We start from the raw sequence: 144,179 nt of genomic DNA on the forward strand, positions 1-144,179 counted from the left end.
CCTGGAGTGAAGAGCTCGGGGCCCCACTCCTTGGTGCACCCTCAGAGAAAAGCAGTCACTCACTCCTGTCTTCCTGGTCTCTGGCCACACTCTGTGCTCACCCGGCCTGTGACTGAGCATTTTTATTTCAGGCACACGAACCCATTTTGAGTCTCCAAACCCAGCAGATTCCTGTGGTGCACTCCCGTGCTGCTCTTCCTGGGGTTGGAAGGGGGGTCTCGCTTGTTCTACCACTTGTTGGGCCCCCGCTGGAAGAGCAGTGGCCCGACTGTGCCACAGTTCCCAGTTTACAGCCACCCTGAGCTGAGAGCCCACTCCTGGACTCGCTGTTTGCAGCCGGCTTCCCCGATCCAGTGCCTGGGAGCTCTGCCACACTCAGGGACTCCCTGTATTCCTGTCACCCCAGGGGTCCTGGGACCACACTGTCCCACCTAAGTTCCCACCCCTGCTTAGCTACCTGAGCACCTTGCAGGCCGGCATGCCCCTCACCTGAGCAGACCTGATTTTGCGCCCCACCCTTAGATCACTTTCCGGTAGCCGGCTTATGAGAGCTCCTGTCCTCCTCAGTCCGTCTTCCCATATATCACCTTGGAGTCACTTCTCCGCACCTCCTACCTTGCAGAAAGTGGTCACTTTTCTATTTGTACTGTTACAGCTATTCTTTTCTTAGATGTCCGGGTGAGTTTGCAGGTGTTCAGAATGATCTGATAGCTATCTACCTGAATTCCTGGGACTGGACGAAACTAAGGTCTCTTACTCCTCCGTCATCTTGGACTCCTTTCCTGTACTTTTATTTTCTTGGTGTCCAGAATTTTCAAAGTACAATATATCTATTTTTAATTCTGTTGCTTATGTTTTTTTGCCATATCTAAAAATGTATTGCCAAATCCAAGATCACAAAGATTTATCTCTATTTTCTTCTAAGAATTTTACACTTTGGGCTCTTCCATTTAGGTTTTTCATCCATTTTGAATTAATGTTGTCTATGGTGTGAGGGAAGGGTCCGACTTCATTCTTTTGCATGTGGCTATCCATTTGTCCTATCACTATTAGCGGAAGAGACTATTCTTCAATGGTCTTGACACTTTTGTTGAAATCAATTAGCTGTAATTGTATAGGATTACTTCTGTACTCTCAATTCTATTCATATCTATGTCTATCCTTGTGCCACTTCTACACTGTCTTGGTTATTGTAACTTTGTAATAATTTCTGAAATCAGGAGGTATGAGTCCTCAACCTTTTTCTTTTTTGATTGTTTTGGCTACTCTGGGCCCCTTTCATTTCCACATGAATTTTAGGATCTGCTGCTCAATTTCTACAAAGAAACCAATAGGGATTCTAATAGGGATTATGCTGAATCTGCACAGCAGTTTAGAGAGTTTTAGACATTATGCAGATGCCCTCCTATGGTGTTGGATCAAACTGAATGTTCCAAACTTTGAGAAATGTACTGTTATTTCTCATGATTGTCTATCTGGGTCACAGACTAGCCAAGAACTTGGATGGGGAGACAAAAAACTTCTGTCTCTGGTATTGGGGGCAGAAGCCTAGATCCCAGGTCAGAGGGAATTGGTCATGAGCATGCCTTTTGACTAGAGGTAAGTTACTCCCTGCAACCTGATTAATCTGATTTTATGTATAATGGCTTAGCCTCTAAACTTTTTTTTAAGTGTCTTTTCTATTTTACCAAGGATTCTTTATAATAGTGAGACCAAGAAACTAGTCTAGAAAAAAAAGTCATTGGCCCCTCTTTCCTCACACCTTTTTAGTCTCTATCCATTCTCTTGAGTCTGAAATACAAAAATCCATAATCAAGGCTGGCAAAGACAGAACCTCCTGAGAGGTGGGGTGGAGGTGAAGCAGAATAGGCAAGGACCAAAATTCTCTCTGGGTTGAGACACAGAGGAGGCTGAGGCTTCCTCACCTCAATGAATCGTGTCTCTATGATACTAGCACGGCATACAGGACATTTCCTACCATAGCTATTGATAAATACAAACCTTTTCTTGCCTCTTCTGCCTCTGCTGTAGGTTCCTTGAGGCCAAGGATTTGTTCAGAGCTGTTTCTCCAGTACTTAGTAGAGTTCATGGCAGACAAACAGGCACTCAAACATTTGTTGCCTAAATATTGTCATGTTTCAGATGAGAGTACCTAGTGTGGTTGTAATGGCCATCAAATCAGATGATGCATGGGGAAATGATATTAATTTTAGGGACCCACAAACCTAACACATTCATTTTCAAAAGGAAATTTTTTAGAGAAGCAAAATGTGAGTAGGATATCACCTGAATATGGTGTTGGAAAGAGAAATGAGAGCACTGCTTCAAAAGAAATATGATGATTATAAACACATCATCAGATTCAAAATTTTTGTGATTCCTGAGATGTCTCGTGCAGATTCCCAATTTCAACATATGGTGGTTAAATAAATGAAGAAAGGTCCGATCTTTGATGACTTAATGTTTATAACAACGTGTATTTTAAATCTTATCTTCTCTTGACTCTCTTCTCATACAAGTTTGTTTTTATTGGACCACCAGCAGCAAATTCCTACAATTTTATAGCCATGTGACATTGTTGTCATTGCTTTTAGCACAGGCATCTGTTAGTAAAGAGACTAAAAGTATTCTCTTATGAGTCACTAAAATACACTTGCCAAGACCAATTAAACTAGTGCCAAATATGACAAGTCACCAGAAGACTTTTAACAATTTACAATGTTTTTGCTGGGGAAGGGAAATAAAGAAGAGAAAGAGGTAAATTTGCCTAACGCTTTTTTTTTTTTCTGGTGAGCTTCAAAAGTTATAATCACTGAAATTCAGTAATGCTAACGGCATTACTATTTCTTCTGGTATTTTTTACACCACAGACCAGAGATGATAAGTAAGATTTTTGGTGGTTGATCCTTTCCATCCCCACAGTACAAAATATGCTTTGTTCTTCCTGAGTGGGAAGCACTAACCAACATGAAAGAACAAAGATATAGAAGAAACCATGCTAGATTTCAGGTGTCTGAATAATTAAAGTTTGGTCATATACTTAACAGGCAATAAGGTAAACTAGCAGTTAAATTCTGCATTTGAAACAGCCTGAAGGTAGGAAACTTAGCTGAAATAAAGGTTTGGGATATAGTTAAGGGGACTTACAGGGGAGATATGCTGCCTCATCGAATTCAAAAGCAGTAACTAGTTGGCAGGACTGTCAGGAAATGGGACATCTCATTAAATGTAAATCTTAAGAGGAAACCATATAAATTTATCACAGTGTAGAATGTAAAGAACAAGAAGAATACTTGATTTATCTTTTACCTCCCCATTGCAATCTTGCTTTCAACAAGTGGAGAATTGAGGCAGTTATGTCAATAAAATTGGGGCTCTGATATTATTCTATCAAAAATATTCCAAAAATAGAGGAAAACATATACCCTTGGAATCCTGTGACCTGGAGGCACCCTTGGCTGCTCTGGCAATGCCTGATCATCCTTAGAATCCTGTGGCCTGAGACCCTCCCCATCAAACTGGCACCCCCAGGAAACATTACCCTAGAAGAACCATCTGGTAAATTCTTCGGGTCAGTCAAGTGTTATGAAACAGTCCCCCAAAGTATAGCTTGGCTGACATTGAATTTAGAGACATGAAACTTGCTGCAAAAAATACTTTAAGTTAACTTTTTTTATTTTAACAAACTTTCATTTTGGAATAATTTTAAACATGTAGAAAATTTGCAAAGATAGTACAGATAACCCCTAAATATCATTTACTTAGCTTTCCCTAATATTAACATCTTACATCACCATGGTACATTTGTCAAAACCGAAAGTTAATGATGGTTAACTAGCCCACAGCCCTCGATAGGATGGGTTAGCTTCGGATAATTATCGAACCTTTTAGAGGGCGTGAAGAAAAATGTGTCACAGGGACAAAATAAGCACTATTTTCTCATGGAATGAGCCCAGGAAAAAGCAAAAATTCAGCACCTTTCAAAGCCCAAGTTTCAAGTCTTAGCAGGGTGTAACCAGGTGAACTGGAGCAATGCTTCTCAAATTTCAATGTGCACATGAACCTTCTGAGCATCCTCTTAAAATACAGATTTTGATTCACTAGGTCTCGGCTGGAACTGCTCATCAAGCTTTCTGTTGAAGCTGATACTGCTGGCCCCAGACCACTCTTGAAATAAGAAGAATCTAGACAAGTGCTTCCAATAGAACTTTCTGTGATGATGGAAATGTTTTATAATCTACACTGTCCAATGTGAGCCACTAGGCACATGTGGCTATTGAGCACTTGAAATGTGGCTAGTACCACTGAGGAACTGGATATTCCATTTTAATTAAAGCAAATTTAAATAACCACAGGTGGCTCATGACTATCAGATTAGACAACACAGAATCAGAGTGTCATAATCAAAATTACTCCATTCTGAAAGGTCTAGGTTTTTAAATACTTCCAAGGAGAGAAAAGAAAAAAGAGAGAAAGGGACAGAGAGGGAGAGATGGAGATCTATTTGCATGTATTGCAAATGACAATAATCAATAAACTTCAAAACAAAGCTGCCCATTAAGATTAGTCTGGGTGGGCAGTGACAGGGGCTTCACATCACCCCCTGTGCCAATGGATCAAAGATGCTTCATTATACGAGCAGGTGCATTGAGCAGAAAGCCAAAGACAACATTATCTTTCTTTTCGAATGAGGATGTTACAAAGTGCTCAGCTGAACTGGGCCTCTCCCTTTTGTCCCAAGGTCCCCCATGGTGACCTTGCAGAGGGATCTTTTGTTCATCTGCATAGGCAAAATGGGCATGCTAGCCACCTAGCTCTTCATGAAAGTCTTCTGTGTCCCTTTTTGACTCCAGCTAAATCATGGCAGCAGTTGGAGCTTGGCAGAAGTCTACCCACTGAATGAAATCCAGCCCCAGAATCCAGCCTCAGATGTACCCTTCTGCCTTCATTTCACACACACTGAAAACTGAAAGCTGCCCTCAGTCAGTCCATTCCTGCTTTTGGACCCCTCTGGTTCTCTACTGAATCAATTCTCCAAGATACTACATGCAACATGTTGTTCCTGAGCACTTTGTGGTCTGAAAATGTAGACCCTTGCAGAGGACTCCCTGGTATCACTAACACCCTGAGGGTCTTAAACCTGCCTTTCATGAATATCTGTAGAGTAGGTCATAGCAAGCTAACCTGTCCTAGGGCTTCAGCCATTCTTTGCCAAGAGAAAAGGGAGGTGTCAGCATATAAAGATCTCAAGTGCTCAATGGAGGCTGAAGGATTTGGGGAAGTTCTGTTTGAGAACACCCAGGACATTCTGCAGGCAACGACGCCCTCGGGAAGGGTCATCCGGGACTTACGGTTGTACTTCAGGTATTCCCTACAATTCCAAGAGCAGTTGAGCCAGCTATCATTCCTAGGTGTTGGGGATATAACAATGAACTAAGCAAACAAAACTTCCTGTTTGTACAGGCCTCTGATTACATACCTTTCAAAACTTAGAAGAATCATAAAATATAATTCATGTACATTCACTAATAAATTATCATTTCAAAATGGGACAATTTGGTTAGAGTTAGGAACATCAGCTTTCTCAAAACAGTTTCAGAATGTTAACGTTTATTTTTACCAAAGGAAAGATTTTGACATTTCTTATAAGAACTGCAAGGAATCAAAATGGGACAATTTGGTTAGAGTTAGGAACATCAGCTTTTTCAAAACAGTTTCAGAATGTTAATGTTTATTTTTAGCAAAGGAAAGATTTTGACATTTCTTATAAGAACTGCAAGAAAAAAAAAGCTAACATTGAATATTTCTGTGTGCCAGGAGCTATACTAGGTAACGTTGCATAAATTATCTCATTTTATCCTCATAATAATCCCATGAATTAGGCAGGATATTATCCTGTTTACAGATGAAGTGTATTGGGGGAATAATAAATCAATGAATTTATGACTCCAAGTCTAGGAGGTGGGGCCGCTTCGCCGTAAAGAGCAGAGGGAAGGGAAGAAAGTATTGCCTCCTGTGCACCACGTACCTTCAGCCTGCCTTTGGATTGGTCATGTCATTTCCTCTGTGCGTCGGGCAGGACCAATGGAAGTTCTGTATTGTGACCTGAAGCTCCAAAATCCTCATTGATATGGGGGCATCGCCTCAGAGACTGCAAACCATGCCTCATAGCCAGGGGCCCCATGGGAGACAGGGAGAGCTCAGAAGTGTCTGGGGCATCAGGGAGAGTGGAGAAGAAGCCCAATCAAGGTGGACTACGGGGTCTTCACCAAGCTAACAGAACAAACCACCGGTTACTTCTCAGAACTCTAAGGGCTCCAGGGGCAGAACACAACCTGCCGTGGATAGCACGAAACCAGAATCCCAGGGCAGCTCCCACCAGAGGCTCCTCCCCTCGGCCACAAGGTCACATCCATACCTCCCCCCATCCTTACCTATCCAGGTACCCTCTGTGGAAGATTAAGGTGAGGAAGAAGAGACATGAAAGGCCAAATTACCCACTCACTCCCAAAAAGACTATCTCAATGAGAAAAAACTGAAATACGAATTTGGCAAATTATCATTATTATTACTATTATCATTAAAGATTTTATTTTTTTAAGTAATCTCTACACCCAATGGGGGCTCCAACTCACAACCCCAAGATCAAGAGTCACATGCTCTACTGACTGAGCCAGCTAGGTGCCCCCAAAATTGGCAAATTAAACTAGCTCCCTCCGCCTCCCTTCTCTTCCTGCCTCCCATCTTTTCCAGCCACCCAGCAAGGTGAGTACTTGCGAGGAATACCAGATCCCTTTAGGAAATAAAGAGGCTTTATCTTTTTTTGTTCATCTGAGATAGTGTGTGTAAATCTGAGCCCCACAGCGTATGAACTACAGAAGTCACAAACGTGCAGCAGGATTTGAAAATAAGCGAGGTGACTCAAGCCTTGCTACTTTCCGCTGTTCTCATCCGCACGGGATGCAAATATCTGGCCGGTATGCTCCCTCTTCCCCCTGTGGGGACCCATGGCAGGCATCGCTGATTGATCCTTCGTCCTTTGAGCCCAGACCTGGCCTCAGAAGCCTTCTCAACACAGTGTCCCATGAAACTACTACCAGAGCTGAAAAGTAAGTGGAAACCTATTTGCAAACAGCCCTTTGGTAAACATCAAGAATCAATATTCTTACTCTCATTTCTAATTAGAAGGCAGTACTTCTGGGAAAGAGAGTCCAAAACTCATTCTGAAGGACATCCCTGCTCTCCAATGCACGGAGAAAAGTCTGTAGAACTCACAGCTTTGCTTAAAGAGCCTGGATTTTCATACTGACTCCTTTTATCCAAGCAATGAGCAGGCCTTTTATTCCTCCTTCCTCCCGCGTGTCCCTAGGCACCATGAAACACACAGGGTAAACTCTTCTTCAAGGCTTTTCAACTGGTTCCAGAACCATACGTAACACCGCTGTTTTTAAGACACCTCACTGCAGCCAAAAGTTGAACCTTCTGGTGTGGGCTTTCCTTGACTTTTCAGTGTGGTTGAACATCTGACAACCATTTGGTGGAATAAGTGAAGGGATTAGAACAAGAAACACAACCTTTTGTTGACTTTTCTGCTGAACCATTGGAAATTCATTTAGGCCCACACAAGCTTGCCGAGCTTTCTTTAACGTTAAAAATGCAACTCCTCCGAAGCCAGTTCCCGTCCTGGAGGTCGCCGATGGCTGTCAACACAGGATTCCTAAAGAGGAGTCCTCTCTCACCCTTGCCTTTCCCTGCCACCTTTTAAAATTATCCCAGCATTCTTGAGAAGGTGCCAGGTGGATGGCCTCAGCCGGTGATGTCACTCGTCCAGCGCCAGGCTGAAGGACCTCGCCAGGCTGCTGTGTCACAGCCCAGAGCGCCGCCTCACCCAAGGAGGCCGCCACAGCACTGCCTCCAGGCAGCCTCAGTCCCAAGGGAGGCTGAGGGCACCAGGCCCACGGCCCGAAACTGTCTACGTGCTGGGCTTTCCGCAGTTGGTTTCTTCCCCTCCCTGGCCTCCCCTTACCCTCGCTAATGAAATGTGCAGTACTTCTGTGACCCCCATTGTCAAGTTGCTGAGCACGTTAAATCTGAAAAATCTGACCGTTCTCTAGGCCCTTCTGTAACTCAGAAAGCTCCCCACGAACCTGGAACCAGCTCTGGGGGGATTTTCCTAGCCCAAGCGCTCTGTCTTCAGAGAGAAGTGGTTCAAAATGGAGTCAAGAGCATGGCTGTGTGTCCTTAGCCAGATTGCTTAATCTCCCTGAGCCTCAGTTTCCACATTTCTAAGAAGCAGTGTAGTAAAACCTGCTGCTTGGGCTTTTAGGATAACTGAGAAAAATTAGGGGAACAAATCTCTTTTCATGGTTCTTTGCTTCCCTCCTCTCTCACCCTCCGCACGGATGCATAGGGCAGGAAATCTCCCAGAAAGAAAACCCCCTCGTATCATTTCACTGTTGTTACTTTCTGGGTGGGAAGAAGGGGTTGCTGCCGGGGTGAAGAGGATCTGTTTGCAGCAAAGCAGGAAAACAGAGCCTCAACGTCTTGCGCCTGCTTGGGGCATAGCGTCCTAAGTCCTGGAGCCTCTGCGGAGCCTGAGTGTGGAGCTTTTCAGGGAACTGCCCAGAGGGGGTCCTCCGTCCCTCTGCTCTGCCCCCGAGCCCAGCTCGCCAGGGCAGCAGCCAGGGAAACCTGAAACCCCGTGTGCTATCGAGTTCTGCTGTGGGATTTTCACACAGGCCTGGTAACTGGCAACCTGGGAGCCCACTGACCCGGCGACCTGCCAGCGTGGCTGGCCTGGGTCACATCACCACCTGCTGGCCCGCCAGGCCCCTCCATTCCTCGCTGCTGGCTGGGCGGTCCCTGTAAGTCGGCCCTGCCCAGGGCCATCGGCGGCCCCACCCCGCTCCCAAAGAAGGCCAGTGGGAAGACCAGGAAAACCAACCTTCAAAAAGTAAAGTAAAATAACGAATGGCTCCCTGGGTAGAGTTTCAGCACTGCTTTCATCTTGTTTAAGCAGCACATACATTTGAAACCTTGGAAATATGGAGATCCGATGAAGTGGCGGGAGGCAAATGGCAATGGCTGTGGCGCCAGGGCCCTGGGCCCGTCGATGCCAGGTGCGGGGAGCTGGCAGAGGGGAGCGTGGCGTAGGCCAGCCCCTCACTTTCCAGATGCTAAACCTAGGGCACAAAGAGCTGAGTTAGTAGGGGAGTGGGGGGGCAGGGCTGGCGCCCAACGGTCCGCTTGTCTCTCCTGGTGCCCTCCCGCCAGCATCTCCCAAGGTGTGTTCCATCTGGTATGCGCCCTCAGTGAGGATGGCTCTCGCTGTTCCGAACAATGGACCCTGTGGTCAGACAGCTGCACGGTAACGCTGCCTCTTGAAATAAACAGGGCCCCTTCACGGAAATGGAAGCATGGCTTTCCAGAAACTCCTGATGGCCTGCCACCAACTGGGAAACGCTGGAGGAAAGAAAAGGAAAGGGTGGCTTCTTTAGGCTGCATCCCGTTCCCAGCCACCAGAGGCTCAAACCGTAAGGACGTCTGTTGACACCAGCAAGAAGCACCACAGTGGGCAGCTCCACGGTCCCAGGCTCCGGATTGGCATCCCGAGTCTCAATTCTCACGGCCCTCCCCTCCTGGTCACAAGATGGCGGCCACAGCTCCAGGCGTCCCGGACCCTCACACAACCTCACACAAAAGCAGAAAGCAAGGAGGTGTCAAAAAGGAAGCACAACTACCCCTGTGTTTTTCTTTTTATTCCCAGAAGCCCCCATCCCCTTGGTAAGTCTCATTGACAGAAGAACTGAGTCATATGCTTTGCTTTGTGGCAAAGAAGACCCAAGTCCTCGGACCTGCCGTACAACTATTGCAATCTTTCCCTGAGACCAGGCCCATTATCTCTCAGCTCCCACGGCAAAAGAGGAGAAATGGCTATTTGGGGGCTACTAGTGGGGTCTACCATGATAGATTTCTTTACTCCAGGACTTCTGAAAGCTTTTATGTGAGAATGTGTACTGTTCGTCTCAAGGGGCGGCACTAATGTACAGTCTCCCAAACTCACGTGACCACAGAACCATTCTGTCACTAAGCATCTCATGAGACTTGGTTCTACGGAGTATACTTTGAGAAACAGTGCCCAGTGTATCCCCTCAGCATCTCCCTTCATAATCTGCGTGACATCACTTTTAGGCTAGACAGAAACCTCTTCAACCTTGAATAAATACAATTTTCATAAATTTCTGTGTTCTTGATGTTTTCTTAAGTCTTTCCCTGTCCAAGTCAAACTTAGAACCAGAAGGACAATTTTTTTGTCTCTGCCAAAAGCCTTGCATTTAGACATTTATCCTGAAATGTTTTCAGTCCCCACAAAACTCTTCAAAGTTTTAAAAATAAAAAAGGCAAGATGAAGTCCTGAAACCTGAATGCCAGCAGCTATTCTAAAATGTTCTAACAATTCCATCCACCCACGGATGCCATGTTCACCCTGTGTGCCACGTGTCTCTGTCTTTTCTCTCTAACTAGCAGTTTAAGGTTCCTTTCTTCCAGGAGCCAGACCGTGGTGTCCACTTGGAAATAGCTGCTCAAAGCTCCACAGCTCAGGCTGAGAGGCAAACTTCAGCGTGTATTGACTGAGGTTTCAGAAATGCTCTCCCTTCTGCACACTGATCACGAAATATCACAGCTCTCACCAAGCAGCACTCAGGGACCGTGCTAAGCATTTCATCTGCATGATTTCCATTCTTCTGCCAAGCTGCAAGCCAGCTAGTCCTATCATCCCCGATTTTACAGATGAGAGCACGAAGCCCAGGTCTGCCTGACTCCAGAGCCTGTGTGCACGGTAATGCCCGCCGGCTTGCTGGAAAGATGTTCTATCCGCCCATTGTTGGAGACACCTTTCTGTTTGGAAGTGAACCTAGGCTCACCAGCTCCCTTCATGAAGGGGTAACCACATGACTAATAAAATTTGCTCATCGCTTTATAAAACATTTTTTTTTTCTTTAAGGCTGGACTCGGTAGAAATTGCAACAAGTGTAACCAAGCCCTCCTTGGGGAAGATTTGGTGTCTACGCATGCATATGTATTAGGAAAGTGGGGTATAATCACATTTTCCTCCTATTAGGTAAAGCTAGCTCAAAACTTATATTAAGGACAATCTTTAAAGAAAACATTTCTAGAAGGGGAGCTTGTCTGTTGCAGCAGAGTAGCAATCAGACTTATTAACAATATAAAAATATGTAAATCCAACATTTTTCGAACATCTATACGAGACACCAGTGATTATATATATATATATATATATATATATATATATATATCCCTTAATTTTTTTCTTCGAGTTCTTACAACCATCTTGAGAAGTGCATGTTATTGCCCTCACTCCAGTTTAACAAATCAGGAAACCAGGGTTTCAAGAGGTTAATTAGCAAGGTGACGTTACAAAGCTAGATTTGACAGCAAATTCAGAATTCAGAATTGAGAAATACAGGATGATTATGGGCAAAGGAGTCCAGGCTCTAGTAGCTACGGCCACCACCTTCTTCTGCCAGGCCAGGGGCGGGGCGGGGGAGCCTCCGGATCCACTAGCCTGCAGCCGAAGAGATGCCAAGACACAAGGTTTGGTCAGTAATGGCTGTGGCCCCCTCAGCTTGGCAGCAGGACTCAACAGCGTCAGGCTGGCCTGTACCATTTCTGTACATTCAAGCGGAGATGCCAGGAGCTTGAGGGCATCGAGTGGGTGTCCTCGCTTCCCCATCTGCCCTGAAGGATAAGTCATTACCGCTTGCTTAACCAGCTGACAAGCTACTTGCCTTGTGAATTAACAGTGCTTGTAAGTTACCGTGAGCTCCTTGGAGGAAGGCACCAAAGCATTACTTATTACTCTTCTTGCTTTCACCATGCAGCCTGTATTATAAAAATATAGTCTGAAATGTCTGCTTGAATTGGACGATCCTTTTCAAAGGATCGCTGAAAATGTCCATTGTCTTGATTTCTGGAAGGGCTTCATCTGTGCCATAAAATCTCTTGAACAAAAAGGAGAAACCAGAAAGTAAATTCACCTCGACATGGTGAAATAAAAGAGAATGTCTGTTTCATATGATCATGCTTAGGCTTGGCTGCTTTTAAGATGTTTCAAGGGATTTTCTTTCTTTCCTTTTTTTTCCTCCTTCCAAACTACCTTCTTTGTTTCGGGATCCCTATTTGCCCTCCTGCCTTTTCGACAGTGTCACTTACTGCTTTGCCAGAGACTAAATGAATGTGAGTACACAAAGGGACAATGAGATTCGTTACCTGAGGCAAGAAGCCACCTGCACGCATTTAGAGAGGCTCCTTCTCATATATCTTGCCAGTTTGTACCAAAGGCATTTACAGGAGGGCCACCACCCAGCTTTCTTACTCAGGGCGGAGAGGGGACGGGTTATTCCCACGGCGATCCAAAACTGAGGAGTTCTGACGAAGCCACAGGAAAATGCACCTGAAGTGTTGTTGTTATTATTAGTATTATTATTACTATTATTGGGCTTATTCATTGCAGTCCCTTTCTGCTGCAAAGATATTACAAAGACAACGGTAACTGAGCCATTCTGATTGACATTAAATGCATCTGATTATAAGCTATTTTTAGGCATAAAGAGGCCAGGGCCAAGCGGGCCAGATTGAAAGGGCAGAGATGTTAAGTGACCTGCCCAGTGTTTCCTCACCACCTTTATCCACTATAACCTAGAAAGTCAAAACAATAAGAAAATGCAAGATGTCTTGCTCCCGGTAATCATGCTGGCAGACCCTTTTGCTTCTCAGCAGAACTGGCTTTGTTTCCCCCTTGCATTCCTTATTCTGCCTTCCCTCCACTCCTTGCCGGATTCTACAGAAATGAAATTAGGAAATATTAGGCAGAAAGCACCCCACAAAGGCCACACACTAAATATATTCATAGCCGCTGCTTTCACAGGCAACATATAAAGGAAAAGCTAGGAGGGGGAGTCTCTGCGTAATGAAAGACCCATCTGGGCAGCGACAAGTTACCCGAAACGTCTAAGGGAGAGTAGGAAGAAGTCAACGACGGTTGTGGACACGGAATAAACCAAGGCACTATTCACCCAAGAAGCCCCGTTGTACCCAGCAGAGACCGAAGACACAGAGAGAGAAAGTCCGTGCGGTTTGCTCACTTCCGATTTTGCCAAGCATGAAGCACACCTGCGAGGTCAGCTCGCAAGGTGTCTGTGCGGTGGGTGGGCAGGTGGCGGAGGAAGGTCCGCATGGGGGCTGCGGGCTGCTCTCGCATCAATCAGTTTGGGGGGCGGGGGGAGCGCTTCGGCACAGGCCCTTCCGGCTCCCCGTCCAAGGGCCCTAGTTACTGAATTACCAAAAGGACTCGAGATCAGGCAAGCTCTTCGGAAAGGCCAGCGGGGGTGCGGCCCCAACGATGGCGTCTCAGCAAAGCCCTATTACAACTTTGATCTGGAAGTGAAGTTGCTTCCCAAAAGACTGGTGTTTAGGAAGAACCCATGCCCACAGCCATTATGGCGCCTGGCTCACAGTAGGCATTTGCTATTTGCTGAAGGTATGAATGACCGCAGTCTCAACTGTGACCTGTGTAAGATTTGGTCTCATGTTCCCAGTTATGCTGATGGGTCTAGAAAGTAGATATCTGAGACATTGCACGGTTTTCTTTCACATTCTATAAGCTATAATATAGCTGATGTATGCTAGGTGGCACAAATTAAAGGAAGGACGAGTGGGAGGCTTTTGGAGGGAAAAAATATCCTCCCAAGTTATTGAACAAAATACTGTGTTCAACTCCCCAGTCTAATGAGCTGGTCCATGAGGGCCGGGACTATCTTCTACTCATCAGATCAGGGCAGAGCCTCTGGGGAGAGGCCAAGCAGGCAACTCAAGCCTGAAACACCAGAAGCCATGCAAGACCCAAGCATAAACTGAACAAATATTTTTCCAAAGAAGACACACAGATGGCAACAGACACACGAAAGGATGCTCAACCGTATTTACCATCAGGGAAATTCAAGCCACAGCCACCATGGGATATCACCTCATGCCAGTCAGCATGGCTGGTGTCGAAACTACAAGAAGAAATAAGAAATGTTGGCAAAGAGGTGGAGAACAGGTGCACTGTAGGCAGGAATATAAATTGGTGCAGCCGCTGTGGAACACAGCACAGAGGGTCCTCAAAAAATTAAAAGTAGAAATACCATACAATCTAGCAATTCCACTTCTGGGTATTTGCCTGAGGAAAAAAAAAAACTAATTTGAAAAGATGTATGCACCCCTATGTTTAATGCAACATATTTACAATAGCCAAGATACAGAAGCAACCCAAGTGCCATCAATAGATGGATGAATAAAGAAGATGTGGTGTACACTCATGATATACCATTAAAACAATGAAATCTTGCCTTTCATGATTCCATGGATGGACCTAGAGGGTATTTTGCTAAGAGAAGCAAGCCAGACAAAGACTGATTCCATCTGATTTCACTTATATGTGGAATCTAAAAAACAAAACAAATGAATAAACAAACAAACCAAAAAACCCGCCAGAATCGGAGTCATCGTTACAGAGAACCAACAGGTGGCTCCTAAACGGAAGGGTGGGGGAGGTGAAGTAAGTGAAGCGGATGAGCAGGTGCAAGCTTCCACTTATAAATAAGTCCCAGGGACAGAAAGCACAGTGTAGGTAATGTAGTCAGTAACATCCTAATAACTTCATAGGGTGACAGACGGTAACTACACTTACGAGGAGCATTTTGTAATGTATATAATGGTCAGGTCACTGTGTTATATACCTGCAACAATATAATATTGTATGTCAACTCGACTTCAATTAAAAATGAAATGAAATTTTAAATTATAAAACTCAAATAGACCTAGACAGAGCCGGAAAGTAAGTAAGTGGGGAAATGACAGAGGGAGGAGGAGGGGTTGAGAGGACAGAGAAGTCAGTCAGAATATGAAGAATTAGAGGAATTCTGTATAAAAGCTGAGGACTTGAGGGGAAGAATGAAAAAAACCAAGCTCTCAGGTTAAACATGTTGTGAATTTTAAAAGTAGTTTAAAAAATAATTGATTTTATTTTGTATTCCCTAACCCTATGTTCTCTCAACATTTTACTGTAAAACTGTTCAAATATATAGAGATGTTGAAAATTATACACTGAGCACACCCACCACCTAGATTTTAAACTGATCATTCCATGATATTTGCTTGATCACACATCGATTCATCCATCCACGTTCTTCCTATTATCAACTCATTCTATTTTTGATATTTTGTTTCCAGCATTTCCCTATGAAAACATAGGTCTGTTGTGAAATGCTCATTATTTTTGTTATTATATCAAGGTGAGTGTAGAATGGTCCCGCTAATTGTCCTACAATATATATTCTCCTCTATTTCCATAGTAACAGAATTTTAAAATATGTGTATGGAAATTCAGTACAAAACTGCATTCCCCAGCCTCCTCTGCAGCTAGATATAGCCATGTGTCTAAGTTCTGACCCATAAAATGTAAGAGGAAATGTCATGTGACAGCTTCCAGGACCTTTCCAAGAGGCAGCATGCCAGTGCCTATGCCTGGTTTGCCATTAGCCACTCTGCTGCCTGGAACATGGATGTCACCATCTTGGGGCCATGTGGACAAGGACCACAGCCTAGGGACGGCAGTTTGGAGCTGTGAGCTGAATGAAGTGTGCAGCCTTGAAGACAGCAAGGAGCAGAGCTGCCATAGCTGTCCTGGACAGCGAACTCTGGGCGAAATTTACATGAGAGGGAAATAAACATTGTTCTTCTTCGCCTTACTCATTTCCAGTACTCTGTTACTTGCAACTAAACCTAATTCTAACAAATGCAACAAGACAAAAATCAAACAGTAGAGAAGGGCTTAAAATGAAAAGAAAGTGACATACCCCAGTACTTCCCCGACCCAGCTGAGCTCCCTAAAGCAGCACTTTTAACTCTTTTAATTAGTTACTTCCACATCTTTAAATAATGTTTCTATTCTTATTTCTCCATTTCTCCATTGTAGACACTATTTCTTGACTTCAACTCACTGAGCCCCTCCTCCATTTCTTTATTCTTCCTGTCAGTAAAGGTTCATCACTATTTGCATTTCTCTAGTATTTGTGTTTGTAAATGTAGTATTATTTGTACCACTAAAGATGAAATCTCTTGTCTCCCTGCTTTGTAGATGAGCCCATCCAGCTCCAAGTCTTTCCACTTCTTTCCTGTCATTTCCGCCTCCGTTGTTTTCATGTTTCCATGGTCCGTGTTGGTACCCTTTGCGTGCTTTAACTGACAGCTTCACTTCAGAGTGAGGAGTGCCTGCCTTGATTCTTTTGGATTCTGAAATGCCAGAACGTAGAGGGCTCTGCCCTGGGTGCCAAATCCTACCTTCGGTGCCCTAATTTGGCTGTAGTCCTTCAGCCTTCAATCTAGAACTCACGTAGTACATTGTAATTATGTGTCTGCATGTCCATCACATCCAGGCCCTTTGTCCTTGGGAACACACATGAGTCTGGCACATGGAGCTATAATGAATGACCAAAGTTGTTTGAGTGATAAAACTGAACCAGAACGCTAGTAATTTACTTCCTATCCATTGGTCCTGAAGATTTCTGGAGAAGTCAGTGTTTGAGGTCCAATATGTAAGCCCACATTCTCCTGTAATGCAATCAGCTTTGTTACTTCTTGGCAGATAAAAGTGAAGTTTGCATAGACACATTTAGCATGTTTCTCTTTCTCCAAGTCTCAGGGGCTCTAGCAACCCAGCGGGCACCTTGCAAGCACCACGTTTGAGCTGAAGAACACCTCTGTAAAGTTAGGTTCAAGCTGAGAGTACAAATGCCCACCACGACTGCCTGTTTGGTGGCCACAGACAGAGGCTTCTGAGATCATGAGATGTTGCTCCAAACAGGCTGTTTGCATATTTTCTCCACAGAGAGACAGATAAGAATGCAGGGACTCATATTCAGAGGCATTTAGCTGGGAAGAATGGCAGCCCTGTCATGTATATTTTGGGTACAAAAATTCAAACTATAATAAACATAAGAAGCACACATTTGTAAAGATCACTTTTGGCTTGGTGCTGTCATGTAGTCAAAAGGGTGGAGGGTGGAGATAGGAAATCTAAAAATAAAAACATGTAAAAAATTAATTAATTTAATTTAAAACATGTATACTGATATGTCTTTCCTACTTTGTTTCATGCAAGTTCAAGCCTGTCTGACTCCTTAGATTGAGCCGTCAACAGCTCTGCAGAGATCTTCAGACCGTAAATTTGGAGAAGACCATGAAAGGTGACTGCATCCATCCTTCTCACCCCAAGTGAGACAGCCTCTAAACCACTTGGAAGTCTTTAGCCCAATCCTACATCCTTCCTTGCTGATATTATTACATTCAGACCATAGGCAGGCGTGATCAGTGGCCAGAGCTCAGATAAAAAAGTCGAAACCTGAGTGGAGAGTCAGTGAAGTGACTAAAATGAATGAGGCAAATGATTCAAGGAGCAGAGATCCCATACAGAAGCAGGCTGTCCCAGAAAAGGCACTGTGGGGATGACGTGCCAGTCCTCAAATCACTTTCTCCTACAATGCCGTGTAGTCGGTGTGCCCACCAAATGCACAGCCACATGCAGAAACGCTACACCTCCTACGACACTGTCCTCTTTACAACCTCCCAGTCCGCACGGGCCTCCTTGGTCAGTGGCTCAGCTCCCCCAGGCAATCAGCCATTGTTACTGCCCTCTTCTTACCCACCCTCCCTTACTTAGCAAGACTGTTCATCTGCTGTGTGGTACTGTATTGCTATCCCTCTTAACCTGCCCTCTAGACTGCTAGTGCTCCCCCAAGAACCTCTCCTTCTTCCTGCAGTAAAACAGTCCCCAAATTTTAGCTAGCCAGATGGTAACCTAGCACTAAGACTACACTTCCCAGTCTCCCTGGCTAGCTGTGGTCACATGACTAAATTATTGTAGGAATATGTGTAATTTCCAGGTCATGTCCTTAAAGGGAGTGGTTGTGCCCTCCCTTTTCTCCTTTCTGCTGGCTGGAACGCAAAGCCATCATATGAGTCTGGGAGCTTAATGAACCAGATGAACACCCTAAGAGAAGGCAGAGTAACAAGGTGGAGAGAGCCTGGCTCCCTGACACCATCAGGCCACCACTGCAGCCCTGGATTGCCTACCCCGTCCTTAAGTAAGCAAGAAATAAGCTTCTGTCTTGTTTCAGCCACTAGATTTCTGAGTCTTTTTGCTCTGTAGTCTATTCTGTCTCGGAATGCAGCACTACTCCAGATCATTTTTACTGTGTTTGCAATCCACCCCAAATGCCAAAGCTCCATTCCCACATTCCTAGCACCCTACTGAACCCCTTCATTACCCTCAACCAAGTTCTAACTCTCCCTATGTTCATCTTTCTTTGGTGCACTGCAATTAGAGCTCACAATATTAGAGTAGTGGGTAGTACTTGGTTAGGGTGGTAGCTCTTCGTTAAAGGGAACCAAAAAAATGGGACACCTGGGTGGCTCAGTCAGTTAAATGTAGGCAGCCTGAATTGCTCTGTGTGTATCTGAGACGTGCAGATGGAAAGAGAGACATCCAGTCAGTTGCTCATGTGGATGCTTGCTTTAAGTAGCAATAGGCAGTTCAGGTATTTTCTAATACACAGATATTTGAAATCTTAAATACAAAGATGCAGGAGGCATTATTGATTGAGTCTACCACTTTTTTCATCTGGCCGCGATAATATCTAGCTTGAGCAGATATATATAATATATATAAATATATATAAATAAATAAAGTGAACCAAAAGGTATGTTTGGGCTCATAGAACGTATCAGTAAATGCTTGTCAAATGAATCCATGATGAGTAGAAAGTCTTACCACTAATGCAAAGGAAATGCGAAGAAATTTTCTCCCTCAAATTCTTTAAAATAATTATCATCATCATCCTACATTCATTGAATCAATGTGCTGGATATTGTACTAGTAAGCAATTTGCACGCATTATCTTTTAATCTCACAAGAATTTAATAAGCTATGCATTATTTTTTTAATTTAAATTTTTATTATCATACCCATTTTACAGATGAGGAAACTGGGCTCGGAGAAGCTAGGTAAGTTGCCTTCGTCAAGTTAAGTGGCGGAGCCAGATTCATAGCTGTTAGTCTTATTCCAATGCTACCTGCATCCTTAACCGTTGTGCTCACTGTGGTGGCTTAAGACAAAGAAACAGGTAAGTGAAGAATGAGTTCTGGAGCTCTTACTCTTCATATTTGCTGCGTTGGGAAGTCCCCCCAAAACCCTTGAGAAAGAAACGGTCGCAGATCACGCAGGGATCACTGTTCAGCACCTGAGAGCAAATGGCCCAGGTATCCAGGGTTCTGGAAACCCAGACTTTAAAAACTCATATTTGTTATACTTTCTGGTGAATAAATGCTTTTACAAACTCTGGTTCACTTGATTCATAAAACCATCTTGTATTATAATTAGGCCTATAATATTATTCTTCCATTCTCCAGAGGAGGAAACTGAGACCCAGATTCTTGACTGTGCCAGTGAGGGGCTAAACCCCTAGGGATCTGAGCCCAGGACTTTGGCTCCCTCCATGTCTCATGCTCTTTCTAGTTAGCATGCTAACGTTCATCTGTCCCTTACTCACCCCCTTCCTCGAAATAAGCTATGGAGAAATGTATTAGCCTTTCCAGAAGGAAAACAAATAATGCTAGGTTTTTAAATATTATTTTGAAATGTTTTTTTAGAGGCGTCCAGGCCCGACAGCTAGGAAGGCTGTAGACGGCACAAAGTGCAGTGGTGTGAATTCAGCCAGGACTGCGGGAAATACCACCCATGGTTTTCACTTAGGTGGTCAGGCTACCTACATTTTTCTGGTACCTTCAGGGTCTGGCCAAAGTCCACATCGGACGAACCATCCTGAGCCCTGAGAAGCCTCCTGCTGGCCCCCCTCCGCAGAGAGCAGGACGGGTGCGGTCCAGGTGACGCGAAGCCAGCGGCGCAGGGGCTGCGTTCCGTGACGCCAGTGGGGACGGCGCCGGACACCCAAAGGATGCTGGTTTCCACCGGTGCCAAACACGCACGAAACGCCCTTTTATTTCTCTGTATTCAGACGGTCGGATCCAGAGCCCATTCACCTGGACGCTGAACTTCTTAGTTGAGAGTTTACCAGAAGTGAACAGGGAGTGTTTGTCCTGGGTATTTTCGGGGCCCATGAGTCCTTGGGGGTGAGGGGCGGGTGACACAGCTGCGAGCAAAGGCCGTCCAGCCTCGGCCTTCGCCTTCCAGGGAGTCCCGCAGGGCCGCGGCTCAGGACGACTGAGCGGCCGCCAGCCCGGAGAGGACAGCCACAGAGCTGGGGGGTGTTTCTGGGAGCAGCTTATGGGCTTTGGCTGGCCTGCTGTCCAGGCCGCAGGGCCATGGGGCCGCAGACTTGGGAAACACGGGGACGTGGGGCCTAGCCCAGGCTCGGCGGCCAAACGGCCTCCTCAAACCAGAGGGCTGTGAGCAAGGAAGAGAAGGGGCCAGGCCACAGCACCAGCCCAGGGCGGGACATGGGGGGGAGGTGTGAGAGCAGAGAGAGCTGGGGGAGAAGGAGCTCCTGGGGCATCTGTGTGTCTGTGTGTGTGTGTGTGTGTGTGTGTGTGTGTGTGTGTGTGTGTGTGTGTGTGTGAGAGAGAGAGAGAGAGAGAGACAGAGACAGAGACAGAGAGACAGAGACAGAGAGATCAGACCATTACCTGTGAGGGAGGGTAAGATCAGGTGAGCTGATGGCCCCTGTGGAGTGTGGACATTACTTCCTCTCTCACCTTAGGCCAGTCCCTGACCTCAGCCCCGGCCAAGCACCACCTCCACCCTGACACCCCCCACCCTGTCCCCTCCCTGGTCCCAAATGCCCCAGGGATCACTCAGCCCCTCATCCCTGCTTGCAAGCGCCTCTTCTGTTTTCCCAGAACTGTGGAAGAAGGTCGGGACACTCTAGACGGCCCTTTGGGCGCCTTCCAAAACTACGCGTCTAAAAAGAAACGGGCTGTAAAAGAGGCCTTTTAAAAGGAGGGCCCCTCACCTTCCTGGAGCAGCAACAGACTGCGAAATCTGCAGCTCGCTGCTGTTCCTCTCTGCGGAGAGATGTTCCCCCTGCCCCCCCTCTGGCGGGCTGTCGGCAGGGAGGGAGGCTTGGAAAGCCTTCAGGATAAGCAACAGTGGGAACACTGCGCTTTCACCCCGAGAAGGCCACACACGGAGACTGCAAGAAGAAACACACACACACACACAAATACGGGCAAACAAAACGAAATCTCCATTCAGTCCATCTTTCAACACGGAGCAAACCCACGGCAAACATTGCAAAATCGGGGCTTGGCTGGAGGCGGCCACAGGGTCTTTCCACGGGTATTAAAGCAACGGGCGGGCGTTAACCCTTTGCGCGCTGCCTGTCATTTTATCCTTCACATGAGAAGGAGGGGAGACACTGGGTTTTTAAAAAGCCTCAAACATAATCAAAAGTGATGGTGTCTAGCGTATGCTGTTAAGGAAGAGAAGCAGGACACCGAACTGAATCTTTGAATAATATTACAATAACATTAAAACAACATTTTAAAAGTCCACGATGGCCATATTAATTAGTGCGGATTTATGCCGACTTCAGGAAACAGATAGAAGCTTAGCAGGAAATGAACTCGAGTGTGGTTGTGGGATTATCTAGCTCAGGGCTCCTTACGCTTGAATATGCACACGGCCCACCGGGGGTCTGCGGGAAATGCAGCGGCAGATCCAGGTCAGGAGTGGGGACTTGCCGAGGAGCACCCCCTGGGACAGCAGAGGCTAGCAAGCGTGTGTGTGTGGGGGGGGTGTCTTCTTGACATCCCTTGGTATTTTCAGATCTTCTGGAAGGAACGCATTGCTTACTTTGACCGTCACGGGGTAGCTTCCTGCTGGAATAAGGTAGCTGTAGATGAACCCCGGCGCCTGGGACATGGGACTTCTCCCGCTTGGATTCTCAGCCTAGAGTGGGGGTCGCGGGGAATCCCCGGGAAGCTTTACAAAGCATTCGCCCCCTGGGGACTTGTCGGAATGGGGTGGGGGGAGGCTGTGTAATTGGAGCGCTCCTGGACCACACACCATGCCGGTTCCCCAGGGCGGACAGCCACCAGGGCAGGCACTCCGGCTCAGACTTTCCACTGAGCTCTCGTTCAGATCTAGGCCTGCGTGTGGCTCTGGCTGCAGTGGCCCGAAGTGGCAGAAGAGAAACATAGTGTATTTTATGTTCCCAACCAGTAAAACCCAACTTTTATGTGCTTATCTAGGGCCATTCAGCGCTCATACTGTGTGTTGGTGCTAAAGAGACGATCCCTCTTTTATGTATAATTGAGAAAAAGAACTGGCAGTGACCAAGGGGTGAAGGGCTGTAGGAGGTACAGACTTCCAGTTACAGAATGAATATGTCAGGGGGACGAAAGGTACAGCACAGGGAATAGAGTCAATGGGGAAAAAAACTGGTATGAGCTTGTCACTATCACAGTTGCAGACTGAGGCAAGTAACCCAGCAGGACCCTGGGTTTTAGAGGTTTACAAAGTGGGTCAGAGGCACTAAGAATCTAATAGTTATGAATACTGGATGAATGGGCATCTTGGTGAGTTCTTCTGTCAGTAGGATAAGTCAGAAGCATCATTGCCCAAAATGTCCCTCTTCTGCAGAAGCACAGAGAAATGTTTTTTTGTCAAGATGCTGTCATAGCAGATGGTGGCTACACTTGTGGTGAGCACAGCGTAAGTATAAACTTGCAGAATCACCGAGTGGTGTTCCTGAAACTCATGTAACTGTGTCAACTATACTTCCATTAAAAAAACATTTTTTTTAAACCCAACTCACTCTACAGTGAAATGAAACTTATGTTAAAAACAAGACCACAGGTTCAAAATGGAGTCACTTATGCTAAGCCCCATGTCACCAAACCAAGGCTTAATGACAGTCTCAACTCTCCCAGAAGTGAAATTTTGAACCAGTCGATGAGGAATCACCTGATCGGAGCTAGTTAGGTAATCTGCCTGACAGACTCCTGCCATTCCCCCAAGGAAAGGAAACGGAAAGGAAAAGCTTTGCAATAACTAGCCCATATATTTGCCTACCATAACTTCCTTGTTCCTGCTCCCTTCTGCCTTGAATTTTGTACAACCTGGACCTCCTGTCTGCGATGTTGAATTCTGCCCAGTTTGAATCAATTTTTACTCAAACTCTTCAATTAAAAAAAAAAACTTGCTGTCACAAATACAGCAATATTAGCTTAATCGTCAGTAATATGCACATTTACACCCTTTTGTTGTCTTGCTTCGAGGATATGGAAAATGAGATGCATTCGTTTGTCTACTATATCCTCCATGTTTTATTTGATTAGTCAGCACTCTTTCAATTCAAACCAGTGTAAGTAAGAAAATGGGAATCTGAGCTCTGTAACTTAAAGGTAGTCTTCAGGCATAGCTGGATCCAGAAACTCCAGTGAGGCCATCAGAACTCAGCCTCATTCCTTCCCTCTCAATTCAGCTTCCCTCCATGTTGGCTTTTTTACCAGGCAGGTTCAGGACTGGAGACAGATGCTAGGAGATTCAGGCTTATTCTTCACCCTCTGAAACTGCAGAAAAAGAAGAATGTCTGTCATAACAATTCAAACATCCCCTAACTGAATCTTACTAGGTGGACTTGGGTCACATGCAGGGATTTAGACCAATCACTCCAACATGGGAAACCCGTTCCTCAGGCCTGGGCAGGTGCTCACTGCAGACCCAGACATAAATATAGTCAGGGATTTATGTGTGGAGAAGTAAGAGGTTTCTAGAAAACTATGGATTCTATGATTAAAAGAAAGGAAAATAAACCCTAGGCAATTGCGAAGAAGAGTAAGTGTCCAATTCAGTATGTAATTATCAACATACTAATATTCACAAATGTTCTTTTTTGAACTTTACTGTTCAGGTTAATTAGCTGGAGCAGTGGTCCCCAACTTCTGTATGTCTTGGTTCTTGTGGAAGAATTATGTGTGTAGGCAGCCTGGGGTGGGGAGGGGAGGATTTGGGATCCCCACAGTCCCTGCTGATCCCTGGGCCAGGGTTCCAGACATCCCAAGTTCTGAGAGGAGCACTGGGGCCAACTCTTGGGACTCTCTAAGTTTGGGCATAATACAGCGCTTAAGGCCCAATGTGGCCATTAAGAAAAAAAAAAAAAGAGTTATTGCAGGCATAGTTCGAAGTTTATTGCTAACTACCCTTATACCTTCCCCTTCTCACCTACCTCACCTCCAAACAAACAATCTCTTATTCAGCCATTATTTATTGAGCACATTCTGTGCACCAGGCAGTTTTAGGCCCTTGGAATACGTCCGTGAATAAAGCAAAGAACTTCATCTGGTAGAAATTCTTTTGTGTATATGGAAGTGGGTGGAGACAGACAATAAGCATAAACAGAATAAATGAGTAAAGTATAAAGTATATTAGAAGGTGGTATTAGGGAAAGAAAAAGAAAAGTAGAGCCAAAGAAAAGTCTTTCAAAAAGAATTCAAAAAATGGCTCTGTCTCCAGTAGTTTCAGATCCTTTCCTTACCTACAAATTCCAGGAGACCAGAAAGGTTCACCTCACTTATAAAGGATGTCAGTGCCCACATCTGGGCACCAGAGCATACCTGGAAGCTCCAAGCCCAGGTCTACAGTGTCAAGGAAGGAGAACTACCCGGGGCACCTGGGTGGCACAGCGGTTAAGCGTCTGCCTTCGGCTCAGGGCATGATCCCGGCGTGATGGGATCGAGCCCCACATCAGGCTCCTCCGCTATGAGCCTGCTTCTTCCTCTCCCACTCCCCCTGCTTGTGTTCCCTCTCTCGCTGGCTGTCTCTATCTCTGTCGAATAAATAAATAAAATATAAAAAAAAAAAAAAAAAGAAAGAGAAGTACAGCTAGGATCAAATACAGATATGGGAAAGCCATCATGTTCTCCAACTTCAGACCTGGAAGGGACTCTCTAGGTTAGAATCACTCGCTTGTGGGGCGCCTGGGTGGCACAGCGGTTAAGCGCCTGCCTTCGGCTCAGGGCGTGATCCCGGCGTTGTGGGATCGAGCCCCACATCAGGCTCCTCCGCTATGAGCCTGCTTCTTCCTCTCCCACTCCCCCTGCTTGTGTTCCCTCTCTCCCTGGCTGTCTCTATCTCTGTTAAATAAATAAATAAAATCTTTAAAAAAAAAAAAAAAGAATCACTCGCTTGTGCTGTAGATGTGAGTAGCACCCGGCTTACCTCTGACTCACGGTCTCTTGTGAGGAGACGCAAGTCTCAGCTGGGGACTATATTGACTATCTCTTGTTCCATAATAAATAATCTCACAATCCAGTGGCTTATAAGAATGACTTGTTGGGGTGCCTGGGTGGCTCAGTTGGTTAAGCAACTGGCTTCGGCTCAGGTCATGATCCCAGAGTCCTGGGATCGAGTCTCACATCGGGCTCCCTGCTCAGTGCAGAGCCTGTTCCCCTCTCCTGCTCCCCTGCTTGTACTCTCTCTCTGTCAAATAAATAAATAAAATCTTAAAAAGAAAGAAAGAAAGAAAGAAAGAAAGAAAGAAAGAAAGAAAGAAAGAAAGAAAGAAAGAAAAAAGAAGGAAGGAAAGAAAGAAAAAGAAAAAAAAGAATGACTTGTTAAAATGTCACAGTTTCTGTGGGTCAGGAACCTGGGTGTGGCTTTAGTGGGATCCTGACCTTCAGGGCTCCTCATAGACTCAGATTGAGGTATTGGTTCCAAGGTTGCCCACAGACTTGTAACAGAGGTTCAACTGGGGCAGGATCCACTTCCAAGCTCGCTGGGTGGTTATTTGCAGGACTCAGTTCTTCCAAGGCTGTTGGACTGAGGACCTCAGTTCCTCACCTCATGGCCTCTCCAACGTGGCAGCTTCTTCATCAAAGCCAGCAAGAGAGAGAGGTTGCTAGCCAGATGGAAGGCACGATCTTCTGTAACCTGATCATAGAGCAAGTCAGTAGGTCCAGCTGTGCCCAGGGCAAGGATGGCATCAGGATTTGTCTACCAGGACGTAGGAATTATTGTGGACCATGTTCAAAGCCACCTATTCCAAGGACCCTGGGCTCTGCTTTCAGGATTTCTCTGTCCTGTTTTCTTGGTTCCTTGCACTCTGTTTCAACTAAGTGACGACAGAGCCAATCCCACCACATAGTTTCTTTAGTCTTGAATGCTAACGCACACTTTCATTCTCTCCCTCCATCTGCTTTTCCAGGTTTTTCTTCTCTTAGTGAAGTTCATTCAAGGAGGCCACCTCACGCGGAAGTTGACCACACCTCAACCAGGTCCACACGGCCAGACAACTCTCACTTACTCAGCTGGCTTTAACTCCATTTCAAACCTCATAGCCCCAGCCAGACCCAACACGCACAAACCCACTGAGACACTTGGGAAGAAGGGGTTTTCCCCACCGGGAATTTGGAACAGGAAGAATTTGTCAAACTGAGAAGTGAGGCCCCGACAGGGAAGATCAGTGGAAATGTTTGGTCAGTGTTCATTGCTCTTGGGCATTGCTGAGAGGATGGTTTCTCACAAGCTGGCCGATAAACGAGGGTGATGGATGGTTCTAAATAAAGAAAATTCTAACAGCTCCGCTCCAGCCCTATGTAGGCCAGATTGCATTGCAGAGAAAACACAAATGAGCTTTCCTTCTGAGATCCAAATAAGGCAATTCTACAATCGATAGGGCACGAATTGGGGGGGGGGGGGCTGTCATGGTCTGTTCATAATGTGACATAGAGAAACACTACACAGTGCTGTGTCTGTGGTCCACACACGAACACTGTTCTGAACACATTCAAATGAAAAGTTCAATGAGCTAACGTACCCCTCCTTTGTCCCTCCTCTTTAGTCCATTTTCCACATTTTATTATATATTTTCTTTAAAACTCCCCGTTTCTATTTTGGCGTCTACCCATAGTGGCCATTTTGAAACTCCATCTGCTAAAACATTTGAGTCACTTAACGTCTTTTGTCTTCCTTCTTTCCTCCCTCCCTCCCTCCCTTCCTTCCTTCCTTCCTTCCTTCCTTCCCTGTTTCCCTCCCTCTCTGTCTCTTTCCTTCCCTTCTTTTTTTTTCCTTCATTTTTTTTCTTGCCGTGATGCCACGCCTTTCATACCCTTGAACGCCTTTGTAAACGCAACTCACTTCAAAGCCGTGTTTAAAACCTCACCTGAAGGAGAGAGGTAGTGACGAAACGCATTCCCCACACCCTGTGTGCTTCTTACCAAACTCAATCCTTTGAGGGCTGGGTGCCCTGAGATTGTGCGGCCTTCACCCCAAGATTAGTGTGTCTGTCCTTCTGGGGCGGGACGTCACTGACGCGTCCTCTTACTTCTATTCTTCTTGGGGTGCCCACATTTTTTTAAAATGATTTCTCCTCTTATCCTTACAGTTGGTTCTGAAAGAAAACTTTCATTTCTACTTGGAGTCTCAGACGTGTTGACAATGTCTACTTTGGTTATTCCTCTTAAAGAATTTTACTGCGTGTTTTTTTTTTTCTTTAATCACTCGTTTGTGTACACACTTTTCTCTCACTGGAAAGCAGTCATTGTGCGAGTGTACCAGAGCTGTCATAACAAAGTACCACAGACGGGGTGGCTTAAACAACAGGAATTTATTCCGCACAGTTCTGGAGGCTGGAGGTCTGAAATCAAGGTGTCAGCATGATTGGTTTCCTCTGAGGCCTGTCTTCCTGGCTTGTAAAGGGTTGTCTTCTCCCGGTGCCCACACAAGGCCTTCCCTCTGTGTCTGTGTATGTGTGTGTGTGTGTGTGTGTGTGTGTGTGTGTCCTAATCTCCTCTTCTTATAAGGACACCCGTCAGATTGGATTAGGGCCCACCCTAATGACCTCATTTTAACTTAACCACCTCTTTAAAGGCTGCATCTCCAAATACAATTACGTTCCATGGTACTGGGACTAGGATTTCAACGTGTGAGCTTTGGGGGTTGGGGCAGGGACATGATTTAGCCCATAACCGCCTAAAATACAGATAAGCAAAACTAAGATAAAAAGCCACATCAAATCACAATTGTGGCCTTCCAGTGCTTCTGAATTTCCTTAGCATAAATTCCGGCCCTTATTTCAGCTACAGCTCCCTACCTGATCTGAGCGCCTCCCTCTCACACATCTCCTCGGTCGCTCACTGCCATCACACCGGCTTGCTTGCACGCACCAGCGCCCATCCTCCTCAGGCCTTTGCACTTGCTGTTCCCAAATACGTGCATATCTGAGGCCTCCTCATGCCTTCCGATGGTGGACTCGGCTCAGGTGCAGAAGATCACAGAGCTTTCTGTGAGCCGCGATCTGAGGTGGCCCCCTCCGCAGGCGTTCTAGAACAGAGCTTCTGCACCTCAGCACTGTGGACGTCTTGGGCTGGTTGATCCTTTGCGGTGGGGCCTGTGCTGTGCATCGTAGGACGTTAGCACCATCCCTGTCCTCTACACACTGGGCAAGTGGTGACAATCAAAAGTGTCCCCAGACATTTCCAAATGCTCCCTGGGGGGCAAAATTGGCCCCGGCCGAGGAGCGCCAGCCTAGAGAAACAGTGTAGTGTGGTGGTGACGTGCAGGCATGGGGGCACCAATCCTCACTCTCGTCGTTGCCTCAGTCTTCTCATTTATAAAATGAGAATAATAGTTATTAATAATATATTCACGGGGTGCCAGTCGGTTAAGCGTCCGACACTTGGTTTCAGCTCAGGTCATGATCTCAGGGTCGTGAGATCAAGCCCCGCGTCAGGCTCTGCACTGAGGGTGGAGCCTGCTTGAGATTCTCTCTCTCCTTCTCCCTCTGTCTGTCCCCCTACTAGTGCTCTAAATAAATAAATACATAAATAAATAAATAAAATGTTTATGATAATATATTCACTCATTTAATAAGAATTAGGTTAGTTAGTTTAATATAAGGTAGATTATTGTGAGGATTCACTGAGGTAATGCGCCTCAAGTGTTTGGAGCAGCACGAGACCCAGAGTAGGCATTTGGTAAGCAGTAGCCAGTATTATTCTCGCCTTATCCTGCTTTTTCCTACTTCTGTGTTTGTTTATTAGTCTGTCAATGCCACCAGGTGCCTGGGACACTGCTCTGAGTAAGTACTATAGTAAGTACTCCACGACTACATGCTGAGTGAGCGAGTGGAAGTCTGTCCACCAGAACAGAAAGCCATTGTCCGTTGTGTTCTGGACACACCTCGAGCACAGGCGGCACTCAACACCTGGCACATAGTAGGTGTTCAGTAATTACACGTGCTGATTTATTGAATGCACTGAATGAACGGAGAGAAGGTTTACTGTAAACTGGCCGGTGCAGGCACATAGTTCCTCAAGTTGCTTTTCAGTATTGACTGCCCTTCCCATCATACTTTTCTTTTTCTACACCATGAACTTGGGAGGAAATCAAAGAACAAATCTGGTCCCTTTTACTTCTCTGATGGGACTCCTATGTCGAGGTGGTCTTTAAGGCTCCTGACTAGCTCGAGGGTCTAAGTATCTGTTGACTTCCCCTTCCCCCAGCCCTGACCGTCCCCCCAGAGCTCCTCTCCACCCATCTCCACCCATGCCCCAGGCAGTGATGACCCTCTTAGCTGCTTCCTGAAACAGCCATGCCCTCCCCCTTCCATGGCTCACAGGTGAGCCTGGGGCTACCCTACCAGGAGATGGAGTCACATTCACCCAGGGAAGCCTAGGGGATAGCCAAGCTCCCAATGTCACGGCGGTTACTGCATGGAAGACACCAAACGCCTGTGTTGCAAGCATCTCACACAGTGAAGGAAGGTTCCAGTGGACTCTCCACAACATCCATAGGTGATGTCTGCAGTCTGGTCATCACAGAGCTCTCTGAAGCCCGTCTGTAGTGTAAGCAGGTAGAACAGGCCATTTTTCACGTCAAAGTGACGCCAAACACATTGGGCTTGCTGTATGTCAGGCACAGTTCCAAGGGCTGATTGTCTCCTGGAACCCCCAACCACAGCAGGCCAGTTACTCCACTAGCGCCCCCACTTTACAGGCAGGACACTGAGGCGTGGGAAGCCGGAAGAACTTCCTGCAGGTTTACGACAGCCAGCTTGTCCCAGTTTGCCCAGGACGTTCCTGGTTCCGGTGCTATAAATCCCATAACCCAGGAAACCTCTCCGAGCCTGGCAAAGCAGGACAGCTGGTCACCCAACTCAGGTCATCCAGCCTTGCAGCAGCAGAGCTGGGATTTAAACCCTGTTGTCAGCCAGGGGACTGCACAATCCACACTCAACTGCTGTGGAATGTGGCCTCCAAGGTATCGCGATGTACAGTAACTGAGGAAAACTCCATCTGTCAGTTCATCAAATTCAGGAGACACTCTGAAATAAATCTTATTTTCATGATGACACACGCACACACACACACACACAAGATAAGTCTGCTTACCAAAACCATAGGGATTGCAGAGGAAATAAAATTGCTATTTCCCCTTTGCTAAAATGATCCAGTGTTTGGCTCAATTTCCCCCCTTGTCCTTGGTCATGGAGACCTGGTCACTCATTTTTTGATCTTGATCCAGAAGATGTCCCCATGTCTAAGGGGATGAATCAGTGATCTCACATGTTGATATCAGGCGAACACTAACCACACCTAACTTGCTTCTGTGCTGTGCTGCGTGCCTGGCAGAGACTAAACAAAACCACTGCTGAATGTTTTCCTCCAACCAAAAGGACTGTTTCCTGCAGCTGGTGATACGGCTTACAATCATCAGATAGGGACTTGAAGGTCAGCTGTTGGACAGAGCTGAAATCTGTCTTTAGAAAGGACCAAAAAACCAATCAGCTTATATTGTTTCTCGTTATTTGTCTTTTACTCAGCACATATTAAGCTCATCGCAAATATGCAGCCATATCCCCTGGCTTATGGGCTTTTACTTAAAGTAAGAATGGCATTCTTGGCCTCTCTCTGACCTAAAAAAATCTACTCTAAAATCTACTCAGGGGTCTTGAGCTGCTTGGCACCCTCCCTTTGGCCAACTGCTCTTCATAAATCTGATTCTTGAATAGCTCAGGAAAATGGGGGAGGCATGAGTCCCCTTTAATTCTGAGTGCTCCTGAGCTCAGCTCTTGCCTTCGACTGTCAGGGGTACTCGTGATGTTTGAGACAATAAGAAAACTAGGAGATTAACGAAGAACCACCCTCTTTAGGAGTTAACCAAACTTTTCAGCAAGTTTCTGAGTTCGCTATGCAAAAGACCCAGCTGGCAACTAGATCGCAATTCTCCCTGCCCCACGGGGAGATGCTGGTGCAGGAGCCTGAGTGGGCCCAGACATCTTCATTCTTAGCAAGCTCCCCAGATGATTCTGATGGGTTTTGCAGTCTCACTGTGAGAAACTCTGCCCTGAGATGTCATTTAAGGTTTGTCTTAGAAGGTGCTTTCTTAAAATCTCCCGTTTGGAAAGAGATGGAAATCTAAAATGTAAAGTGTTTCCCGTATTTTCTCTTTCGTGTACGTTTTGTGCAACTCCCTCACCATGGGTGTTTGGGCAGGCAGAGCGTCCCACCACACATTCCACAGGTGCGGGTGTAGCCATTCATTGTCATTGCGGCATAATATTCCAGAATATGGCCACACCACAGCATACATCAGGGTTGGTTCCAGCTTTGAGCAATTAGGAACACTGTTACTATGAATAATTTTCTACATGTAAGCTTTCTTTAAAAAGCCTAACGGTGGGGGCCCATCTCCACAAAGGCCATCTCCAGTAAAGACAAGAGTCAAGGACTGACTGGTTAGAGGTGCTGGTGGGGACAAAGGACCAGCAGGGCAGAGCAGGGAACATGTCTACAGCATCACCTTTTTAAAAACAAAAGTTTAATGAATTCAAATAAAATGAAAAAAATTATAAGAGACTAGCTTTAGGGTCAAGGAATGTCCAAGCTGGAAAGTTCTAGGTATTCAGTGCTCTTATTTCATAGATGCGGCCCTGTGGAGGGATTTGCGCATGCGCGGGATGAGGTGCGCGAGAGAAAAAAAAGAGCCGACTCCGTTATCCAATCAGGAAGCACTTCTAGAGGTCAGTGCAGCTGTGCACAGGTGGTGCAGGTCCAACAGTTGCCATCAGCTGCTATTTCCTTTGTACATTTGATTTTCAATATCCCTGCGTTTGAAATGTGTAGAGAATATTGGTGTTTCAATTATTTTTGCAAATGCTGTGTCTGATTCCCGCCGGCTCAATCATCTCAGCCACAGCACTGATGGAGAGAGATGTCAACAACGCGGCCCGGCCGCGGCAGCTGGGGCTGAACCTAAAGTGGGCCCCACGATGCCCACGCCTGCGCTCCAGATCCCCACTAGGCAGGTGTCCACGCAGTCCCCTTATTTTGGACGAAGTGGGGACAGTCACTCAGCCATACTCTCCTTTTCTTTTCTTTTCTTTTCTTTTCTTTTTTCTTTTTTTCCTTTTCTTTTTATATAATCTCTACACCCAATGTGGGGCTCAAACCCACAACCCCGAGATCAAGAGTTGCACGCTCTACCGACTGAACCAGCCAGGAGCCCCAGCCACACTCTACTTTAATAAGGCATCTCTTTCTTCACACATTTGACACAAATTCAACAAGCATCGGGCACCTAAAATGAGGATGACCTGATCCTGTCCCCAAGTAGCCAGCAGGCCAATAGGGAAGTGGCCTGAAAACCAGGTCGTGTGATAAGGGTGAGGTTCACACAAAGAGATACAACCGTAAAGTATTTGCTGACCTCCTCCTTTGCGGCCATCAGACTCAGATGGCCCCGGAAGGCTCCCCAGCCGCCCGACCTCTACTATCAATGCAAAACCGGCAAGAGGCGGGCCACCACCAGAGGGCAGTGTGGGGATGTTGGCCTGCACATGCTCAGTTTTTTGGTTTCCCCATCATTCTGGGATTGAGCATTGCAATGTAGATTTCAGCAACAATATCAATACTAATTGATAGCTTCCATGTCTAAGAAACAGTGCACGTGACTCCTACAGCAGCCTGCTATAGTTTAAGATATAGGCTGAAAATAAATGAAGCCTCACAACTTTCTCAAGTGGGTTGCAGAATTTGTATTATCCAAACCAATATTTTTCATTGTTTTTCTCTTGCCTTTTTTTTTTTTCCGCGTTCCTGGCCCTCTGAGGCATAAAGCCCTGTGTGTAACAGTCATATTTGGACGTTTTATCATTTTCATTTAAAGATGAAATAAAATGAAAAAGTAATGTCTTTCCGTTTCTTTACATCCTAACCTAATTTGCTTTAGACCTCTGTGGACATACTGATTTTTATGTTGGGCTCATGGAGTATAGGGATCACTAATACAGAAACAGTGGCTTCATCAAACCACCTATGGGCAACCTGACCCAGGATTTCTCTGGTGAAGAGAAATTCCTTGGGTAAAAGAGCAACATTACTGCACAGAAAATACTGATTGCCTGGTAAATTAATGAAGACTGTCACTTTCGTGACTGCCAATTAGTTATGGAGGAAGGAACAAAGATATGTGTCAGTAACAAAGATACGCTGTAACGTACTCTTATATACTATTTTCTCTATCAGCACGAGATCACTATTCCATGATTGAAATTACAGAAGAAGACAGGAAGAGTTGAGGCAAACTGATTATACAATAGAGGATCCCAGCTAAGTGCTCCAGGTGAAAATTAAAAAAAAAAAAAAAAAAAAAAAAAAAGCAAAGTCCCTGCCAAAATGCCCTGGAGAGAAATTCTTTCCAGAACCCAAATTTGGCAAAAACTTCAACGCAGTAAAAATCACCATCGCTAGGTTTCTGATTTCATTTTCCCCTGAAACTATATGGGAGGTAGCCTGGCTCTGGCTTGCCCATAAGAGCAGAAGTGGTAAATACTAATCTTAAATTCTAACTTCTAGTTACTGTGAGACCTTGCATAATCTATGTACTTTCCTTCCCCAAATAGGTAAATGATATTTTAACAAGTACAGGGATGAATCTGGCCCAAGAGCTACTTGGAAGACAGGGATATACATTTACTTTTAGAAAATTACAGAAGTTTTGTCAAAGAGGTCAGTTAACGAAAGTGTCTAAAGAAATACTTTGTAGTGAAGACAGGGCATACATGTATATTGTCTCCTTTTTCTTTCAGAAATGCCCTTTGCTTTGCAAAAAAAAAAAAAGTATAATTTTTAACTTAGCAAATAATTGTAATTAATCTGGTTGCTTTTAAGAAAAAGAGGCCGAGAAGTTTTGTTCTTGTTTATGTTGTACTTTTTGAAGTAGTGAACTAATAGCATTTTGATATTTATTTGTGAGAAATTTGGTAGCAGAAAGATTAATATTTAACATGTACCAAAAAGCTTCTGTGCTCAAGGCACTGTCTTAGTTGTAGATAAAAGCAATAACCTTGCAAGAAGTCCCACATTACGAAGGTGAGAGAGGACATGAGAGAGATGGGAAAGGCAGGGTCTTTTGCACCCACCAGACTGAAGTTTGAATTCTAATTCAACAATATACAAGTGTGTGACCTTGGAAAAATCGCTTAACTTCTCTGAACCCGAGTTTCTGACAATTGGGCATGGCGGCGATCGCCACCCCACCTCTGCAGGTCTGTGGCCCGACAGGAGTGTCTTCAGAAAGCAGCAGCTCATGACTCATGAGCATGTCCACACTGCCCTGAGACATCACCGCTGCCCTCAAAGCAGTCGCAGCCTAGTTAGGGATGTAGAGAAGCAGCCGCGCCCCTTCCAAGTCCACGTCTGTATTCCCACTACCAGCTGGGTAGTTCTGTTTGGGTGCTTTGCCCAAAGTAGGAAATGCTGTCCTTTGGTTCATTCTTCAGGGCGTGGCTGGTTTCTGTCGGAGGTATTTCCCTTTCCTGCCACGCAGTCACTCAGGCTCAGGCCTCACCTCCAGCCCCGCTCTCGCTGATTCACCTCAGTGAGTCCCACGGACACTCTGTCCCCAGGGCCCCCCCAACCCGCTCTCTAGCTGTCTCTGAGCTGCTCACTCCTTCTGCCTGGACTGGCACCTAGCTCTCCCTCAGGCATCCTGCCTTTTCACGGCCTCTGCCCTTTTTGCCTGGCTCATTTTTTCCAGCCCCTTCTGCTCAGGCCCTTACAAGGGAAAGACGGGCGTCTTCTGGGGGGGCTCAAGCCCTTCACCTTCTGACCATGACCTCCTTCCCTGCTGTTAAGTTGCAGGGCTCCTTTCTGCTCCGTAGGGACAGATCATCTGACCGTCCCTTTGAAGGCCACCATGGACATCCTCCGCTGTGCCTCTGGCCAGGCCCCCCCCTTCTGCTGAAATTCCCTCTCTCCATCCCTGCTCGAATCTGAATGGGACCACCTTTGGAGGCCAAATCAAGTCAAATCTTTTTGAAGTCTTCCTGCTCTTGGGCTCCTTATCCCTCCCTTCATACAACTGGCAGCATTATTCTCGGGGGCATTGCTTGCCAATTCTCTCGGGCCTCGAATGGTTGACGGTCTTGTCCATGCTCTGTCTTGCCCTCGGCCCAATGATGGATTCCCTGAGGATGGCTTGTAGTCAAACTTCCATAGCTTCCAGCACTGCCTTGAGCCATAAGGCTTCTCTTGGTAAATAAGGAAGTAGATGTAGAGAAGTTAAGGTATGGGAGGTATGGCCGAGGGGTCTGGAACCCAGCTCTGTGGGTACCTGCCCGGCGCCTTCCTGCACCCTGCCGAGGCCTGAAATTAGCCATCCCCAGGCACTGCATGGGTGGCTCAGAGTCATACCCAGTTCCCAACTTTGGCTTCCCTGGAAGCTAAAGGCAGAAATCAGAAAATGGGCTGGGGCAGCTGGCTCTGCCACGCCCCCAGACCCCTGGTGAAAGGACAGGTGTCACTTTTGTTATTTAGAAGTCCAGAGCCCTTCTCCCCCCTTCCTCACACCATTTTCATTTCTGAAACACCCCCTTTAGCCTTTTAATCCGATAGCTGCTAACCTGGGGTAAGACAGGGGTTCATCTGCACCCCGACTGCGTTTACTGAAATGCTTTGCCCCGGCCCCTGCAAGCACAGGTCTGAGCAAGCCCCTCGGACAGTCAGCTGTCCATCTACGTGCGGCATCCCTGGCCGCACTTTCTTTCAGCTGGGGAAAAAAGAAAAACAACCCAAACTAACAGAGCGTGGAAAAGCTCACTTTTTAGACAAACTGAGATTTGAGACCCCAAAGCCCACGAGATGCTTTAGGGAGTTCTAGCTTTGGAATTTCCTTTTTACCGCCAAACAGTTAAGGACAAAGATCTGATGCCCAGGGAGGCTGAAAGGATCCAGGGCTGCTGTCATTACCCCCAGACACAGCCCCTCCGCCGAGCACCCCTCCCCGCAGACGGCCATTTGGACATCCTGTAACCTGAAACACATACTTTCAAGCAGTTGAGAGGGGGTGCAAATGACAGTCAGCTACACAAATAATTTGCCCCCCAAATGTTTGTCAGCTCCCTGCCATGGCCACTTCCATTTATAGCTTATAAACGGTTATTAGCTGGCTCCTTCACATCTGATAACCCAGCCCCGAGCAGGTGGCGAGAACGGTGGGTGATTACAGGGCCTCCCAGGGAGGTGCTGTGCGCCTGCCCGTGGGTGGTCTTCCTGCCTGAGTGCAGTGCCCACATGAGAAGACGTTGTAGAAAGCCTCCAATTTGGAAGATAACAGTCTGTGTTGTCTGTTTGTGTAAAGTGCTGTCCAAGTACAGCTGGCTTTGCTTTCTGGCCAGCCAACATTGCTAGGAAGGGTTGGAAGTTCAGCATCGGCTCCCCGAACCCAAGCCCTTCCCCCTCCTGGTTTGGTCAAACAGACCTCAGTGCTCATGTTCCATGGATTCCTTAGGAGGTTTGATTCAAACTGAGTGTTACCCCAGCTGAGATGAGGCCCACGGCCCGGCCGAGGACATGGAGGCCAGAGGGCTGTACCCGGTCAGAAGGAGGGGCTGCTTGAAATCTTTTGGCTCTCTGTGATTTTCTTCTTTGGTTTAAAAAAGTTTTGCAAGGCTGCACATCTTGCTTTTCTCAAAAACAGTGCCCAATGCGGGAGACCACAGTCATCAGGCCCCTGTTCCCCTGGCGGTTCTGAAGCAGAGAGGGCAGGAAGGACAGATGTTAGACAGGGGTTTCTACGGATGTCTGGGGCTAGGTCCATCCTTGCTGTGCGGGGCCCTGGCGCGCATTTCAGGATACTTTGCAGTACCTCTGACCTTCAGCCAGACATGCCAGTGGCAACCCGCACTTCAGTTTTGTTTTTTGTTTGTTTGTTTTTTAAGATTTTATGTATTTATTTGACAAAGAGAGGGACAGAGCACAAGCAGGGGAGCAGCAGGCAGAGGGAGGGGGAGAAGCAGGCTCCCCACTGAGCAGGGAGCTGGATGCGGGGCTCCGTCCCAGGACCCTGGGATCATGACCTGAGCTGAAGGAAGATGCTTAACCAACTGAGCCACCCAGGTTCCCCCCACCGCCAGCTTCCGTTTGGACAAACAAAAATGCCTCCAGATATTACCTATGAGCAGGCCAACATCATCTCCAGTGAAGACCCACAGGGTTAGTCCCTGATAAATATAAATTAGCCTGAATTACCCTGATAAGATAGGAGAGATTTCACAATACTAGAGCAGTGCACTAAAACAGTGTAGAACAGACTCTCAGAAAATATTTATTAATTAACCAATAAAATTCTGATGATGTTGTCTCTTGACAAAAAATGGTAATCAGCTAGCAAACCAAACACTAGACAATTCTTGGCAATAAAACTTGAAAACAAAATACAAAAAAGTGAACTTCATGCTCCAAAATTTAAAAAGTGAGTCTGGTGATGATAATGTGATTAGTTAAAATAATAAAGATAATTGCTAACTTCTTTGAGGATTTTCTATGGAACAGACACTGTGCTAAAATATTCAGTATTTTCTTAAACCCCAGCTGCCATAAAGGAGGTAGGTCCTGTTATCATGGCAATTTTATAGATGAGAATCCCAGTCTGGTCCAAGAAGACTGTTCCCAAAGTGCTTTCCAGAATGTTCTCTAACTCCAAATCATTTCCTATTCCCTGAACCCAAAAATGAGCTAAGAGTTTGAATGTATGTGGATAATGGTCACTATAGAATAGGCTTTTAGAAAAATTCTAAACTCAAAAAAAAAGTAATAATGACAGTAACGAGAACAGCTACCTTTAGTGATTGCTTGCTAGGAGGCAGACCACATGCTAAGTGTGTTGCAAGCATTCTATCTTGAACCCTCACAATCATCTTGAAGGAGGCAGGACGCCACTCACAGGAAGGAAGACAAGAGATTAAGGGACTTGCTGGAGGTCCCATACCAGAGTCATGATCAACTCAGCCCTTCAGGCTCCAGAGCGCGAGATCTGGATGCTTCTGCTCCAGTAATATCTGCCACCACCTGGCAAAGTGCTTCCTGAGCCCATCTTAGGTGACAGGTGGTAGGGCTGCCCATCTCAGCCCAAGATGCGCTGTGGTCTCTGCGACCCCTCCTTAGCCTAATTTAGGGCTGAGGGTCTTCATGGTGGGACCCCATGTCGCTGCCCCGCCATTCCCATGGCAGTCTTCTTCTTTGACCCCTATTTCCCTGCTCCCTTTTCTGTGTCAGGACTTGTCTCACTGGTAAGGGCACCAAGGAGTCACCATCTTTTGGTTGGTGTCATCAGGCCTGAGAGTCATTGGGACCCCATAGTACAAGACTAAAATCTCCTCTAGGGGCAGCCGAAGCGGGAGCCCACGTGCACAGTTCTTCCCTGAGAGGGCATGGGAAGAGTGTCCCCTCACTAGCGGCCGGACCAATCTCTGGGCCTGGCTCTTTAGGACTGTGACTCTCCATCCAGAGGCTGGCTGATAGGACTGGTCACCGTCTAAGTTCCCTCTTGGGGGAGAAACTGCCCCTGCAGAATCCCGTGCTTCTGCTTGAATTCTCCCACCTTGAGGATCTTGCGTCCTTTTTCGGCGGTCCATGCCACACTCAGACAGCCACGTTTGTCAGAATGGGATTTTCTTTCTTTCACGTTGGTTATAGCTGAGCCTCCCTGGCATTCACCACTGGTTTAATTTTGGTATTTAAAACACCAATTCTTTCCCTCCTCTCAAGACAGTCTTACACATTGGTATGAGGGAGCAGGCATGGAGGGAAATGCATGGCTTTGGAATCCTACCTAAACTCAATACAACTCCCAGTTACCCACAACGTGAGCTGGGTGGGCTCTTAAACCCATGAGAGTTGGTGTTCTTATCTGTGGGATGGGCACCTACTTAAAGAAACATTGTAAGAATCACAAACAATGTGTGTGTAAGACCCAACATCATCATTCTCAAACAGCAACACATTTGAGAAGACTGTAAATTTTTTTTTGGCACATCCAAAAGGATTAACAGGTTAGCATTTTTAAAAAGGATGCAACTTGGAAGTTGGAAAGATAACTTGTAATCGTAATTAATATATTCTTCCCTTGGCTTCGCACCATATCAGGTTGGCATCATGGTAGGGCTGTTCACCACGCTGACAGCACTGTTTTACATACTCACCCTCTTGGCATGTCCCAGTGAACATACCACGTTTTCTTGGCGAGGCCTCACCCTGCACCCTGCCCAGTAGTAATTCACTCGGCAGGTGCCCTTCACCCTCGCCTTCCTCGCCCAGCCAGCCTGGCTTAACATCCTGGCCTCCAGAAGTCATCAGAACAGTGCACCCTTAGCCTGGATTGTAGGTAGGACACATTTGTATATACCACTCAAAAGTTCACGGGGTTTTCTGCCGCGTGATGGTGGAGAAAGTGCCTGTCCATAGAAGGTACTCAAAAGTGGCAATTATTACTATCACGAAAAATTTTAGAGACTGTTTTCAGGGTTTTTTTCTTTAAAAGCACACAGGTCTTTAACCTGTTTTTTGTTGACATGGTCTTTGAGTTGTTGCATTGTGGCTACTGACGCCATTAGGATTCAGTGTGCGCTGGTCAGCACCAGCCTCTCAAGATTCCATTCATTCATGGAACACACTTATCCAGTGCCCCTGCGTACCCTGGAAACACAAAGATGAATCAGATCTGGCTTCTTCCTGCAAGAAACTGCTGTTTCCTCAGTTACTCTGTGGATTTTGAAAATGTAGCTCAGAGTTCCCTAAAGTAAAGGTGCCTAAGCCTGGGTGTCTTCACAAAAGGCTTTGAGTTCTAAATAATTGTAAAAAGCAAATATAGGCCTTACATGCCCTTGAGGCTTCAAGACTAGACTTTGGAAGTACTGGGTTGTGTGACCTTGAGCACGTCGGATAATTTCCAGGGTCCCATGTCTGTCTTCGAGGAGACACAAGGATAAGTGACCTCATCTTGCCTGAGAAACAAGTAAAACAATGCGAGCGAAAGCATTTGCAGATCTTAAAAATTAAAAAAAAAATTTTCTTCATCAAATGAAGTGTTTTAAATAGACTCTCTTAGATCCTTTCTGCTGTAATTTGCTGGATTTGCAGGATGGCTCGACCATGCAGTTTGAAGGTGAAGCATGTGGGAACACGCTGTGAGTATTGGCAGCTGCTTGCAACTACCAGGGATTAGAGATTTTCTCAAATGGGGAGAAATGATAAGCGGGAGCATATCAAGGGCGTGGCAATGGGAGAGGTCCAGCCAAGCGCACAATGGGATGGATTGTTCGAGGGAAGTTTGAAAACAATCATAAAACCCACCCAGGGTCCTGCTGGTTTTTTGTTTTCACCACGTGCGAGCGTTCTAAACAGCACCAGTGATGAAGTACACCTCAGGAAAAAAAATTCTGTTGGTCTTTCTCAACAATTGCTGTGATTACTGTGGAGTTTTAATCGTGTAGATGGAAGCTTCACATCAGCACATTTTTCGAGCTTATCCTTGAAGAACATTATACTGTAAATGAAGTTACTCTCGAGGGTCTCGCTGATACAGGCGATCTCCAACACACACGGGCCCCGCTCCACGCTTTCGGTGCAAGATGAAGTTCAGAGAGCTTCGGAGTCCTGGGGCAGGAGTCCTTCCCAGAGCACACGAGCAGCCCCCGCGGCACCCCACACCCCTCGAGTAAGCAGCAGCTTTGCTGTACAGGGTGCGAGCACAGCGATGGGGAAGATGAAGAGGAACAGTCTAAGTTATTCAATTCAGCTACTCCAGGTGATCACTGGAGTTTTGATATTTGAAATTGAAAACTCTGGCACAAATTGCAAGGAGCAATATCTTTTCATTAAGCATGGATTTTGTTTCATTCATGAACTATTTTACTGAATGTGAATCATATCTTTAAATTGCAACTTACTGTTCTTTTTAAGTTGTCTGAGAACTAATAAACAAATTAGGATAACCAAGATTATGAATTATTAGTACTTAAAATAATATCACTGCGGAGGGGAGGGTTAAAAAATTGATGCCGCACGTGGAGTCCAATATGCGACCAAGGACGAGAACAGTGTTTATTCTCTCCATCACCGTGACTAATCGAATCTGGAATTGCAGCTTGTAGGAAATGGCCAATCTCCTCCTTCAGGTCTCGAATGGGTCTGCACCCCAGTGAAGAGCTAGCTGGCTGAACAGAACGTTGACATGCTCTTTCTACTGAGACATACAGAAGTGCAGGTACTCATTTCCCGTCAAGAGCAGAATGGGAGCTAGTCATTCATCTATTCACTCACTCACTCACTCACTCACTCACTCATTCATTTAACACATCTTCGTGGAGTGCTGCTTACTTCCTATCAGACACTGTTCTGGAAGTTGGGGGCATAAAATCTCTACCCTCGGGAAATTTCCATCCCAGTTTTCAGGGGAGGGGTGCAGGGAATCAGACAATCACAACCAGGTAAAATTAATACATTAGGTCAGAGGTGGTGAATGCCGTGGGGACCAGCAGAGCTGGGGAAGGGGAACAAGGAATGCCACCCAGAGTGGGAGCCGGTATGCTTGAAGGGCTCACGCTGAAAAGGCAACACTTAGCAGGTGCTCAAAGGAGGGGAGGAAAAAGGACTTCAAAGAGCCTGAAATTTAGGGAAAAGGAATTCAGCCAGTGGGCCTGCGAGTGCCATGGCTCTGAGGTACCCGAGAACAGAGGAGGCCCTCGTGGTGGAGCAAAGGGACAGCAGGGCAGGAGGCAGGGAAGAGTGCCGGAGAGGGAGTAGGGTCAGGTATGCGGGCCACGTGCTACCGAGGTCCTTTTCCTATGAAGCTCCGGGAGGTGAGCGGAGAAAGGACATATCCGGATGTTTTACAGGAACTGGTCTGTCGGTGCACAATCAGATCACGGAGGTGTGCAAACCTGGGAGCCAAATCTGGCCTTCCACCTGTGTTTGTAACGCATCAGAGGTAAGGATGGTTTTTATATTTTTAGGTAGTTAAAAAATGTCCCCCCAAAGTACTATTTTGTGATCTGGGAAAATTATGTGATGTTTGAATTTCAGCATCCATTTATTTGTGTCCATTTATCTGTGGCTGTTTACATGCTCCAAGAGCAAAGCTGAATCATTGTAACAGGACCATAAGACCCGCAAAACCTAAAATATTTACCATTTGGCCCTCGGAGAGAAATTTTGTCGACACCTGGACCAGAGCGCAGAGGGTGCATGCAGGGAGACCAAGAAGGGGCTCTTGCATCAATGCAGGTAGAGATGATGATGGCTTGGGCCAGAGCCCAGCAGAGGTGACGAGGAGAGCTGGCTGGACTGGGGCTGTGTTTTGATGGAAGAGGTGGCAGAATTCAGTGACAGATCCGATAGAGTATGTGAGGGAAAGAAGGAGTCAAGGGTGACAGCTTGTGCAATGCACACTGGGGTTGCTTTGGACTATGATGGGGAAGCTGGAGGAAAAGCACGGATCTTGTTGGGGAGGAGACGAGCGTTCGGTGTGCCTCGGTCCTGTCTTGGTAATGACCTTTGTGTGTTCTTTTTCACATTCACCTAATTCAGCTCTGTTACCTGGAAGGATCTAACATAAAAGACTAGCTGTAATTACAAGGTCCTCCTACTCACTGACACGGAATTCAAAGTCACCTGTGCATTAGATAGACCAGAGACTCAGGTTAACCTGAGAGACATCACATGGGTGGCAATGCACAAAGGCATGTCAATAAAATAAAATAAAAGCAACATGGCATTAGGTTGGGTTTCCCCAGAAACTGCTTTTGAGACACAGACTGATGTGCCAGAGTTCATTTGGAAGATAATGTCAGAAACCCAGGGGAGTAGAGGGGGAGTGAGGCAGAGAGGAGAGGAATGTCTACAGGCAGCAGGTCACCATTCCTGGCAACAGGTGTCTAGCTTGCTGGGGACCTGTAGGAGACCGGACAAAACCTGCCTCGCAGTTGTCATTTTCCAGCCCTCTCCGTGCTTGGCAGAGGGCGACTGCAAGGGCTGTGAGCTCCCTGGCCCTTCCACCCCATCCCACCTGTGGACTCGGCATGATTCTGCCTCGAGAAAGCCCGGGGCAGAGGCGCAGGAGACCCTGCGGCGGCGGAGGACACGGAGTGCGGAGGGGATGCAGGTTACCAGCGAGACAGCGAAAGCACCGGATCGTGCGTGACCGTGACCGTGACCGTGACAGCAATGCAGGCCTCCGGGAGCGTCCCCTGCGATACCTAGAGCCTTCGGGGAAACTTGCTTCATCCGCGCGCCTGTTTCGAGGCGCAGCCAAGGAACGTTCTCAAGACCAGTGGGAGTTTTCGACGACCCAAGGAATTGTTGCCATTGTTGGCCTTCAGTCTAAGAGCCTTTTGTGACCAGAGCTAAAGCGTTTTCATGCGACCTGCTTCCTAAGCTGCCACAAGCATTTTCAGTCATATCGCTTCAGCGTCTATTTAACTGAAAACAACACGTATTTTCTCTTCGGCTCTTGAAAAGAGAAAACATCACTTCATTTACTGCGGACAATGGCAAAATCTTCCAGGATATTGACCAGAGGCTAGAATGACTACATTTGTGCTAATCAGCAAGGAAGCATTCAGTGCAGGCCAGTGGATAGAGCTGAATTGCCATGACGTGATAAGAGGATTTTGCCAGCAAAATACACTTTCCGCGGTAGAAGCACATTTCACGGACTTTTGACTTTAATTTATAAATATCTGAAAGACTGAACAAATTCCATGAACTCATGCTTCCTCGTGTTTCCAGAAAGTGTTCAGATCCACCTGCAGTTAGATATAATGGTGTCCACATAGAGGGGTGAACAAATAAGTGTGAACCCCAGAATCATGTGGGTTAATTATTAGGGCACATACACAGGAACACACACTCACAGGAACTCGCAGGCACACACACACACTCACAGACACACGCACATACTCACAGACATACACTCACAGACACACTCACAGGAACACACTCACAGACACACACAGGCACACACTCAGACATACACACAGACACACTCACAGGCACACACTCACAGGCACACACTCACAGGCACACACACTGACACACATACTCACAGACACATACACTCACAGACACACACAGGCACAGGCACACACTCACAGATACACACAGACACACACTCACAGACACAGGCACACACTCACAGACATACACTCACAGGCACACACACACTCACAGACACACACAGGCACACACTCACAGACACACACACAGGCACACACACAGGCACAGGCACACACTCACAGACACACACAGACACACACAGGCACACACTCATAAACATACACTCACAGGCACTCACAGACACACACAGACACACACACACACAGGCACACACACTCACAGGCACACACAGGCACAGGCACACACTCACAGACACACACAGACACACACAGGCACACACTCACAGACACACACAGGCACACACTCACAGACATACACTCACAGACACACACTCACAGGCACACACAGACACACACTCACAGACATACACTCACAGACACACAGACACACACAGGCACACACTCACAGGCACACACAGGCACACACTCACAGACATACACTCACAGACACACTCACAGACACACACAGGCACACACTCACAGACACACACTCACAGGCACACACAGGCACACACTCACAGACATACACTCACAGACACACTCATAGACACACACAGGCACACACTCACAGACACACACACTCACAGACGCACACTCACAGGCTCACACACAGGCACACACACAGGCACAGAAGTTCACTTGCAGAACTGTGATACTGTGGTTTATAATAAATATATATTTGGTCTTTATCCTGTTTCTGACACAGAGCTCCTGAAACTCTTGGAATTTCCTAGTTAGATGCAATGGGAGCATCTTTTGTTACATTGCTTGGTCTGCTGTCCTCAGTTCCTAAAATAGTTTCGGAATATAAAAGTGGAAGCAGTGTCCTGTTATTCAAAATGAGCCCCTTTCAACCAAACCTGAGTTTACGTTGATGAAGTGACTTTCGGAAAGCCACTCAGTAACTTGAGGATGGGGTCTAGTTGCCAGGAGAACCAGAGTGCTTAGAGGGTTGGAAATTTCAGTTTCCCCACCGACCCCAATTGGAATCTCCAGCAAGGGGAGAGGGGCTGGAGATTGAGTTCAACCAGCAATGGCTGATGATTTCATCCATCATACCTATGGAATGAAGCGTCCACACAAATCCAAAAGGAAGGCAGGGTTTGGAGAGCTTCCAGGTTGTGTGAGCACGTGGCAGTCTGGGGAGAGATGGCGTCCCTGGAAAGGGAAGGGAAGCCCCTAGGCCCTTCCCACAGACCTTGCCCAATGGATCTCTTCCATCTGGCTGTTTCTGAGTTCTATCCTTTTGTGAGAAGCTGGCAATCTAGTAAATAAGCGCTTTCCTGGGTTCTGTGAGCAGCTCTAGCAAAATTAAACAAATCTGAGGAAGGCCTTGTGGAATTTATAGCTGGTCGGTCAGAGGCACAGGTGACAACCTGGACAGGGGATCGGCATCTGAAGTGTGAGTGTGGGGGGAGGGGAACGGTCTTGTGGGACTGAGTCTTAACCCAGTGGGATCTGACACCATGTCCAGTGTCCAGGTAGGTAGTGTCTGAATTACGTTCAATTTAGGACACCAGCTGGTGCTGTGGAATTGGTTGGTGTGTCGGGGCGGGGGACATATATTTAGAGGACAGATGTGCTCAGAGTATTGTGTCTCACTGTAGAGTTCTTCCCTTATAACCCAGTGGCTCTGAATGCCAAATAAGTTGCTGAAAGCCTACCAAGTTCTGGTCTTAGTGAGAACTCTAAGTTGCTTAAACGTTTTCTGTTAAATTATCTGGATCTTTTAAAGATTTCCATTTCTCCTTTCAGTTAGAAGTATAGAAATACGCAGTGATTTAAGGAAAACAAAACTCCTAGGTCCATAAAAGGTTGCTGGTTGTCATGAAAAGGGTGTCCCTAGAGATAGCAATGAATAGGAAACATGGTCGGAGCACTTTTCAATTGCTCAAGCTTAAATGCTTCACTCAGTCCTCAATATGAAGTTAGTGGGTAACGAGAGGAAAAGTAGAGTTCCCCAAACGTAGCATTATTTTTAGTTTAGATATGGGCCCCCATCCTTTGTCAGGGGTGCCAACCAAGCTTTGCCATTTCTGAGCCTTAACTAGATAAGTAGTGTACACACACACACACACACACACACACACACACATTTTGATCAAAAAAAGATTTTCATCTCAAAGAATGTATAATTAATTTTAAAACTTTTTTTCCATAAAAAGATAACCCCTTTTAATCAAGGGGTCCCTGGCTGGCTCAGTCAGTAGACCATGTGACTCTTGATCTCAGGGTGGTGAATTCAAGCCCCATGTTGAGAGTAGAGTTTACTTAAAGAAAAAAAAATCTTTCAGTCAAAACAGCTCATATGTGAGAGGATTTTGACTCCTCATTAATTTAGAAGAGAGAATATTTTGTGGAAGGAGGTCTTTAGAGTGGGGTTCAACTAATGTCAACCACTCACCCTGAAAGTGTAAAAGCTGGAGCATTCCACCTGCTTGTAGCGGCCAGAGACCCAAGACCACCCCCATTCTCAAGATCCTCCCCTGTCAGGAGTCAGAGGCTGCGTGGGAAAGGGAGGTCAGTGCAGGGACGGGTACTGGATGGGCGAAGCTGGCTTAAGAGGCCTGTTGACAGAGCTAACACCAGTCAGAGCCCAGAAGAACATTTGGGCTTTGTTCCCATCAAGAGCAATTCTTTAATTAGGCACAATGAAGGGACGCCAGCCAAACTGGGGGGTGCTGTGGAGGTGGGCAGCTGCTGGCTAAGGGGCAGGCCAGGAATTCGGTATGCCAGTGCCTTCCCTGGGGAGGACACGAGGAAGCGGGACGTGAGGCCACGGTGAACCATTAGGCAGAAGCCATGGGTTACAAAGAGGGAAGGACACATGTGGGCTGGTGACGTGGTTCTCAAAGGCCGAGGCCAGAAGACCTTGGAGGAGCCACTCGGAGTGCTTGAACAGAGGCTTCTGCAGCAGCTGGGATGGGCAAGGGGATCATTTGGCTGCACGGCCAGCCTCCAGGGCCTCCGGGGGGAAAAGCCCGCGCAATACAGCTCTTGCAACCTGCTCTCGCGTCTTCCTGCGTCCAAGCCAGCATCAGGGCGGAGGCAGGAGCAGCAGAGCTCTCACCCACCTGCAGGCCACGGCCACGGCCACGGCTACTGCTACCCTTACCTCCTCAGGCCGCCCCTTCTCCCGGAGCTAGACCAGCTTTCAAAGGGACGTGACCTTCGTGCAGGCGGGACATTTTGTTTTCCATCTACTGGCTTTTCAGACTTCTGTAAATGGTCTGTTAACAACATTGGCCCACTTTCCTGGTGAAACGTGTGTCTTTCTCATTTCGATGTGTAAGAGCTTTTCTATGTTAGCAAAAAGAAATGTCCACCTGTCCTAACTGTTGCAAATATTTCTTTAGCTTTTCATTTCTAAAAATTTCTGTGGCATTTTGTGACATGCAGAATTTTATATTTTTATGAAGTGATAGCCAAGGTCTTCCGTTGTATGATTCTTTTCTTCACTCTTATGTGACTAGGTAAATACCCACCTGTATTTTTCTAGTTCATTGATGTTTTTATTTTACACATTTAACTCTTCAGACCATCTGGAGTGCATTTTGGTGTGAGGTAGGAAATTTAACATTTTTTTCCCGAATAGTTAACTAGTAGCATAAGCCATGAGCTACTGATGTGTTAATAAGGTGGAGAATTTTATTCCTCAAAATGCTCCATGAGTTGTTCATTGAAGTGAGAAAAGAGCTCTGTTTCCAAGGGATTGCCATGTGCTTTTGTCCACGAGGACCAAGGGATGACCAGGAAGTTAGAAACTCCAGGTGCTCTGGCCATCCTAGAGAGGTCTGGAAGGAGCACGGGGGAATGGAAGTCCTCGTGGCCGCTGGGGTAGCCCCCGGTGACACGGGGTGAAGGAGAGAGTGGGGGGCAGTGATCCTGCTGCACAGAGAGAGGAAGGAGGGAGACTGGTTCGGTGAGTATTGAGCTCTGGGAAGAGATCCCTGGCAAGTTTTTAAAAGATGAATTTTGTTAAGAAAAGCTATAGGAAAACGTCTATCATTCTTCAAAGCATATTAAGTTGAAGATGTTTTCTTTCAATGTGACTGCAAACACTGCACCACATGGGACATATATCTGGGTTACATCTGGAAGGGTACCTCATTTGCAAATACATGATTTTGTATTCTTTTACTTAGGCTGTATTACTACATTCTTGAATATACTAGACTCTCTCTCTCTGAGGTTTGTATTCTGTTCCTTCCTTGTACTAGTGCCTGTTTGAAAGAGCACATGAATTTGCACCGTGTTTAACTTTCCATAATCCAGCCCATGAGGGGAACATGTCCACTGTGCCTGAGACATCCAGATTACGGTAGACTCTAACCCCCGGCAAATGCCGTGTGAGAAACCTAGCTGGAAATGGTACCTGACATGCCAGGTGAGAGGCGAGGGGCACTCCTTCCTTTTTCCCATGCTGGTCTGAGTAGAGCAAGGGGTGCAGCTGGTCACCCGCATGCCTGGCTGCCGGGACCAGTTCGGCTCCCAGCGAGCATAACGGATCAGGGTGAGAAGGAGGTTTATGTGAGCGGGGGACACAGGACTGAAGACGGAAGAGCAAAAGGCTGAAAGCAATCTAGATGCAAGATCCCAGGGACATCATCTGGGACCGAAATCTAGGAAATGCAAGGAAAACATTGTGTCTTTCTACGACCATCACCATGAGGCTCCAAGAATGGCCCTAGGTACATCATGGACTTGGAAGAAATTCTGAGTCTTGCTCTGATCTGGAGTTACTTGCTATTCCTTTTATTTTAGACTCTTTTCTTTGCCCAGGACTTTTTACTAGGCTATCTTTAAAAATACACAGAATCAAAATCAGAATTTAGAATGAGTTTGAGAGAAAGTATTACAGTAGTAAGTATAAAAAACATTTCAATAAAATTCCAATGAGCATTCTTTTTTTGCTAACATATATCAAATATGTCATTTTTTCCCTGACCATATGTTATCTTATTGTATAGATGTTCAAAAATGTCCTCTCATTATGGACAGTTTTTTTGCTATTGCAAACAAATCTGGATTGAACAGTTTTGTTTATAAGATGAATCATATCAATTAATTTCTTTAAAACCATTATTGTGGGCGCCTGGGTGGCTCAGTCAGGTAAGTGTCTGCCTTTGGCTCAGGCATGATCCCAGAGGGTCCTGGGATCGGGTCCTGAGTTGGGCTCCCCACTCAGCGGGGAGTCTGCTTCTCCCTCTCCCTCTGCTCCTCCCTTCCCAGCTTGTTCTCTCTCTCTCTTTCTCTCAAATAAATAAATTTTTTAAAAATCTTTTAAAAATAATAAAACCATCATTGGCTATGACCCTGTTGCTGTTGGGATAAGCCATCCTCTTAAACCTGGTTTATGAAGCTCCTTATGATTCAGCCCCAGTTCCCTTGCAAGCCTCCTCTCCAGCCAGGCTCCATGCCCCCCGCACCTCCAGACTCAGCTCCGGTGCCCTTTTCTTTGTAAAACCTCTCTGACCTTGTCCCAGGTCAAGCATTGTTTCCTTGCTCTGAGGCACCACAGCTTTTTATTCCCACATGCATGAAAACAGGTATCATGAGTATTTTTCAGGAGATTCTCTTGCCCTGGAGTCAGGCTTCTGAGGCCAGCAAGTGGGTTTCCTTTCCTGTTCTATAGCCAGCCTCGTGCCCAGCCCCTCGTGTAGGTAGGACCTGACACAGCAAAATAGCTGCTCAGTGCTTGTGGCGAGAATGTATGATTATTCGTTGGAGTTTCATTGAATCACTGATCTTTCTAACTGAAGTTTAAATTCTCTCTTGGGCTTGACCCTTTTTAGAAGTGAGTAAACTATTATCTGAGAGTAAACAGAGCAAACAGGCTGTCACACCAGTAACAGTCCTCTTCTGGCCACCTAGAGTGTTGTAAGACCATCTCAAAGATCCCTTAGCCGTGGTTTGGTGGGCCAGGCTAGAGAAATGAAAGAGTGTGCTGGAAGGAGAAGAGAACACCAGAAGTCTTTCTATGAGATCAGTCCCAGGACCACGTCTACGACAGTTTCCAGGATAGCAGAACCCAAAGTCTACTCTAGAATGGACCATCGTGGGTATCTAGGTCATGTCTTCTCTGAGGCCTGCCATCTTGTCAGGGGGGAGGAGTGAGGTGCTGGTTGGGGGATAGCAGCACCTCAGGACGTGGAATTAGGAATGCAAATGTTTTTGAGAAATTGGAAACGTGGAGATAGGGCGCTAGACCCCGAAGTCCAGCAGGGCACTTGCCCTCCAGCCCAGGAGGCCAAGCCTTCATGGCAAAGCTCGGCTGTGAGTGAACGACTGCCCTGCAATAATAACACAGTTCAGTGGCTTCAGAATTTTGCAGTGACCCACAGCAAGAAGTACATTTTATGCCTCCAGCCAAAACTAGCTCACACAAATAGGCATAATTAAAATAAAATTCTCATATTTATTTTCATATATGCAACATAGTTTGACATTTTCAGTTCGATTCTGTCCTATTATTATTTTTAAGGCTGGTCATAACCCTCTGCATTGCTTTCAGGACCTGCAGGGTGAGAACCGTTGCCCAAGGATAACTGAAGAAAGAACAGTATCTTCATTTCATGGGATGAGGAGTGTGTGGCTGCCAAGGACGACTGTCGTGTGCGCCAACACCATTAACCTTAAGTAGGTGACGAAGGCTCAGAGTCCTCCGTTGTTAGGAAAACACCAGCCATAACCTGTTAAGTATTAATTGTGCATTGGGAAGAGACAAAGAGATTTAGAGGAAGAGAGAGAGAAGAAAGGCCCTTTCAAAACGTTCATGCTTTTGCCCTCCTTGGGCTCAGGAGTGGAGTGGCGGATACAGCAGAAGGAAGACATAAAAGACGCAGCAGAATGCCAGAAGAATCTTTCTGAAGAAGAAATTACTCATGCTCCTCTTTTTGTCAAGCACACAAAGTCAGAATCTGCTAGTTAGTTAATCTGCAGATCGAAACTCGTTCTTGGTCCAGAGAAGAGAGAGGATTATAGGTAGGAGCTAAGCAGACAGCATGAACTTTTTAATAACACCAAGTTCACAAATATTTTTTCTCCCACTCTTGGGAAAGTAGAAGGAAATAAATTAGAGGCACATGCCAGGACCTTCAACCTCCCTGCCTCCCACTAGCATCTAGAACAACTAAACATCAAGCATCCCTTAGTGATTTCCTCTTTGTGTGAACATGCATGAGCGATGGGAAAGAGATATACTTGAGGCCAGTACATTTTTAACTCCCTGGGAGGTATTTTTTTAATCTAAACATGCCTTCATTTGGGCCTTCAAAGATGATATAATGAAGCCACTTTCCCTGAGTGCCGTATCTTATTCTATCAGCAACTTTTTATAGACTTGCACACTACATCAATTAACACCTTTTAACTCAGGACAAACTCCTCCTCTGGGAATAGTTCAATCCTAAAGGAAATGCAGATATGGGAAGGGCGGAAGTTGTACGATACTCAAGGATTTAAGCATTATCCTCTGTCCCAAACAGCAACAGTGGAATTTGCTGTGAGTTTAGACTATGCCACTGCCAAAGGCAGGTGCACCGAACACACACACACACACACACACACATCTTACTTTTTTTTACATAAAACTTTATTTTTGTTTGAAGCCCTCATTCTACTACCTGGCAGAACCTTAACATTTGTCAATTCAGGATAATTTCTTTTCAGCATTTTCCAGCTTCCCATTTCTCTCTTGGGTTGTACCTTCCGTTCTGGAGGCTTTCTGCTGGGCTCCTGGCTGTCACTGATGACATCCTGCCACTCCCTGAAAGGCCATACGCCCACCCACCTGGGGCTGGGCAGGTCACGCGTCCTCCCTGCTACAGACTCTCAGCGGAACGGCCTGTCCTTCCCAGGTCTGTGTGTCCCACTTTCCCCAACAGCTATTCCTGTTTGGTGTTTCAGGAATATTCAGCTACTCTACACCGAAGTGGAAATTCTCATTAGATCCCAGAAAAACATACTTGAAGCTCCGGGATGGGTTACTCCAACAGTCTGATTTCCTTTCACTTGAAAATATGTGAAATGTAATAAGCGGGGCATATGCTACTTTCTTGGGACCGAGTCAGTGTGGTTACTTCTGGAAAACAAGTGCTTCAGGATGAGGAAAGTCAGTGTGCTGAGCGTGCTCTGCTCACCCCTCCCGCGTCCCTCTGGGTTCTTCCCCACCGTGCTTGGTGCCTCGGGGACACCGCCTGTCTCTCCTCGGGTCTCTGCCCCCTGACTCCGGTGTCGTTCCTGCCAGAAGTGCTGGCAGAAGATCAAAGGGCAGGAGGCTGGGGAGAGGGGTATACGGCTCTGCCTGCTCCTTTCCTTCTGAGTCACAGGTGGGCAGAGGCTGCTCTCCCTTCCCGAAAGCTGCAGGGTTGTTGGTGGTGGTGTCCAGCAGACACAGCCACAGTCACAGTGAGGCTGTCTCTCTCTCCCTCTCCGGGGACCACTCCCTGCCCTGCCCGGCCTTTTAGGCCTAAGGATGGCCCTGGGTCTCCAATGTGTCCCCACCCCTTGTTGGCTTCCCTTCATCCTGCCCACCCACGGCTTTGTAAAGAGTTCCTTCACTGAACTCCCGCTAGCTCCCCTGCGTGCCCGTGCCATCTGTTTTCTGCCGGAACCTGACAGAAGCAGTTAGGTCTACAGACGCTCACCGGTGGGAGGACCCTGCTTTCTGTCGCTACAGAGTAACACCTCCTGGATCTGCTGGGGGACAGGTTACGACAGAACAGAGAGCCTATTCACACCCCGTGGTATTAGAGCCAACACATCCATCCCACTGACTGTCATATTTATAGCCCCTTCAAAGGGACCACCCTGTCCTCAGCCCCTGAGGATGAGGCAGCCCTGGGTGGCCATTTCTTTCCCCATGTGTTTCTGCTCTTTTTTTTTGTCCCCATCTGTCTCCCTAAAGCTGGCGCAGGACCTCATACCTGGGACGAGGACAATGAGTTCTTAGGTTGACAGCAACCTGTGTCATGCTTAGCTCAAAAAGTCGAACCAGACCTGTCAGTGTCTTCCTTCCAAAACGTGACTCTGAAAAAGCGTGAAGACATTGGTAGCTGCACCTGACGTGGACAGGTGGACAGAGTCACCGGGCAGAAGAAAGTCCTCATGGAAGGGGGACCACCGAGGGTCCCGCCACCCGGAGATTCTGAGGAATGAGGAGCTGTGATAAGCAGCTGGGGGGCTCTGCACAGCAGCGGGAGGGAGCGCAGCGGGGAGGGGGAGGCCACAGAGCGGCTCCGCTGAGCGGGGTAACAGCAGAGCCCTTGAGAAGAGAGACCTCTGAGCCATTCCAGAACGCTCGTGTAGAAGAAGCAGGGGGGCCTTCCGGACAGGACGGCTTCTCATGAAGCGTCTGTTTGCCTGACGAGAACACAGTTCTTACCCAGACGCTTTACGTCTCATTAGAGGGACTTCAGAGGAGCTGCTAGACTCGCCAGGGGCCCTGGGTCGGGTCCTCATGCTCCCGCCACTCCGGATGCCGTCTGGACGGCTGTCCCGGCTCCCCAGGGATGAGGTTCCTGGGACATCTCCGAGCAGGGTCGTTAAGAGCATGGTCTGTGGAGCCAGCCTGTCTGGGTTTCTAGCCCAGGTTTGTCACTTAGCTATGTCGCCTCTGGGCAAACTGCTGACTTCTCTGTCTCTGTTTTCTCATCTGTAAAATGAGGATAATAACTATACCCCTCTCGCGAAGTCAGTGTCAGGATTAAATAAGTTAATACATGGAACAGTGAGGAAGTCATGGTGTTTCCTAAAATTGTTATTAGTATCACTTGCACAACCCCAATTCCCCTCTTCATTAGATGTTAGTGAGTGGGGGGCGGGGGGCGAGGGTGGGGGAGGGGCGGTCAGCAGCAGGGGTTGGGGAGCAGCAGCGGTGGGGAGGTTAGCAGGGGTGGAATGTGGGGCCTTCAGCATCTGCCTGCCGGTACCCCATCCCTATTACCAGCTGCACGACTTTGCAACTTACTTCATTTTCCATTTCCCCACCTGCAAAATTGGAATCATAATAACAGCCACCTTGAAAGGTTGTTGGAGGCGCCCAATGGACAACGCATAGGGCGGATTTCACAGGGCCTGGTGCACAGGAAACACTGAGCAAAGCTGAAGTGTTATCACTGCTCGGGTTAGAGTATGTGAACCCCTCTCCATTAAAGCAGTCTGTCTAAAACAGGACTTTTTCATTCACGTGGAGCTCTTTGGCCTAAGGTGTCTCTATCTTTGCTTAGTTCTAAAAGTGAGCTTACATTAATACTGATCCTTCAAATACAGAGAACTTATGAAGTTATTGGTGATGTCAGTTTCTAGATGTCTTCCAAATCTGAAATAATTAAATACACTCATCAGAGCCTACAGTTGAATACATGCGCTCCTGTCCTGTGTACTGAGCATCCGTTGGGCTTGACCCCAGGAGCTAGTATCATAAAGACGAATAGGTCCTTACCCCTGACCATGAGGAGTCCGCAGTTCAAGGGGGGAGGCGGCACGTGAGCGCGTAGTTCCCGTGCAATGTGATACTTCCTCTGAAGGAGACCCTCCCCAAGGGCAATGACAGCTCCGAGGAAGGGGGAGTTAACCTACGTGCAGGCAGAGGTGGGAGCAGCCTCCAGGAAACCTTAGTACATCACCTTTGAGTTGGGTCACGAAGGATACATAGGAGCTCACCAGAAAGAGAAGGAATGCGTGGAAGCGAAGGAAATGCATTGCGGGAGAAGGAACAACGGTCCACAGACCCGAAGCTGTCCGGGAAGGGGGAGAGGGAGAGGCGGGGAGGGAAGGAGAAGGAGATGGAATTGTGTCAGAGCCTAATCAAGAAGGGCCTCCTAGGAATGGAAAGGAATTTGGAGCCCATCTGCGGGCAGTGGAGAGGAGGTCAGATGTTTACAAAGACAATGTGACCATTTTCTGGTTTCACTCTGGCAGTAAGCATGGTGGACAAGAGACTGGGCACAAAAATGACCCAATCCCAGCACACCTGAAATGCAAATGTGGAAAAGTTGAAAAGCTTAGATCTTTTCCACAGAATGTTTGGGAGCCATTCCAGTATGAAATCTCTCACTGTCTCTCAGGAGTGAGAATCCACTTGGCACAGATGGAGATAAGCGATGCATCTCAAGGGGGAGGACAGAGGAGGATGGGCAAGGTCCCCGTTCCATGGCCTTAACTTTGGCCAGAAGCGCTGTTACCTCACTTGACTTTCAAGCACTCTGCCATCAGGGTGATTGACTCAAGCCAAGTTCAGAGACACCCACCACTGTCAGGGTAAGACAAACTCTTGGACCTCCTTTCTCAGGTGTATGCTCTAGGTTCCTGACTGCAAATCTTCTCCACTGCTCCCAACAGACATTTGTAAGAGTTTCCAGGTCAGCCGAGGTCTGGACTGCCATGGAGAAGAGGGGGAAAGCTTCGGGGACACAGGGAAAGGCACGAGAAGGGCAGCTCTCCTGGGATTTGCCGAGGACAGAAGGAGCAAGGAGCAACACGTTTATTCTTAGAAGCAGCGTCAGCTCTGCTCACTAGAAAACCAGCCAGTAGGAACTACAGTCGGCTTTAAGTGACTTTGGCAGGTGAACGCAACCAAATCCCAGAGGAAAAGGCAAAACCCCAGAAGCCCGGCCCAGGTGCAGAGTTTGACTGGATCTCCGCCACCAGAGGGGTCCCCGGATGCTGCCCAGGGGAACTTGAATATGCCCACTCCTCTCCATCTTCATCCTTTGAATATGCCACAGGAAACATCACGCTAATTTTTTGGAGGAAAATGGCACCATACTTTACTGATAAAAAATGGCCCAACACTGTGATAAGCTCTTTATAAAGTCAGATTCTAGTGGCTGTGGTTGTCATGGCAATCTAACCCCAAGAGATCAGGGACCCGTAGGGCTTATTTGTGGGTTTGTGTTTTTAGTGCATCTATAATACCTGTTATCTGATCTAAGACCTACCAGGTCACTTTCCTATTCCTGAACGGCAAACAGCCGTTTCAAATTGGAAACAGCCCACAACCAGCCAAATGGACCCCACATTAGCTTTGGACCTCTCACCAAAGGCCCCACGTGGGCACCACACACACACATCCTGTGTCCCCATATTACAGCTGCATCAACAGAGGCACGCGGTGAACGGACAGCCCCGGGATCGCCCAGAGAGCCCCTGTCTGAGCCAAGAATAAGATCTGGGCCTCCTGACTCTTGCTCTATTCCCCTAATGCTCTCTGCCCTTATAAGGTGATTAAATGGTCCTTTTTCTCCTTAAAAGGGGGGGAGTGGTGGGAAGTGGGGAGGGGGAAGAAGAAGGGGGCAAAATTAATTTGAATGCAACTATTTTGCACAAGCCTCAGAACACTGTAGTTCTTTTATTCGTTTGGAAGGAGTGGGTATACAGAACAGCTTTGTTTTTCAATTCATTCACTTCCACAGAAAAAGGCCACCCTTTCTGTTTATACTAAAGGGACTGGATGTCGGAGCCATCGCCATGTGTGTGGTGTAAATAAGAAAGGCCACCGATGGAGATCCGTCCCTTTCATGATGAGGAAATAAAAGTTAGTTACTTGGGATCCAGGGGAAGTTTCTTACTTACCAGATGTCAGCTTTTATTTTTTGTTTTCCCAAAGTAGGTAAAATAGCTGTGGTTTTGCATTCATTCGCTTTAATTTTTAGAGCCCTGGTGACTTCGAAAGCGCTTCTACAGACATAAATGCTTTCATGGGAAAGGAAGGCATCCAGAAAACACACCCGAGATGAGGGACATCCAGAGAACAAAGTCGGTCCGGGTTATCATGGGACAATGACATCCCTGCAGCCTTGTAGCTCGGAGCTGGCTGTCGGTAATTCCTTGGCCAAGATAACCAGGCCCCTGAGGGGTTCGCTGATTACTGTTGTAACATCTCACTGATAAAGGAATGCGATATTTGTGCATGTCTGTTGCAAGAAGATAAATCTGGTTGTGCACACGGGCCAGAGGTGACAAGGGGATAGCAATAACAGATCTGGACTTTTCAAATCCTCCATCTGCAACATTTGCCCCAGTCCAGTTCTTTAGCACCCCTGCCCCAAACAGCAACTCTTGACAAGGTTTGCAAGGAATAGGATGGGGTCACTCATTTCATCGTCCAGAACTCTCTGAAAACAGAACTCTTAACTACAGCGTGTTTGTAATTCATCTCCAGTTATACTTGCACGATTAAAATATATAGCAAAGAAAACATTTTGGTAACGTCCGTGTTGACCTTTGAACTTGTGCTTTGCTCCATCAGTGTTGTTTGATTTACAAGGAAGTGACAGTTTGTTTCTGTCTTAAGCTTGTAATTTTCACTCGAGTCCAGCAGTGACCTCAAAGGCACAGGCCAACTCTTGTGATCAGGGGTGGGTCAGTGACTCAGAGAAACAGGCTTCATTTCCAAGTAGTAATGCAGGAGGTTTGGATGAGCCTGACCTTCCCAAATTCCCAGGCTGGAAGTTCGAAGGCCCAGCTGGTGCATGATGTTGGACTAAGTTTGGAGTAAGTCAGTCAGTCGCCTGAGCCCCAAGATCGCACATCACCTCAGACAGGTGTGGACTTGAGAAACGAATCTCCTCCCTCACCTTTATGATGCCACACCTTTCACGCCGTCATTTCCCGCCTCGCTCCGGTGGCTCTGAGCCGGCAGGATGGCTGATAAACTGGCGTAGGCCCTCTACACTTGATAAAGGGGCAAATGCTAGAAAAAGCTCGTCAGAGAAACCCATCTTACTGTTCGCTTTGATCCCAAGGAAGCTTGAAGCCTCATTAGCATTCGGAACCCCTTGTCCTTAAGGGTTGAGGCTCCACAGGTACTAACATGCCCAGAAACAGGGCTTCCTGGGCAGTGTGCTCGGCTAACCATTCTACCCAGAAGTCTCCCCCCTGTCTGATCCCCCACATCCGGCCCTTTACCAAGACGCCGCAGTTCTACCCCCACTGTCTGTCCCCGTCCATCCGTCCCCTGCGCTGGAAGCCTCCTCTCACTGCCTCCCCTCAGGCCCTACAGCCAGCTCTCCCTACGCAGCAGGGAGCCAGGCGGATCTTTCCGAAACATGAATCAGATGGAGCCAACCCCCCACTTAGAATCATCTAATGGCTTTCTGTTGCACCAAAAATAAAGCACAATGTTCAACATGACTCCGAAAGCTGCCGGTGATCTGGTTCCTTCCTGCCTTCCCAGCCCAGCTGCGGGCCCCTCTCCCCTGCCCACACTCCAGGCCGACGGCGCGGGCCTGTATTCGGCTGCTGGACCATGGCAGGCTCTTCCTCCTGCCTCTGGGCCTGGACGGTGCCGACCCACCAAGCAAGCTCCAGCCAGTGATCTGTAAGGGCAGCACTTCTTAAACGCTTCCACTCTCCCAAACACAGACTTCAACCCACTTCGATAGTTACCCCTCCCTGCGCTTCTCACAGTTAATCATTACATTTCTGTATCATTGTTCGGTCCCTAGCGGTCTCTCCTTGTGGACGCGTGCATGCCTATGAATATCCAATATCCTCTCCTTTAATACAAGAACTCGGGCTTTTACCATCGTGACCCGCCTGAAAAACCTGCGTTTCCCGCTCTCCCTGTGGCTGGTTGTGGCCAGGTAACTAGGTTCCCTTCCCCGTCCACCTTCTTGGTTGTGACTGGAGTGGAGCTATGACGGGTGAAGTTTGGGTGGCCATCTTGGGCCTTGAGGTGGGAGTCATAGGCTTGCAGTGCCTGCCACAGCAAGGAAGAGCCTGGGTCCCTGGTGAAACCAAAATAGCTTCCATGTGGGCCTCGGACTGTCAAATTTCAGTGCCCCCTTCATAGGAGAGAAGCGAACTTCCATCTTGTTTAAGCTGGTTTTGTTGTTATTGATCTGCATGGAACGAGTATCTACAGAAAAGTGAATGCACTGGATTGTGAAGGATAGACTAATAACTGAGTTTCTCTCCCATCTTCTCTGGGGAAAGAAAGGGGAGCACAGGCAAAGTTCTAGGTCTCTAGAACCTTTGGGTCTTTCATGTGCCATGGGTTTGAGATCTGTTCAACATCTTTTTACAGTCTCACACATCTTTGGCAAAGGTTTTCTTTTCTCTCTTTGAAAAACTGAAATTTCACTTTGTTTCTTACCATAATCTGCTTGTAAATTAGGTCACGAAATTTATTGAGCCAGCTTTTTAGACTGCATGTGAGTTAAGGTTCTCAGATCTATGTTATATAGGATTATGTTCTAAATATAGCTTCATTATATGAATCAGTGAATTTGCAAAGAGAACACCTGCAGATCATATGTCTCAATAAGACCCTGACATCCCTGATGAGGAAGCTCGCATCCGGAGAGGTAACAGGCAAGGCTCATGTTGGCTCAAAAACAAATGCTTAAGGTCAATCTGAAGTCAACACAAGAGAGTGCCTATGGAGTTCTCACTCACGGGCTTCTTACATTAATTTCTAACACCAAGGAAAAAAGGGACTTGTGCTCAAGGAAGGTTGTATCAGGGCTCAGCAAACTAGGACACATGGACCAAATCCAGCCAACTCCCATTACGTATAAATAAAGTTTTATTGGAACACAGCCACACCAACTTGTTTATGCATTATCTGTGGCTACTTTAGGACTTTAATGTAAGTAGTTGAAACACAGACCGTATGGCCCACAAAGCCAAAAACATTTACTACCTGGCACTTTACAGAAAAATGTTGCCGACCTCTGGTTCATGTGATCAGGACATGTTTTTCTCAGGTACTTCTTCATTGCTCCGATTATGAGAAAACAGAATGTTCTCCCAGAAGTACACTTCACATTCCCAGTGAGACCCTACCCATGCCTGCTGTGTCCCTTTTTAAGCGTGCACTTTGGATTTTTGAGCTCTACCCTGTGGGCGCCTCCCCCCTTTGTGGCATGTGCATGCCTCCTGCCCCTTCTGCAGAGACGGAGGGAGGTTGGCCTTAGTCCTTTTCTGGCTAGGTCCTCCCCATCTGTCCTCCCCATTTGGGGGCTGCTGATGCCCAGGGAGGAAGAACTTCTCCCTACCTATCCTAAGAACAGCCTCACCCCTTCCCTAGACTAAATCCACCTGGGGTTCCCCCTGAAGGTGGAAATTGTTCTTTGCTGAAGAGTAAGGCTGTGCGGCTGCCCCCTAAAGGTGCCACCAGGGACAGAGTCCCTCACCAGCCACTTGGCTGCTGTCTTCCCCACAGGGGTGAGGCCTCTCCACCTCTCCTCTCCCAGGAGGCCCCTAAGTGCCAGGTCTCCAGCCTGGAGGATGGCTCACGTGGAAGTACTCTTCTTGTCCACGGTCTCCCTTCTCCTCAATCCCAGCATGCATTTCCTCTGAGCTCTCCCCTGGTTGGGGTCCTCCATCCCCACTCCCTCTTCAGAGAGGGGTGACTTCTGGCCCCAGCATCTGACTGCGGGCAGTGGAAGGGGCAAAGCTCCAGTCTAGCCTGCAACTCATCCTCTCCTGAAGCTCCTGAAAGCAGACGTACGGTGTCTCCAGGCAGCCTAATTTCCTTCTGACCGTGTGTATCCACCACCAATACAAACCAGTGAGAAACTTGTTAGTTCTCCCTTCGGCAGATCTCTGAGATACAACCTTATTATCCTGGGAAATATTCGCTCTTCCTGCCAGGACACCTCAAAGCTTCCCCACAGTAACTGAAAGCCAGAGGCACCTTCCCTTCACCCTGCCTCCCCATGTTCCTTCCTGGTGCTCGAAGACCTTCCTCCTCTTTCCAGGAAAGCATGAGTTTGTCACCCCACAGAAACTCCTCTCCCTGTCTCTTGCTGTATTTTATCCTCCAAGGCTGCAGGGTAGCAATGGGGACCCTGAAACTTCCATTTGGTTCAGTTGTTTTTAAGATTCTATTCCTGGGAAAGGTTTGCGATGAGCCTTCCCAGGTAAGGGGGGCAGAACAGCATTCTTATACTTCCCTCTCCTGAAGTCCCATCTGCACAAGCTTTTCCCGGCCACTGCCAGTCTCCCTGACCTGAGCAGATGGCCCTGGCAGAAACGTAGAAGGCAGGTTTCTGAATCATTTGGCATTTAAAGACCCTGGGGTTATTGCTGAGCATGAAGGAAAAATATAACAATAATAATAATAGCCGACTATTGTTAATTATTTGTCATTTCAGGGTTTACATATATTCTGTCACTTGTTCTGCAAAACAACTTCATGTGGCAGGAAATAGTATTATCCAGTTTTATAGAGGCACAGAGATTAATCTTCCAGGGAAATCTGCCTGTGAATCCCACTCGTACGCCTGGGCTGCGCCGGCTGCCGCCCTGGCCCCTGGTCGTGCAGCTTTCCCAGGAGATCTGGCAGTGCCATTTCAAAGCCTTTGACCTGGCAGTTCTACATCTTGGAATTTTTCCAAACCAAACCAAAGACGTGGGCAGATATGTCTATGTAAGAATGCTCGTAAAAATCTTTCGCATTCATGTAAAAAAATTAGGAATGACCTGAATATCCAACAATAGGGCATTAATTATGTAAATTGCAGAATATATGATAGATTATCACAAAACTATTAGCAATTAATGTGTAGAAAGATACATATGGAAATGGGAAATTACTCTATATTGAGAAGTGAAGGCATCAGATTATAAAACAGTGTCCCATAATCTTAAAAAAATGAACATATCAGGACAAAAAAAGACTGGAAAATCTCTAAAAATTAACAGTGGTTATCTCTGGATGGTGGTATTTTGGTGCTATTTATTTTTTTAAGTGACGTTCTATACAAAAAAGTCAACGACAATGAAATCTTTACACTTACCTGTATAGAGGGCCATTCACAAATCTCTCATACCAAAAAGGATTTGCTATCTCTCTCTCTTTTATTTTCATTAAGTTACTACATTGTATGGAAAATGAAACTCTCTGGTTTCTACAAAGGCAATTGTCTTTTCATCTCAGCTCTGAAAAAAAGATCAAAATGGATTTCTCATTGGTGAAAATAACTTCATAACTGGGGTTGAAGAATAACACCAAATAGAGTTTAACACCAAAGACATATAATAGACCCATCTATTCTGGCCTACCGAAGCCAGAACTCAAGACTATCTTCATCTAATTACACAAAACGTAATTTATGCAAAAAGAGAGAGAGAGAGAGAAGAAATTGCAGGAAAAAATACGCGTTCAACTGTTTGCAAATTCTCTAATGTTTATTTGATAAATAAATTTAATATTAATAAATATTAATGTCACCAAGCTAGATTTCATGAAGAAAAGCTTTAATAACAAATGTTTGGGAAGGTACCCTTTGAGGTGATTGAACTCAAAATACAGCTGGCAGAAAAGGGAGGAAGAGGGAAGAAGGAGAAGTTGGGGCAGGGGTAGGAAGTAGAGTGGGGAGAGGAGAGGGAAAGGGAGGAGAAAGGGGAGTGTGGGATAAGAAGAAATATGGATCCGGCTAGAATGAGATGTAATCTCTATCTCCTACAAGGGAGCTGAATTGAGGCAATGTTCCATCTTGAGATCTTGAGCTCTTCCGAAACAGCCCGTGCTGTAGCACCAACAGTATCAACATCACCTGGGAGTTCGATGGAACTGTAGTCTCAGACTCCACCCCAAAACTACTGGATCGAAATCTGCACAAAATCCCCAGGTTATTCAAATGCACATTAAAGTTGAAGAAGCGCTAATCTGCTCGTCGTCCAAAGCCCATGGCTATTATGGAATTACTTAGAAAAAAACTGAGTCTCCCATCTCTCTTTAGTGACCCCTAGTGGTCAGCCCCAAAGATCCGTAATACAGGATGGCTGTATTTTGAGCTCCAGCATAAACCAACACCTGTCTAACCTTCCACCAGTAGATCAATCCAAGGTCTCAAACACTTGGAAGATTAGAATCCCAGCTGGCCATCACAGTAGAAGATCTGAGGTCGTCCAGTGCAAGCTGGGAGGGTATATTTTTCTGCACATTGCTGGTGTTGCACTTCAAAAACATTCCTGAATGAGATTACTCTCTGTGAGTATCTGAAAAATACTGAAAACTAACTTTGGGTCTCTTGACTGCAGACAAATCCAGATGATCCATTTTTTACATTACCAAGTGCATCTTATATATTGCCTCTCGAAGTGGTCATCAGCAAAGTCTTTATTTAAAAAAAAAAAAAATGTGTCCCTTTCCAGGCTGGTCAATGTTCATCTGGCCATGGAATTTATATTGTGGTTTGAGTTTTATGAGAAAAGTAGGCAAGTTCAAGGTCTTGCAGAGGTGAGAGAAGCACCCTAGACATCATCTGGAACATATCCCAGAGTGTATTTCATCTGCAGAATATTAATAGACATTACAAAGAGCGTTCCAGAATCAAATTAATTTGGGAAACACTGGGCTGAACAAAGGTGGAAAGAGTTCTTTACTGTAGGAGTTCTCAGAGCCTTTATTAAATTAAGATGCCTTGTAGGTCTCCAAAGCAATTCTTTCATAGAACACACACACGGTTATTTTCTTGTTTTTGTTTCGTTTACTCTTGGGGAAATCTGATCTCTGGAACTTCAGAGTTGTTGAGTAGCTCACCGTCAGTCATCATGCTAACAGCAGTGCCCACACCTTCTGATGCTCAATCCATTGCTCTTGCACCCGAAATTGCTTCCCATCATTCTGAGCTTATCTATCAACCCATCCACCATTTTGTGTTCTATGGATAAAAGCAGAAGTGTGGAGGAGAAAAAAAAATGGCAGGGAGAAAAGAAAGGAAGGAAGAATAAAAGTGAGGGAAAAGAGGAGAACGGAAAATGAGAACTTTGCATCAATTTGGAAGAGGGGACTTGGAAGCAAATCACCTGAATGGAGACTGATTTTCTTTGATGCTTTTCCTCTAAAGCAATGAGCTGCTGCGAACTGGTCACAAGAATTCACATCAGACCACTAATGCATGGTTCAAGTGGTCCAAAATGCTACACCCCACATTGATGGACACAAAATGTTCATTTCTTCAGTTTACAAGGAAGCTGTAGACACATGTCCATGTGTCCATACATGTCACCGCTGGGTCCTTCAGTACTCTTGGTGGCATGTCTTTACTGGTGGGGTCTGTCTTCTTCAGAGGAAGTCTATCTACCATAAATCTTCAGATCCTTGCTTCCTCATCTCTGCCCACAATTGCATAAGGTCCAATCTCTATAATAAATTCTTCATTCTGTAATATTCATCGTGGTCAGCTTCTCTGAGCCCTGTCTGACATAACCCTAAACACTGGCTCTTGTGTTCTTCTACTCAGATTTTGATGTTTCCTGTTGGGAGGTCCAAATATTAGATTCCAGTTGCACTTCATTCTGCTTTCCTTTCATGGACCATCAGGCTTCTTTCCAGCCTTCACTTTTGCTTTGAACCTCCTGGCCTGAAAATGGCATCTTTAGATACTGCTTCTTGCCACAAGCCCAAGATTTTCTCTATTTCTCACCCTCTCACCATGTCTGACAAAGTTCTCTAGTCAAAAAGAAAGCAAGTGCAAGTAAGTTGATGCTACATTCATACTACCAAAGAATTTAAAGGTAGTATAAAGGTTTTACCTTCTATGACTGAAACTTAGAAGTCAAGGGTTTGTAGAGCTAAAGATAATGAAATGTGGTTCCTCAAAAAGTTAAAAATAGAGCTACGTTATGACCCAGCAATTGCACTACTGGGTATTTACCCCAAAGATACAGATGTAGTAAAAAGAAGGGCCATATGCACCCCAATGTTCATAGCAGCATTGTCCACAATAGACAAATTTTTGAAGGAGCCGAGATGCCCTTCAACAGATGACTGGATAAAGAAGATGTGGTCTATATATACAATGGAATATTACTCAGCCATCAGAAAGAATGAGTTCTCAACATTTGCATCAACATGGACGGGACTGGAGGAGATTATGCTAAATGAAATAAGTCAAGCAGAGAAAGACAATTATCATATGGTTTCACTCATTTGTGGAACATAAGGAGTAACAGGGAGATCATTAGGAGAAGGAAGGGAAAAATGAAGGGGGGAGGTAAACAGGGGGAAATGAACCACGAGAGACTATGGACTCCGGGAAACAAACTGAGGGCTTCAGAGGGGAGGGGGTAGGGGGATGGCCTAGCCCGGTGAAGGATATTAAGGAGGGCACATATTGCATGGAGCACTAGGTGTTATATGCAAACAATGAATCATGGAACATTATACCAAAAGCTAATGATGTATGGTGACTAACATATCATAAAAATAAATAAATAAATATAAAAAAATAAATAAAATGTGGTTCAAAGAGCAGTGATCCTTCTAGTTGGTGCTATGAGAATAATTCATTATAGGTTAGTTTAACTGCTTTCAGGTGCTTATTTCTAGCTCTTACTAATACGTGATATATGAACACTTCTCTTCAGTCTTGGTGTAGTAGCAGGATGCTAGTTTTTAAACATCAGACTTGAGGTGGTCATATGTGTCATAAAATGAGTGCTCTGACTTCATCAGCGTTAATGCCCCGTAATACAATGTTCAAAAAAGCAGAGGGATTACAGACTGTTCCATCCATGCAGCGCTGCTGGGCATGTCCCTTTGGCTTCCTATTGACTAGACTATTTTACAGCTCTGTAGGGAGAGAGATTAACTTGTACAACATTGATAGCAAAGAGAAATGATTCTTGTTTGAGAGCAATGCAAATGATTCCTGCTCATTACAACACAAATGAATTATGTCCAGTAGAGATGCATTCAGTTTCCATCTGATGGAGAAGATAGCCCCAAACAACCCCCAGACCTTACAGATTATTACTCTGTAGAATATTAAACAGTTTGGCATCTGTTAGCAAGTTTATTTTTCAGCATTCTTTAGTCTGCCTATGTAAATCTGTTCTTCAAAATCTCCTTTGAAACCAGTCTTAACATTTTACTGGTTCCCTTACTAAAGAGTTCCATACAATTTTGACATGTATATAATTTATATTTGTATATGAGTCATTTTTTTAACTTTTTGAAAAGTATACTGTACCAATAGCCAAAATGATGGTCATTGTTTCATTTATACTTGCTTCGTGGTATTTATATCATGTTAATATAAACCAAGTGTGATGTTCCGACTCATTTAAAAATAATTTCAAAGGGAAGCTTCCCTGGTCTAAACTTCTCCTCCCATACATTCTAAAATAGTTCGATGTCTTATAGCCTAGTCAGTCTCAATATTCCAAGTATTCCAACAATATGAAGTTTCCTCAAAAAGTTAAAAAATTTAAATATCAGATGATCCAGTAATTCCACTACTGGGCATTTATTCAAAGACAACAAAAGCACTAGCACCTCACAAAGCACGAAAGCACTTCACAGAGATATATGCACCCCTATGTTTATCGCAGCATTATTTACAATAGCCAAGAATGGAAACAACTTACCTGTCCATCAATAGATGAATGGATAAAGATGTGATACACAGACACACACACACAGTGGAGTATTAGCCATATATAAGAATGGAATCTTCCATTTATGACAACATGGATGGACCTAGAGGTATTATGTTGAGTGAAATAACTCAGAGAAAGACAAATACCATATGCTTTCACTTATATGTAGAAGCTAAAAAACAAAACGAATGAACAAACAAACCAAGAGAAAACAGACTCCTAAATATCAGGAACAAACTGATGGTCACCAGAGGGGAGGGTAGTCGAGGAAGGTGTGAAATAGGAAGAAAAAAATGTCAAAGGGCAGCTGTCCTGGTCTTAACTTCTCTTCCCATATAGTCTAAAATACTTGGATGCCTTACCACGTAGTATATCTCAATATTCCAAACACCATAACATATACCTGGAGAGGTTAGAGACCCACGTGAGCTAGGTGGGGCCCTCCATCTTGACTCAGCTCTCATTACACCGATGAGAACATGTAGAACCATGGGAGCTTGAGATGCCTAAATCTCTTACTTCTTCTTGTAGAATAAAATTGTAAGAAGAGGATTCCAGGCAACCACAATTGACATATTAAAGTAGACTCAAGAGTTGAGAAGTATCGCAGTATTTATTTTACCAAAACAAATAAGTGAAATAAACAAATCAAGCACACAAATTGTACAAGGCAACTAAAACCATGGGAATTCTCTTAAATTCTTCTTGTCCTTTGTCTTTACCTCTTCAATGGCCCTTATCACTCAATTCTTTACTAGTCTCATTTACGGTTGGATGTTCTCCAATCCTTTCTACAGCAACTCTGTTGATGTTGGGTAATCTGTCCCACAGTGCCCAGCATCCTGGCCTTCTTGCATTCTTTGCTCCTCCCTTCTTCCATATCCTGCTCTCCTTCTGCAGGTGGCATGCTCTTTCTCTACTCTCTGGAAAGTTCTGTGTGAATACACACACACACACACACACACACACACTCACACACTCCATGACTCCTGTTCATCCTTCAGCTCAGACGGCATTTCTCAAGGAAGCTTTTGTAGCCACTCCAGACCACAGCAGACTGTCCCGCTTTACACCCTCATAGACTTTGTGCTTTTCCTTCCAAGCTCTTGTATGTGATTATTTGTCTCTCTCCCTCATTGTCAATAAAATCCGGGATCATTGTATCACCACTGTACCCCCAGGCCTGGCAGAACGCCTGGTACATAGAAGGTGTTCTTGAATGAATTAATAAGAGCTCAATGCCTATTTGTTACATGGATGAATAGATGGTTGTTTGGTCTGTTATAGTCCCTAAAAGCAAAAGAAGCTGTTAAAATAGTGTGACTCTGACTTACTGTTAATGTCTGAATAAAAGGGACCATTCAAATTTTAGACTGAGTTTGACAACGTACTGTGTTGGTGAGTTGTGGGGAGTCATTCCCCCACATTTCTAGGGGGAACTGGTAAACCTCTTTGAAGGACAATTTGGCAAAAGCTTTAAAAGATTACAAAACTCACAAATCTTTTGATCCAATAATTCCACTTTCAGAAATACATTTTCTCTCTACGCTTAACATTCATGGAATAATCTTTCAGTGGTATTGGTGGTGGCAGCTTCTAGAATAGTAAACTACTGAAACAACCTAAACAACCAATGACAGGAGACTAATTAAATGTATAATAAATAATTAAATAATATTATGCAATGAAAGTTCCAAGCAACAGAATACTTTGCAGCCATTAAAAAGAATGAGAAAGGTTTATACATATTGATATGGAATAATCTCGAAGATTATTGTATCACGAAGTGAAAGAACTGCTGCAATGCACTTGTGCTTTTGTGTATGCATAGGATGTTTCTGAAAGTAGCTATCACAGATTGGTCCCAGGAGTTGTTTTGGGGAGGGGAGATGTGTGGCTACAGGGCAGGGATAGGAAAGAGATTTCGGTTTCATTGTATACACGTTTTTAACGTTTAGTGGTGTACCATTATCATGCATGATTTATTCCAGCAACTAGCAAATGCAAGTCTAAAAAACGTTTTAAAAAATATAACTATTGGTGTAGTAGCTGAAAAAAATGTTAATGAGAGTGAGATCTGGATGAAGTTTCATTGATGTTGCTTTGATTTTCTTTCTTTTTTTAAAAAAAATATTTTATTTATTTATTTATTTATTTGACAGAGAGAGAGACAGCCAGAGAGAGAGAGAACACAAGCAGGGGGAGTGGGAGAGGAAGAAGCAGGCTCCCAGCAGAGCAGGGAGTCCGATGCGGGGCTCGATCCCGGGACTCTGGGATCATAACCCGAGCCGAAGGCAGATGCTTAACGACTAAGCCATCCAGGTGCCCCGTTGCTTTGATTTTCTTAATCCCAAATTTTCACACATAGATTCTCAATGTATCACTGACGTAAACAGTTCTTTTAGTCATTCCTTCTCTCCCCATCTCCCCTAAAACTTCCAGTCTTCCCAACAACCTCAAAGCTTATCTAATTTGGAAACAGGGGACCCATTATTTGGGAGGCCCAGAAACAGGACCACGTCTGGGTGAACACCAAGGCTCTTGACATAAAATCTCACCACCGTTGTGAAACCTGCTCAGCACATCCTGGCCTACTGTATTGACTTTGGCAATACTTGTTGGCCTTGTCATGCCAATAACGTTACTGAAACTAAATTGAATGAGCATGTGGCTGTGTCCTCCAAATGTTTTCTGATACAGTCAAGTGGAAAACTGTAGATTACATTTATTTATTTTGTGATAAACCCTTTGTTTATGTTGCTGGTGATCCAGAAAAAGTGGTCTCTTACAACACGCTATGACCCAAACAACGACAAGTTGAATTACTATTTCATTTACCGTAGGAGACATTCCACCATGTGTTTCACAGAAACGATTTTTGACACAACTTTAGAAATGATAAATTACACCCAACAAAAACAAAAGAGAAACTTGGAGTTTTATAGCAGATGATTGTAAAGAAAACAGTTATTTGCATCTCTGTCTCCCACGTTTTCAAAAAACAATGTACTTGAAACAAAAAAGACCCAAGAATGGTAAAAACAATTTCATTTTCCTCTTATAATTGGAAACATTTGGAAAAAGCACTTTGTCTACTCAAGCTGCATATTAGGAGCTTAATCGTACATAGGGAATATTACTATGCCTTTTTCTCTCATTGCATTAGTATTCCACCTTTTACAAGTGACCAATAGTATGCCATTGAAACAAATGAACCAAGTACATTAGCGTTCCCACACTGCACATACAGTATAGCTGTCCTTTGTATTCCAAGGCATTCTATTGAAGTGTTAACCTAGTCTGTGAGTTCGTATAAAAGAAGGAGGCAGGGCTAGAAATGCTTTCCACACCCCAACCAATAATAATAACGGTGGTGCAGTTGGTCAAGCATCCGACTCCTGGTTTCAGCTCAGGTCATTGTATCAGGGTCCTGGGATCAAGCCCTCAAGACAGGATATCAACTCAGCAGGGAGTCTGCTTATATCCCTCTCTTGCTGCCCCTCCCCCTGCTCACTCGCACTCTCTCTCTCTAAAATAAATAAATAAATCTTTTAAAAATAATAATAATGATGACAATTGTGTGGTCAAGTTGCATAAGAACAACATGAACCTTGGTCATTGGTGCACACACCAAGCCGTCATGAAAATCAAGATTGGCATGAAAACACTGACAGGATATCAGTACAGGGAAGAATAATTCCAACTGGTCTTATTTATTTATTTATTTATTTATTTATTTATTCATTCATTCATTCTAACTGGTTTTAAACAGGTTCCTGATGTTCAGTATCCTCCCTTTCCTTTCAATTATCTTTCACTTCTGCTTTGAAAAGAACTGCTTACATATCACCTTGTCCATGAGACAAATACGTTTCTTATTAAGAACCCAGTACTGATTTCTATTTTTCAGAAATAATGACAGAAGCGTATTAATTTCTTGAAAGCCAAAATCATTATCTTTAATAACAGCATCCAGAATTAAATCAATTTATATTTACTAACCTTAAGCTGCAGATGAATTAATTCAATAATCCAGGGATACATTCTCCAGCTCAATTATCCCAGTCAGTTCACTGAGAAGGCATGTTTTTTTCAAGTCAATCGATTCAAGATAGATTTATGGAGGATTTACAATGCCCTAATTAGGTGATTAATTATTCCTGTTTTAAAATTTTAGTGATCAAAACCTCTTTAGCCAAGTTTTAGGGCATCACACATTGAGAACCCAATTAAGCAACGATTCCCATGCTGTAGTTGACGCAAGATTATTTCCTGAGGAAAATTCTGACTCTGTCCAGGTCCCACCTCTGTTTGCTTATGAGTTGGTATCCTCATTGGACTCTTTATTTTCATAACACAATACTAATGTCATCATTAGTTCTCTGTTGTTGGTTTTTTTTAAGCACACAGATTATCTCTTCACAAAGGTAAAAAGGTAGAACTCGCTTTCAATAGCAAGAAATAGGTAACTCCCCACCACCAATAGGACAGACCGTACTTAAGATTTCTTACTATACTGCTATTATTTTACTGTTTACTTAAGAATCTCTTAGTGGGCTGTCTCAAGATTGGACTGACAGCTCAGTGTCAGCTAAGACCCAGATGCTCTCTCTCTTTACCCAAGACCGTCCTCAGCTAATTGGCTTTTCCATCTTACACTTTTTGCCTCGTTTTTGTAGTTACCACTATACCACTCATCACATCCATGCTCAAAACAGGAAGAAGGGAGAAGAAGCTTTTACAGAAAAAGACAGACAAGAGAAACGGGGCTGGGAATAGCTGTTGTGTTAGCCAAGCAATGAGTGGCTGTCTCAACAAGGAAACAGATTGCTAGAACTTTCTGGCTTCATCAGAGTACTCATCTTCCATCCAGCTTGTATGAGGGTCAGGCATTCTCGGCACTCCTCTAGAAATTCCGAGGTCTATCCTTGAAATCTGCTGAGTCACTAGAGATCACACATTTGTCCTTTGCAGAATCACTGTCACTTGGTTGATGTTAGTGCTGTTATCTTCAATGTTCGTAGAGTCTCTTATACTATAGGACCCAAGCCCATGAAATCCATTATTGAGATTTGCTGTAAAAATGTTCTTGAGGACAATTTCCATGCATTGCTCCCGATTCCCAAAATTAAGCCCTGAGAGATTTCTTTTAGAGCTCAGTGCTGGGAAAGATTCTCTTGCTCTAGGGAAATTGGCATGCTGTCTTCTTTCTAACACAAATAATGTAAAGCATGGTCCCGTCCACTTAGCCTTGGGTACCAGAAGCACAGATCCAACTTTGGACCACAGCTGTAACAGCGCATGGCCCCAGGAGGCTCATTTGTCTTCCTGTTCTCCCTGACATGGTTTTCATTTGTTATTGTTTTATGGACTGTATCCTGTTGTAACCCATGTCAAATGTTCTGTGGAAAAGGAGCAATCAGTAGATGGGGAAGAGAGAGAATTAATGTATTTTTATTTCAATACATTTTATCAAAGCCAATTCAAAAGGCTAGAATCACCACAATGGTGAATCAAAGGGGCCGTCCATGAAGAATGACTTGACTGGAACACAGCACATTTTCTTACTACATAAAATGCTCCCAGCTTAAATGGATCCTTAATGATCAAGAATTGGGTTCTAAAATTCCTATTTTGGGGAGGATGTTTAATGGGTGATGGGAATTAAGGAGTACACTTGTTGTGATGAGCACATGTAAGTGTTAAATCACGAAATTGTACACCTGAAACTGTATGTTAACTAACTGGAATTTCAATAAAAACTTTTGTAAAAATCCTCTTTTTTATACTCTTTATACCTGTTTATACTTTGATGTATTTCATTTCCCTAATTTTTTTCATTAATTTATTGCTGAAAAATCACCAAAAGATTATTATTAACATTTGTTGATCTTTACTTTTACAGATGCCTGTGTCTGTGACAGGACTGCCTAGTTATCTGTCAAAATGCATCTTCTTCTTGCATGCAAACAGAACCTCGATTTAGTTGGAGGTACCAAAGTGCCCACCCCAAAAAAAGGTCTATTTCCCAATTTCTCCTGCAGCTTAGAATGACCACACAACCTGATTCCGGCAATGAGATTAGCTGGAGCATATTAGAAAGGGTTCCTATGAAATCCCCTTAAATGGGGTAGTCTCAGTTGGTGTCTTAGTTTGGTTCCCCCAAAAGATCCTGAGACAAGGATTTAGGTGCAGGTGGTTTACTCAGATGGTGATCACAAGAAGCAGAAGTGGAGGGGAGAGTAGGAAGGGGAAGGCAGAAGGGCAAAGGAAGGAAGCATTAATGAGCCAGTTACCAGGACCTCAGTCCCACTAGGGACCCTCAGAGGAGCTGTGTGGAATGTGCCTCACAACCATCTCAGTGGAGGACAAGTAAGCTGGCACCCCTTGTACTCCAGTAGTTGAGATCACCCTGAACTCCCCGACACTAACCAGTTGTTCTTGCTTGCAGTTGGGTAGTCTTCTGTGGCCCCAGCAAAGCCAAGAGATGCTGTAGTGTGGCTGGTATGCGATGCTTATAATGCGCATGGAATTATGGGCATAGATGGCTAAATGAGGGGGCCAAGGGAATGTGGTCAGAGCATCACAGCATCGACCAGAACCAGCACATGTCTATGCGCACCCCACTTTTTCCTTTTCCTTCTGCCCAGAGTGTAAACATGACAAGAACTCTAATAGCCGTGAGCACTGAGAGGGGGCCATACCCTTAGAAGGGCTGAGTGGAAAGTTACAAGAAACCTAGGCTCCTGAGTTACCATGGAGCTAAGAAACCTTGGACCATATAACTCTGAGCTTGTTATATAACCAAAAATAAATAAATAAATAAATAAATAAATAAATAAATAAACCCTGATGTTGTTTAAGCTTCAATTATAGGTTTGCTTTTAAATATTGCTGAACTCCCTATCTGATACACATCCCAGTGCCAGCCTCACTCACCAGAATCACTCACATGCGTACCATTAATAAATCACTGATTTGTCATTGTGAAAAACCCCCTCTGATTCAGTTCAAACTGGGCTCCTTCTCGGTGAAAGTTACCCGGAGGAAATCTTTCCCACTCTGATTTTTCTAAGCTGCCTGAAAATCAAGCAGCATTTCCCCCATGTATAATATCAAAAACATTATTAAACATCTGAGTTCACAGTTTCCTCTTTTCAACATATTTTGCATCAGTCAGCATAAGCTAACCACTAGAATTAACAATCCCCCAAACTCAGGGGCATGCCAAATAAAGGTCATTGTTTGATTACATCACAATTCAAAGCAGGTTGGAGGAGACCGTCCTCTGTGCACCATTTGGGGACCAAGCACGATCTATCTGGTGGCTCTGCCATGGCCTGAGGTCTCGGAGGCCTCCACTGCATCATCCGCCCCTGAGCAGCAGGAGAGAGAAGAGCAAGAGTGCAGGGGATTCCCAGGACGTTTCATGGTCTACGCTTGGATGTGGTATAACATGTCACTTCTGCCACATTCTCTGATCGGAGCTTGGTCACATGGTCCCACAGGTCTGTCTGCAGGAGAAACCTGGCAAATAAAGTCTATCTGGGTGCCCGGGAGGAAAAGAAAGCGGAGCTTAATGAACATTTAACATGCCTCTGAGGCCGATGTCTATGCTTACAAAGGGTTCCAAAAGAAGTTTCCCAACAGTCCTGCTGCCAGGGCTCCAGAGATTTGCACTCATGTTCTTCTAAAATTTCTTTCATACATGGTGTACCTCTTTGCATTTTAAAGCTTGCACCTGAAATTTTTCACCATAAGTGTAAAATAGTTGTGAAAGTATGCGATTCTGGCATATTTAAATATGACATTTGCGGTGGTTGCAGTGACCTGCCACCCAGATCCCCCTTCCAGGAAAGATTTATTGTCCCCCGGACCCACTGCTGCCGCCCTGCGGTCCTGTCAGGGTCTGCCTCAGTTGCAGAGCTGCTTCCTCCAGGGTCACGTCCCTTCCCAGCAGCCTACATCTGCTGAAGGATGGTGGTGGGGGTATAATGCTACAAGGCAGAGGCAAGCAATGCTGACAGACCGTTTTAGTGGCAGCACTCCCATGGGACTGGCCACGTCTGCCCCACGGCTGCATTGCAGGGCATCTTTCTCTGCCACTCCTGCTTTCCCTCTCTTCTTTCCATGCGGGTTCCTCTCAAGGGCACCCCCAAAAGAACATTTACACACAAAACCCCGTGTCACCATGCCCTTCCCAGAGGCTCAACCACAACATTTCAAAATAAAATGGTTATCCTGTTCCTTTATGGCAAAAATACATAAATAAAACTAAATTCATTTTTTTTAAAACATTCCTTAGGACCGTAAGTTTTCAAGCAACTAAAACATGTATCTGGATGGAGTTGTCGTTTCATTGTTATTACAATTGATCAAAAGCACTGTTGATATGAATGTGAATGGTTTTTAAAAAGAAAAAAAATAAGATTTTGGAAGTGAATCTCTTACCATGATGGAAGAGGATTTTTTTTTTTTTTTTGTCCTTAGAATGAAGAATCAACATTAAGGGACACCAATATTTTAATTATGGCCTTGTTAAACACTCTGAAAGTTTTCGGACCTTGAAGAAATTCACTTGAGAATATTCAGGAAGACTACGATATGCCTTGCTTTTGTAAAGTGGCAGAAGGCTGATTTTAAGAGTAAAGATGAGCAAAGGAAACCAGTCATACTTCCTGGTTAGTTGTAGGAAGAGGACAATTACAAGTTGACTCTGAAAACTCTCCTGACCTGGATCACGGAGCTCATTGCTAGCGCACCCTTTGGAAAATGTGTGCACCCTATTTGAAGACTGCTGTCCACTGCATGAATTTCTACCACCATTTGTTCTTCTTTTCTTTTGTGTTCTAGACATGTTGATCATATCAATTCCAAAGCACCTTCCCAGAGAAACGTCCTTTCCCATGGCCTCCTGGAATGGCCTCCCCAGCAAATGCGCCATCCCAGCGGCACCTGCCACAGCTGGACCAGGGTGGCATCTGATTTGACAATAGCTAATCTACAGGTGAGCCAGCAATCGAGGGCCTGGTGCAAGGTGATGAGCTGAGCCCATGAGAGGCTCTCTTTCAGAGGGATCTGAAGTAGAGACATGAAGAAAGCCACGCAGTTAGAAGACAGAGCAGAAGGTAAGGTGGACTCAGAAAGAGAGGAGCCCAACAGCAGAGTCATGGCCACAAGGGCCAAGAGGGAGAAGCCTTGGACTTGGGGAGACTATAATTCCCTGGGTTTTCAGAGCTCCTCGGTTCCTAACTGCCCATAGTCATAATAACTATTCTGGCTCCTTATTACTGAGTAACAAACCACCCCAAAACTTAGTGGCTTAGAACAAGGCATTTATTTTGCTTATGAATCTGTAATTTGGGCAGAGCTTGGCAGGAGCTCGTCTCCACGCCATGATGCCTCGGGCCTCAGCTGGGACGACTGGGGCCCCAGTCACAAAGCTAGTGACCCAAATTCAGGTCTTTCAAGTCTAACTTTGATACTGGCTGCCATCCTCAGTCTGCTCTCCGGGTGAAAGTTAGAAGTCATGGTATGTCCAAGTCGCTGGAGTCCCATCACCCCTTCCTTGTTCTTCCAGGAGCCATTTTCCCTCACACTTCACCAGCCAGCACACAACCGTCCGTGGCCTGAAGGATATAGAATGATAGCTGCCGTCAAAGTCAAATTGTCTGCATTTTGGACAGAGCTTTGCTGATTCAGGGCACAGAGGATGATCGTGTTGTATTGGTGGCCCAAGGCACAACTTGGCCAAACGAGTCTCTACGTCACCATGGAAGAATTATTAACAGAAATGCTAGGAGCACCAAGGAAAGAACACACAACGAGCCGTGTCTACACAGAGGCCCCAACCATCCCTTCATCCAGAGGCTCCAGAATGGTTGGTGGCCTACAGAGCCCACCGATATAATTGTTTGCTCCATACTGTGCTTTAAAAAAAAAAATTATTGCCGACTTTTACTGGGAGAAAAATGTAAAACTTTCACATTTTATTGGGAGACTTTGCATTTAAAAATAACCTTCTAACTTCTCTAGAAAAAACTCAAAGATGTGGAAACCCCGGGCCTACTTTCTCACACGGAGAATGTCAGGTGGAGCTGAGTGTCCCAGAATCTCCAAGGGGCCTGGGTTTTCCTCATTAGACGTCCCGTGCGGCTCCTTCGGCTTCCAAGTTTGAGATTCCCGCGGCTTTGAAAGGAAACGAGGTCGGAAAGAAGCACCTCTGTGTGAAGTACCAGCTCTGCCTTTTAAATGATGCTAATGAAGTTGTAGCCTGGCAGGTTAGTTATGGCAAATAGGTCCACATGGGTCATAGGTCATAGTTCGGCTTCAAGACTGTTGCCCCAAGGGTGGGTAGGAGGGTCCTGCAAGCACAGAAGAGGCACGTTTGTCATGTGGTATTAGCTTCTCCTGGGCACGTATTCGTGCTGTTTTTACTGCATTCCTCAGAATCACTTTATTACCTATTAAATGCAAATTCCCAGGTCCTAATCTTTCACCCTATGGCGGCAACGTTAGCACAGCAGGCCATTCACATCAGCCCCACTGCCTGCTGGAGGGGAGGCCTTTGTCGAGGACCCTGGAGGCTGTAAGTCTTGCCCTCACTCTGGGCCCCAGTAAAGCTGGGGGCTCTACAACGGAAGCTTAAAGCAGAGTGTTCTTGCCAAGTTTGGTCTGTTTGTGTCAGAACACACCAGCCTGGGGTAGAAGTAACATCACGGTATTTCCCTGGCGCTACCTCCAGCCGAGGAATTCCAGGCCCCAGTCCCCAGGGCTTCCCTGAGGGGCTTCTCTGACACGCTCAACATGTCCTTCAGGTACCGCCTGGCATTTGCCATTTTCCTCCTCTGAGGCTCCTTCTCTCCTGTGGTACCTGCCGCTGAGGCCACCCAAGCTCCCCGGAGGCTGTCACGTCCCTGTCATGGCACCTCTGGCTTGCTGGTCACATGTGGCTCTAACAGGGACCCCCAGAGAAAGGACTGTCATCCTCCCCAGCCCCCAGCTGCACCCAGTCGCACAGAGCAGTGTGGCCCAGGCTCTGAGCTTGCATGACTATCGCCGCCTCCTTTCCCAGACTCAGCAGTGGTCCCTGGGGCTGGGCTGAGGACAGCGTGAGTGGCGGACGCCATGATGCATATTCAGGACCACCCTCCCTTCCACTGGCCCATTGTTCTTGAGCCGGACCTGGGCCCTCAACTCTTTCTGCCAGGGCATGTCCTCAAGGCCCATAGCCCCCCAAACAGGTCTGGATCTTAGGCCTAAACCCAGCTCAGGTTCCCACTGAGACCCTGGACATGGGACCACATGCCTGGGGCTTTCCAGAACACCAACTACACGGGCTGTTTTCCTGACCCCTCCAGATAAATGTTCCCCTACCCTTCTTTCAGTGTCTGTCCTCTGCTTCTGCTTTTCTTCTCCTTGCTTCCTGTCATATAATATCTTTATTTTTTGTTATCTATCTGCTATCAACCAGAGCCTGAGCACCACGAGCAAGAACCCTGGTGTTGCCAAGTGCTGTATTCCCAGCACCTCGAACAGTGCCCAGCACACAGTGGGGGCACAATACATGCAATGAGTGAAGAATAGAGAGGGATTTGTTTTCCATTCCGAAAGCATGATTCCTTTTATCTGCTGGCGACAGTTAACAAACTGAAGGCATAGAGTAGAAGACAGATTAGGAGAGACTTCCTTTGCTTTTTACAATCGGCGCTGGCAACAGAAATGCCCAACAAGGAGAGGCGAGATGTTAAGGTTCTTTCTTTCTTTTTTTTTTTAAGGTTTTATTTATTTATTTGACAGAGATAGAGACAGCCAGCGAGAGAGGGAACACAAGCAGGGGAGAGGGAGAGGAAGAAGCAGGCTCCCAGCCGAGGAGCCCGATGTGGGGCTCGATCCCGGAGCACCAGGATCACGCCCTGAGCCGAAGGCAGACGCTTAATGACTGAGCCACCAGGCTCCCCAAGACTCTTTCTAAACTGATAGAGGCTTAATCACTTAGAGTGATAATGGTAGATGAGCCTCTGCGGGATGAGAAGGATTTAGGTCTCATAACTAGAGTGTAGGACGGTGCCTGTACCCAGTTGTGCCTCCTGTGAACATGGACACGCTCATCCTTTTTGCCATTTTATTGCAAGGTACGATCGCAATCAATATCTGTGGTAGAATGACAATGTGCCTGGCACTGCGCCAGGGCCTGGGCATCGAGCAGCTGACACTTGGGAGCGAGATGATGGGCTGCAGCACCTGGTGGGAATAGTTGCCTATTTGTGGCAACCTGAGTCTGCTCTCAGAAGATTGGTCTGATTTAGACTATGGAAGCAAGCCCTTTACATTGCATTCTAAAATATCTAAATCCAATCAGGAAACCAAGAAAGTCTGATCCGGAAGCCTTCATAGTACTTACAAATTCACTGAAAATTCATATCTCATTTTCTTGTTAAATTATGGGCCAAATCTGAGTTCATGATTCTATTTCACTTAGCTTACTCATTTCTGACTTTTTTAAAAAGATTTTTATTTATTTAATTGTCAGACAGAGAGAAAGAAAGAGAGAGCGCACAAGCAGGGGGAGCAGCAGAGGCAGAGGGAGAAGCAGGTTCCCCACTGAGCAAGGAGCCCCATGCGGGACTCGATCCCAGAACCCTGGGATCATGACCTGAGCCAAAGGCAGATGTTTAACCAACTGAGTCACCCAATGTCCCTCACTTCCAATTTTCTAAGAGGCTCTACCTTATACTTACTAGAATATTTATTCATTAAGGGGCTACCATGTGTCAGGTTTAGGAGCAAGAGGTACAGAAAGGAACGCGGTGGAGAAGCTGAGAGAGCCTACTTGTTCAGGGGCTCTGGAATCAGGCAGATCTGGGTTGGAAACTGGGCTCTTCCTCTTCCTTACTAGTTGCCTACTCTTGCCTCCTTGAGCCACTTCCTTCTTTTATAAAATGATCATACCCAACTGCTAGAGATGTTAGCATATTTAAACAAGATAAATCACGTAAAGTACCAATGCCCGATGGTATCACATAAAGGATGTTCCAGAAAAGGAAGCTATTTCCGCCCTGATGCACTCTGGTTACTAGGAGCCAACAGGAGTTCGGAGCAATTCAATGGCAGTTTCTCCTGAATAGGGACCTAACATTTTAGGATCAGAACATTTGGAGGCTTTGAATATCATCCAGTTTCCCAGAAGAGCGGGCAAGGGAAGCCATAGCATATTGACTGGTGTTGGCACCTTTTCGGTGATCGGGACATAGACTGCTCACCTGGGGGCAGTCAGCTTCTCTGAGGGCAATGGCTCCCTTCGGGCACAATTATCATACTGCAGACAATATGGAATATCTAATAATAGTCTCTTTCCTCCCAGAGAGCAGGGGGCTGCTTCGCATAGTTTGCGTCCCTCGTAGAGCCCTAAATCTCTTTGTAATGTGAAACATGTCTGTGGAGAGCCTTTGTGCTGTTTGTTCTTATGGTTTCATGCAAAGATTGAGCAAGAAGAATTTGTTATAAACAGCTTGCAATTATTTAGTGAAAAAATATAAAAATAAAGTTGGGTGGGCATCAAGCAGACTTCTGGACAAATTCAAGCTCCCTCAACAAGAACGATGGAGTGTAACGGCACACAGGGTTCCGACCACAGACCTACATTCAGCCTGACTTAAAACCAAGGACTGTCTGCCTCTAGAGCCTCCGGTCTATGCTATACACGAGTGGCCTGGAACCATGGATGACAAGACACCTCCCCAGAGCCCACCCCCGACGACACATTCACCTGCAGGGAGGACCATCCTCAGAAAGATTGGGAAGAGTAATTCTCAGCTTTAGGAGGCCAGAGGTGGGGGAAGGAAGAAATTCTGCAAAAGGGATCGTGTGGGACTTTCCATCTACTTTTTTTTCTATGTAATTTCTGGTTCAAATTTTCATGTTTATGAATTGCAAGCTCCGTGTGGCTTATGACAAGCCATCTGTTCCTTCTGCCACTTACTTCGTCACCAGGAATCTCCTGGTGGAAAAAGACGAGCAGGGGGAGAGTGTGCGCTGGAGAGAGTCTCTCTTGGTCTATGGCTGTGATGCTATGTAAGAGTAACCACAGTAGCAGCAAAAGCCTTGATCTGTGTGTTCAGCAAGCTGTTGTGACGGAAGAGTCACCCAGGGAATCAATCTTTCGAGATGACGGTCAGACTGCCAAGTGCAAAGATTCTCTGCTAATCGTGTCCCTACCATTCTTGATAAACAGACGCTAGTCTCTGCTCTACTCTGACATAGTCACTGCAGTTTGCACATGACATTTCCGTGGTTCTGCTGAATTCATTAACTGCAATCTCTCTCCTTAGACTTCATAAACTACTTTATAAATAATTGTATAAACTAAGAGTGCGCTCTATTTCCTTTCCTGCTGCATCACGTCTCTGGTTTCTGCCGAGAATGCTCTATGAACCTTTGATGTCTCCATAGTTCGTACTTAAGAAGAATAGCTTGTTCTGCTGGAGATGAAGTTTAACATTTTTCTTTCCACAAATGGAACCTGAGAGGAGCTATTTCCCCTACATTCTTTCTCAAATGGAGCCACTGGTGCAGCCAAGCTAAATGACATAATTGTGTGTACGCTGTGTGTGTATGTATATTTTGACTAACCATGGGAATACTGTTCTGGTATTCCTTAGATTGATTACTTCTACCCAAGATTTTTCCATCAGCTCTGGCCCTCTTGTCAGAGGCCTTTCTGGTTGAGTGAGAAAAGCAAGCCAGCGATGCACTATGCAGAGGGAACACGTGCTTTATGTTCGCTGACGGGGAAAGGGTTTGCCACCCCAAAATGACAACGCGAAGACAAAGCAAACACAGTCTCCACTTTCCTGACGTACACATTAGCTTTGGAAAATGCGTCTTCTGAAATTCCACCTCCCCCACCCCTGCCGTCCAAAGGAGGACCGTTTCCAAGAACAACACCCGCAGCTCCGGAGTCTGCCTCCATTGTCTTGCAAATGAAGTCTCTCTGCTTAATAAAGGTGCTGCTGGGTGAGTTTCAAAGTTTCCGAGAGTGGAATAAACCAGCATGCTGCCTATCGGCCTTATTAGTAGTTGATGACAGGTTTTTGCGATCCATGGAGAAAGACCGAAGGGTGGAGGAGACCAAGGTTCCTGCGATATTTTAACCATATCCCGCCAGCCCACGTCAGTCGCACACAGACTCACCTTCTCCTCTGCTCCCAGAGTGCTGTTCATGCTGCAAGCGGGCAACACACACTTAGTCCGCCGGGGCCCCTTGGCGGTGACTTCCTCCAAGCCTCAAGATGTGGCTTGCTGACTTCTGAGCCTCCGTGCTGACCGCAACGTCTGGGCCTGCTGACTGCGTGGCTGTAGAGATTTTCAACCCTTTTATCGCTTACAAGGACCTCCCCATACACTAAGATGCCTGAAGATTCTAGAAGTTCTGTCCCTTCCAGCCCTTCTCTGGCTTTGGCTACAACAGCTTTTCAGTCAGCTGCTCACGGACCCAAACCAGGGTGGTGAACACCAAACGACTCATCAGTTAGGTGATTAGTCTCTAACCAGGTGACCTGAAACTTTACCTGAACCCTAAAATCAATTAATTTATAAGCACAAGCTGCTCTAGAATTGCTTTGGCATCCCATAAACTAACAAGAAAAATTGAATTATGTTTTAAGAAAAGTTAGAGAAAAATATTTTTACATGTTTTATAGTAACTGAATTTTTCTAGTAAGTGCTTTTTCGAAACTCACCTACATTGATAGAAATTAAATAAATAAATGAAAGGAGGCTATGGAGTTAGTCTACGTAAGTGGTTCTCAAACGTTAGTGAACATCAGAATCTCCTGAAAGCTCCCAGGAGGCTGGATAGTTTTCAAGAATCTCCAATTCTAGCAAGTTCCCCGGTGCTGGTGATGGGACCACACTTCGAGAACCACTGACATGGATAAGGAATTCAATCAGGCAGTGATCTTCATGGTTCGGGATTAAGTTTATCAGTTGTTTGACTTGATCTAATCGGGTTGATGCCTCCTCACTGAAGAGATAAAGGCCTCGTTTCTGTTTGTCTTATTTCCTCTCCTCACTGGAAGAAAAGCATGTGTTTGTTTGATGGAGACAAGAAATTAGTGAGCTGGTGGAAGCACGTAGTGCTAAGACCGGCTCTCAACAACAACAAAAGCCCCATTTGCAGCACCAGCCTCCCCGCCATCAAGCCCCCGGGGCAGCTGTGCAGCCCCCAAGAACTCTCTCCGGCCTGAGGCTGAGAAGAGAAGCACACCCTAGGCTGGCAGCAGGTGCCCAGCCCTGCTACCTACTAGCCGCTGACCCTCGGGACATGTTGCCTAATCTCTTTAAGCCTCAACGTTCTTATCTGTAAAACAGGTAATCACAGCTCCTGGTCCTGCTGGGAGGGGTGGCAAGGCCTGCTAGGAACACCCGGCCCGAGGGCCGTCCCAGGCAGTAGCCGGGCATTAAAGGAACTTGATGCCTGACCCTGCTCACAGGTAGTCCTGAAGCAGCTGTCTTAAAGGCAGTCTGGTGGAAGAAGGCTGCTGAGAACATGTCCTCGGCCTCTCCCTGGTCTAACGCCGCCTGTGGCCGTTCCCTGGTCAGGGCTCACCTCTGATTACTTCATTTGCTCTGAGACTTTGTTCGGCAGCTAGTCTCAGCTCTGGGGGCACACGTTAATTGCACTAAAAAGTTTGCACTGAAAGGCCCATTCATGCTTCCCATTTTTTTTTTTTTTTTTAATTGAAGAGAAAGAGCATGAGCAGGGTAAGGGGTAGAGGGAGAAGCAGACACCCCACTGAACAAGGAGCCTGATGCAGGGCTCGATCCCAGGACCCCAGAATCACAACCTGAGCTAAAGGCAGCCTCTTATCCAACTGAGCCACCCAGGCGCCCTGAGGCTTCTCATTTCTATCTGCATTGTTGATTTGGTTGTTAGTTCATCCTCTGGGTCTGCCACCGTAAGGATGATTGGGCTCTCTTTTAGCTATTTTTTCCCTGCCTTTCTTCTTTCCTGGGTAAATTTATAATCTGAACATTGGTCTGGTGCTTGGACTGTAAATTATCCTGCATTCCTTCCACACAACAGCATGCTAAGGAGTTGGCAACCTGTAAGCAGTTAAAAGTAGGCATGGGATTTATAATTGAGAAAAAAAAAAAAAAAAAAAAAAAAAAACAACTGGAAACAACCCAAAGGGCCAACAATAGGGGATTGGTTAAGTAAAGTCTGTGTAGCTACAGGATGCCCGCTATGCAACAATTAAAAATGACATTTGTGAAGTGTTTCTAAGAATATAAGAAAATGCAATGATAGGTACTGTAACAGATTCGACTGTATACCAACGACGGCAATGCACAGAGGAAAGACTAAAAGAAATATGCCGGAATATCAAAGTTGGTCATGACTGGGTAGAAAGATCAAGCATAATCCTTGCTCCCCCACCATCTTCTTCCTACCATGTCCCGATTTTATGTACTAATATCTCCTCTTTATGGAGTACGTGTGTGCCAGGCACAATGGTAAGCCATTTGTATATATCGTCTCTCATTCCCAGGACAGAAGTCAAGGTAAGGTTTATCTCTGTTGCACAGATAGCAGACTTAGGTACAAAGAGATTGGCCAACTTGCCCAAGTTAACAAGAGAACCAAGATTTGAAATAACATCTGTTTCACTCCAAAAGCCACACTCTTTNCGCCACACCACGCTTTAAAGATTATGCATTGCTTTTTTGATGTTCAAGCCATGTAGCAAACGTTGTTTTTAAAAAGCATAGTATGAAATTTTTGTTTAAATAGCTATGAAAGCCAAGGCTAGCGATCGTTTAAAGGCAGAAACATATGGGGGAAGAGGGTTGCACTCAAGGCCATTGCTTAATAAATCTATATAATTTAGAAAACTGCCTTTCCTTTCTGCCAGCAAAGTCAGCCCCATGTGGAGGCATATGGCACAGAATGCAGGCTCCGGTTCAGCCACCTTTCTCTTCTGGCTGAGTGTGCTGATGCAGTAAGCAACCTGTACTGCTACACCAGGCCCCCCTGGCTGGGTGTCATAAGCAACACACCTCTAAGAGATAGAGGCAGCATCTCTTTCATCCGTGTTCTTGCTCTCCTCTCCCAACACCCCTCTTTCCAACCTTCTTATCACCTGGGTTTCTTCCTGATTACCCTCTCTCTCTCTCTTTCTCTCTCTTTTTAGACAGCACAAACTTTATTGCCCTCTCTTTTTTGACACCTTGTGTGCCAAGACAGGTGTGTGCTGCTGTATCCTGTTCTTTCTTTCTTTCTTTCTTTCTTTCTTTCTTTCTTTCTTTCTAAGAGAGAGAATGAGGGTGGGGGACGGGGAGGAACAGAGGGAGAGGGAGAGTGAGAATCCAAGCAGGCTCCATGCCCAGTGCTGAGCACAACACAGGGCTCGATCTTACGACCCTGAGACCCTGACCCCAGCAGAAATCAAGAGTCAGATGTTTAACCAACTGAGTCACCCAGGCGCCCCTGTATCCTGCTCTTTAATGCCCTTGCTCGAATGGTAGCATCTTTACCTACTGTCTTGGACAACAGGTTTATGGGAAGAACCTTGAAGTGTTTAAGATAATAGTTATTTACCCGAAAATAGCAGACTTAAGAGTGTAGTGTTAAAACCAATGCACTTCCAAACTAAGCTTAAGCCCTCTCCACTTATCACACAGCCTTTCTTTTCTTCTTTTCTTTCTTTATTTGAGTATGCTGGACACAACGTTACATTAGTTTCCAGCGTACAATGTCATGATTCAACTTCTCTACACGTTATCTCTGCTCACCACCAGTGTAGCTACCATCTGCCACCACACAACATGGTCACAATGTCATTGACTATATGCCCTATGCTGAGCCTGTTACTCCCATGACTTATTCATTCCATAGCCGGGAACCTGTACCTCCCCGTCCCCTTCACCCATTTTGCCCATCCGTAGACCTACTCTCCTCTGGCAACCATCAGTTTGTTCTCTGTATTTATAGGTCGGTTCTGCTTTTTGTTTGTTTATTCATTTGTTTTGTTTTTTAGATTCCACACAGGAGTGAAATCATAGAGTATTTGTCTTTCTCTGTCTGACTTATGTCACTTAGCATATGCCCTCTGGGTCCATCCATGTAACAGTACCAGAGGCAAGCTCTCATCCTTTTTTATGGCTGTGTATTATTCGTGTGTGTGTGTGACATCTTTCTTATCCATCTGCCTATCGATGGACAATGGACACTGGGCAGCTTCATGTCTTGACTATTATAAATCATGCTGCAATAAACGTAGAGTGCATGTATTTTTTTGAATTCGTGTTTTTAGGGTTTTTTTGGTAAATACCCAGTAGTAGAATTATTAGATCATATGGTATTTCCATTTTTTGAGAAACCTCTATAGTTCCCATAGTTGTTGCACCCATTTACGTTCCCACCAAGAGTGCACAAGGGTTCCTTTTTCTCCACATCCTCACCAATACTTGTTATTTTGTGTTTTTGAATTTTAGCTGTTCTGACAGGTGTGTGGTGATATTTCATTTGGTTTTTATTTGCATTTCCCTGATTCCATTTATCACACAGCTTTTCAATACTTCTTTCAGCATCCTCTGGGATCCCATAATTCTTTGCCCATCTCTGTTATGATATACCTTGCCCTTTATTGTACTGATCTGTTTGCTTTTCTGCTTTCGACCACGGGCTCCTTTGAAGGCAGGACTGTGTCTTCCTTTCTGTACCCCTGGCGTATAGATTTGGTCAGAAAGGATCTAAATGACCTCATCTCAAAAAACTAAGAACCATGCATGACCTTGAGCATGTCTGTCCCAGAAAAGAATCACAAACCATTAGGAACAGCATTGTTCTTAGATTTGCTAATGAGCTTATCTCTCTCAGAGAGCACAGAACTCTCTAGGTCCCACCAAATCCTCCCAGCTTGGATTTCAATCCCTTCCCTTTGTTCCAGTCCTGAAGACCACAAAGAATACTGATTGGTACTTGCTTTGTAAAAACACTCACATATGGATATATCTGTTTACACTTGCCTTGTTCCAAGAAGTATTTCAGTTGGCTTATAAGAACATAAAACCTCCAACATAACAGCATGAAAGTAGGAACAAAATAGAAACTAAAGAGAGAGAGAGAGAAACAGAATGGGGACATATTCACATATTGAAAAGTAGAAGTCAAGTTCTTAGCCAAGTGAACCCTTGTACAGTGTTAACTTTGACCCAGCTACATTGAATTGAGCTGCCCCTACCTGAAGTTAACTACATCATGTTCCCAAAAACTTCAGGACTGGTGGTTCTGGGGCACAAACTGAAGTTCACCCCCATGAGCAATTCCCACCAAAACCTGCCCAAAGGAGGAGACGACCAGATTTGCCTCAGTCCTCCTGCTGATTGGTTTGAAGTCTAATCTGAGTCTTTGTAAGCCTTGCTCAGGCCAATGAGCCAATGAGTGTAATGGCAAGACAGGAGTGAGACCCCTGTCTCAGCCCTCTGTCAAGTGCACCCTAGGAAAGGAAGGATGCATAGGTATATTGGGTAAGAACTTTCTAAAAATCCACAAGAGGTGGGGATTTCTTAGTTGTTTGATGAACAGGCAGACACAAAGAAGTGATCACAGAGTGTACAGCATTATCCTAGGAACTATGGATGTTTCCAAAATTGTGGTTTTTAAAAGTTCTTGAACATAAAGAGTTATATACCAGAGAGGGGGGTAGCAAAATACCCCAACTCTTTGGACAAAGACATGCACATCGTAAGTATATGGATATAGTGGAGTCACAAGTTTCACTGAGACACTTTCCTCCCCTTTAAGAGAAGGGAAAGTGTCCTAAGTAACTGCATTGCATGGGCAACAGAAGGAGGGAGGGAGGAAGAAGTGACCCACTCACCATGAACCTGAGCGTCTTTCCAGAATGATTTTGTTCATTATTCCTTTATGATTGATATGTTGTGCAAGGGAAAACCTTTATTTCAAAACCTGGAAATTCTCAGATATTCCGGATCATATACCCTGAGAAAGGGAGTTGGTGGGGATGGGGAAGGCAAAGGGGACCACTGGATTGGTCAGATCCTTCGGTCGTAAGTCACAGGAATCGGGTTAGCTAGGGAGAATGGGGGTTTATCTCACAGACTCTACAGAAAAATTGAACAACCCAACCATAGGACAGAGAAGCAGCTGGGGCTCAAAAAACTAGAATGTAGGGCTGAACTCTTCCAAGATTTTTGTACCATCCCTGTCTTTTCTGCTTTGTTCTGCATTTCAGCTTAAATCACTCAGGTTGGCCTTCCCTACCTGGTAATATATATGCCTTTCAGGCTCTGCTATATCTCTTATCCCTCAGCATCACCATCAGAGAGTGATGGAATCTATTTCCCCAGTTTCACCTAAAAAAACTGCCAGGGAAGGCACTGATTGGCCAGGACTAGATCAGGTAGTCACCCTGGATCCAATCAGCTATGGCCAGATGTGTGAGGGAGTGACACTATGATTGATGCAATGTTAGGGGACTTTTTTTTTTTTTAAGTAAGCCCTGCACCCATCATGGGGCTTAAAACCAGAAGCCCTGAGATCAAGAGTTGCATGCTCTACCAACTGAGCCATCCAGGTACCCAGTCAGGGGGACTTCTTTAGTCAATGGACTCTGGCCCAAGAAATGGCCTTGAATAAAAACTTAGAAGACCTCTCTTGAGCCATAAGGCTGGAGAGGTGAAAGCAGCACTTCTCTGAAGAAAGGGGAAAAGAGCTAGACTAACAAGACATTATGTGTCCGTCACAACCACCAACCTACAGGGTTCACATAGACACCAGGCACAACAGAGTGAACAGGTCTGGCAGATGGAGTATATGTAATAATTTGTAACTAGAGCACTTTGTTTGCCAATACAATCCTCCATCTCTTTACCTCCAGCAGGAGAGAGGAAGCCCCCTGGGCTAAGGGAGGAACAGAGATACGGGGCCTGTAGCCCAAAGACCACAGTCCAAAGATATGGGTATCTTTATTCATATATAGAGCTCAGGACAGGGACCCAGAAGGGTATAGAAACTTCTTCTTCCTCAACATTTCTCAGGAAATAAGTACTGGATAGAAGGTCAAATTAAGAAAACAAATGAATGTCTGTATTATTTTCTAAACGCTATAGAAATGGTATAAATGTACATGACCAAATAATATAAATGTGGTAGTGAAATCATTTTTAAAGACTGCTCTACAATAAATGCATTTTAACTATTTAACAAACAAACAAAAAATACTTAATAACCCTTAATAGCTCTCAGTTCTTGGTTTTATCCTTTCTCTGTCACTTACAGCAGCTCTGCCGGGTTTCACAAGAACTTCCTGCTAAAAAGATGGCGACTTCAGTCATTCATTTGACAATAGAGTGTGTCCACCTTCCCAGCCAGCCACTGTGCTAAGTGCTATGGATATAGTGCTGAGTGAGACAGAGTTTGCATTCTAAAGCAGGGTACAATGGCAAATGAATATTGCAGATATGATCCTAAGGAGAAAAGGTTCAGGGGACTAAAAAAATTTCAAACGGGTGAATTTGCTGTCACACCTAAAGCATGGAAGCGAATCCCAGGCCTGCCCTGGTCCAGGTTACATATTAGTGCACCCGTCCTCCGGGAAGGAAACTTCCAGGCACACACAGACCATTCAAATAGGGAAATAGGGGTTGAAAGTGCTAGATGACGACTTGTTCTCAGTGGCTCTCTGTAACTCTAAGTTCCCAAAACTGAAAGTTAAACCATGGATTGGGTAGTTCTCATCCACTTGCAACAAAAATGCCTTACAAGTGGTAGCTGTGTGTTCGATTCATTGACATACTGCGGGAGAAACAGAAGAAAGCTCTTCTGTCTCAGATACGGGGCAGGGAACTGTTTGTCCCTCTTTGAACTCAACATAAAAAACCTATGCTCATTATAAACAAAAACGGAATTCTCTAGACAACTGCTTAAGAGAACATGGACCACATGAGATGTGAGATGTTTTCATAAATGCCCAACTCAAAGCTTCAAAATGATAGGTGTTTTTGAAAGACTGTTAGATTCTGAAGAGCACGCACATTGGTCAGGATCAGTCTAGGTCGTGCTGCAGTGACAATGACCCCGATGGTCTCAGAGGAGGCTTGAACTGTAGTGGATTCTCTCTTGCTTATGTTACACATACGTCCTAAGCTGCTGGGGGACTTGGCCCATCGTAATCCCTCAGGGACCCAGGTTGGTAATGCCTCCAGCCTGCGCAGCATTCCACAATAGCTGGGGGTAGGACAATGGGGAATGGTGAAGCCTGCATTGGCTCTTAAAGCTTAAAGCTTATGCCTGGAAATGACACCTCACTTTTTATTATTATTTTTTTAAGTCAAAGCAAGTTGCATGTGGAACCACAGAGCACCTTACAACTTCAATGACTGACTTTATAAAAAATGATAATCATTCAGAATGATATCTTTAAGGATTGGGAATCTAATTCAGCTATATTGAATGTTCCATATGTTTTAATTTTTAGAGGCTATTTTGCAAGGCTTTAATCATCTTAACTAAGCACTTGATTAATGCAGAGAGGGGAGGGGTCTAATTACTATCCCTATGAACCCAGGCTGGGTTTAGTAGGCTGCTTGACGCACCGAGTGCAGCAGCCCCAGTGTTCTGGGACTTCCAAGGTTAAGGCACAAGAAGCCTTGCAGCTCCTACCCAGACCCCGCAATAGGCAGAGCACGGGCCAACGTGGGACGGGTGGCACGAGGCGCTTGCTCTTGGAGCCCTGAGCTGCCGTGTAAGTAGTCCAACCACCCTCAAGTCAGCATGCTGGGGAGGCCATCTGGGGATCGTGTGGACAGCCTAGAGACTGACTACCTGACGAGAGAAACGCTCCCAGCTGGACATCTGTTTACTTCTTCGGTTTGAGTCTTGGATTAACGTATTTCTGCCTTCTAGGTGTTGTTCAAAGGTATAAGTATCCCTGGGCATAGTCATACATCTAATTGACTTCTTTAGGCTCTAATTCCCGAGTATGAATAAATGGATCAGTTGTTTGTTTGTTTTTTCCTAGGAGTTTTGGAAGGAATAGGAGTCTTGGTTCTTGAAGGGAAGGGAAGGGAGAGACATAGTTTTGAGGCCTGATGTATTGCCCGCAGCAGGGCTTACTTATGTGGTGGGCTGCCAGGAGTCAGCTAAACATGAAGCATATCCAAGGGTGAGATCCTCAGAGGACCTCCCAGCCTCACCTCCACCCCCATTGTGCTAGGACTGCCCAGAGCTGGCAGCAGGGTGGGTTCTGAGCAGATCTGAGGTGGATTGTGGACTCAGTCTTGTCTCCTGGAAACCCACAGTCACACCATGACAGCTGTTTGGGTCTTTTCAGGAGAAACAGTAAATAGCAGCCCTCTTTCCCTACTCCAACTGTAAACAAATTGAGAAAAAACATCCCTCCCACTCCCCCAGTGTATGTGAGCTGGGCACTGGAACTTCACATTCCTTCTGATAAAGTTGGTGAGAGAGGATGCGGCTTCAGGACTTATAGGCTCATGGGCTTATGCTGTGAACCCCAGAATCAGGCAGGCTTTATCACCTAGTCAAAGAAAGCTTTGGAAGACAGTGGGATTCCCAATCTGGCAAAACTTATGACATGGAGGAACACAGGAAAGCACGTGCTTCCTGTGTGCATCTAAAAGAAAAGAGAGGGGCTGAAATGAGCAAGCCCAGTGTATTCCTCCCAACTTTATCAAAAAAGTAAGTTCCTCTATATCCCTGGATGGAGTCCACAGAGTGGCAGAGAGAGACCAGGAGAACTATACGAAGTGTGTACCCTCCACATGGAAAAAAACAGCAAGAGTGGGGAAGGAGCATCTCCCCCAACGGCAGAGTTGATAGTCACCTTGCAACATGGGCGGAGGCTTTCATCCCAGCAACACAGCGCTGGAGCAAATCACGCTGGTCTTGAGACCTGCAATATAGGTTTACCGGATTTGTGCTTGCTTCTCATTTCATGTCGGCAAGCATTCATCAGATGTCTGTTATAAACCTCACTCTTTGGTTGTGTGAGTCTAACTAGGACCTGCATTAATGAAGGTATAGTGCTAACAAATCCTAGATACAATGGCTCTACGCCAGGCACTTTAATCAGGCTCTGGAAAATTGAGATGACTAGGACACTATCCTGCTGCTAAGGTGTTGTATATTCAGTGAATGAGACGGGCAAGTATAGAGCAATGACATATCCTGGGTATGTCCACAGTATCACAGAAGCAAAGAAACAATCGCTTTTGCCTGATGTGCTGAAGCAGGTGCCAGGTGAGGTGATGGCTAAGTCAAGCCTTGAAAGAAGAGTGGGGATTTGCCGTGTTCGGGAACAGCTTGAGGGAAGCCATGGAAGTAGAAAAGAGCAAGTCATATGCCCAGACTACCGCAGGTTCCCTCACCCAACAGGTAATTATTAAGTCCTCCTCCTGCAGTTGGTTTTAGGGATTTGATGCCGAATGAGATAGGCACAGTCTCTGTCCATGGCACATTTATTATCCTACTCTGGCAAAGAGAGAACAGTGGGAGGCGAGACTAGAAAAATGGTCAGGGATGAGATCGTGGAAGGTCCTGTATATCATGGCATGGAGGTTGGTATTTACCCAAAGTCTGTTCCCAGTCCGTTTCTGCCCACATCATGCTACAGAGGAGGCTTGTGATGGGGATGTACCGCATCCTCCTGGGGTCCAAAGTGGTCATTGCTCGTGGTGATGAGAAACAGGATATTCAACAAAGCAATGGCCTTTTATGTTTGAGAAATTCTAGTACATGGAATCTTTTCATCTTTTTTCCCAAGCCAAGCCATAATGACAATGAGTGAAAACACCAGTAAAAATAAACCAAAATTAAAACAAGCACTTGCACCATTATTACATTTAACACTGAAATGCAGGATGTAAAAATTTTAGCAAATCTTTTTAAAGCATAGAAGGATTAAATAAAGTCTCCATAGTCTCAGAATGTCTTCCTGGCCAAGAAAGAAACAAACAAACAAAAAAGGAGAGTTTTCTCCAAGTTAAAAGTTAAAGGGAGAAAAACCAATTCAACATCAAATTTTTATTGGACGCCCATACGCTCTAGGTTTGGTGCTGCAGCGTGTGAGAAAAGAGCGCTGTCTCTTGAATGACCATTTAATGTTTGATGTTTAGAATTTAATGAATAAAACTTTGTTATGCTCACTCTAAATATGTTTTTAAAAGTAAAGTTCCAGTAGGTTTGGATTTCTGTAAGAAGAAAAGGATATTCTTCATTGAAATTAGTTAATCTGAAACAATTGTGGAGGACACATTGCTTAAGTATTTTAAGAATAAATATAAGACCTTCCGAAACTTTCAAGTTTTTCCTGATGCTCCTTTTTAGAAAAGGAAAAAAAAAAAAAAACTATTCCCTTCTGACTGGGGACAAAATGATAACGATGGGATTTCGTATTGCTGACCTGGAATTGTGCTGTTTGGCTGCCGTCTCTCTGTTTCAGCTTTTGCAAGCTGTGGGGAGGGGAAAGTGTGGTCTTTGAGGTTCTCATCCCAGTTGTTAAGCAAGAGCCAGACATGACTGCATTCATTTCCAGTGACTTCCTGGATACTGTGGTAGTCGTTAAGATCTTTCACAAATCTCCTAATTTGCCTCCTCTTCTACCTCCTTGTAAGTTGGAAGCCTCTTTGAAGCGAGGTGTGGTCATGTGACTTCCTTTGGCCAGTGAAATGTGAGAGCTCCAAGCACTGGTGTGTGACTCACCATGTCCCCTTCTCCACACATCCACCACCGTGGAGGCAGGTGGCAACATGGCACCTCCAGGCCCCAGTTCATTTGATGATGGGAACCTCTCAGTAAGAACGAGATCTGGGACTTTGTTATTCCAACGTAACGGGACCTCTGCTGGCTGACAGTTGTCCACTATGTACCCTGCATGGTACTAGGCTCCCAGGATACCACAGGGTCACACCGTCCTGCAGAAACTCCTACCCCAGGATGAAAGAGAGACAGGAAAACAATTATGGGTAACAGCCACAGTTGAATGGTAAACCCAGCCTCAGGGGAATTAAAAAAGTGAAGAAAAGCGGTGAGAGATGTTTCTTCCCCATAAAATGTGAAGGAAAAAGATAAGAAAAATCTTTTTTACGTATTTAGTTACAATCTGCTCTATACTTAATTATACTCTATGCTGTTCATAATAAAGTGATAAAATTGTTCATCGTGGAAAGCTTGATATGCTACTTGATAAAGTATCTCTATGAAAACTCCAGTTCCAGGATGGCAAACGAGAGCCGTGTTTTCAATCAAGTCCAATGGGTGAGTAGTGGCTGCTGGCATTTTATTTGAGAAAGATTAGGATGCTGCATCTCAACTCAGGAGCAGGTTGATGGGATCAGTTACCAATGTCTGTCTTGTGTTTAGGAGAGGGGAATAACAGCCCGTATGTTACCATTTGCAAACCTATGCCCAGCTGAAACAGAATTATTTGACAGCTTATCATGATTTCCCACCTTCCAAAGAAGAATGAAATAGCCTGGAAAACTCACATCTTTCCTGGAGAATAATAAGAAACATGTCATGTAATTTTCGTGCCCCCCCCCATCGGAATATAGCTATGAAAATAAGAAGCTAATATATGAAGAAAAAAATACACACATCATCTTGGTTGTGCTCTCTTAACTCTAATACCTATAATAGAGAATAGGTTAAGCTGCTGTAACAGAAAGACTTCAAGTACGGTGGTATTAATTCTTTGATGAAACAGTCCTGGAGCAGCTCTGCCAGCCTTGTCATTGGCTTAGTCGGGGATGGAGGTGGTTGCTCCAATGTGCATGGGTGCCGATAGCTCCTAGAGGAAGCCTAGGAAAAAAGACGTTCTATAACGAGCAGGGATCATCTCTGCTCACATTCCATTAGCCCCATTTTGGTCTATGATCACACCTAGCTTCATGGGAATCTGGAAAATATAATCCTTGGCTAGGCAGTCATGTACTGAGCTGCCCTTCAGGGCATTCTATTACTAAGAGGAAGAAAAGAAGGGTTATATTGGGAAGTCAGTAGTCCCATCACTGTTTCTGAGAACAGAGAGACCAATTTATACCGAAGAATCCAGGAAACCCCTTTATGAAAGAAGGGTGAATAAAAGCAATAAAGGACCTAAATTGGCAGAGAAGACAGGAGAGAGACTCAAAACGAAGATTTCCAAAAATTCTCACCAAAACGATGCTCACCAATTGGTGAACGCTCAACCGTCATCACCCGTAATAAGACACATCAACGTCTCGTACTTCCTGATATTATGCACTGAGAAAGGCGCAACGTCACCTTGTGTTATTGCCAAAAATATATAACAGCAATCTAATCATGAGAAACCATTACATACACCCAAACTGAGGGACTTTTTACAAAACAGCTGGCCAATGCTCTTCACAAGTGTCAAGATCATGAAAGATAAGGAAAGATGAGGAACCGGCCCAGATTGGAAGAGGTAAGGAGACATGACAACTAAATGCAATGTGGGATCCTGGAGCAGAAAAAGAACATTAATGGAAAAACCTGAAATCGAATGAGGTGTGTAGGTCAGTTACTGGTGTTTTGTCAACATTAGTTTCCTGGTTTTGATAGCTGTATTAGAGATTTGTAAGATGTTTACTTTAAGGAAACTGGTGAATACTATACAGGACCGTAGCTACTATTTTTGTAATGTTTGTGTAAGTCTAAAATTATTTCAAGATGAAAAGTTTGAAAAAGTCCCTGTCATGTCATATCAACACATTGCACATAAAAGGCTGATGAAGACCAGGCAGTCAGAGACCCAGGCCCTGTGAAGGACATCCACCTCTTTTCCTTTCTGGACTTTCCTTTCTGGACCGTCCTTTCTAAAAGTCATTTAACTGGGATGCCTGGGTGGTTCAGTCAGTTAAGCGTCTGCCTTCAGCTTAGGTCATGGTCCCAGGGTCCTGGGATTAAGTCCCACATCAGACTCCTTGCTCAGCAGGACCCTGCTTCTCCCTCTGCCTGCTGCTCACCCTGCTTGTGCTCTCTCTCCCTGAAAAACAAATAAATAAAATTTTAAAATAAAAATAAAAGTCATTTAACTAATCGCATGCCTTTATTCAGTCTCGAACCCTGCAGCCTGAATGCTCCATTTCCAACACAGGTCTGATTATTGCCCCGTTTGCAATCCTGCATTGGTTCCCCTTGTCTGGTGGATTAAACCCACACTCTTTATAACAGCCTATAGGCCCTGAATGGTCTAGCCCAAACCTGCCTCTCCATTCTCAACTCTTACCATTTCTAGACATTCATTCTCCTCTCCAACCTCTCAGAACTTCTCACACATTTTCAAATATTCCATTTCTATCCATATCTGCTGGAATTCACACTTACTGTTTTGACTGCCTGGAATGCTACCCCCAAGCTCCTCTCTCCCTTTGCTTTCTGATGAATGCCTATGTTTCCTTAGACACTCAGCCTAAACATTACCTCCTCTTCAATGCCCTCTATAATTTCTCTTAGCAATATTGTTTCTTATCAGTAATTCTTTTTTCAACTCTTATAGCTCTTATTATTAGTGTTAATTCATCTATTCTTTCATGGGCAGGTGTTATGCTTGGTTCTTGGATAACAAGGACAAAGAGCTACTGATGGGGTGGGTGAGGCCAGTGGGTGAGCCAACAGTCATAGTACAGTGATCAATAGTATGACATAGTAGTTCCTCCTAGTGACAGTGAGTCAGGAAGCCTCTCAGGAGAGATTATCTATGAGTTGGGTCTTCAAGGACAAATGCAATTTCTAGTCTTTCCATTGAAAAGCCAGCTCGTCCCACATCTTACTGTTTTCCTTCTCCAGCTACTCAAATTCTGTCTGATCCATCTAGTTTAGCTACCAGTTCGACTCAATTCAACAACTTTCCTATGTAGCCTTTTGTGAAAAGCATGAACGTTTATGACAAAAATTGACCCATCCGTGCTTAAATATGGGTGGTGTTCTCAAAACTGTAGGAGACAGACAACTACTTGTCTTGACCCTCATTACCAATAGATTGGAAATTCTTTGCAAGACAAGTATTACAGTGGATGAAAACATTTAAATATCAAAGAAAAACACAATGAAACACATTCTACAGTTCTCAAAATAACTGATTAAGTATAATAAAAATTGTCTCTGTTAATGATGAACCAAAGGTGTTTATGAATATTGATTGATTGCACCCCTCGTTCTCAAACTTTGTGTCAAGGCTACATAAATACCCAAGGACGTAACAGAATATTTTAGATTTTTGAGGGAAATGCAGAGCTATTTGACATCCTTTTGATGGTGCCATATCTTTGCAAAACTGGGTTTTCTCTGGTTTCTATGATAAAAAGCCAGTACTGCATGAAAAACAATGTGGAAGAGGAAATGAAGGGGTACTGGCCAATCTAATTCCAAAGTCTGAGAAGTTATGCAGTGTCAGTAGGCACATACATCCCAGTAGTAATTGTGGTTATTGAAGAATGAAATAAAGTAATTTTTTTAGTGTATGTATTCTATATTTTCAAACAGCTACTAAGTTGTCAGGACATAAATATTATTAAGGAGTTTGGATTTCATAAATGGAATTATTTGGTATTTCTTTTGGCCTAGAGTGCCATCAAAGAAACTACGGTGAAGTTAAGGGAGCCAAGTTTGGGCTTCACTGGTGGCTTTTGCAACATAAAATGTACCCATTCTACAGATTCAGCTGCCATTCCCAGGCCTTATCAGGAAGACGTGGCAATGCAGTTGTACTATCTGGCCCTTTCTACTTGTGACAAAAGCCAAACCAAACCAAACCAAAGAAACCCACTAGACTTGCCAGGTCTGAGGTTGCTTTCTGTGACTAATTAGGATACAATGAAATTTTTCTTGTTTTGCTTTGCATTAAAACTACTTGCCTTGTTCAAGTTTAAACTCACTACCTTTGCCTCACCAGCACTCTGCTGAGTGCGATTACTGTGATTTTAAATAGATAAAGCCACCAGTTCTTTTTTAAGGCTAACTCTGCTATGCAATTAAGCCAGAGGACTGAGTCATGAAGTGAGCGTCATTAGCCACAGGAGGGAATCTAGAGTGGGGTTTGGGGGAAAAGGGGAGGTGCTAAATGCATTTATTTCAGCAACAGTGAGTTAAGAACATTACCTTTTTCCTGTAATAATGGAAATAGGCAAAATTGCAACTTCAATGAAATAGCTGACTGATAAATGTACTAATGAAAGTATCAGAAATCTTTTTTCTAATATACAAATAAGATTTTCAATTGAAGAAAGAGCCTGTGTCCTAACAGATTTTTAATTCTTTTAAAGCTGAAACAAATATTTAATAATATTTCAGAATGCACCTTAGTAGGTGGACTAATATAAGCAGATTATTTTTGTACCCTGGGAGCCTCACCCTACCAGGCGATTTATTTATTAGGATCATTGTTGGTCATCCATTTAGCACCCTTACTGAGAACCTGTCTTGTTCCAGGCACTGCAGAAGGTCACACTACATGCTGACAGTCTGAGATTTGGGAAAGGCATGAATCCAAGTGGATTAGCCTCATCTCTCTTGCCCAATAAGGAGAATGTAGGGAATTACACTGTGGTTACTAACACAGCGTCCTCTGTACATCAAAGAAGGGCGTTTTCCCCATGAGGCCGAATGACACACGAATTTGGGCAATGGCAGAAAGACGATGTTCTTCCTTGGCTTAGAGGGATCTGTTCAAATATCATAAGAGTGTTTGTCATGAGTGTCCACCACTGATGAATTGTAGGATTGTCCAAATGTTCTTTCTTTCTTGGAACCACATCCTGTTTCTAAAGATTGAGGCAGCAAATTAAATGAAGAGTTCATGATTTAAGATTCTCCAGGCTTTTTTTCATTTGTATTCATATTTGGAGAAGTAGATATTTATGAATAAATGATACTATCTAAGAATTACCTTTAGCCCCTTATCAAGTGGATAAAGCATACTATTTTATCCCAGGTTATGGAGACCTAGAACTGATTTCCTTAAGCTAGCAGCAGGGTTAATACAATACCCTTTATGATATCAGGAAGAAATTATTTGACAGATTCCTCATTATACCAATGAATGTTGTTTGGATTATAACACTAGAAAACCAAACCCCGAATAACTTAAGTAAAAAGAAAATATATTGGCTCACATGACTGAAAGACAATGGGAAAAGCAGGCTTCAGGCAAGACATCAAAAGAGGGACAATGCCACCAGGACCCAAGTGTGCTCCTCTGTCCCTTGATTCTACTTCCTCTGAGCTGCTTTACTTTTCAATGGCAGTGCTCTTATGGTAGCAAGATGGTAGCAGCAACTCCAGATATTACATTTTTGTAATTCAATTCCAACACAAAAAGCGAGAGTCTTTCTTCGAGAATTTGTAGTAAAATATCTCTCATGCTTCATCAATGCCACATGCATTATGCGCCCATGCCTGACCTCTGGCCAAAGGAGGGCAGTGCTCTGATGGGCTTTGGTCAAGAAACATGCTCCAACTCGGAGCAAGGACTGAGCCCTCGGCTGTTGGTGAATGAGGAAATAATGTGCAAATTGAAGATGGAAGTTCAGGTACAGTTATCCAAAGAAGGATATTTGGAGGCAGGAAGCCAAATATTCACTTCAGAATGAAATTCCCCTTTCCCAAGAAAGGCAGGTCATAGAGGGTATCCTCACGGATTTATGAAGTCCTTGAGGTAAGTTGTTTGAGGTTTTGTTTTGTTTTGCTTTTGCTTTTGCGAGTGTGTGTGTGTGTGTGTGTGTGTGTGTGTGTGTGTGTTTTTCCATGAGGTAAGTTTTAAAACACAGTTCAGGGGGCACCTGGGTGGCTCAGATGCTTAAGCCACTGCCTTCGGCTCAGGTCATGATCTCCAGGCCCTGGGATCGAGCCCCATGTCGGGCTCCCTGCTCAGCAGGGAGTCTGCTTCTCCCTCTCCCTCTGCCTCTATCCCCTGCTCATGCTCTTTCTCTCTGTCTCTCTCTGTGTCAAATGAATAAATAAAAAAAATTAATAATAAGTAAAACACAGTTCTGTTTCAATAGATCAAATATTGAAAGAGTAGTGGTATGAGGTATAATGCTGGGAAGTGTTGGAGAGCCAGCATGCTGGGGAGATGAATTGTAGCATCTGCTGATTTCCATGGTGTAAATACTCCCACCATGTCCCATTTCAAGCTACCAACATGGTGCCATTGACCGTGGGTTTGGGAAGAGATGTGTGTAGTCAGCCCTCATGAGCCAGTACAAACCAGTACACGCTGGCTCCAGCACACCACCAGCAATGAGTAATGTTCATAAGAATTTTTGTAAAGTTTATGCCACCAAAGTGATAGTAAAATCCCTCAAAAGTTACCAAACTAAGACAGACATGTAGGTTGGGGTGGGATTAGGTAGGGGGCAGTTACAAGAGATATCTTTGTCACTTTGTCAAAAACATCTATATTTTTAGCTACTTTTGATGGAAAGCATGCAGATTCATCATTTGGTTGGTCTTGTAGCCACATTAAAATAGCCTTCCTAACTCTAAATAAAATGTTGGAGAAAAACAGCAATTATGCGGCCACAATCCCCTCTGTCCCCATGAACTGCTGCACAGTCAAGCATTTCTGCACACCATGTCCCCCGAGATGTCACTTACTCCTCAGGGTGGTCTCCTCGGCTCAAAATTTTCTGGCCACAGAAGACACATCTGTTTGTTGATATTTTTCTAGACTGCTAATTACATGAACCCTATGATTTTCCACTCTGGTGAATGAACAAAAACAAGGTTCACAGTTAACACTGCAACTCAGAACACTGGTGACTTGTTATGAACGAGGAAATAACCACAATGGCTAAGACTGAGGTAAAGCTCTCACTAAGAAAAAAAACATCTTAAAGGTTTAGGTTTGTTCTTTGCAGTCAGCTACTCAGCATACCGAGTGGAAATGGTATGACATGTCCACGGGTGTATTTTGGGAATAAGAATAAATTCCTCTTTCAACTGTTTCTGGAAAACCAACTTTCCACGGTTGATGTGTGTCCAGATCTCACCTACTAGAGCTAGGGGTAAGACTGACCTCCTAAAAAAAAACAACTTCCCTCATATTGCCTCCCCTTCCATCCTGTCGGGACGTGCTTTGGGGACATCTGAGTCATAAATACAAATCAGGCAGGAGTGATTGGCAGAAGGGATGTATAGTTGGGGGAAAAAAGCCTTCTCAAGATTTCTTCTTTCCGCCTTCTTTCAACAAAGTTGCATACAGTCTGGGGTGTTGTCCAAATGTAATAAAATAACACAGTTCCAAATACGTACCTTTGTATTTCAAATCCCAGAGCACCAAAATACCAGAAAACCACCCAATTCTTCCCAAATGTCACACAATTTGCAGTAGCTCTAGTGCAGATTTACCAAAAAAAAAAAAAATTTATATATATATGTCTAAATATATAAATATATTTAAAATTTTATATATATGTAATATATAATATATATATATGGAATATATATGTGTAATATATAATATATTTTTATGTAATATATAATATATTTATATATACTCATATATATAAATTTATATATATTTAAAATATATAAAAATATATATAAAAATTATATATCTATTATATATATATTATGTGTATCAGAATGCCATCTGGGGAAGATCTTGAATTGAAATCCTTTTGACCTACTAAAGACAGGATAAATAACAAACTTCTCAGGGAGTCAAACTGCTTCATATATCCATCCCAGCTCTCCCAAAGAATTCAGTCAATCTCCAGAAGTAGTACCATTAATAATAGTAATAAAAGCTAACATTTATTTCAGGCTTCTTTTGTGCCAGACACCAAGCTATGCTTTTTACAAGTATACTTCAAAGGGTGGTTGATGTTTGCCCCCACAGCAGCCCATGAGGTAGGTTCTATTATCCTCATTGCATAGTTTAAGAAACTGAGGCTTAAAATATTCCATGGTTAGATGAAAGTTCACAAAATTAGTACAGACAGAGCCAAAGATTAAAATGAGATCTTAATTATACTGGATTTCCAAGTCAATTAGACAAAAACCTGCAAAGTACATAAAAGAGAAAGAATGAGGGAAAGAGATTTGAAGGCAATACAGCTGTAAACATGCGGACAAATTCAACTTCGGATTAGCATGATAATCATTAACATTTGCATAACATTTGCATGTTATAATTTGCAAAACATTACCACGTACATTTGATCTTCACAGCAATTCTGAAAAGCGAAGAGAAATCTGTGATTTTCATTTTGCGGAGGTAAAGGTGAAGGCTCAGGAAATAACTTATGACAAGAGATTATCGCTCTGCTACTCTAGACCAGCAGAAAAGAACCTCAGTTCTTTTTCAAATCTAAGACGGCCATGACACCGAAATCCGATAAAGACGGACAAGTACTATAGACTAATCTCACTCATGAATATGAATTCTAAATAAAATAGTTTCAAATTAATATAAACAGCAATTCTAAATAAAATATTTGCAGGTAGAATCTGCAGCGTATAAAATAAGTACAGCTGACCCTTGAACAATGTGGGGCTTAGGGGTGCCAGTCTCCCACTCAGTTGATAATCCACTTGTAATGTTGGATTCCCCAAAAACTTAACTGCTAATAGCCTACTATTGACTGAAAGCCTTACTGGTAATATAAACAGTCAGTTAACACATAGTTTGTGTGTTATATGTGTTGTGAACTGCATTCTTACAGTAAAGTAGGCTAGAGAAAAGAAAGCATTAAGAAAATTGTAAGGAAGGGACCTACATTTATGGTACTACACTGTATTCATTTTAAAAAATCCATGTCTGTGTGGACCCGTGCAGTTCAAGCCTGTGTTGTTCAAGGGTCACCGTATCTACCATGACTCCCTTGGTATATACCATTCTAGGATGGCTCAACACAAGAGATGCTCTCAACATAACATCTTATACGAAGAAGTTGGAGTAGGAAAAGCATATTACGATGTCAGCCTCCTAAAGAGACATTTGATAAGACTCAGTAGCCATTTCTAATAAGGTAGGGAGGGAAACCATGATGCTTCTACTCAAGGCTTAGCACTGCATCTTACAATACACAGCAAGTCTTCAAGTATTTGGTAAATTAAGAACACATGCTTTAAAATAAGAGAAGAAATGAGATGTTTAGGCCCATTATCAATTGAATATGAAGGAACAAATACACTTTATATCTGACACACATACATAATTTGTACAGAAAGCCTGCAAACAAAGCCATTGAAATGACTGGCACCAACCTTGCTTGGCCCTTCCCAACACAACCATCTGTCTATAGGAAGGTCTGGGGATGCATCCAGCTCTATCACCAAGCAGCTCATGGTTGGATCAGGCCAAAGTCTAATAGCTATGATCAGTGGGTGCTCCCTGCTCTTTCATGGGTTGATGAAGCACTAATCAGCTCATGGGGAGATGACTTGGGGACATATTTTATTGGAGTGCATGTCAGCAGCCTCCACAGTCACCAATCCCTAAAGTCTAAAGTTGCAGGCAATAGCCAGATTGGCAATCACAACCTTCCTTCTGTCTGACAGCCCCAGCCAGATCATGCTTCACCCAGCTGTGGAACAAGGACAGGTACTCCCCCACCATCATGATCTCAACTGTGTAACAAAGCAACCAGCCAGCCCCAGGGGTCAATGCACAGAGCCAGTTTGGAGAACAGTGGCGCCCATCCACATGTAGACATGGCTACTGGATTCACATGAGTTAGAGAGCAAGGCTTGTGCACAGACGCTTTGCAGTGAAGCTGTAGGTGGAACCCAGTATTCAGCCATCCTTCTTAGGGGTGCAGAAAGTGGACAGAGTGGTGGGTCCTGAGCGGCCTTGAGCCAAAGCTCATGTTTATTTTTTGGAATCTTGTTAGTTCATCAGAGTGTTGAAGGAATGGGAAGAGCAATTAGTGTAAAATAAGCACTATTTTCTCACCTCTTCTCCTTCGCTAAGTCACAAAAGGAATACAGTGACCCAGAAAGTTCTACCTGACCTGTAATTTTTATTTCAAAATGCTGAACAAGAAAACCGTTCATTTCCTCTGAGAGCCCCAGAAAGGGAACTGATTATTAGCAGCTGCCTAATTGTTATACTAATGATCAAACTTTAACAAAAGTAAATTATTTTTTAAACACAGGGCTTTTCAAAAATTAAACTAAACAAAACAGCATTAGCCTCATAGCTCGAAAATATTATTTCTTTGGACTCCAGCTAAAATACAAGCCTTACATTGCCTTATGCTTTATTTGTCTATAATCATTTTATATCGAAACACCAGTGTTCTTCAGCATGTTTTGAGAATTTTGTACCCGGTCCACGTAGCAGCCTGCCTTGGCATGTTTTATTTCACTAATTCTTGTGTATCCCCAGGTATGTATTTACCTGGGTCAAAACTGCAGAGGCCATTTTAAAAGGCATGACCCAAGTGGTTTTGTTTAGCAATATTATAAATCCAAAAAGAAGATACTGCCATTAGACTAGAACAGATACATAAAAATGAAGCCTTAAACTCCTATGTGCTTTTAACCAATTTAATTAAAATATGCTTATGTGTTTAAAATGTCCTCAAAAGCAAAATCTTTCTTCTCAATTTTGCAAGTTCGATATTCTAAAACAAAGTAAATATTCTAAGAACTACTGGTCAATTAATTATAGTCCAATATGGAGTGACACCATTCTATTTTTCTCAGTTATAACCAATTAATTTACCTTAAATATTTCCATTTGTTAATTTTCTCCCTCGAAGACTTGATACATAGGAAATATACTCTTGTATTTATTTAAAAATTATCTCAAAAATTATTTTGATAATAATTTGATAACAAAGTTGATAATTTGATAATAACTTTGATAACAAAGTTTCAATAAAATTCCATTCTTTTTGTAGGGGATCAGTATCTATGCTGGAGGGGAAGCAGTGTTTGTTGTGGAACTTGAAATCCCAGCTAATGTAAAAGATTAATACTACTTAGTTGAGTCTGTTCTTGGTTCGTCTTCTTCAAACCAGGAGAGCTCCTCCTATACAGATACTGTTCATAGGCACATTTACATAATATTATATATTTACAGAGCTAAAAGCAAGAGGAGCACAGAGAAACAACAGAAAGACAAGGACATAACCAAGTGGAATAAATCCAGTTAAGTGTTCCCATCAATTCTCATGAATGTGAGAGCAGAATGGTCCAGTTTGGGATGCATCCATGGTGGAAGATAAGCCAAAGTCCCATGGATAAAAACAACATTATAAAAGTGCAAGAGTCCACGTGTGAAAAGTCTGAAAACCTAGTGAGAGACTTTGTATTTGATCTTAATACACTGGGAAGTTACAAGCCATCCGGAAAAAAACAAAAAAAGATTATGATCAGCACACACATAATAGTCTTTCAATGTGGTCTATTCCCATCCAAACATCCCATGAGTTATACACAAGGAGGCAGTTAGTAAAGCTCAGCACTCATTCATAGGTTTTTTACAATTTTATTTGTTTATTAGAGAGAGAGAGAGAGAGAGCATGAGTAGGGGGTGGGGCACAACACACGGGGCTGGATCCCAGGACCCCAGGATCATTACCTGAGCTGAAGGCAGATGCTTAACCAACTAGCCATCCAAGCTCCCCTACTCATTCATTATTTTAACCAATATTTGGTCACCTCCCATTATACACACTCCGGCAGGCTCTGGGAAGATAGAGGGAATATCAGGATAAATAGGTAGTCTCTGATAAGGAATGCATGGAGGGTAAACTAATAATCATCACACAACACTATCCAATGAGAAAGGAGAGTATGAAAGAGAAAACAGTTAACTGTCTGGGAAGAAGAGATGGTATCCTAGACGAAATAAACTGTTGCACAAGGATGAGGATATATTAAAGGGGGAAGTAAAAACTATCATCCTGGGGTCGTTCCTTGAGCAAATAGTAGAGGTATCTTAATGACTACAGAAAATGAGGTGCTCTGTCTTTAACTTCTGGTTGAGCAAATGCAGTGCTGAGAAATGGTTTTGACAAATAGATTTATAGACATGAGAGAAGAGTGATGGCTTGAGATTTGGATGACAGAGCTATGAACTGTGGGGTCAGACAATACAAGTCCAGACAAAGTTGAGGTTGACAGTCTTCTTTGGCTTTCAGTAAAGCACATGACCATTGTGACACATTAATTGCATTGGTGGTTTTAGCTTGGTAAGGATACAGAACCCCTCCTCAGCCCGCACTCATTGTGCCCCCTTTGGCATCAATAAAATAGTGGGGATGAATGTTCCTCACATAGATCTTTGTAATGCCTTAACAAACTATAAAAAAGAAGAAATGAAAGAGAGACTTCAGAACAAAATGAAATCTCTTTTAAAACTGTAAAATCTTCATAAATGTGGTTTTGAAATGTTGCCTTCATCTTACAAGGTTTGTCAGATTGCAAAACACCATAATAAGACCCAATAATTCCACTTCTACTGGAGTGTTCAGTGTTTATGGCAGCATAATTTGTGATGATGAAACATTGAAAACAGCCAATATGTAGGACAAATGAGAAATGTTCACATAAGTTGTGACTGTCTGAGCAAATAGTGTGCTGTCATTTAAAAATTATCTCACATTTAATGATATGGGAAAGTGTCCATAATGTGAAAAGAATTAAAGTTTACAGGCTATATATCTCCTTTGGTCCCACTTTTATAATATGAAAAGAAAAAGTAATCGGAAAACAATTGCCCTGGGGTCAACAGTGATTCTCTGTACTCAATGCAATCTAATGTGAATTTTATTCTTTTCTTTATACTTTTCATCATTTTCTAATATTTCTGCAATGAACACCTATTCACTTTATAATCAGAGAAATACTTTACATTTTTAATTAACTGGATAACAATTATGGAAAACATAGACACTCAAAACTCTGCTTGCAAAAGATATCCTGGAATTGTAGAGACAAAAGTCCATTTTTGTACTTTTGAAGTCTTCATACCAGGTTTTGACAATAGCATTGGTTAGGGCATGGTATGTGCTATTAGAGAAAGACCCTCCTGTTGACTAAGGCAACCCAGCATATCTGTGATTGACAATGATGTTGATAAAGCAGAGATAGATGACTGTCCAGCTAATGTTCCTAGAGTCATAGGGGAACCATTATACTCCGACCAAGCAACATGAATTCCATGCACAAACTGAACTTAAACTCTTTAAATTGTTCCAATTTAATGAATGAATTAAAAACCATCTTTCAAAACTCAGGAGGTGCCTTCAGACCACCTAAAGTTCCCTAACTACAACAGCAAAACTGCTTCCTTTTTGGAAGGCCACAAAGGCATTCTAAGACTAATTTGACGAAAAGAGCCTTGACTATGGGGCTAGAGACCAATGAAGTGCTACAGAAGGAATTATCTCAGAGTTGGGAATTATTCAGGAAAGGGAATTAGAAAAATGAGGATATTGTATTGCAAAGAGGGAGGAGAGAAGGAAGAGAGAAAAAGAAAAGATTACTGATTATTCAAAATAGTGATTATTTTGCATGGTGAAAAAAACAATCAACATAGGGGAAAAATTAGAGTCAGACCCAGAAATGGAAATGGTAGAAACAAACACCAAGGGCAGGGAATCTAGATTGCTAGATGTTAAGTATGACCACGAAGTGGAATTTTTTTTCAAAAATCTACAAAAACAAAACAAAACAAAAAAAAACCCAAAAGACAGAATAAAATTCTACGTATTTAATTTCATTCATTAGCCTTTAAAATGCTCTGTCCAAAATAAAATTTATAGCACTTGCCAACTTTTAATGGTGTTCTGTAAGCCAAGCATGATCAAAGTTGGCTTTCTCCTGGTAGCTGGAAGCCAAGACCAGGTTCAGAGAATGACACAAAAGCTGAAAGCCTCCAGGCAGAAGAGGTGACCCCAGCTCTCTCTCTGAGAGGAGGTCAGACATCTGGCAGCCACAGTTGGCCTCGAGCTAGGCAACGGAGAACAGCAGAGCCATGTGCAGACGGTGACGGACGAACCTCCCAAGGAGAAGGGCAGCGAAACGGGGCAGAGAGGAGGATCTGGACAGACTAGTTTACAACTCGGAGAAAGACCCGCGGTGGCTGCAGAAGCTCCCAAAGAGGAAAAGGCCACAGCCTTCGAGCGGAAAAGCCTTCCTCTATCCTAAGAAATCTCATTTAGGACCTAATACCTGAGTCAACTGGTGGTCTCGTTTTAAACAAAACGTGTATTTATCTTCCTCCACATACTTCTTAATGGTTTTTTTCCCCCAAATACCAAATAAGGACAATAAAAAGCATTTGAATCTATTTTTAAAGTTTTTTCATAATATTTTAAATCACGCGTTTTAGTGAGTTTACTGTCGTTGTAGATAAAGCTCCTCGTTTCTTCCCCTCCCTTCCAATGCGCTTGGCTGTCTCGTGTCTTCCGCCCTCACCAGCAAGAGCCCGGAAAACCCGTAGTCTCTGTTTCCGGTGCGGGGTCCTGGTAAGGTCTGAACACGGCTGCTGTAGCGGTGTTGCTGCAGGACTCCACCGGGGCCTACCGTCCACTGATCTGCCTTCACCCTCCCTTACTCATGCCTCTTCAGAGGCTAGAATTTAGGATTTGTCATTTGTCATTATGCCCTCCCCCTTGAATCCCTCCTCGCCCCTCTTGCCCTTGTTTCACCTTATACTCAACCGGTGCAGCGGGCGCAGTGGGGCACCACCCATCCGAAAGGAAAACCTAGTTTCCGCAGCTGTCAGAATCACTGCAGGCTGAAAACTCACAGCTCACCTGCTCTCTGGGAATGGGTTTTAGCAAAGGGGAGTTATCCCGTCCAAACCCCTCGTCCCACCCTCCCTCCACTCTCCAAGGGTAGCCTGCATCCATGACAGGTGTGCAGAAGCCCGGCCCCCTCAACTTTGTCCCAGACAACTCTGAACAGCTCTCCCAGCTCTAGAGTCTGGTGAGACAGACTGAGGCCTTGGCAACTGCATCACACTTGAGCTTTACCCTCGGCCCTATCCTGCTTCCCTCACTCCTTTACTAGAGGATTCCCCAGTAAACCTTCTGCTTGCAAAAGTCCTCTCAGAGTCTCCTTCCAAAGAACCCCACCTAATACCTAGCAAAACCCCAACTCTGCCTTATCAGTCAGGATTCCAGAAACAGAAGGTGCCCTCACACCCAGGAGAGTTCAGTGAAGGTCAGTTTACAAAGTCGTGAGCAAGGTTGGACGGAACAAGGAGTGCTGGTGAAATGGGCAAGGAATAGTAACGCAGGTTGGTATAGAATAAGGAAAAGGGTATTCTTGAGTTCTTTAGCTATGATTCTAAGTTTCAGTCATTCCTCTTAAATATGAGCATTCATGACAGCAAGACTTTACTTTGTTTCCCATCACAGTTGTATGAAAAATCAATTAGGGCTGTCTGGGTGTCTCGGTTGGTTAAGCATCTGCCTTCGGCTGGGGTCATGATCCCAGAGTCCTGGGACTGAGCCCCCGGGGTTGTGCTCCCTGCTCAGTGGGGAGCCCGCTTCTCCCTCTTTCCCCTGCTCATGCTCTCTCTCTCTTGCTATCTCTCTGTCTCGCAAATAAATAGATAAAATATTTAAAAAAAAGAAAAATCAATTAAATCCAAGAATGTTTACTGAGCATCTACTATGTACAAGATAATATACTAGGCACAGCACAACACCAAAATAACCAGTTATTAGCAGAACGATTCAAACAGTCAGCATATTTTGCTACATCATGTTCACTGATTTGAAAATTAAATTTACAGAATCAACACATTCTTCTGGAATCTGGTAAACAACGCCATAAAAATATAATTGGTACACCATTCTCCATTAGATTAAGATTATGGACAGTAAGTTTAATCACAAGGATAAAATTGCCTTTCTTTAATACACCAACAACTGTGAATATACCAGACAGCCTATAAAAGAGAAAACTACCTCTCTACTGCCTTCACCTCTCATTAAATCTGCCTTTTATTATGTTATACTGTTTTGCTATATTCAACACTTTACTTCTTAATTGATAAATACATCTCCCCACTATATTCATGTTAAAATTTGGGGGCTTGATTTTAGAATTCAACGGTTGCTACTTTTAGTGAGAACTTTATAGTTGCATAGGAGCTGTGGTGTTTATTAACAACCACTTGAGTGATTTGGCAACATCCGATACATAAATTTCATTAAAGATGGCAATACAGTGTCTAACTAATGGGGATGTTCATTTTCATAAATTTGTTTTCTCAATGTCACCATTTCACTGCTGGAAGATGCTTATTATATGTTCATCATTCAATTAAATAGAATTTCTTGAGTGTCTGCCATGTCCAAGACTGTGGGACCCTGTGGGATGTCAACGAACTGGAAACTATAATGGGGCAATGACACACACACTTAAATAGTGAACGATAGTGACAGATCCTGCACTTTGGACTATGCTGAACCCCACTAGATGCCTCTTGCTTGTCAAAGGTAACTCACTGGAAAACACAGAGATGACCACATTTTTCTTGTATTCATTACTTGATTTCAGGAGAGAGAATTGGAAATCTGTGCCCTGGAGTCAACATTTTAGGAGAAGCTTGCCAGTCTTCATTAATTGCAAAATAAACAGATCTTTCCAACACAAATAGGGCCAGAGTTGGCATTATGTGTTCCTATTCTGGGCATGCAAATTCACTCTAGCTTCCATGCTAAGTTTAAAGAGGAGAGAGAAATTCGAAGTGAGGTTTGAAGACAAAGGTGATGTGGCAGTTCTTTAAAGATGCATATGTCATGCCAAAGCAAGTCTCCATAAATGTTATCCAATTGAAATCTGACCACAATGGAATTAAATTAAAAATAAATAACATGATGCTTTTAACAAAGATTTCTAGAAAACATCCAAGGATTTAAAGATTAATTACACATTTCTAAATACCATCAGTTGTTTGGTTTTTTTTTTTCAAAAAGGAAAAAGTCATTATGGAACTACAAAGTATTCATGCTGAATGATAAAAAAGTCAACATGTCAAAATTTGTAGAAGCAGCAAAAACAATCCTGAGAGAGAAATGTATTCTTTTAAATGCCTATATTAGAGGGGAGCCTGGGTGGCTCAGTCGGTTGGGTGTCCAACTCTTGATTTTGGCTCAGGGCATGATCTCTGGGTCCTGGGATTGGCCCTGTGTTGGGCTCCATGCTCAGCATGGAGTCTGCTTATACCTCTCCCTCTGCTCCCCCCACCACCACCCCCGTTCACTCCCTCTCAAATAAATAAATAAATAATCTTATTTAAAAATTAATTCCCATATTAGAAAAGAAAAAATGTTTAAAATTTGCGATTTAAGTGTGCACCTTAAGAAGCTGGAAGAGGAAGAGCGAAGTAAACCCAAAGTAGAAGAAAAGAAAGAATATAGATAAAAACAGAAATCAAAGAAATGGAAAGCAAACAGTACAGAGAATCGACAAAGCCAGATGTTGGTTTGTGGAAAGGCTTACTTAAAAAAAAATGCTTCGACACACATATAGCACATGTCCACTCTAATGCTGTGTTCAGGGGGAGTAATTGCTTCAGAAAGATTAGCCATTAATACTTTTGCATTTAAAAAAAACAGGAAAAAATCATATGTATGCATGCCATAAACAGTTTGGCTTCAGATGTCTAGTCAAATAGAGTAGCCCACAGAAACAGACCTAAACCACACTTTAAATTGAAACACAGACACATACGCACCATGTGTGGGAATTTGCTCAAAATATTGCTATTTTTATTAGAAAAAATATATAAGATCCAAGGATGCTTTTAAAAATAGAGGATTAGGGACACCTGGGTGGCTCAGTCGGTTAAGCGTCTGCCTTCAGCTCAGGTCATGATCCCAGGATCTGGGATCAGCCCGCCTCTGGCTTTCTGAGTCTCTGCTCGGGGAGCAGCCTGACTCTCCCTCTCCCTCTCCCTCTCCCTTTGCCTGCCACTCCACCTGTTTGTGCTCTCTCTCTCTGTGTCAAATAAATAAATAACATCTTTAAAAAAATAAAAATAAAAATGGAGGATTATTTCGTTTCTCTATTTTTTTCATCTCATCTATGAAATAGAGCAGTTTGAAAGCATTTGTAGCTGCAGGGGACACACTCCCTGGTAGTTTTCATGCCGCATTATTTTTTAGTATAAAACTCTCTGCATAACTGAAAAGGCTTCCAAACCTCCATTCATGACACACTTGTCATAATAATGCACTAAATAAATAATTTTTAAAAGCTATAATGTTTAAGCTCCTTACAATTTATCCTGATGAATTACTGCCTATATTCATTAGAGGGAACAGGAGATCTTGGTACACTCGGGAGCTTTCCAAACATTCAGCCTCATTCTGGGCAAGTGACAGTTGCTGAGCAACATGGGAGATGATTGTCGTCACAGTGACTGGTGGGCACCCAGGGCAGGCAGAGCCTCCTGGACGGTGGACAGAAAGACCAAGAAGGGGAGGATGGGAGTGCCAGAAAGGCCAGCCATGGTGTCGATGACCTAAGAAACAGCAGGTCTCTCTGAAGACCAGGGCTTCCTTGTGTTCCTTCTGTCAGCTCTGAGGCACAGTGCAGATAAGAAAGGCCAGGAGAAGGCCAGCAGAGAGACAAAACCCCCAGGGGTCGGAGGAATTCAGGAACAAGTGTCAAGGCAGAGGTAGGACTGGACCAGCCTTTATGTCAGCTTGACATGGGCAGGAACATCCAGGTTCCGATGGTAACCCCAAATAAAGACCGAAAACCGGTTAGCCGGAAGGTTCTGTCGTGTTGCCAGGTTGCATGAGCTAGAAGAAACAGCAAGTTTACTTAAAGTTATGCACAATAAATTCCCTTTTACGTTTATTTACTCAATCAACAAATATTTATTGAAGGTCTTGCATGTGCCAGCTCCCACACTAGGCATGGAGATCATTAGAACAAGCTTTTGTAAAGTTTACATTCTCGTGGTGAAGGCAGACAGCAAAGAGAGAAAGCGGATTAAAGGGATACTTTCGGAACATAATGTTACTCTAAGGGACATAGAACAGGGTGGTGGGATGGGCTGCGCCTCGCACAGTGTGTACGGAATGGGGCGATTTTAGATACGGGATCTGAGCAGGTCCCTGAGACAGTGCAGTCACAAAGGACCCTATGTTCAAAAGGGGCCCTCGACTCAGAGACTCTGCTGTCACCATATTAAAATTCTTAGTAATTCTATCTTTGACTTTGTGTTGGGTAAGTGATGTGTGATGGGCAACGGAGCGTATGTTGGAGGATGGCTTCTCAGGGTCTGGGCCGGCAAGGGCTATGGCACCAGCGCAGGGAAGCTCAGAGTTGGACGTGAGCCTCAGGGAGCCTGTGAGGGTGTGCATTTGGCTTACGACTTTCTTCATGCCCAAGAAAGCATGACGTTAAATAGCAAATAAAAACCCCGCGACAATCAAACAAAAGACTGCAACAAGAAAGGAACAAGCTCCTTTCCTGCTTTTAAAACCGGGGACCCGCATTTTCATTTTGCACTGAGCCCCACAAATTACATCCCTGGTCCAGCTCTGAGAAGGGGCATTTGCAGGAGAGGTGGGACCATTCCAAGTGGGAGGGCTGCAAGTGCAAAGGTCCTGAGGTGGTGTGTCCTCAGAACAGAAAGCTGATAATAGCAGGAAGCTCTGATCAGGGCAGAGCCTGGAACAAAAGACAAGGAGAGACAGAGCCAGGGGCAGGGAGAGGAGGCCCATCAGGTAGTCCAGGAAGAGTTTTCAGCGCTGGAGGAAGGGGAACATGGCAGGGGAGGAGGACAGGGAGGGACTTCACCTCCCGATTTTGACTGCAAAGCCCTGGAGGACCTCAAACCTCTGAGATCTGCCACCTTCATCAGAAGCTGGGAATTCCATATTCTACACCCAAGCTGGCCTTGAGTGAGGGGTTGCTCTGGTCTTTCCCATTCATCACTCCATAACACACATCAAATGAAGCATCCCACCTCTGTATCATAGCCTGCTCCACCCAGATCTTCATTCCAGGTTCCCAGGCCCTCTTTCCTTTTTCTAAAGGGCTACTCTCAACTTTTTTTTTTTTTAGGTTGTATTTATTTGAGAGAGAGAAAGAAAGCACAAGTTGAGGCCGGGGGCAGAGGAAGAGGAAAAGCAGACTCCCCGCTGAGCAGGGAGCCTGATGTGGGGCTCCATCCCAGGACCTGGGATCATGACCTGAGCCAAAGGCAGACACTTAACCTACTGAGCCACCAGGCACCCCAGGGCTACTCTGAAATTTATCTTGGGCTTGCCTCCACCCAAGTCCTCTCTGCCATACCCAGCCAACTCTGCTCCCCTCCTAAGACTCTGCATAAATGTCCCTTCGGAGTCCTCGTCCAAACCCCCAGCATGGCTTAGGTCTCTGCATTGTTGGTTCACTTTTTTGGTAGCAGTTGTACATTACTTGGTGCAGTCATTTGATTAGTATTGTCTCTCCAAATGGACTGTGAGGTCCTTAAGGGCAGGGGACAGGTCCCTTTTGCCTACAGTGGTGATTTTAGCCCCTGCCCAGGGGAGGCACATGCAGGCTAGCATCATGAAGGTCTAGAGGGTCACAGAGAAGAGAAGAGCTGCTACTTTGAGTTGGGCCTTCAGCAATGCCAGGAAGGAATAGAATGAGGGAGGAAGAGGTCTGCCTAAGTTTAAAACTTACTCCGCTATTAAAGCAGAGAGGAGGGAAGAAATGGACAGGAGAGGACTTTCCCTATCGCATGCAAGGCCCTGGAATGTGAGAGGTGGCTAGCAGAGCAGCAGAGGCCTGCCAGCCTGGACAGTTGCCTATCCCTTCCCTCTTGGCCGCATCCCTGCCTCTCAGCCCTTTCAGATCTCCTCAAAAGGCTTCTGGTACTGTCCCGTTCCTGCGTAAAAAACAGTAAGCCAAGTATCTCCTTGGAACATTTGGGGTAAAAACCCAATATCTTGCACTGGTCAGAAAAAAAGATTCATTGGAAAAGAATCCTTAAGTATCATATTACTCTGATAAGAGCATAAATGAAGAAGAAAATAGTCCCATGTGGTAGGCAGCCTCAAAGAGGACCCTCAGAACACCCACCTCCATAGCTACACCCTCGTGCAGTCCCCTCACCCTGAGTTTGGGCTGGACTCACTGAGTTGTTTCTAAAAAATAGAATATGACAAAAGTGATCAGGTGACCAGTCTGGGATTAGGTTATAAAAAGATTTTGCCTTCTTCTTCTTTCTCATGGATTGCTTGTCTGGGGGACACCACCCACCTTGTCGTGAGGCAGCAGCCCCATAGAAAGGCCCATGTGGCAAGGGACTGAGAGCGGCCAGCAAACACGGAGTGGGTTTCGGAGCAGGTGACCCCACAGATGAGACCTCATCCCCAGCCAATGGCTTAACAGCAATCTCATGTGAGATTTGAACCAGAGGCACCTGGCTAAGTCGAACTCAGATTATGGGTCCACAAAAACTATGAGACAAGAAATGTTTGTGTGTTGAGCCATTAAATTTTGCAGTAATGTGTCGCTAGATGACACTAGATGACATGTGCTGCTATGCGTCATTTCTGAAATCCACACCTGTACTGAGGGTTCGCACTTGAGCACCAACAGTGTGTTGGACACGCCGGCACATGGCACAGTGTTAGCTGGGATTCCTGCCCAGGGGGGCTTAATAAATAACAAAAACAAAAGGAACCATCATGCTGAGAAGTTTTTATAGTGCTGGTTATATGAGCAACATTAGACATCCACAATCCTTACCAATATCCCTTCCTTAAAAAGAAACTCATGAAAGAAAAAGGAGCTTGGAAGTTTTGAATCCCTTCTTAAGAATATACTGAAGCATGTGTCCACAATATGTAATGCTGACTAGAGTTGGCCAGTTCTTTCCCATCCCAGATTCACAAATTGTGAATAATCCATTGCATATATGGCCTTTGAAGATCTTTCTTGTTCTCTCTCTCTCTCCCCTTCCTTCCCTCCTTCCCTCCTTCCCTCCCCTCCCCCTTTCCTTCCTTAATATTACAGGTAAAACATTGGTAGCCCTTTGTCCATTAAATAAAGTATCCCTAAAGTAATGGCAACCCTCAACCTACCTTTTAACTTGGGCATCACTCCTAACCCATGCAGCTAGAAAAAGTTTAAAACAAACAAGAAAACTTATTCTAAAGCATATGTTTAGTTTAGTACTAATCCAGCTCTGCCATGTATTAAGTGCCTTAGTATCTTTTTTACACAGATCACTTGGGGAATCCTGTTAAAATGTAGCCCAGTAGGTCTGGGAGGGCCCGAGCTTTTGCATTTCTAGCTTCCGGTCGAAGCCTATGCTGCTGGTCCCTGGCACACACTTCAAGGAGCAAAGCCTCAGATGGAATCATTTCTTATTTCTGGGCCTGGGAATCTATAACTGTAAGATGAAGGGTTAGGTTCACTGACAAATCCTATGAACTCATGATCTTCCCCTCAAGTACGTCCTTCGTTCTCCTCCCCCACGATCCCCATCATGGTACTTGTCACCACCACCCACCACCATTTTCCTACAAAAAATATGCAACTCATCCTCTCTCAAGCTCTCCCTCCCAGCACACCCACGTCTGATCCACATGCCAGCCCTCGTCCTGCATCCTTACATCTCCACCCACCACCCTTCACCTCTACTTCAGCTTGCACTTCACTTGAACCCACGTGCCCTCCTACCCAAGCCATAGTCTCCAACCCCCATTGTCTTTGAACAAGGCAAATCTAACTACATCATCTCCCTGCTTCAACTCTTCAATGATTTCTTAGATGGCCTGCATGAAGTTCTTTTAAAAACTCAAAGACTTGGGGTGCCTGGGTGGCTCAGTCATTGAGCATCTGCCTTGGGCTCAGGTCATGATCCCAGGGTCCTGGGATCAAGCCCCCGCATCAGGCTTCCTGCTCAGCAGGAAGCCTGCTTCTCCCTCTCCCACTCCCCCTGCTTATGTTCCCTCTCTCTCTCTGTCAAATAAATAAATAAAATCTTTAAAAAAAAAAAAGCAAAAAACAAAAAAAACTCAAAGTCTTTTCAGTCTCAAAGGCCTCTGCACAGGCAGTCTGTTTGCCCTGAAAACACTGGTCCCCAAGCTTGTCACCTGTGGGCGAGGCTCCTCAGGCGGGCCTTGCCGGACCCTCGGAGTAAGTTAGGTATCTTCAGGATGCAGTCTTTCGGCAGGCTGTGCTTTCCTTCATAGGCTTTATTACAGTTAGTTAATTGGATCTCAGGTGAGTGTCCTGTCTACGACTGGGCTGACACCCACGCTCACTCTGGATCACCCATCTATCCTGTGTCCAGTGCAGGAGGGCCACAAGTAGGCACGTGATCACACTACTATGAATAAGTAAATATCTCCCGCCCTCACTGAGAATTGCTGATAGATATCTCTATATTAGATCTACTAGGTTTAATGGAAGCTAAAGTCTTAGTTACTAAGCTTTGATGTTGGCCTCCCAACATGGGCATGTTAGACATATTGCCTTATAATTACTGTACAATTTCCTTGCTAGGAGGGCTGTGGGTGCTGTGGCTAAGTGTGATAATAATTAGTGCATGGATGCAAGGGGCGTATGGCTCGTATACTGAAGTTCCAAATCGTTGACACAGGAATTCTAAATATTGACGCGAACAACACATAGGGAACACGTGGTTTCCAGGCCTCCTCCTTCAGAACTTTAGTTCACTTCTGCTTTCTTCTTTTAAACAGTGAATTAGAGAAGTAAATTCCTTGTCTATCAAAACCTGGACGAGTCGCAGACACAGACAAAATTCATGGCCAAGAGGTATCTATCTGGGAGGCGTGGGTGGAGAGCTGGGGAGCCCCATGTCCACAATACCTTCCCAGGCACCTGAATTCCACCAGAAGAAATGTGTTTCTTTAGAATTTGGAGAGCCCTGTTAAAATATGAAAACTCTTTGGATAGCTGAGCCATTCAAGGTTAGAGAATCTGTTTCTCCTCAAATCAGGGTTATGCACAGCCACAGACAAAATAGATGCATTTTCCTAGAGTGTATGCTTTTTCTACCCTACCTAACTTTGACATAATTTGTATTTAAAACCAAATAGAGAAATATTCTAGAATAATATCAAAATTTGCATAAATCTTCAACTGTAAAGAGAGATTCAAGGAAATGTTACAAGGAATTACTAAGGTAGTCCTGGGGTATAAAGGACCCGTCTTTGGCATACTTAAAAAGCACAGACGAAGAGTGTTTCCTAACCAAACCTGTCAGCCTGCGGGGCTGGCGGAGGGTGGCATGAATTTGCAGGAAGAGTGTGTGGCAGGAACCGCTGTCACGTACTATTCTCTTTCGGAGTAATCAGTCCCTCGTATTAACTTTGATCCATCACCAGCCATGACCAATTCTGGATTTCCCAGCCTCCTTTGCAGCTAAGCATGCCCCTGTGACTAAATTCTGGCCAGGGTGATGAAAGCAGGGAGGTAATGAGACGATTTCTGGAAACTTCCTTAAAAGACAGCTGGCACATGGCCAATCTCTCTTTTCCCGCTGCCTTCCTTCTGGCGGACTGCGATTTCCTCACATGGCTGCCGCTGAAACAACCAGACATGGCAATGCCAACTCGGACACCAGAGGTGTGAGGGGGAAGGGGCAGGACTTGCCTGCAGGCCCTGGACAGTTGACCCCCGACTTCACAGAAAAGAGAAACAGAAGTCAACCTCTTGCTGAAGCTGGTGTTGTTGGGAGTTTTTATCCTTATAAACCTAAACCTGACTAAGAGAAAAGGGGAAAAAAAATTTAAAGCAATTTATCACACCTACCTGGGACACTTTTAGAAGGAAATGGGCGTTAAAACAATTAAAGTCATGTCGTGTTGAACTGTTTTTTTAGACTAGCAAATCGGTGTTACTATTTTGTTGGATCTGCCGAATAGTTCAATTCAAAGACTACTTTCAAAAATAAACTTTCTCAAACTGTAATATATACCTGTGTAGTATAACTCAAACTCAAAACCTTCTTTATATTTTTTACAAGATTTTACTTATTGATTTATGTATTTGAGAGAAAGATCGAGAAAGCACCAGCAGGAGAGAGGGGCAGAGGGAGAGGGAGAAGCAGACTCCCCACTGAGCAGGGAGTCCCATGCGATGCGGGGCTCCATCCCAGGACCAGAGATCATGACCTGAGCCGAAGGCAGATGCTTAAACGACTGAGCCACCCAGGTGTCCCGAGACCTTCGTTATATTGATTATCGGAACGCTGACAAGTAACGTAAGTAGAATTTTCTTGCACATATTCACTTGCTCTGATTAGTTTCTTAGCTAGGTCTCTCTTGAATGTCATGCCACTAATACTTTTTTCTGAAAAAAAATACACTTTCTTCAATTTGGTCTTGTTACCTTTTAATCTTTTTTATAAAACCGCCTGCAATTTTCTTCAAGGTCACTTTTTATCGTTAATAAATCTTAAAGCATTAACATCTTCTCAACAATCATTTCAATAGACCATTATATTTTTTTAAGTTTTTTAAAATTTATTTTGGAGAGAGAGTGAGTGAAAGAGAAAGAGAGAGAGAGAGAAGGAGCAGGGGGAGGGGCAGAGGGAGAGGGAGAAGCAGACCCCCCGCTGAGCAGAGAGCCTGACATGGGGCTCCATCCCAGGACCCTGGGATCATGACCTGAGCCGAAGCAGATGCCTAATCCATTGAGCCACCCAGGAGCCCCTAGACCATAAGATTTTTTTATTGAGAAAGAATTTTCTGTACAGGTACAGAGGTATATAAATTCTGCTATGTAGAGAATATTTTATTCTAATTTCTGTAATATTCTTTCTAATTTTTTTAGTGCATTTCCACTCAAACTTTTATAGTCTCTGTCTTTTTTACCTCCACTCAAAATAAAGTTTTACTGATCTCCATTTTCCAAAGGACAGGAGCAGTTGGAGAATTAGAGGAGTGAATTCCCCTGTTGCACAAGGGAACATAAAAGAAATTTCTTCTAGAAGCACATCTTAATCCTTACCTCCTACGTCAAAAGAAAAAAACCACTTAAGGTTGTCAGGGTGCTTTAACCGATAAGCTTTCATCCATGAAACCAGGTTGACCTAACTGACTTCCTGTTTTTATATCACATGGACCATCTATTAATTGCCATAAAAAATGCACATGCGGGTTATTCTAAACTACAGATTGGCCCACATCATGCCTGGGCCTCAAGATTTTTAGTCACTGTGCAGCGCCAACAGAAGACAACGTTAAACCTCCTTAGGCTCGTTTTTCGTGTGGCAACACCCTTAGTTGCAACCTCTTCCCTCTTCAAACCACAGCTCCTCTCTCACACAGCCGAGCTTTCTGTATTCTCCCCGTCTCGAAATGCCCATCCTTACTTGTGCCCATTAAGCTAACTCCTCCCTGACCTTCAAGGTTCAGGCCATGCCTTATTTCATCTTAAAAACAGCTTCCCACACCTCTTGTCCATCTCCAACCCCTCCCCAGTCCCTCTCTGTGCCCCCACCGGCTTGCTGTGCATCCATTGACGGACCTCAGCACACAGACTGTCATGTCTGTCACCCCTGGACCAGGGCCTTCTTGAGGGCGGGCTACCAGGACTATGTCCCTGGAACCAAACACAGAGTCTAGCCCAAGGCAGAGATATTCATAAAGGGTTTGGTGGATGAAAGAATCTGAATCATGGCTCTTACCTGGCTTTGGATGTATTAAAGCACAAAAACTGGAATTTATTCATTACAAGAAATCACCTCTCATGTAACTTCAGAATGAAGTTTCATTCAGTGCCCGAAGCTGTATCTGCTAACATAGTTCTTAGTTTAAACTGTGGTTTTATAAATAGTCTCCTGGTCTCTAATCCATCAATTAGAATTGTCCAGCAACGCGGGGATCACCACACCCAAACGCCTTCTATTCTCATGCCTTCCAATGTGTCTAGAATGGAGCAACTTGGGAAGGGGGGGTGAGGGATGGTTTCTTCCCATTCCAGCAAGACCTTTCTGAGCTCTGCGTGTTGTTGAAATGAGAGACACTGAGAGATGAGACCACAAACCAAAAGTTACACCCTTTGGCCTGAAAGGTTTGGACAGACACTAGTGTTTCTGGAAGACAAAGAGAATCCACAAACATGAGAATGTGGGAATGGATGTTTACACACGACAGAAAGCACGTTCTAAAAGCGCATTTGCAGACCATGGTGCAAAACCATTTAAAACTCACCAGTGAGAATACATATCAGACCCAGGGCTTTGATAGAGGGAAGGGGCTCGAGCTCACTCAAGCAGCCGCAGAGTCATAGTTCCACGGATGAGCAAAACAAAGCGTCAAAACAAAGCTCCAATAGTCATTTTCCCTATACATCACATCCTGGTAGAATTCCCACCTCTTAAGAGGAAACCTCTGTGACCACATAAGAAAAAAACGTTTTTAATTTCATTCCAGTTTTTAAACGAGTCCAAACTAAAACAAAGATTTTATGACTCTCTCCGTCTGCCATGCGGATTTCCGCCTCTGACAAATGCCAGGAATCCTTGCGGCTACTTTAGATGTTCAAACCATTTATTAAGAGTAAGAGAGGGCCATGTCGGAAACCGGGCTCCAGAAAGGTAGCTGAGGCCACCACTTGGGACACCAGCCAGAAGAAGACTTCTTGGCAATGAAGTGGGCAGTTTTAGGAATTTCACAATTGTTTAAACTCCCCTGTGCAGTTTAAGAAAAGTATTTTCAGTGGCAAGGAGGTGCCATAGAGCTGCAAATACAGATGGAAGTATTTTCTCCAGATCATTGTATTATGCTGAAAATGAAAACTAAAACCCAATAAAATATTGCCATTATCCACCAGAGGCTTCAAAAGAAGCCAATTCTGTTCTCAGGGTTATTGGGCCACTGGATAAGAGGAAGAAGAAGACATGGAACATAAATTTTGAAAAACACAAACATTAATTTCCAATTTAATTGGCATCAGACTTTTGCTGGGACGAAAAGGTGTCTGCTGGACATCAGACACAGTTGTCTTTAAACCAACTAGTGACTGGATATTGAGAAAATTATCTCCTCTGGATCCATGTGAGTCAAGGATTGGATACTGCTAGAATGAATTTGGATGAAGATACGAGGAGGCAGGAATAGAAGTGAGATCGTACGTTAGCTGCCAGCTTGATAGAAGAAACACTTGCCAGTGATGGAGGCCATTCAGCTGTCCAGACAGCCGCTGGAAGCCTACTACAGTGTCTGAACCACACCACAATCGCGTGCACATACATTCAAGAATGTCCATCTGGTTAAAAGTAAGGCAGATTTTTAAAAATGTATGTACAATCTGGTGAAAGCCAAATAAGGTCTACACCTGAGTTAATCGTATTGTATCACTGTCAATTTCCTGGTTTTGATAATGTACTATGTTTATGTAAGATATCATCACTAAGGGAAGTACAGGAACTCACTATACTATTTTTTGCAACTTCCCGTGAGTTTGAAACTATTTCAAAATAAATATATATATATTTCAAAATAAATAAATAAATGTGTGTGTGTGTATGTGTGCGTGTGTGTGTGTGTATGGTATAAGATATATGGTATAAGATACATTCTTGACATGCCACACATTGTAGATGAAAGTTTCCATAAACCTGGGCCCTGGTGGCCAAGTGGAGGAGGACTGCCCCACTGACTTATTGACCAGCTGAGTACCATCACATGAGTGAGAAATAAACTTCCGTATTGTTGCCATTACATGTTTGGGTATCTTTGTTAGCATAGCCTAGCCTACACAAATTAACATGGTCCTCCTCCTTCTCCCACAAGTCTGTGACGGAGCTTCATCTATCAGAGTTCTAAAAGAAGAGAAGAATGAAAGCCAAACTTTCAAATGAGCTAAGCTTATAAAGAAAAACACTGAAGGCAATTTAAATGTCTGCCTTGAGTTATGTTCAAACAGCAAGTGCTGGGCAGACAGAACTTTAGCTAGAGAAACTCCAATTCAAAAGCTGTCTTCTAGGGGCACCTGGGTGGCACAGCGGTTGAGCGTCTGCCTTCGGCTCAGGGCGTGATCCCGGCGTTCCGGGATCGAGCCCCACATCAGGCTCCTCCGCTATGAGCCTGCTTCTTCCTCTCCCACTCCCCCTGCTTGTGTTCCCTCTCTCACTGGCTGTCTCTCTCTGTCAAATAAATAAATAAAATCTTTAAAAAAAACAAAAAAACAAAAAAAAAAAAACAAAAGCTGTCTTCTAGGTAGAGCCTGGGAGACCCCTTCAAGCAGGATAGGATCACATGGTCATGACTGTCTTGGTCATTCAAAGATATGGAGTCCGAGCCCTCTTTGCCCTGGGAGTGAGCCTCGGGGCCTTTGTGGCCTGGCAAAGGGTGCCTCCTCTATTGTGGTTTGCAGAGCTGAAACACTGGTAAACTTGTACTGGAGACCAGGACAAGGAACTCACTCCCACCTTCTTGGATTTGGCATGTTACGACTGATGTCTGCAAGAAAAGCACGAAGGGCCTAAAAAAGGAACTCATCATGAAGGAAGGGAATGTAGCTGGAGACCTGGGCTCACACCAGAGTCTGGGTGATCTTGAGGAGAGGACTCTTCCTGACCTAAATTGTAGCTCAGCTCAGATGGACCTTCTGATCCAGCTATCCTGGTATTCGCAGACTTCTTTGGACAGTGCATGGCTTATGAGGATGAATCCAAAGACTCTAGCCTTGGAAGACCGAGAATGGAGCACAATACTTGAGGAGGCAGGATTGTCCATCCCAGAGGCACTGAACTAGCCAAAGCACCATCCCAGCAGTGCATAAGGACTGCTACACCGGACTGCACCCGTTCCTACAAACCTCTGTAGGAAGAAATGGAGCTAATCAGCTAGTCGGCAAATAAGATTCTCCAGCAGTGTCTACACCAAACAAAATAGCACCCTTGAACTGTGTAAAACCCTGGGACAGGAAGATGGGTTGGGCAGGTGTTCCAGAGGAACTGTGTGCCTTGCTAATTTAATATGCATTTGACTCTGAAAAATAGCCAGGACCATTTTTTGTAGTTCTGAGCTATAGGATGGATCATATCAACTTCACTTGAAAAACATATAAAGAAGAGATAGATCTGCTGTGGAAACCTATATTGTAACGTTGATGGATGGCAAAAAGCAAGTATGGAGTTTGCATTCTCTTTCAGAGACATGACTTTGGGTGCTAAAAAAAAAAAAAGCGCAATGCATGTTGGTTAGAGGGGATTGGACCTTAATATAGATAGAGTGTAAGAAAGTAATGAGTGCTCTAAAATGAATTCTAATCTGGACAAATCATACCTGAGGCTAATGGTAGAATCAACCCCTAGCAGTGACCTTGGAGAATAATGGAGACCAGGAGAGGGACCAAAAGACAAGAAAGGGGCAAATGCTATTTAAATTTCCAGAAAGAAGAAAAAGGCATATTCTGAATACCATATGATTTCAATCTCAGGCAAGTAACATGAATAGATTATTTTAAGACCAGTGTGATTGCTATGAGCTTTGATAGGCTCACTGAGAACAAGCCATTTTAGATTCACCTCATTTCCTTTTTTGGAATGGTGGTTAGACTAGTAGCTCAGAGAAATGTGGTCCATGCAGAAAATGTTGATATCAGAAAAACATTTAACAAAATCCTGATAAAATGTGGGCAACTGGGTGAATGGGGATAGAGATGGGTGGGTTGATGTATGACTGAATCAATTAATTCATTCAGTTCACTATTGATGTGTCCTAGGATTCAAACCTGGGAATTGCCTTGTTCCACATTTTTTAATGATGTGGGGGGGGGGGAAACACATTTTTTAATGATATGAGTGAAAACATAAACTACGTCTTTATTAAAATTTCAGATGATCGGTAGACTGTCAGTGTCCAAAATTATCTCAAGTTGAACCAAAGGACCAATTAACAAGATGGAGATAAAAGAATTTTTCCATTTTCTGAATAATCAGATTTTGATTCCTTTCTTTTCCCTAAAAACAATCAGATTCAAGGCTAAAAATTTAAAACTGTTTTGTAAATGTAGTAAATCATTTCCTAATTATACAGGTAGGGATGCCTCGCTCGGTGTACAACAGAATATAATACGAAATGACAGTCTTTTGAAAGGGCTAATTCCTTCCTAAATCTCTTCTAATTCAGTGCATTTCATTTTTTGGTAATTCATAAAAGCTAAAAGAACCCTGTATTTCCTCTTTCTTAATCTTCTCAGAAAAGATCCTTTAAAGAAAATTTTTGTGCTAAACCAAATGAATGAATGATTTGTTTCCCAAATGGATAATTTAGAGAACTCTGTTCCATGGAGCTTAATATGTATGGCAAGAATAAAGAGTTCCACAGGCCAGTAGATTGGGAAACCTTGGGTCAAACTTGGCTGACGGGGTTTCATTTCTGCAGGGTTTTTCAAAGCCTTCAAATGTGGTTAACTATGCTAATATAAAAAGGAAAGCCCCACTAAAGAGCACAGCAGGGGTCCAACCTAATCCCAGGGTTGGTCTTTCTGGTGACCGGCCCCATCCTGAAGCCATCTAGGAGCCACCAGGATCGCCTCATTAGCATAACAAAACACTCCCAGCGGCGGGTGAATTCCAAGAGTTTTCGAAGCTCTGAGACGGGAAGCAGGGACAAACACGAATGTATTTGTTCATTATACTGCACTTCATATCCTATAAATTGTTAAATCTAGACTTGACAAATTTCAGGTTGGGATTTTGAGCAAAACTACTCCCTAGGCGGTGTTTCGTGCTTCTATCAGGAGGCACACATAATGTCGGGTGGCTGGAAGGGGACAGTTAAAAAGCCAAAACTAGGCTGCAGAGGAAAGCTTTCTTCCGGCTGAGATGCCAGGTATGTCATTGTATTCTCCGTCCAGCACGAAGGTACCCCCATGTGCCTCTTACCACCGCACACTCGTTTCCCTCTCCTCGTTCCCTCTTGCTGCTCCTGTGCTCGGCTGCAAACTGTGTAGCATGGCTAATCCGCTTTTAGTTCTTGCAGGAGAAACAGCGTGTCCTGAAGGCAGTGAGCTGCAGCTTTTCCAACTCAGATCGTGTCCTGTCATTTCTCTGGGTTTCTGTACGCAGTCAGAAACAGAAACGGATGCCCCCCCCCACCACGTTGGCAGTGTAGAGATCTACACAGCCTTTCAGACTAAGTGGGGATCCAAGACAGAGCTGATGCCGTGTCACTGAACCAACAGCGGGACAGCAGCCTGATGACACAGAGGACATTAGGAACTCAGGTCCTCCTGAGAAACACGGCCAGTCATTTGCTTTGAAAGAAGAAAGTCCCAAGCTTATGGTCCGGTGGGTGCTTAATCACTTTGATTTCCGAGACCGGAGGAAACGCAGGCCGAGACTGCACTATCGAGGGTGAAGAACGCCCTACAAGGGGCAAGGACTTGACATGACTCCTGGGGACAGCCACCACGGCTGCCGAGAGGGAGGCCACGCATAAGCACAAGGCTGCAAGAACAAGAGTCTGTCATTGCATGTCTAATTTATTTCAGGGGTTCAGGGGTCCATTGCCCCCAATACCCCTCTTACACATTTCGTAACACCCGAAATTCCTCTAAAGAGGAATCATCCCAGAAGAAGACTTCTGAAAGTCACCGCCATGCACATATTCCACAGCAGACGCGTTACCCCCACAGGTCGGGCTGGAACCATGATGACAGGCAGTAACCTTGGTCCTCGTGTGAAGGGGAGAACTCTTGGGACCCAGGGCCACCCCGCACCTTCTCCTCTCCTTTCTTTGCTTCTTTGCTCACTCCCCTCTCAGCAGCAGGGGTGGTTTGGGAGGGAGCCACCCAGAGCTGAACTCATTCTCACACCTCCCTTCCCCCGTGGTGGCCTCTGGGAAGCTGGGCAACCCAGGGTCACTGCCCAGCCTGTGACGTGGGTGAAGGTATTGCTTCACTGAGCTGGTACCATGCAGATCACAGGGCTCAGATGTCTGTCCCTGACACGCAAGCAGGTCCCTCACACGGTGTCGTGACTGTGCTGTGAATAAGAGGGGAAGATCACTTACGAACCATCTGGAGGTCTTCGGAGAGGCTGCCCAAGAATAAAGACAGCGGCAGTGGCGTTCCTGGCCACGATAGTACAATTGCTTTCAACAGAGAATACCACCCCCCCTGCAAGGCTAGTCCGAGAGCAGCGGTCTGTACTTCTCCAGTCTCAGCGCTCAGCCCCAGGGTGTCCCCAATTCTGGGTCAAGCCTCCCCCCTACGCATCCATGTGGGCACACACGCACAGGCTGCTGAAATACTCACTTTCCCAGACCCCCTGCCCAGACTCCCAAGATGCCATGTGACCCATGAGATGTGGAGGTCCCTGGGTTGGGCTGCCCTTCCTGAATAAAATGCCAGGAGGAAATAGCTCTTGCTGGTCAGTCTACCCCACCTTGTCCCTGCCTAGCGGGACAGCAACAGCCCCATGACCACGAGGATGAAAACCACACACTAAAGACAGAAGAGCAGCAGACAGAAGGAAGCCAGCCCTTGGAACCACCTTTGATCACATTTGGTATCAACGAATCAGCTGCCTCCCCACAGACTTCTGGTGTTAAAAGGAAAAGGAATCCCTTGGCTGTCACAGTTGAACGTATTTCTACCTGACTGTCCCCTGACATAATGGAGCTCATGAACGTGCACTCCGGCATCATGTCCTCGGCTGTCACTGAGAGAATGTCACTGAGAACTCTGCTGTGACTGCTGCTACTGATTTTATTGCACAACATAACTGGTCTCTGTGTCTAGTCTTGCCCCTTCCAAACCATCCTCCGTTCTGCGGTCAGGATGGCAGTTTTCAAATTCAAATTCAGTCATACCAAGATCCTGCTAACAGCTCTGCAGGGAATTTCTGCAGCAGAAACAGCTATAATCCTCCAGCTCCCACCCCCTCTTCCAGAATCAAGATATTGCTTCCAAGTGGCTGCCCAGCCAGGGATGATCCTTGCATGAAGGTGAGGCTCTGGGACTACTCTTACCAGTAAATGATGTCAAAGTGATAGGAGCCATTTTCAAGACCAAGGTGATTAAGACATACCTGTGTGGCTGTGTTCTCTCCACCTCTCTTCTTCTCTTTTACTTCCACTGTTGGCAAGAAGGCCCTAGAAGTGGAGGAGATACCCAATAGAATCACAACCTGAGGTAAAGCTGCCCATCTACCAGAAAAACGGTGTCAGACTTCTATGAGAGTCATAAATAAACTATGGTAAGCACTGAGCCACTGAGACTTTGAGCAGTGACGTTTCTTTAATACACCTTACATTAACTGTAGGACAAAGTCCAAAATCCTTGACATGGGCACAAGCCATTCTCTCCACCTTACCTGGAAACTTCTTCATCCAGTCTTCGCTTGGCTAATTACCATCACCCCATAGACACCTTGGCTGTCACTGCTTCAGAAAAACATTTCTAATAACCAGTAGATAAGCCTCACTTTTACAAACCCCTATGCCTTGCTGCTCTCCTACTCTCAGGGAGCTCATTGCACTTGTCAATATTTGTGCCCAGTGCCAGACTGTAAGCGTCAAAAGCACAGAGGCATTTCTATCCGGCTCACGACTATCTCCCTGGGGGAGGGACTAGTACAGTGCCAGGTAGATAGTAGGCAATCAATGAATATCTGTTGAATGCTTGAATGAATAACCTGATATTGTTAAAACAACTTCAATGGCCCTGTTTAGAGAGACTCCTGGGAAATATCACTCATGTTGCAGGAACTTCTAGCTATTTTCAAAATTCTATTAACAATGTTATTCTTACACAATCATCTTTCCCTCTTTGCTTTTGCCACTAGGAAACTCACAGACAGAATTACAGCCTACCTTTAAGAATTGCACAAGGCCTAAGTGTATACTTTTCTATATCTTCCCTTGATCTACGTTCATATAATACTTCAGTCCTATCTCCCTCACCATCTGAGTTTATTTTCCTTATCCACAAGTTCTGAAAGTACTTTTGTGGACTCTTCAAATGCTTTTCTGTCGAGTGGCATGGAAAAATTTTTAAGTTTCATTCTTAATGAGAGGGTTGGCCTGTAATTCCTCCATACTTATGTTAACTGGGGAATAGTTAAAATTTATCTCTTCCTTTATTTTGCTTATAAATATTGAATCTTCCCTGACACAAGTTAGCACAAAGCTGCTTAGAATGGATTTATATTACTTATGATAAAGGTCACTGTGACGTATAGCAGATGTTAAAAAAAATATTCTTTATCAAAATCGTAAAATTTAAAGATGACAGAGTTAAAAAGACGTGTAGGGGTCATACAGTCTAATTCCCTCACATCGTAAATGAGAAGAGCTAAAAGCCAGAGAGGTAAAATGACCCTCCAAAGGCCATACATATGGTTCTGGAACTGGGGCCCCAACTCAAGTGGGCTTGATCCTTAATCAATGTTCTTTTTTATGGCAGCCCGCAGACCTCCTGTTACTTTGAATGGGGATATGAAAGAATGAGTAATGGCCCCCAAGATATCCACATCCTAATCCCTGGAACCTGTAAATGTATTTATTTACATGGCGAAAGAGACTTTGCAGGTATGATTGAGTTAAGCATCTTGAAATGGGGAGATTATCCTCAGTTATCCAGGTGCGCACTGAATGCAATCACTGTGTTCTTGTAAAAGCAAGGCAGAGGGAGATGTGCCTACAGAGGAGGAGAAGGCAATGTGATAACAGAAGCAGGGATTGAAGTCACGAGGCCACAAGCCAAGCCTGCTGCCTTAGAACCCCCAGAAGACTTTAGCCTGGGGTAGTGATTTTGAGCATCTGTCCTCACGCACTGTGAGAAAATAAAATTGTGTGATTATATGCCACTAATTTGCAGTCATTCGCTACAATGTTAAGAGGACACTAATATGCAAGGGTTGGCAAGTGATGGCCCATGGACCAAATCTGGCCCATTGCCTCTTGTTTGTAAATAAAGTTTTATTGGAGCAGAGCCTTGCACCTTCCTTTATGAAATATCAATGATTGCTTTTTGCTACCCTGGCGGAGTTGAGTAAAGAAAAGGAAACACATGGTCTGCAAATCTGAAGCTATTTTCAATCTGGCCCTTTCCAGAAAAAGTTTACTGACCCTGCTTTCAGCTGCAAATTATTTCCATCTTTTCTCATATTTTCATTGCCCTTTTGGACCAGAAATAATACATGTTCATTATACAAAATTAAAACATTGCAAAACGACATTACCTAGAAAGCAAATGTCCCCTGACAACTATCATCAAAAGTTTGGGGCATGTCTCACATTTGTTCTTTTTCTCTACACATACGATAACCTTTACTATTACAGTCGTGTTATCAGTGTTTGTTAAGTCTGTAGATATTCCTAAATTACAAAGGACCAAAAACTTCAGATAGATGGCACAGTCAAGACATGTTTTAATATATGAGCCAAGGGCAAAAAGAAGAGCATAAATTTGACAGGTTCCAAAGGTCTGTGCTGGAGAATCAACATGGGGAGTCCTACTTGGAGCATGTGGGGTGTGTGGTTATGGCCGAGCCTTAGGATCCTTGGGGCCCAGTCCCGATCCCCTCTTCTGCATGGCTGCCCCTTAGCCTGTCTGTGCATCAGTTTCCTCATCCGTAAAATGAAGATAATAAAACACATGGAGCAAGGTCATTAAGTAACAATAACAAGAGATAATAATACGAAACACTCCACACAGTGCCTGGCACACAGTCAGACTAAATAAAAAATGTTGCCATAATTTAATAAATTTTGCAATGTCTTGGTTTAAAATACCTGAGGAAAATGATCTTTTAAAACAACCGCACAAGGGCGCCTGGCTGGTTCAGTCAGTGGAGCATGTGACTCTTGATCTGGGGGTTGTGAGTTCGAGCCCCATGTTGGGTGTAGGGATGGCTTAAAAATAAAATCTCAAATAAATAAATAAACAAATAAATAAAATTCTTTAAAAATAAAAAATAGCTGCACAAAAATTTTAACATTCAGTTTTTTCTAACTATAAAATTGTTATTGTAGATAATTTGAATATGAATGAAATCACAGAAGACTTAAAATTACCTCTTAATCTCATCATCCTAAAATTACTGTGCTCACTATTTGGTCATATTTCCTTCCAGTCTTTCTTCTGTGTCTACATATTTATGTCCATTTATAACAAAAGTGAGATCCCATTATAGGTAAAGTTTGTGCCTTGCTTTTCTCATTAAAACTATCTTCCCCCTCGTTATTAAATATTTGGGGAAAATTTTTAATACCAACTGAAGTGTTTCGCATGGATATATTTCAAGCATTTTAATTCCATAAGAATGTCCCCGACACCTATTACAGGTAAGGCCGATGTTGAAAATGTGAATGAGGAATTCGATGTTTTGCCTGCTTCAAGGAGCTTATAATTTGGCAACACAAAATTTTTTTTAGGAAGGCAAGCACATCTGTCATTCGTAATACAAGGTGGACTCAGATAAGCGTGATTTTTAAAAATAACACTACAACGGGCTCAGGGATGAGTACAAAGTAAAGTTCTTCTTCCTCTTTCAATTTTTAGCTACCTACCTCCCCAATCAGATTTGAAAAGAAAAAAAAAAGTTACCATTATTTGAGGGGTCAAGAGCTAGCAAGAACATTTTTTTGCCAAGAAAGGAGAATGTTACCTCCAGTGAGCACTCTCTGGGAAGTATTTTGGAAAATGCGACAAGTTCTTTTAAAGAAAAGGAAATGAGGAGATTGTCATGTCTGTCTCACCTTAAATAATAAAAGCTGGGTCGGCATCTGAAATTGGAAACCAATTCTAGGAAATGTCTCTGAAGTTTCCACAAGGTGATCCAATTAAGATATGACTGGCAGCCATGGAAAGCTGTGGTCGTGCCAAACCACAGGGAAATTGTAGATGTAGAAACACAAGAAATATCTTGCTGGATAACCAAATATTTTTTAAAAGAGCCATATAGTATAGACTTAAACTTCCAAGACATCATTGACTATTTTTCTTGCCCTCCAGCCAAAGATAACCTAAGACAAGGGAAAACACTGGCTATCCCACGAAAGCCAGACAAGTAAACAGAAATTTGCAATGAATCTTTCTTAGCCTCAGCAAAGGCCAGGCCTAAAATCCATCTTCAGCACATTAGGATGGAATCTCTTAGGTCAACTAACAAGACCCCCCTCCTTGCAGGGGTGCTGACATCGAACCACTCTGGAATCCCCTGCTCCGTGCACCTCCATCTGCTGTCGTAAAGAGCTTTGTAAACTGGGCCGCCAGATATTCTGGGCATCTCTGAAAACTACCAGCTCCCCCTAACTCCAGAGAAAAACCAGCTCCCAGCTCAAATAACATCTGGCCCCATGTATGGTGAAACCATCAAGGAGGTATCCTTTGAATCAGGTCATTCTAGATGACAGGTAATAGCACTAATGGAGGCCAGGAGAAGTAGACATCGAACCCACTCCACAAGTCTCCCTGTAAGCAAGAACATCAATTTTTAATGAGAGCCCTTAAAAAGTCAAACTTCTCCTTCATTAGCCATCAAGGAAATTCAAATCAAAACCACACTAAGATACCACCTTACGTCAGTTAGAATGGCAAAAATAGACAAGGCAAGAAACAACAATTGTTGGAGAGGATGTGGAGAAAGGGGATCCCTCCTACATTGTTGGTGGGAATGCAGGTTGGTACAGCCACTCTGGAAAACAGTGTGGAGGTCCCTTAAAATGTTAAAAATTGTGCTACCCTATGATCCAGCCATTGCACTACAGGGTATTTACCCCAAAGATACAGACGTAGTAAAGAGAAGGGCCATATGCACCCCAATGTTCATAGCAGCAATGTCCACAATAGCTAAATCGTGGAAGGAGCCGAGACGCCCTTCAACAGATGACTGGATTAAGAAGTTGTGGTCCATATATACAATGGAATACTACTCAGCTATCAGAAAGAACGAGTTCTCAACATTTGCTACAACATGGACGGCACTGGAGGAGATAATGCTAAGTGAAATAAGTCAAGCAGAGAAAGACAACTATCATATGATTTCTCTCATCTATGGAACATAAGAACTAGGAAGATCGGTAGGGGAAGAAAGGGATAAAGAAAGGGGGGGGTAATCAGAAGGGGGAATGAAACATGAGAGACTATGGACTATGAGAAACAAACTGAGGACCTCAGAGGGGAGGGGGGTGGGGGAATGGGATAGGCTGGTGATGGGTAGTAAGGAGGGCACGTATTGCATGGTGCACTGGGTGTTATACACAACAAATGAATCATCGAGCCTTACATCGGAAACCGGGGATGTACTCTATGGTGACTAACATAATATAATAAAAAATCATTAAAATAAAAAAAAAGAAAGAAAAAAAAAGTCAAACTTCTCTTGATTGCTTCCTATTCTTCAATGGTCACGCTGAAGACCAAGATAAGCAGGATAACCTGGGAACCTAGGAAAATCCCCGCAAAACAGGACACTCAAGTTGGTTGTATAATAAAACCTCATTCTTCTTAAAATACATCATTTTTTTATAACATTTCAGTTGTACTCTTAAACCTGTCCCATCAGTTGGAACATTTTGAGATCATGACACATTTGTTGAGTGCTCTTTGAGCAGAATTAAATTCTTTCTGGAATGTGATCAATCAAGCAATACTATGAAGGGCCTGCTGTGAGTACACCCTTATACTATTCACCATGTACATAGGGAGGTGGGGCAAAGAATTTCTGTCTTCAAGTTCACGTTTATGAGGAAAACAGAATCAACACACATGTTCCTGTAGCAGACATTGTTACTTGCCAATCCAATCTCCATCAAGACTGCATTCCCAGTCTTCTAACAGACATTGATTACGGCCAGGTATAAACCCTACAATATATGCCCATGACCCCAAGTACCAGCCTCAGGGAAAGGACCTGATGGGTCTAACTCAACAATGGCAGTACCATTTCTCTTTGCATGTTTGACCAATGAGATGGCCAAGTGAAGTTTGTTGAGTGACTTCTGAGAAAGATATCCTAGCTACAAAAAAAAAAAAGAAAAGAAAAGAAAAGAAAAGAAAAGAGAAGAAAAGAAAAGAAAAGAAAAAAAGACACAAGAAGAAATGGATCTTCATCCTCCAGACTTTTCTTTCTTGATGTGATACCTGGAACAGCAGTAGCCCTCTTGCAACCATGAGGTACAACCATGAATATGAAAACTTGGTATCTGAGGATAAAGCTGGATGTGCTGAGAAAGGCAGAAGAGAGATTGAAAAGAACCCAAGACCTTGAGGAAGTCATTGAGCTGTTAATATAATCCATTCTGGAACTGTCTTTCCTCCACACTTCTCATAACATAATACATTTTTCTTAAAGAATAAGCCATTCCAGGCTGAATTTTTTACTACATTCAGCTGAAAGCCTCCTGGGTGATACAGATACATAGACGAAGATGCTTCTTTAAAGAACTGGCAGTCAGCTGATGCAATGGAATACGCATTCTGGAAAGAGCATTTTGGCCAGAAAGGAGAACATAGGCAGAGATAGGTGACTCAGCTCTTGATCCTCCAAGTGTTTTCTAAGACATTGTAAGAAATTCCTCTCTCTGTTTTTAGTTTCAGGTCACCAGTTAGTTAGGTCAAGCATCTTATCTAGAAAGATATATCTTTGGGGGTGCCCGGCTGGCTCAGTTGGTAAAGCATGCAACTCTTGATCATGGGGTTGTGAGTTCAAGCCCCACGCTGGGTGTAGAGATTACTTAAAAAGAAAAATTTTTAAAAAGAAAGATATATCTTTAGAGAAAGAGATTTCATAACAAATAAACTGAGAAGCATTTTAATTTACACCAGTTAGAAGAATGTGTAAATTAAGGAAGTAGGTAAAGTAAGTTGAATAACTTCTTAAGGTTCTTCTGATAAAATGGAACCCAGGAATTTTAAGCAACATTTTATAACTTAATTATTTTCCTTTTTTAAAGCATAATTTACACGCTATAGATGTCCCGATCTTACATGTACCACTCAATCAGTTTTGAAAAATGCTTATCAAGACACAGAACATTTCCACTGCCCCTAAAATGTTTCTTCATGCTCTTTCTAACTTACATTATTTTTATGATTTGTGTTTTCTGTATCCTTTCCAAAAAATTTTTGCTTGGCCTGAGGTCATGAAGATATCCCTCTAAGTTTTCTTCTAGTAGCTTTATTGTTTTAAATATTACATTTAGATGTTACATCCATCTCAAATTGATTGATTGTTCTGCATAAAGTAGGGGCTGAGATTCATCACACACACTATACACACACACACAACAGAATATTCACATATGTATAAATATCTCATTGTTCCCGTATCATTTATTCAAGAGATTTTCCTTTCCCCCATTAAATTGCTTTGACACTTTTATCAAAAAGTATTTAGTCATATATTTGTGGATTTATCTCTGGACGTTCTCTTCTGCCCCATTGATCTACATGTCCAGCCTGTCCTCGGATTAATCACTAATCTGATTAATAATGTTGAAGTCAAGTAGCATGAGTCTACCAACTTGGTTCTTTTTCAAGATTTTTTAGGCTATTGGTCCTTTGCTTGTCCAAATAAATTTTATAATTGTCTTATCAATGTCTGAATTAGAGCCTTCAAGAACTATATTAAAGGTGATGGAACAAGGCTTTGCTATGAAAAAGATGAAAGAAACTTTGAGATGAATATCCTGGTGGCAAGCATGGGGGTGGGGATGAGGGGGTGCAAATAACATCTGTGTGGAGAATAATTAGCTTTTTATTTTATTAGTTTCAGAGGTAGGATTTAGTGATTCATCAGTTGCGTCTAATACCCAGTGCTCATTACATCACATGTGCTCCTTAATGAGCATCTAAAGTTACCCCAGTTACCCCATCCTCCTACCCACCTCCCCTCCAGCAACCCTCAGTTTGTTTCCTAGAGCTCAGTGTCTCTTATGGTTTCCTCCCTCTCTGTTTTCATCTTATTTTATTTTTCCTTCCCTTCCCCTATGTTCCTGTTTTGTTTCTTAAATTCCACATACGAGTGAAATCATATGGTATTTGTCGTTCTCCGGTTGACTTATTTTGCTTAGCATAGTGCCCTCTGGTTCCAACCACATCATTGCAAATGGCAAGATTTCATTCTTTTGATGGCTGAGTAATAGTCCATTCATGTGTATGTGTGTGTGTGTATACACACACACCACTTCTCCTTTATCCATTCATCCATTGGTGACATCTGGGCTCTTTCCGTAGTTTGGCTATTGTGGACATTTCAGCTATAAACACTGGGGTGCAGGTGCCCTTTCGAATCACTATGTTTGTATTCTTTGGGTAAATACCTAATAGTGCAATTGCTGGGTCATAGGGTAGCTTTATTTTTAACTTTTTGAGGAAAGTCCATTCTGTTTTCCAGAGTGGCTGCACCCGTTCACATTCTCACCAACAGTGTAAGAGGGTTCCCCTTTCTCTACATCCTCACCAACATCTATTGTTTCCTGAGTTGTTCATTTTAGTCATTCTGACCGGTGTGAGGTGGTATCTCACTGTGATTTTGTATGGATTTTCCTGATGCAGAGTGATGTTGAGCATTTTTTTATGTGTCTGTTGGCTGTTTGTATGTCTAGAAGCTTTTCTTGGTTAAAAACTTGCACTGTGAGTCAGAAGGGAGACTGCTATGGACTGAATCATGTTCCCCTCAAAAATTCTTATGTTGAGTCCCTAATCCCCCAGTGTGATGGTGTTTGGAGATAAGGTCTTTGGGAGATAATTAGGTTTAGATGAGGTAGCGCCCTCGTGATGGGATCAGTGCCCTCCTAAGGAGAGACACCAGAGAGCTGGCTTCCTTTCTCTCTCCCTGCCATGTGAGGACACAGGGAGAAGACAGCTATCTACAAGCCATGAAGAGAATCCTCACCAGGGACCCAAATCAGCCAGCACCCTGGTCTTGGACTTCCAGCCTTCAAAACTTTGAGACATAAATTCTTGTCGTTTAAGGCCCCCAGTCTGTGGTTTTGTGTTATTACAGTCTGGACTGACTGGCACAGAGACCTTAGGGGAAATTATCATGGTCCTGAAAGTTGCCAATTTATTTTGAGTCAAGGGGCCATTAGAACTTACAAATGGCAGATTGATTGCATGCATTTATAGCCATTCCCTTCCAAAACCCTACTAAAATGACAGCAAAGGCAAATATTTGCTAAGAGAATGGGAGAGGAGATATGTCAATCAACTTTTTTAAGGTGGAAAGCAGATGGGACATAACTGACCTAAACAGAGCAGAGGAAGCAGAGGAAGTTGAAACCAGGAGCCTGCATAGGATACCAGGGAGAAGCAAGCGATCTGTCGTGCTGAGCCCAGAAAGGACTAGGAATTAGAAGCAGCAGCTCCCATTAACACGTGGGGCTGAAACAGGAACAGTGCAGCCATGGGCCCCCATCCCCACAACCACAGAAGAGCAGCTCTGTGAAATAAGAATATAAGGCAAACCACGGATGTGACTTCAAATTTTCCGGGAGCCACATTAAGAGAGGTAAAGTTAATTTTAATAATACATTTTACTTAACCCAATATGTTGTTATTTCAATATGTAATCAATATCTTTTAAAATTTGTAATGAGACATTTTACCTTTTTTTCAAAATGTCTTCAAAATCTGGTGTATATTTTACCCTCACGACACATCTCAATTCTGACCAGCCACATTTCGAGCGCTCCACGGCCACATGTGACAAAGGGTTATTGTATTAGACAGCATGGGTCTACAGCAACGGAAACAAAAAGGCCCTGAACGCAAAGACGCAGACACAGGAAGGAGTCTGGGTCCACAGCGAAGCTGAACAGGAGTTTTAAGTAAAAGTCTCAGTCCAGCTTCCTCTCACCCAAAACCCAGAATACAGGCATTGGTCTCTTCTCTGGCCCCCAATTCAAGAGACTGGGTCCTTCTTAGGGCCTTGGAAGAAACAACAGCAATTTAGAGGGCTACATCAAAACTTCAGAAATCACAAACTTCAGAAAACTAATACAATGTATTGCATTCATAAAAGCAATACCAGGATAAAGTAAAAGCTAATAAGAAAGACATTTTGAAAATTAGAAAATATGGTAGTAAAATGTCCATAGAGTGTTGGGTCATAAAGACAAAGGAATCACGCAGATGAGGGGAAAGATATAGGGATGGACACTTAAAGAATCAGAAGATCAACCCAGGAGATTCAACGCACAAAGGAGCTCGAGAACAAGACTAGAGAGGACATTGGCAGGAAATTCACCAGGAAACACTCTGAGAAAAGTTTCCCAGCAAGGACTGCTCTTTTTGTTATAAGCCTTATGGTACTATTTGACTCCCACAAGTATGTGCATATATTACTTTGATAAAAATTTAGAATCGTTTGAAAACTAAAACTGTTACAAAAAGGAAAAAAAGGGGCAATTAAATCTTTGCTTAGGATAGGTATGACAGGATAATGAACTATCCTTGATGAACAGGTGTCTGTTGCTAGTACCTGGTAAATATTACATGATCAGAAGCAACAAAAGCACCAGAGAGGTGACCTCTTCCCCACCCCACTCCTGGTTTAACAGCACTGTTTTAATACAATAATAAAAACAAAAGTCTCTAGGCTTCAAATTGCAGAAAATCTTGGGTGCCTGGCTGGCTTAGTTGGTAAAGCATGTGACTCTTGGTCTCAGGCTTGTGAGTTCAAGCCCCACATTGGACTTGGGCATAGAGCCTACTTTAAAAAAAAAATCTAAAAAATGTTTTTTTTTAAACTGCAGAAAATCTCTTTTGAGCTTCAAGATATTTTCAATTCAGAACCTGTGATCTACAGATTTCTTTGGCACTTGTCATCATCCTATCAGAGAAAACTCAGATGAAAGGAGGACAGACTATGCCTTAGAATCCCCTGGAAGAGTCTCTGCAAAACATGTCCACACCTTGACAGGCAGGGCCTGTCCCCAGTGCTGATCGTGCCAAGGCTGCTGAGAATGAGAAAGGCAAAGTGATGGCAAAGTTCCGGGCCTTCAGGGGGCCTCATGATGGTGGGAACTCTGGGGGAGGGGGAGGGAGCATCCACAAGTGCCCTGAGAGGGTCCCCATCTTTGAGAACCAGCCACATCAGAATATGGGGAGTAGGCTGTCAAAGTACACATTCCCAGCCCCACCCTTGACCTGCTGGAGCGACCCCTCTGGAGATGAAGCTCAGGAACCTACATTTTAAAAGGACCTCAACCCACCCAGGCTGCTCTCGTTAATTCCCGTGCACGCGCACCAAAATTAGAGAAACAGCATGGAACTGTGGGAACTCAGCGTGGAAAAACCTAGCTTCAGAGCCTGAAGCTTCTATTAACCTCAAACTGTGTCTCCATGAGCTCCTTCCGGTGGGACTCTCGGGGAAAACATTTCAGATGAGCTCTACAGGCTGGAGCAACCAGCTTACTTAATGGACTAGAAGAACTTGCCATGGCAATCTGGGTCCAAATATCCAGATACTTCTCCAGCAAACACTCATCGATTGCACCTACACTCATGAGTCTAGAAAAAAGAAAAAAGAAAAAAAAGACAGGCTACGAACAGGGCTTGCCTTGTACTTGACTTTCAACTCAGGAACTTTTATCCCATTTCCTTGTTGAGTGACCTTGAGCACGTACTGCTGGGAGAGGAAGTATTTATTCTATCCATTTATTTAAACCATCTCTGCTGAAAAAATAGGCTCATCGTATGCTCGAGACCTTCATGTTATGACGGTGGGTGGTAGGGCCACATGTGTGAGTATATGTGCGTGTTATGCAAATGCCTCTCATACACAGCTCTTGGGAACTGGAGCGAAGCCAAGGGCAGATATTAATGAGACATTTGATTAAGATCAAGCCCTGCCCACTCATTTGAAGTGTGTGTTAACAAAGCATCAAGGAAAGGGGCCTGAGTGCCAGTTCTCCAAGAACATGTGGGGGGCAGCCCCAGTCTGTGTGTGTGCTGGCCGGGAGGCAAACATTCACATTTCCAGCTGCTGGGAACCAGATGAGAGAGTGGCCCGTGTCACACCACTGCTGCGGGTGAGGGAATGGGCCTCTTGAAGAAAACATTTCAGATAAGATCTACAGGCCAGAGCAATGCTCCCGGGAAGTTCAAAGGCCTGCAGAGAGAATGCAGCTCTCTCCAAAGGCAAGTGTTGCCCTTTGCTTCCCCGGGGCACTCTGGTTGAGGCTGACAGCTCCTCGTGGAGAACCGAGACTGAGAGGAATTATAAAAATGACCAGAATGAGGCTGTCCATGGGTCTCCAAACAAGACAAAGCTGCCTGTGTCTAGTAGCTCTGGCTACCCTCTTGCCTCCAGGAAGCAGAATGCGCCACAGGCTCTCAAACTTGGGCCTTAATTAATCCTCCTGTGTCTCCGGTGCTCTGAGCGTGAGCAGCACGCAAGGATGCACACAAAAAATCTTACGCCTAGAACATAGGAGGACTCGAGTCACACTCAGGGACATCTTGGGTAATAAACATGAACCAAGTCCATCTTTGGCATAGTTTGTTAATGAGCTCTCACATTCTGCTGAGAAATACTATCTGGGAAAGATAGGTCATATGATGAGAGATATATGTGGCATTTGGAGGGAGGGGACAGGTAAAATTTGCAAGGTAGAGGGAGTGCAGTCTTGCTGTGATTATAGTTTTGCATCAAGGGTATCAATGTATGAAGATGAGGTTGATGATGATGGTGACAGTGACACCACCACTAATTTCTGAACTCTTCTTATGAGCCAAGCCCCCCAAGTCCCCAAGTACTTTACTCTCTCTCTCTCTAACAAAAAAAAAAAAAAAAAAGGAATGGTTTTGGTTTTGAGGGAAATCTTGGGAGGAGTTTAAAACCTAAAGAAAACGCAGTGAAAGAGCTCTAGATAGTTCTAAGGAACAAGAATGATGTGGGGAATTTTACAGGCACTATTTTCCTGGTAAAGGAAAATACTGAGTCAGATTGCTCCAGGGCCTAAACCTCACTCTTGGAAATAATGTAAACCCTTTGGGAGTACTCAAACTAGCCAGAGGAACATCTTTTGCCAGTGGGCCTGAATGCCCTGAGACATCACAATAAACCTCTGTTGGGGGGGGGGGGTTCCATGCAGAGGCCTCAGCTGGACCACCATAGTGGGTAACTTCCAGCCCCATCATACACGCCGGAGAGTGTGTGTGCTACGTTTCTCAGTGTTGTTTTGTGACACTGACCGAATGTCTTCACTGTGTAGAATCCCCCCCCCCGTATTTTTTTTTAACTTTGCATGGATTTCCTTTTATAGAACATCGATTTCAATATTATAGAAATGTTCTGTGGACCATTCTAGAGGAAACCACATGCTGGTCTGGGTGCTGTTGGTAGTAACAAATATGAGACAGACCTTCCTTCGGGGATCTCACACTTCCATTTCTGAGGCAAGATTAACTCACATACAACTAGAGAACAAAATGGAGCTCCTTCTAACCTATCAGCTGCTTTGTGCAAACTGAAAAAGAGACACCCCTTACTCCAAGGGTTTTTAGCCCTGCTCCAGATATACTGCGGAAGGGCAGAGAGCATGGATGGGATTTTTGTCTCATTTCATCCTCTTGGCAAGATGTCCTTGTGCAGTGAACAACTTACACAACCTTATATGAATATAAGACCCAATAAATTAAATTTGATCAAATTTCAGTATGTTTATTACCAATAGTTAAAAAGAGGACAACTGGGCTATGGTTATCAAACATCCCACACTTAAACATCTAAATCTACCAAACCTCACTTCACCTGTTCCTTATATTCTGCCTTCTTTCTTATTTTAACATATGGATCATCTGTGCTTCTGTCTTAAGAGTGCGCTCTCATTCTCTCTCACTGATCAGAGACCTCACACCTTCACCTGACCTGCCTCTTACAGCATCATCAGTTTCCTCTCTTTATTAAATAGGTCAACCAATAAACAAATGCTGGGCTTTCAGCTTAAGAAACAAACATTGATCTCATCTTTTCCAACTATTGCCCCAATTCTCTCTGTTCACTTCTCAGCAAAACTCCTCAAAAAGCTGTCTATATTCACCATCTCCATACCCCCCGATTGTCTTCCCCTTCGCAAGCCTGGCACAGGTCACGGCCAGCCCCTCACCTACAGCACTGGTACTGGGCACTCCCTCTATCCTCTTTCCTTGGCCTTTGGACTTCAGTCACAGCCAAGAGAGAGGGTCCCAGTGTGTCACATGACCATCAAGAAGCTCCAATTCTGGGATGCAATTAGATTCCCTGAGTTTTTTCCCCATTGCCTTCAAGGTCCTCATTCCTCCTTTTCTTCCTTTGTATTTAAATATCTGTCACCACCAGTCCTTCCTTGTCCTAAATACCTTTCAGCAACTTTGAGTTGGAGGCATAGAAACCCCTGAGGTCACGGCTTCCATATACTTGCAGTGCCCAGGCAGCTGGTGTGAATGAACGAGACTGTCGGAAGAAGCAAGTCACAGATAAAGAAGATTGACACGGGGCTTAGAGTTGGGGGTGCAGTAGGGAGTAGTGGGACCACAGTCAACTGCAAGGGGACAGTCACTGTCCTATCTGAAGGGGACAGCTACTGACTAGTTAAGGCCAACTATTGCTCTACTGGACTACAAGGCTTAATGTTGCCACAAATTTTGCTATTTCAAGAGAAGTCATAAATCTGGCTTTTTATGTGAAATCTCTGAGTCTTTAATATGCTTGCTACAAATTCAGATTGTCTGCCCAAAGCTGTGTGGACCAGCCAACCAGAAGCTCATCAAAACACGTATGAGGACTGGAGCTGGCCTCCGGCTTCCCTTTTGTAACCTTGGTCCGATGTTTTCATACTGAGTTCAACCTCCCTTTGATTATGTCTCTCAAGTTCCCCCACGATTTCATTATTTCCTCCTCATTCTCTCAAGCTCTTTTCTTGGTTCTTGGAAATTAGAACCAGGAGATCGATGGACAGAAAGCAGTGTTTTATCCCACACACCAAACTTGGAGCTTTGTTACTGATTCACATTATAATTGTGAGTCAAGATTTGTTGCCCTTTTTCCTTCTTTAGCTTGTTTCTGTTCTCAATCAGAGGACAAAGCATAAAGTTCCAGGGTGACCTACCAGATGACAGAACCACCCAATGGAAATCAGGCCCATTGTTTGTGAGCTGAAAGGCCCCAAGCATAAGTCTGACTAGAAAATGAAAAGGCAAATGAGACAAGCTCTGGGCAGAAAAGAACCCGGGTCCAGCAGTTCTTTCCTCATTTCACATGAGTATCGCCAGTGAGAATTCCTTCTGTTTATTTCTAAGAATGATGTCAGTTCGAGCACGGGTTGAGTCTGGGAACCATCTACAGTGCAGCAAGGCCATCCTTATATGTATTCACCTAAATTTCAGGAGCCTGGAAATTAAGAAAACTCCAATGTTAACCAGTAAAGCTAGCAAAAGACCTGTCCCTTATCCTTTTAGGTTAAGAAGGTTAGCCTGCCCTAAATTACAATATTCTTTAGGAAGAGGACATGATACCCATGTACCTTAGTATCAAGTAGGTTTCGAACCATTCCTGAAAGTCTTATTGCAGGGGAGAAGTTTCACCAGGACATGAAAGGGACATCCACTTCAGAACTGAAGGCATTTCAGAGAGCATTAGTGCTCACTGACACTCGTATGCACACTCCTGTTTCCATATTCCTTCACAGTTGAGTACATGACTAGTTTGGGCCAATGAAATTGCACTTCCGGTTGAAGTGATTACATATCTGGTACTCCTTTTATCCTCTCTCTTCTGTTCACTTGACTGTAAGCATTTGGCTCAGACAGCCAAGTCACACGAGGATTCTAGAGTCACTGCTTTGGAGGACAGCTGCCATGGACATCATGGCGTGAATAAGCGATAAACTAGTTTTAAGTCACTGGAATTTGGGGATAATTGTTATAGCAGCTATCTTTAACTTCTATGACTAATACAAAGAGAAAATGGAAAGACTAGAGAAAATTTACCCCTAAGCCTTCCAGTAGCCCTTATGTTGAGTTCCAGGAAAGGGAAGCTGCTTACTATTCTACCCATACAGGAAAATGTGCAACATATAACATCACTCCCCAGGTCCTGAGACAATGTCCACCTTTCCTCTGGGATTGGGTTATATAGACTTGCAGGTCTTTGAGACCCATCTCCAATGTGGCTCTCCACTAAAAAACTCACATGATTACCACAGTTTCTTTTTAACATTGTTGGAATTCCCCATGCAGTTCTGCTGAGAAAGTACAGCTCACATCAAGGTTGCCTGTGAGTTCAGGCAATGAAAAGTTGTTTTGAAAGAAAAGTGTCTCTCCAAAGCCCAGGTGGAACAAAAGAAGATTCACGCCTGACTGCAAGAAAACTATGCTGTCTGCCATGGGTGATGGAGGAA

This window comes from Ursus maritimus, unplaced genomic scaffold, assembly GCF_017311325.1.
Source record: "Ursus maritimus isolate PB19 unplaced genomic scaffold, ASM1731132v1 scaffold_34, whole genome shotgun sequence".
Taxonomy (NCBI): Eukaryota; Metazoa; Chordata; class Mammalia; order Carnivora; family Ursidae; genus Ursus; species Ursus maritimus.